This window comes from Salvelinus fontinalis, chromosome 32, assembly GCF_029448725.1.
Source record: "Salvelinus fontinalis isolate EN_2023a chromosome 32, ASM2944872v1, whole genome shotgun sequence".
NCBI classification, from domain to species: domain Eukaryota; kingdom Metazoa; phylum Chordata; class Actinopteri; order Salmoniformes; family Salmonidae; genus Salvelinus; species Salvelinus fontinalis.
Genome location: NC_074696.1, coordinates 44,446,856 through 44,578,578, shown reverse-complemented (window position 1 = coordinate 44,578,578; position 131,723 = coordinate 44,446,856). Strand labels below are relative to the sequence as shown.

At 42.1% G+C, this 131,723-nt stretch overlaps 3 protein-coding genes and 1 long non-coding RNA gene across 5 annotated transcripts; 1 reads left to right on the top strand and 3 right to left on the bottom strand.

Moving 5' to 3' along the window:
• Positions 1-13,869: 13,869 nt before the first annotated feature.
• LOC129831449 (apolipoprotein Eb-like) lies at positions 13,870-21,208 on the top strand. The gene is made up of 6 exons (XM_055894845.1): positions 13,870-13,965; positions 14,318-14,381; positions 14,637-14,790; positions 18,041-18,328; positions 18,654-18,810; positions 20,577-21,208. The coding sequence occupies exons 2-6, from the start codon at positions 14,339-14,341 to the stop codon at positions 20,745-20,747; spliced, it is 813 nt and encodes a 270-aa protein (XP_055750820.1). The 5' UTR covers positions 13,870-13,965; positions 14,318-14,338; the 3' UTR covers positions 20,748-21,208.
• A 1,480-nt stretch (positions 21,209-22,688) lies between these two features.
• On the bottom strand, positions 22,689-37,312 carry LOC129831446 (uncharacterized). Its single transcript, XM_055894841.1, has 4 exons — positions 37,125-37,312; positions 35,871-35,935; positions 35,523-35,672; positions 22,689-35,408 (listed from the first exon to the last, which is right to left on the bottom strand). Exons 3-4 carry the CDS (start codon positions 35,622-35,624, stop codon positions 26,652-26,654), a joined length of 8,859 nt encoding a protein of 2,952 aa, XP_055750816.1. The 5' UTR covers positions 35,625-35,672; positions 35,871-35,935; positions 37,125-37,312; the 3' UTR covers positions 22,689-26,651.
• A 123-nt stretch (positions 37,313-37,435) lies between these two features.
• LOC129831448 (uncharacterized) lies at positions 37,436-41,441 on the bottom strand. The gene is made up of 2 exons (XM_055894844.1): positions 41,094-41,441; positions 37,436-40,219 (listed from the first exon to the last, which is right to left on the bottom strand). Exon 2 carries the CDS (start codon positions 40,133-40,135, stop codon positions 39,029-39,031), a length of 1,107 nt encoding a protein of 368 aa, XP_055750819.1. The 5' UTR covers positions 40,136-40,219; positions 41,094-41,441; the 3' UTR covers positions 37,436-39,028.
• Positions 41,442-51,321: 9,880 nt separating this feature from the next.
• On the bottom strand, positions 51,322-118,830 carry LOC129831450 (uncharacterized). Of its 2 annotated transcripts, XR_008755723.1 has the most exons (6): positions 118,318-118,830; positions 106,374-106,431; positions 101,082-101,116; positions 86,390-86,508; positions 61,178-61,324; positions 51,322-57,706 (listed from the first exon to the last, which is right to left on the bottom strand). It is a non-coding gene; the product is annotated as an uncharacterized LOC129831450 (long non-coding RNA). The 2 variants fall into 2 exon arrangements; XR_008755722.1 differs by lacking the exon at positions 101,082-101,116 and having other exon boundaries at positions 118,318-118,827.
• Between the last annotated feature and the right edge of the window lie 12,893 nt (positions 118,831-131,723).

The following is a 131,723-nucleotide window of genomic DNA, read 5'->3' as shown; positions in this document are numbered from 1 at the left end:
CCCATACCATAACCCCACCACCATGGGGCACTCTGTTCACAACGTTGTCATCAGCAAACTGCTCGCTCACACGACGCCATACACGTGGTCTGCGGTTGTGTGGCAAAGTCTCTAAAACTAAATTTGAGGCAGATTATGGTAGTGAAATTAACATTGAATTCTCTGGTGGAGAATTCCCTCAAATTTAGTGGCCTTTTGTCCCCACCACAAGGTGCACCTGTGTAATGATCATGCTATTTAATCAGCTTCTTGATATGTCACACCTGTCAGGTGGTTGGATTATTTTGTCAAAGGAGAAATGCTCACTAACAGGGATGTAAACAGATTTGTGTAAAAAAAAAGAAGAGATAAGTATGGAACATTTCTGGGATCTTTATTTCAGCTCATGAAACATGGGACCAACACTTAACATGTTGCATTTCATATTTTCAGTATACATATCAATTACACTATACTTGAAAAGCAAACACAAAATAATAAGAAAATAAATATCAAATGAAACAAACTCGATTTTCTGCCTGAATTGCCCTAGAGGCAATCTTGCTGTTTACTTTGTGCAAAACAACATGGTTTAACATATTTTTAAGACCTGCTTTTTCTTTCTCAATGTGAGGGTCCCTTAAGTTATCTATTTTTTTTTAGGTAGACGTTTCATGTTGGTAAGACTGGCCTAGTTTTGTGGGTATGTCTTTAGGGTTAGAGTCTAATTAGAATCGATCTCCTAAGTGTGTTTCTTTTTCATCTCCATAATGGCAATTTTAAAGTTTAAATGTATTAAGTGTCGGTATTTACTGTGCAGCCCAATGGTGCATGCCAAGCCCAAAATGTATTTAGACTAAAAACGAGGTAACAAACCATGCTTTTATTTTAAAATCTTCAGAGCTCTTGAGTGATGTTCCTTACTCTGGCTCCGAGAGAAGGGAGGGTATTTTGCTATGATGCATATGAGCATATGTATTTGTTATTTGTTATCTCTGCTATTCATTAGGTGGGAGGACCCTGGTGTTTTTATTTTTTATTTTATTACATTTCGGACAGTTTTGTTATTGTGAAAGGCTGAGGGACTAATCTCATGTGGCGTGGGTTTGCTCACATCAAAATTCTATATGAAAGCGAATTGTAGCATCTTCAAACTGGCAGCTGTGATATTTTCTTTGTCCCTCAAAAATGTTTGATGCGGATAAAAGCAGATGCATAATTTTTTTTGCTTTTAAATTATTTTTGACAATGCTTGCTGAGCAGGGAGGGGGCAGTGCTTTGGGGCACTAGGTTTGTGTGGGTTTGCGAGCCACCTAGTCTTCAATATGGGGCGCTGAGGCATCTTGAATATTTTCTTTACTCTGGTACTTAAAGTGGAACTGAGATTTTCAGCAACATGAAACCTTATTCATCTGTTCATATACACCCCCAGGAAGAATATTTATTTAACATTTTCTGACGAGCGAGCACTTAGATATGGTCATTTTCACATTTTCATAAATTCATAGAATGTTTGTGAATGACGTATAGTAAGGCATTTGTGAAAATTCTCTAGCAGTTTAGAATGGGAAAGCGGCCAAGCGTTGGCTAGCCTTTCAGTGAAAAAAACCTGCCTGTCAACTTTTCATTGCGTACTGCCAGTAGACTTAATTGGTTTTTCACCAACATCTTCAGTGTTGTAACCAAATCATGTCTCATTTGCTTTAGAGACGAATCTTATGTTTTGAGAAAGTAAATAACAGTTTAATACTAACATATGAATAATTGAGGTCAAAAGTTGGATATTAAATGTGTGGCGTCGCACAGTCTAATTTTACAAAATACAGTGTGTCCCACATTTATATTTATATATATATATATATATATATATATATATATATATATATATATATATATATATATATATATATATATATATATATATATATATATATATATACACACACACACACACAATTGTGGCCAAAAGTTTTGAGAATGACACAAATATACATTTTCACAGTCTGCTGCCTCAGTTTCAATGATGGCAATATGCATATACTCCAGAATGTTATGAAGAGTGATCAGATGAATTGCAAAGTCCCTCTTTGCCATGCAAATGAACTGAATCCCCAAAAAACATTTCCACTGCATTTCAGCCCTGCCACAAAAGGACCAGCTGACATGTCAAAAACCCAACAACTGAAAGCAAAATGTATAGAATTGTAAACAAAAATAATACATCAAAAGAAAAACCCAAACACTTGTAAGCAAATAATTTTAAAGAGCGAGCAAAACTCTATGACAAAATATTTGAATTACCTTAACAACGTTCGGCGCGGGTGTTGGTAACTGGTTCGCCATACACCTGCGCCGAACGTTGTGCGACACGTAATTTATATGTTTACTTAAGTACTTTGTCATTAAATGTATTAGATAGACATGCTTATAATATCCATACATTATTGACCGTGACTGACAATTTTGAAGTAAGTTAGCTAAAACCCTAAAACGAGGTGACGTCAGACCGTCTACTTAAGTAGGCAATAGAAAAAAAGCCTGTATCACCTTCATTGATTGGGTTAAGACGAACCGTCACTCCAAAACTAGCGACCAATGGAGACTCATTGTCTACGCCTCCCTCTAAACCCCGTCCTTCACGGAAAAATAATGTCAAAACTCGCAATTGAAAAGACTGGCCATGAAAGCAAAGATACAAGTAGCGCAACCAAAAGGTAGTACATGCAGGCAAGAGCGTAGGCAAAATATATTCAATAGGATTGGTGGCTTAGAAAGTTTATAACCGAAAACAATTTTTGCGAATATTTTTTAATAATTTGTTATAGTTTTGTTCTTGCTTTAACATTATTTGCTTACAAGTTTTGGGGTTTTGCTTTTTGTTTACAATTCTATACATTTTGCTTTCAATTGTTGGGTTTTTGATTTCAACATCCATTATTTGACCCGTCATCAAATATATAACGTTTACATTCTCAACTTTATTTTTCATGTTCACAATTTATTTTATTTTGAATTCAATACATGAAATTAGGCATGAAATTGACCCCATAGTGGCATGTCTGTACACTTTCCCTCCACTGTAAACGGGACACACGAAAGCAGCGAAATTTAAGTTGAATTGACCGACGCGAGCGCACGAGGCTGTCATTTCATAAAGTAGACTCAACTGTTGACTGATTTTATACTCTTGTGTGTCCTATTCGGCTGGCGGGCCTTGTGTTTGGAACCTGCGCTAGCCTACATTATTAATGACTTGTGATCATTGCCCCTGCAAGTTTTATTGTATTGACATTCTCATTCTTAGTTACAGTCGTCCGTTTTTGTTCAAAATATTGAGTCATTGAAAGTGAAACGGTGCATTCTGAGTGGGTTGTACCAGGCCAGCTGTGATTGACAACCTGATAGCAATATTTTTTTATTGGGGAATTATATTAATCATGCATTGAACTGCATTCATCTATTCTTTCAACAACCAACAATGCCTTACTGTAAGTCATGGAATTAAGTCAAATGGTTACCTCTTATAAAGTTGTTTTTGAAGCATAAACAGGGAATTATATTATATGAATGTTTGTTTCATGTCTGCAAAGTAGTTAAAACGTTGTCAGTTCCACTTTAAGAACTCCAGCACAACAGTGGACCAACCAATATGGTTTGCAACAGATCTGAAAATCAACACATTTTGTAATTTCTCCCAAATTACAAAGAAAGTATAGTATTTCGATCATGTTTTGTTTTTTTACTGGAGAGTGCTACACCAGCTCAGTCACACTGGTTAGCTAGGTCAATCTTTTTACGAGGTGGTTGGTATCATTCTGAGGAAATTGGTTTGTAAATGATTCATAGTTCACACAAGTCGTTTACAAAAACAATATGAATTTGCTTCATGGTAGAGTTTTAAATATATCCTTTATTTTTTATTATACTGACTTACAGGATTTATATTGAACCTAAACCAAAAAATAATAATTTAATGTTTTTGTGTGCTTTGCGTGAGTGACTGTCGGTAAGTGTTTTGTACGTGCGTGTGTGTTGTAGAGAGAAGGGTGGTGTGTGAGAGAGTAAGTTAGTGTCATGTTTGTTTGTTGGTGTGGATGTGATTGCCTGTGTGTCTGAATATGAAAGACTGTGCTGTAAGATTGTTTGGGTGGGTGTACAATTGGCTGAATGTGAATGTCTGTATGCGACTGTGTTTCTGTGTGCTTGTTTGTCAGTGATTGTGAGAGTGACATACAAGGTCTAAATACCCGTATTTCTGTTTTCTGACAGAATAGGTCACCACTCGCCTATATAGTGTAAACCCCAAACTTGCCCAAGGCAGAGTTTGTTTCAGATTCCCCTAACTTAATGTTCCTTTGTCACAAAGGGGGCTAGAAAATGGGCAATGTTAGACTGAGACTGAGTATTTGGTCTGTCAGTGGGTAAATGTCTATGTATGTCACTGTCTAGTCCTGTGTATGCTCTTGACCATAGAGTCAAGTTTGTGACCGTGTGAATGAGCACAAATGGGGGAGGGCGAGAGAGTTCAATTGTTTAAGTTCAAGAGGTTTGGAAAGGGTAGTCATGTTCATACTCTTTAAGAACACGAGTAAGAACTAGCCAATAATATGGCGGGGAATGGTAAAAGGGGTTTGGGGTATAATGCAATTAAAGCAACAAATGATGGTATTGCAGCATTGGTTTTGGAGAAAATAAACATCAACTAGTAGAGAATTCTGAAACCACAATATCGGCAAATTGCAATACAGCTAATTGACGGTGTATCTCCAGTTGCACCAATTCTGAATTGGATATGTGGCTGTGTTGTGCTTCTCTAATGTAGACTCATGTTACATGCCGAGACTCTGCATTCAATAAACTGTGAGACTCTGAATTCTGCGAAAGCTGGAAAGAATGATTTGTATTCTCTTCCTGGTCCTGAAATTCTAATTTTCTTGCTAAAATTTCACACCCATAAATGACCCATTTTTAACTGCAAAATTACTTGTTTGGTAAAAATGTTCACACAAGACCTTGAATGACGAGTAAAACATTTTCTGTAGATATTTTCAGGGGGGAGAAGCCATTTCAGAATTCAGTTGTCCTGTTTTTTTTTTCTGTAGTTATTGTATGTGGGAATGTACACACCTTGGTGGCTCTAACTTTTTCTTTCTCATTTGTTCTTTTCAAACCTGTTCAGCCCCAAGAGTGAGAATTACAGAATCAGTTTTAACATTGACACTTTGACCAGGTCGTTTTACAATGTCTTACAAATCAGACGAGTAGTCAGCCACTATATTGGAACATGTACGGTTGATCTCCTGATGATAAAGTCGATGGGTAAAGTGGCATCATTGATTCACTTACAATACCCCCTAGTCTCCCTAGAAACACAAGCAATACAAGAAGCATATTTAAATGTTTATACTTCTATCGCTCTGTCCTAAACTGTAGTTTAATGACATTGGAATTAATGCAGGGGGTATAAAACATAATTAAAATGAACTTGAATTCAAAGTGTGTGTTTTTCATTGTTGCTGTCTTGAAGGCATGTGTACATACCAGGCTGTGTGTTTGGATTTGACAGCTATGTGTAAAAATACCACAATCACATTTTGTCACATGCTTCATAAACAACAGGCGTAGACTAACGGTGAAAGGCTAGAAAAAATACTTTAGTCTGCACTTTCAGCTGTGTAGGCCTACATTTTTACATTCAGCAGATGCTCTTATCCAGAGCAACGTGAAGTTAGTGACTGAGCAGGTCATTAGTGTAACTGAAAGGTAACGCTTCCATAGATATTGACAGGATTGTGTCAACACAGCACATATTACACAACACTGTTGCCTTTGTTAGTGGTTGAGAATTGTTGCAAGTTAAAAGTCCACTCAGCAGAGAACTTTACCAGATGGAAGGGTTGGGCGGTATACTGTATTGTACTATATACCGGTAATGCTGCACGGAACGGTTTGAGTTTTTACTTCACCTTCTATAACCGTCTCTCATTGTTTGGTTTGTTAAATGTGATATGCAACTCCGCCGCGTATAATGTCAGTTTTTTTTAAATAGTTTACTCCGTTTGCTACTTGAGTCGTCTCCCTTTCCTGCTGCTGCATGCCGCTAACCACACCAAGCCCCGTGTCACACAAGGAGAGAGCAGTTCTTCAAACAGAGTAAAGAACACTTTCTTTCTGTTCACTCTGCATGGTCAGATTGATGCAACAAAGTTGGTGACATGCTGCTTTCCACAAGCATTCTATACACTTAGTTTGTGTATCCACTGTCTGCAAACTACTATCTGCTAGTTTGCCTTTTGTTAGCAAATTGTTGCTAAAATAATTTTGTTTAGAGGCTAATGCTAATCACTAGTTAGCTGGCTAGCTAGCTTGCTAAATGTACTAAGAATCAGAGCAAATGTAGCTAGCTAATACTGACTGGTACCAAGCATGTTTGTGCAACGGTATCATATCAGAGAGGAATAGGGTCCAGCTGCAACATATCTCAGAGCAGTCTGTCATGTGAAAATCTTCCCAGCGTGAAATGGCTACCCACTTTGGTGTGATGCTTTCCACCTTTTAATCACACCATTCATATGGTGAATGTGGTACCCCACGTGTAGTACGCGTTACCTTTTTGAATAGTGATTCAGAACTAGAAGGCCAAAGTTCAACTGGCATTACTAGGCTTCCATTTGCAGTCTTGGCTACATGGAGTAAGAGTATCTAGATTCACGTACCGGGAAGTATTTTGTTTTCACTTGGTTTGTGTTCTTCGGTGGGGTTTTATGGCAGACTACAACCCAAAAAGGTGTGTTTCTGCCACCTACTGGATGTGGTGATTCCAAGTGAATACACCCTAAATCAAGCTTATCCAACTGGCCGAATTTGGTCCGCGGGTGGTTTTACTTGGCCCCTCAAGTTCTCTCAGCAAAAAAATAAATGCAAGTTTCATTCCAGATGCCAAACAGTAGGACAGATTCAGACCAAATACACAGCTGGACAGTAGGTCGTACATACTTTGAATATGTTAAAATGTAAATGTGTGACTTGTGTAATAACTTTCCAGTTTTTCGTACTGCATGTAATATATTGTGTTTGTATGCTGACGTTTGCAAATTAATTTCCATGTAAATTGACCAAGTACAGTGCATTCAGAAAGTATTCAGATTCCTTGACTTTTTCCACATTTTATTACTTTACTCCCTTATTCTAAAATGGATTAAATTAATTTGTTTCCTCATCAATCGACACACAATACCCCATAATGACAAGCGAAAAGTTTGTATTTTTTATTTTCAATAAAAAATCTTGTTTACGTAAATATTCAGACCCTTTGCCATGAGTTTCGAATTTGGGTTCAGGTGCATCCTGTTTCCGTTGATCATCCTTGATGTTTGTAAAACTTGATTTGGACTCCACCTGTGGTAAATTCAATTGATTGGACATGATTTGGAAAGGCACACACCGGTCTACAGTATATAAGGTCCTGCAAAAAACCAAGCCATGAGGTTGAAGGAATTGTCCGTGGAGTGCCGAGACAGGATTGTGTCGAGGCAGAGATCTGGGGTACCAAAACAATTCTGCAGCATTGAAGGTTGCTAAGAACATTGTGGCCTCCATCATTCTTAAATGGAAGAAGACTCTCCCTAGGGCTGGCCGCCCAGCCAAACTGAGCAATCGGGAGAAGGGCCTTGGTCAAGGAGGTGACCAAGAATCCGATGGTCACTCTGACAGAGCTCCAAAGTGCCTCTGTGGAGATGGGAGAACCTTCCAGAAGGACAACCATATCTGCAGCCAGAGCCGGGCGGCCCTATACGCTCACTACGCAAGTTGCGTAGGGCCCCGCAAATTATGCAAGGGCCCCGCCTCCCCCTTGTGTCAAAGCTCAAGCTGAACCTCGGCAAGACGGAGCTGCTCTTCCTCCCGGGGAAGGACTGCCCGTTCCATGATCTCGCCATCAGGGTTGACAACTCCATTGTGTCCTCCTCCCAGAGTGCTAAGAACCTTGGCGTGATCCTGGACACCCTGTCGTTCTCAACTAACATCAAGGCGGTGACCCGTTCCTGTAGGTTCATGCTCTACAACATTCGCAGAGTACGACCCTGCCTCACGCAGGAAGCGGCGCAGGTCCTAATCCAGGCACTTGTCATCTCCCGTCTGGATTACTGCAACTCGCTGTTGGCTGGGCTCCCTGCCTGTGCCATTAAACCCCTACAACTCATCCAGAACGCCGCAGCCCGTCTGGTGTTCAACTTTCCCAAGTTCTCTCACGTCACCCCGCTCCTCCGCTCTCTCCACTGGCTTCCAGTTGAAGCTCGCATCCGCTACAAGACCATGGTGCTTGCCTACGGAGCTGTGAGGGGAACTGCACCTCCGTACCTTCAGGTTCTGATCAGGCCCTACACCCAAACAAGGGCACTGCGTTCATCCACCTCTGGCCTGCTCGCCTCCCTACCTCTGAGGAAGTACAGTTCCCGCTCAGCCCAGTCAAAACTGTTCGCTGCTCTGGCACACCAATGGTGGAACAAACTCCCTCACGACGCCAGGTCAGCGGAGTCAATCACCACCTTCCGGAGACACCTGAAACCCCACCTCTTTAAGGAATACCTAGGATAGGATAAAGTAATCCTTCTACCCCCCCCCCCCCCTTAAAAGAGTTAGATGCACTATTGTAAAGTGGTTGTTCCACTGGATATCATAAGGTGAATGCACCAATTTGTAAGTCGCTCTGGATAAGAGCGTCTGCTAAATGACTTAAATGTAAATGTAAAGCGGGAGTAAATGTTTACAACTTCGATGAGAGGATGAAGCAGAACTATCATTCTGGTCATGAAAATAAATAAAAAACACCATGAGAGTGAATTGCGGGACAGCAATCGGGTAAACTTGTGTTCTCTCCTCTCCAAGTTTGATGTCTGCAAATAACAGTAACATTAAGTTGATGTGCTAGCTTGCAGTGCATCTCTCGCTAGTCTGTCTGTCTTGGTTGAACACCCCTACTCTTACAATAAGTGCCATGAGATTTTGAATGACCACAGGAAAAGGCGGGCCGAACAGGCCTCCAATAACATTGATGGGGCTGTAGTTCTTTGGTGTCCACATCACCAAAGAATGATCATGGTCCAAACACACTAAGACAGTCGTGAAGAGGGGATGACAACAACTTTCCCCCCCGGGAGACACAAAAGATTTGTCATGGGTCCCCAGATCCTCAAAAACTTCCACAGCTGCACCATCGAGAGCATCCTTACCGGTTGCATCACCGCCTGGTATGGCACGGCGGTGATGCAGGATGGTGTGGTGTGCCCAATGCACACCACACCAAACTACCTGCCCTCCAGGACAGCTACAGCACCCGATGTCACAGGAAGGCCAAATATAATCAAGGACATCAACCACCCGAGCCACGGCCTGTTCGCCCCGCTATCAACCAGAAGGCGAGGTCAGCAAAGGTGCATCAAAGCAGGGACCGAGAGACTGAAAAACAGCTTCTATCTCAAGACCATAGGACTGTTAAATAGCCATCACTAGCCGGCTTCCACCCGGTTATGCAACTATGCCCCTTAGAGGCTGCTGCCTTGTGTGTATTGTTAGATACTACTGCACTGTTGGATCTAGGAACGCAAGCATTTCACTACACCCACAATAACAAGTTCCCAGTTGAATCAATCAATAACAAGTTCCCCCAAAAAAACAAGGTTGAATCATGACGTCAGTGATTTTCAGGTCGGAGCTTTAGAAAGAGGCCCGAGTTACCAACTTGGAATTCCGAGTTGAAGAGTAGTGGTTCTCGGTCATGGTCCTGGGGACTCAGGGCAGCACATTGTTGTTTTTGCCTTAGCAATACACAGCTGATTCAATTGATCAACTCATCATCAAGCTTCAAATGGTATTTATGTATTCATTTATGACGCTATCCTTGATATGATCCTGCTGTTTTCACATGCTATACATGCATCTATCCATTCAATGTTATCATGATTTGGTATAAGATATATTATACTTTAGTAGTCCACAATAACCTGTTGATGTAAAAGTCTAAATTACATTCTTCCGTATTCCTAGAAATACCTTAAAAATGGATATTCCTTCAAAAATATTGCCTACAGTTACCGTGTAGGGCACTACAGGGTTGGGTGATCAGGGTCATCTGGGAATGCCTCCTGGGGGAAATCAGGCATGTGAAGACTATCTGTCCTGCATAACTTAATGAGGATAGACACGAGGGCCAGGAGGGGCTCTGAACCTCGCCACCGTGTGCCATAAGTGAGGTCTGCTGCTCTGCAGGATGTTTCAAGGATGGAGGCAATCTGTGTGCGGGAGATCTTCACCTCCTACTTCTTCGAAGAGAGTGCTGTTCCCTGGCAACACCATAGACTACATACACTATGCACAACCAAAGGCTCTTTTAAGAGCCATCCACATTGCAATAAGAGTTTTCTTCCGTTCCTTCTGGAAATAATTCAGTATTTTTCCACATTTTGTTACGTTTCAGCCTTATACTTAAATAGATTAAGTTATTTGTTTTCCTAATCTACACACAATACCCCATAATGACGATGCGAAAACAGTTTTTTAGAAATGTTTGCAAATGTATTAAAAAAAATACAAGAAAAATAACTTATTTACATAAGTATTTAGACCCTTTGCTATGAGACTCGAAATTGAGCTCAGTTTCCATTGATCATCCTTGAGATGTTTCTACAACTTGACTGGAGTCCACCTGTGGTAAAATGAAATTGATTGGACATGATTTGGAGAGGCAAATACCTGTCTATATAAGGTTCCACAGTTGACAGTGCATGTCAGAGCAAAAACCAAGCCATGAGGTCGAAGGAATGGTCCGTATAGCTCCGAGACAGGATTGTGTCGATGAACAGATCTGGGGAAGGGTACCAAAAATGTGCTGCATTGAGGGTCCCCAAGAACATAGTGGCCTCCATCCTTCTTAAATGGTGATCACTCCATAGTTCCTCTGTGGAGATGGGAGAACCTTCCAGAAGGACAACCATCTCTGCAGCACTCCAACAATCAGGCCTTTATGCTAGAGTGGCAAGATGGAAGCCACTCCTCAGTAAAAGGCACATGACAGCCCGCTTGGAGTTGACCAAAAAGCACCTAAACGGCTCTCAGACCATGAGAGTCTGATGAAACCAAGACTGAACTATTTGGCCTGAATGCCAAGCGTCACGTCTGGAGGAAACCTGGCACCATCCCTACGGTGAAGCATGGTGGTGACAGCATCATGCTGTGGGGATGTTTTTCAGCGACAGGAACTGGGAGACTAGTCAGGATTGAGGGAAAGATGAACGGCGCAAAGTACAGAGATCTTTGATGAAAACCTGGGAGACAACTCGGGAGTGGCTTCGGGACAAGTCTCTGAATGTCCTTGAGTGCTTCAGCCAGAGCCCAGACTTGAACCCGAACGAACATCTCTGGAAGCCTGAAAATGAGGTCAGGGCTCTGTGCAGGGCACCGATCTCGATAAACCATTTTTGTATGGACCTCACTTTGTGCACATGAGCATTGTCATGCTGAAACAGGAAAGGGCCTTCCCCAAAACTGTTGCCACAAAGTTGGAAGCACAGAATCATCTAGAATGTCATTGTATGATGTAGGGTTAAGATTTCCCTTCACTAGAACTAAGGGGCCTATGAAAAACAGCCCCAGACCATTATTCCTCCACCAAACTTTACAGTTGGCACTATGCATTGGGGCAGGTAATGTTCTCCTGGCATCTGCCAAATCCAGATTTGTCCGTCGGACTGCCAGATGGTGAAGCGTGATTCATCACTCCAGAGAATGCGTTTTGAATGGAAGCTTTACACCACTCCAGCCGACTCTTGGCATTGCGCATGGTGATCTTGCGCTTGTGTGCGGCTGCTCGGCCAGCTCCTGACAAAACAGTTCTTGTGCTGATGTTGCTTTCAGAAGCAGTTTGGAACTCGGGAGTGTGTGTTACAACTGAGGACAGACCGGTTCTGTGAACTTGTGTGGCCTACCACTTCGCTGCTGAGCCGTTGTTAATCCTAGACGTTTCCGCTTCACAACATATACACTGTGTACAAAATATTCAGAACACCTTCCTAACGCTGAAGATCTGCTTTATAGTGCGATTGATAATTAAAGGCATTATATTCCTGTGGTCGGGGAGAATTAATTCATGGTAAACGCTATATGTTGACTCAATCAGAAATTACTTTTAAATTCTAAAGCGGATCTTCAGCGATACAGATTGAATAGATCCCCAAGTATTGTATCAAAGGACACTTCTCTGCACTAAACATTTTATAGACCGAGGCTGTCTGAAAATGTTACTAGCTGATTTCCTAGAGGAAATCCTGGTTCAGGATGTAGATATTTCTGTATTTCATTTTCAACACATTTGCTAACATTTCTCAAAACATGTTTTCCCCTTGGGGTATTGTGTGTAGATGGGTGAGAAGAAAATCTATTTAATCCATTTTGAATTCAGACTGTAACACAACAAAATGTGGATTTATTTTCTATTATTTAACCTTTTATTTAACTAGGCAAGTCAGTTAGTTACAGTTATTTACAATGACGGCCTGCCAAAAGGAAAAAGGCCTCTTACGGGGGCTGGGATTAAAAATAAATAAAATTAAAATATAGGACAAAATACACATCACGACAAGAGAGACAACACAACACTACATAAAGAGAGACCTAAAACAACAACATAGCATGGCAGCAGCACATGACAACACAGCATGGTAGCAGCACAGCATGACAACAACATGGTAGCAGCACAACATGGTAGCAGCACAAAACAGGGTACAAACATTATTGGGCACAGACAAAAGCACAAAGGGCAGGAAGGTAGAGACAACAACACATCACACAAAGCAGCTACAACTGTCAGTAAGAGTGTCCATTATTGAGTCTTTGAATGAAGAGATGGAGATAAAACTGTCCAGTTTGAGTGTTTTTTGCAACTCGTTCCAGTCGCTAGCTGCAGCGAACTGAAAAGACGAGAGACTCAGGAATGTGTGTGCTTTGGGGACCTTTAACAGAATGTGACTGGCAGAACGGGTGTTGTATGTGGAGGATGAGGGCTGTAGTAGATATCTCAGATAGGGGGGAATAAGCATCAACTAGTGGGTCTTGCGACGGGTATACAGAGATGACCAGTTTACAGAAGACTTGAGTGCAGTGACGTGTCCTATAAGGAGCATTGGTGGCAAATCTGATGGCGGAATGGTTGATGTAAACAGAAGAGCGTGGGAATAATGGTAGTGGTAAGAACACTGCAATAACTTCTCACTCACTGATCATTACGCCAATGAATTTCTATCCATGTGCTAGTGTCTGGAACACTGACAATGACTTCAAAGGTCAAAAGTATTCCAGGTTATAGACCGAATCAAGAAACATTGACCAATGTGTTGGAGACCAATATAAACCATGGCAGCATAAGACTTGCTGGCCAAAGGCCGCTAAACAATATCACATCATATCAGTGTGATCTGAGCTTGCTGATATCAGGCATGCTCTCTGCCATTGTCATTAAACATAAACCTTTGGAATAGTACATTGATAGGACACTTTCCAATTGGCTAACACTATGAATACTGACAATTGGCTTTCTTTACTCGTCTCCTTACCTTGATCTGAGAAGGTAGGGTAGGTTAAACCAATAACGGAGGTCCACCAAGGGATTTGGTTTCACCTTTAAGTCTCAGCATATTAGGAGCTTTACTGGATGCTTTTGCTGGACCGTATTAAGATGTGAATCACCTGTATGTATCATGCCTGTTCTTTTGAGAGTGCTTGATAGTGATAACAGCTTGATTGTGCAACGTGGAACAAAATTATAATCCAGCAATAAAAAAAGGACAACTCACTCTGTGTTGGGACCTTCGGACACAGGTTGGCCATTCACCTTGCATTTATGGGATCGCATCAGAGCTATCAAAGTTGTATAAATACTCAGTGAGCGTCTGTCAGTGTTTACTTACAGTAACATCACCACAGAGGATCTCTAAGGTCAGTTATTTACCTAATATATATTGTGTTTTAATCACCGGATCATTGCTGTTTGACTTTCAAGATATACAGAATTATACTATTCGTACCTCAGTAAACAAGAAACGTGTGAATACTACTAATATTCATTGATTCCATGTTGTGTAAGTAGTGCTCAGTTTGTTTTTGTAAACGGAGAACGTTCCAGTGCATAAATAAGGGCATTTATAAAGTCCTGTATATCATTGTCATAAATCAGTGATCCTGTTCATAACACAAATCAGTGATCCTGTATATAATATTGTTATAAAATCACTGAATCAGAGTGGTATATTACTGTTGTAAAAGCCGATATTCTCCATTGTGTTCACAGGTGTATTGTCAGCAGATCACCATGAAGGTTGTCGCAGTAATCCTGGCTCTAGCCGTCCTCTCAGGTGACCTTTTAACTTCTTCTGGGTTTGTGTCCCAAATACCACCCTATTCCCTATACACCCTGGTCAAAAGTAGTGCACTAAATACGGAATAGGGTGCCATTTGGGATGCCGCCTACCTAAGATAATCATTGGGCTTTCATCAGTTCTGGAAAAACATTTTTTTTTCTGAAACATTACCCAACAGGATAATTGACAGGGGAAATACACATACCAACTGGTTTAAATCAATCGATTGCTCCATTCTCTTAACTATAGGCTGCCATGCATGGGTGCTACCCATGCAGGATGAGCCCCAAACTCCCTGGGAGAAGACAATTGACCAGTTTAAGGACTACATAACAGATCTGAACTCTAAGGCTGATGAGAAGGTGAAGAACATCAGGGCCTCCCAGCTCAGCAGAGAACTGGAGTGAGTTTATTTCTGTGCAAATGTACCTTTTACTTTCCTACAGTTGGCCATTAATCCTGGCAAAAACATAAACAAATATGGTGAAACATGTCTCTGATGTGCATTTAGCTGCAAGCCTTTTTGCAGATGTCTTCAATACTATTGTGAATAATCATGCTCCCTTCAAAGAATGAAGGGTTAAAGGTAGATGGAATGCCTGGTACACTCCGGAATTATCACAAGTCATTCATAAAAGAGATGATGCTTGGGTCAAGGTCAGGCACACAGGCTTAGGCCCGGACTGGCAAGCTTTTAAGCAACTGAGGAATCATTGTGTAAGTCAAATCAGAAAGGCAAAATGATTATGTAACCGCTCTTTCGGATTTTAATGGGCTAAATTCTGGAAAACTGTCAATCGCTGAAGAGTTCTACTTCCTCCACTGCAACAACAAATTTAATTTAGAAACTGGCCTTATTACGGGGGAAAAGGGATGCATTTTATCACCATTTTATTTCAGGAGGCTCTTAGAAGTTATTTCAAAGCCTATTCACAATGATGCTGATAGAGGAAACTTGCTGAATGATCCGAGAAATGATAGTCAAAGCTTTCCTTTTAGCCTATTTACAGAAAAGAAAGTCCTGGATGCTTTACTAGCAATAGACAGTAAGAAATCCACAGGGGCCCGACAAATTGGATCCCGGTCTGCTTAATAAGTGTGCAGCGCCCATTATTGTTGGCTCAATAACACACATTTTCTATTTAATATTATTAGGAAATATTACAAAAGTATGGAAATCAGCTCTTGTGCTGGGCGGGGATAGCGGTGTTCCTTGTCTAGCTATGACTCTTGACCTTTAGACACAAAATGAATGCTGCTTTGTTTTTGGACCTGTTGAAAGATTTTGATACTGTTGATGATGATTATTGAATAAGTTGAATTTCTTGTACATGAAGGTGTACCACAGGGGGCGATTTTGGGACCTGTTCTCCACTATTTATACAAACCCCATTGGTCAATCTGTTAAAAATGGTCAACTTCATCTATATGCGGATGATACTATTATGTATGCTATTGCCCCGACTGTTGATTTGGCTGTGTCAAAACTAAAGTCAGATTTGTATAACTATGCAGGAATCATAACTGATTTAAAACTTGTGATTATTATAAGACAAAACTAAATACATGTTGTTTTCAGACTTCGGTAAGAATGTTTCAGATGAACTAGATGTTCACTCATTAGATGGTTCTCAAATCGAACGTGTTCCCGCATGTCAATACTTAGGCATTTGGATTGCTATGGATTTGACGTTTAAGTTCAGATTTAGAGTTGTCTTTTTCTACAGAAACAGATCTTGCCTTTCTCTGAGCAGTAGGAAGCAGATTATTCAGTCAACCTTTTTATCTGTTCTTGATGAAGGCGATATTATCAGCTGCTACTACTTTTAAACCTTTGGATGCCATCTCCCATAGTGCCCTTTGTTTTGTTACAAGTGACAGTTTTGATCCTCATCACTGCATCCTGTATCAAAAAGTTGGCTGGACTTCGCGAAAGACCTGTAGATCTCTACATTACTCGCTTTTAGTTTACAAGGCCCTACTTCATACACTTCTGTCTTATATAACTTTGCTATTGAAGTATAGTCACCTGAGTTGTCTGGATTGGTTAACTCTTGAGGTTCCTAGGGTCTCCACCGAGCTAGGTGAATCTGCTTTTAGTTTTAATGCTCCGTATTGCTGGAACAAAATTCGAAATACATTTCATCTTGATGTTCTGGTGCCGTTCGTGCAATTGAAAGTATTGATTGGGGACTTACTTGTGGAGGAATGTATCTGTTTTTCTGGGTGATTTGCAATGTTTTATTTGTTCTTCCCATTACCGTGTTTTTGTATGTTAATGTGTATACATATACAGTGCATTCAGAAAGTATTGAGACCCCTTGATTTTTTCCACATTTTGTTACGTTACAGCCTTCTTCTAAATGGATTAAAATGTGACATTTACATAAGTATTCAGACCAATTACTCAGTGCTTTGTTGAAGCACATTTGGCAGCAATTGCAGCATCGAATCTTCTTGGGTATGGTGCTACAAGCTTGGCACACCGGTATTTGGGGAGTTTCTCCCATTCTTCTCTGCAGATCCTCTCAGCCTGGGGAGCATTGCTGCACAGCTATTCTCAGGTCTCTCCTGAGATGTCCGATCGGGTTCAAATCCAGGCTCTGGCTGGGCCACTCAAGGACATTCAGAAACTTGGCCCGAAGCCACTCCTGCGTTGTCTTGGCTGTGTGCTTAGGGTCATTATCCTGTTGGAAGGTGAACCTTCACCCAAGTCTGAGGTCCTGAGCGCTCTGGAGCAGGTTTTCATCAAGGATCTCTCTGTACTTTCCCCTCGATTCTGACTAGTCTCCCAGTCCCTGCTGCTGAAAAACATACCCACAGCATGATGCTGCCACAACCATGTTTCACCTTAGGGATGGTGCCAGGTTTCCTCCAGAAGTGATGCTTGGCATTCAGGCCAAAGAGTTTAATCTTGGTTTCATCAGACCAGAGAATCTTGTTTCTCATGGTCTGAGAGTCCCTTAGGTGCCTTTTTGGCAAACTCCAAGCAGGCTGTCATGTGCCTTTTACTGAGGAGTGGCTTCCGTCTGGCCACTATCATAAAGGCCTGATTGGTGGAGTACTGCAGAGATGGTTGTCCTTCTGGAAGGTTCTTCTATCTCCACAGAGGAACTCTAGAGCTCTTTCAGAGTGACCATCGGGTCCTTGGTTTTATATTTTTACACCATTTGCTCAAATTTTGAGAAACTTGTTTTCGCTTTGTCATTATAGGGTATAGTGTGTAGATTTATGAGGAAAACATTTAATTTCATCAATTTTAGAATAAGGCTGTAACGTAACAAAATGTGGAAAAAGTCAAATACTTTCAGAATGCACTGTATTGTTCGGGTATCATGTGTATATTTTAGGTTGTATATACAGGGCGCTTTTGTAAAAGAGACATCTCAATATGCATTCCCTGTTAAAATAAAAAAATACATTTCAAAATGTGTATTTTCACCCAGTCCAAACACTCACCTATTCTGATGTATTTCATAAATGTCCACTGAGTGTCCAAAACATTAAGAACACCTTCCTAATGTTGAGTTAGATTCACCTGGTCAGTATGTCATGGAAAGAGCAGGTGTTTACATTGTTAAATTACAAATGAAATAGTAAAAGTAATTTAATAGGATCTATGTGTTAATAAACCTGTCTGTTTTCCCTCCCAGTACCCTGATCACAGACACCATGTCTGAGCTGAATATGTACAGTGATGATATGAAGACCAAACTGGGACCTCTCGCTAAGGACGCCGCTGAACGTCTGGGCAAGGAAGTGCAGCTCCTCGTTAACAAGTTGCAGGCTCACATGACTGAAGCTAAAGACCGTACCACAGTGTACACCCTGGAACTCCAGACCATGTTGGAGCAGAATGCCAATGACGTCAGTCACAGGTTCAACACCTATAGCCGCAAGCTGAACAAGCGCCTGAGCAAAGACACCGAGGAGATCCGCAGGTGTGACAGAGAGAAGGCAGGAGCCGTTTGCCAGACTAAATCAATTAATGTATTGAAGTCTTTAGATTGAAGTTTGATTGAAGATTGAAGTCTTTAGATTAAATGTTGGCTGTTATGTCATAATTCATCATGTATTGTTCACCGATTTAAAAAAAAATAAAAAAAAAATAAAAAAAAAGTTTAATACTATTTGTCTGTCACATAAGTAGTCATGCACATAGAGGGAGTCATTTAACTGCAAACAAGTTCTAATGAAATGGAATGCTTTACCTTACTTTGTACAGTACCTGTCTTTGACATCTCCTTCCTCTCCACTCTTTTTTAGCAAAGTGACCACCTATTTCGAGGAGTTGCAGTCTCGAACCACCTCTAGTGTGGAATCCGTGAAGGATCGCTTTGAGCCTTACTACGTCCAGATCCGTGAGCGCGCTGAGGATAAGATGGCTATCCTCAGCAAACTGCTGACGACCGAGGCTGAAAAGGTGAGCACTGTCTGGCTCAGTAAGTAGAGCAATGTGCTTGCATTGCCAATAATTGTAGGTTCGATTCCCGCTGGGGCTACCCATACAAATAAATGTATGCATGAATGCAAGCGCTTTGGATAAAAGTGTCTGCTACATGGAATATACAATGGCAAGAAGAAGTATGTGAACCCTTTGGAATTACCTGGATTTCTGCATAAATTTGTCATAACAATAGACAAACACAGTGTGCTTAAAATAATAACACACAAATGATTGTATTTTTGTTGTCTATATTGAATACATCATTTAAACATTCACAGTGTAGGTTGGAAAAAGTATGTGAACCCCTAGGCTAATGACTTTTACAGAGCTTCCCTGCCCTGTAAAAAATACTCACTTGAGTTTGCTATTCACAAGAAGCATTGCCTGATGTGAAGCATGCCTTGAACCAAAGAGATCTCAGAAGACCTAAGATTAAGAATTGTTGACTGGAAAGGGTTACAAAAGTATCTCTAAAAGCCTTGATGTTCATCAGTTCATGGTAAGACAAATTGTCTATAAATGGAGAAAGTTCAGCACTGTTGCTACTCTACCTAGGAGTGGCCATCCTGCAAAGATGACTGCAAGAGCACAGTGCAGAATGCTCAATAAGGTTAAGAAGAACCCTAGAGTGTCAGCTAAAAACATACAGAAATCTCTGGAACATGCTAACATCTCTGTTGATGAGTCTACGATACGTAAAACACTATACAAGAATGGTGTTCATGGGAGGACACCACGGGAGAAGCCACTGCTGTCCAAAAAAAACATTGCTGCACGTCTGAAGTTTGCAAAAGAGCACCTGGATGTTCCACAGCGCTACTGGCAAAATATTCTGTGGACAGATGAAACTACAGTTGAGTTGTTTGGAAGGAACACACAACATTATATGTGGAGAAAAAAAGTCACAGCACACCAACATCAAAACCTCACCCCAACTGTAAAGTATGGTGGAGGGAGTATCACGGTTTGGGGCTGCTTTTCTGCCTCAAGGTCTGGACAGCCTGCTATCATCGATGGAAAAATGAATTCCCAAGTTTAGCAAGACAATTTGAAGGAGAATGTAAGGCTATCTGTCCTCCAATTGAAGCTCAACAGAAGTTGGGTAATGCAACAGGACAACGACCCAAAACACAGAATTAAATCAACAACAGAATGGCTTCAACAGAAGAAAATACGCCTTCTGGAGTGGCCCAGTCAGAGTCCTGACCTCAACCCAATTGAGATGCTGTGGCATGACCTCGAGAGCGGTTCACACCAGACATCCTAAGAATATTGCTGAACAGAAACAGTTTAAAGATGAATGGTCCAAAATTCCTCCTGACCATTGTGCAAGTCTGATCCGCAACTACAGAAAACCTTTGGTTGAGGTTATTGCTGCCAAACGAGGGTCAACCAGTTATTAAATCCAAGGGTTCACATACTTATTCCACCCTACACTGTGAATGTTTACACAGTGTGTTCAATAAAGACATGAAAATATATAATTGTTTGTGTGTTATTAGTTTAAGCTGTCTATTGTTGTGACTAAGATGATCAGATCAAATGTTATGACCAATTTATGCAGAAATACAAGTAATTCCAAAGGGTTCGGATATCATAAGGTGAATGCACCAATTTGTAAGTCGCTCTGGATAAGAGCGTCTGCTAAATGACTTAAATGTAATGTAAATGGTTCACATACTTTTTCTTGCCACTGTATTATATTACAACTAGCTGCACCTAAATGGTATTTATTATATCAGCTGAAGGACAAGCTTGAGTCCCGGGCTGAGGAGGTCCGCGAGCAGCTGGAGAAGACCACCGAGAACCTCCGCAGCACCCTCGAGGGCAAGACGGAGGAACTGCGCACCTGGTTCAACCCCTACGGCCTCGTAATCCGTGATCAGGCTAAGGCCATCATGGAGGCCATGTAAATCAACATACCACCATGCAGGCTTAGGGTGACGGTCTAGTTCACTCACTATGTTCTATGTCACATATTTCACCCAAGTTAAAAAAAGGGAAGGGAAGTTGCCTTTCAGAAACCATTTCGTTTGTCACTCCATTCGTAAACAAGACATAATGCATATTTGGCTGAGCACAGAGCTTTTCAGACTTGTAACAGATCCCCAAGATCAACCAAACAAATCTACTTGTGTTAATATCCTCTCTCCCTCATTGTCATCCACCTCTACAAAAAGCACCCTTTCAAGGCCTAGCTGATAAAGTTCACACTCTAGCCATTACTGCTTAACATCAAAATGTATATTAGCGGTACAGAACAGTTGTGGTAGGGGAATTGTATAAAGGGCTTTGTGAGTAAGTAATAATAATAAAAACATACATTGGTGACTGTGGTGAAAGTCTGTCAATCCAATAAAAACATCTATACTAATCTGGGAATTGTTATTCTTATTTTATGATCATAGATATGACAATCATCATAAGCTAGGTTTCCATCCAATTGGCAACAGATTTATGTGAATATTCTCAAATCTGCATTCAAAAACATGCACTTTTTCCCACCAAAGGTGTTTCAAATACAGATATGGAGGACTCGGGGCCCAAAAGCCTGTTTTAGCATGGGCAGCGCCATTGAGGACTTTCACCATCTTGAAGTAGTCAACTGGGTGGGACTTCCTATGGGTTGAGGAAGGATCACATCATTTGTATTCAGACCCTTAACTCAGTACTTTGGTGAAGCACCTTTGCCAACAATTACAGCCTCAAGTCTTCTTGGGTATGATGCTACAAGCTTGATGAACTGGTAGTAGGGAACAAAAATATAAACGCAACATGCAACAATTTCAAAGATTTTATTGAGTTACAGTTCATATAAGGAAATCAGTCAATTTAAATAAATTCATTAGGCCCTAATCTATGGATTTCACATGACTGGGCAGTGGTTCATCCATGGGTGGGCCTGGGCGGGCATAGGCTCCCACACATAGGCACCCACTGGGAAGCCAGGCCCAGCCAATCAATGAGTTTATCCCCACAAAAGGCTTTATTACAGTCAGAAATATTCAGCGAAGTCAGCATGCCAATTTCACGCATGCTCAAAACATGAGACATCTGTGGCCTTGTGTTGTGACAAAACTGGCCTTTTATTGTCCCCAGCAAAAGGTGCACCTGTGTAATGACCCTACTGTTTAATCAGCTCCTTGATATGCGACACTTGTCAGGTGGATGGATTATCTTGGCAAAGGAGAAATGCTCACTTACAGGGATATAAACAAACTTGTGCACAAAATTTGACAGAAATAAGCTTTTTGTGAGTATGGATCATTTCGGGGATCTTTTATTTCAGCTCATGAAACATGGGACCAACACTCTACATGTGTTTATATTTGTGTTCAGTGTAAATAAACCACTTGCTATTTATTAGAAATGTGAATCAAGTTCATCACTGTCCATCACTTGACCACCATGAAGTTCATCACCGTCCATCACTTGACCACCATGAAGTTCATCACCATCCATCACTTGACCACCATGAAGTTCATCACCGTCCATCACTTGACCACCATGAAGTTCAACAGTTATTTAAATCTGCTTATAAACTAATGCTTTTCTACATCGCACTGGTAGTACAACGTAGCATGTCATCACGTGACTCCCAAGTTAAATTCGGCATGATAGTTTATTATATATTTGCCCATAAAAGGAGTTTCCACTGCAATTGTGGGATAATTAATTGTACCGAGAGAAAAAAAAGATCCCGCCATGTTGACCGAACAAATTGTCTGTACCGACACGTCATGTCTCAATCACCCGTCTACATTATTTTTTATATGGCATGGCTTTACTTGCATTAAAACAGTGGATGGAAACGCAGATACTGTGGAGAAACTTCAGCGGAAACAACACAAAAGTCAAAGTCAAGATACTTTTATTGTAAGACAACTGTAAATAAAAACTTAAAAAAAAAACTTTTGCATTGATAATGAGACATCTAAAGAATGAAAATGATCAGTACAGAATCAATATAACAAAACCTTTCCATCACATCTTTGTGTTGACAATAGCTTTGCTGTACACACACAGTGCTTAAAGATTTAATGAGTAATGTTTACTGAATGGTGACATCTTTGACATTTGAAAATGACTAATTACAATAGTGTCACAAACCACACTTTGCATTTCCAGAAATCAAAGATGGTAAGTAATCACCATTTACCAAACAATTGACTATTTGGAAAGCAGATCTAACCGTTACCCCAAAGGACACAACTTAGGGTGTTTTCACATTTGTTCCCTTTCAGCCAATATTTGTGAACTCTGTGCAGTTCGCTTAATTTATTGTACATCGTTAACACTCCAAAGAAACTCAAACCCCTCAAAACCGCCCCCGAAGCAAACCGAACAGAGACCATCTCGAGAGGTGGTCTGAGTTGGGTTCGCTTGAATTCTGTGGTCCGGTTCCCTTTTTTAGAACAATGTAAACACAAAGCTCCCCAGGTTCGCTTGTAACTATTCCCACACAACACACTAGACTACAGCAACACCGTTTCCCCTGCCATAAACCCTTACATTGGTGCCACAAGAGAGATGATGGAAGAAAACAAATGTCAGCTGTTTTTGGATATTGACTAGCAATTGTCAAGGATGCACAGAAACTCCAAAATGTGTGGATTTTTTAGTTCAGAATATTGGTTTGCAATATGTGCTCTATGTGCTAAGAGAGTTTTATAAGCTGTTTATTGATCGTGGGGTTTGAATAGTGTGAGAAGACAACATATTTGGTGAGAATAACAACCTATAAAATCTATTCTCTCTCTTAAAGGGGCAGTAGCCTACATTGGGTGTACAATTTTCAATTACAGCATTATTTAATCTGCAGTTACTCAATTGCTATTTGTTCTGTTACCAATAATATTTACAAGTTAATCGTATCTTCTGATTACAGTTATTTTGTCTCCTGTTTGAACTAAAAGCAATCTATTAGCTTCCAAAATGTAAGTATGTATATCTAGCTGTCCCATAACACATTATGATTGAATGGCTTGTCCTGCATTGAGTGAATGTTGGAAAACGATGTTGGTTCTTTTCTAAACACAGCAATGTGAATGCAAAAAAAGAGGACTCAGTCAACAAAATAGGTGAAGTGAACTGGTAAAAGAGTTGAGTCCTGATTCAAAGGCCAGGGCAAGTGTCACTACAAAGATAACTACATTTTGTTACCCTCCAGTTCACTTTAAAGAGGACTATATGTGAATACACCCTTAGAGTGTGTTACAATATCGACAACGTTAAACAAAAATAAAAAAACGTACAGTGCATTCTGAAAGTATTCAGACCCCTTGACATTTTCGATGTTGTAACGTTACAGCCTTATTAAAAAAAAAAAAAAAATATCCCCCCTCATCAATCTACACAATACCCGATGACAAAGCAAAAACAGGTTTAGAAATGTTGGCTAATTTATAAAAAACAGAAATACCTTATTTACATAAGTATTCAAATCCTTTGCGATGATCCTTGAAATTGAGCTGTTTCCATTGATCATCCTTGAGATGTTTCCACAACTTGATTGGAGTCTACTTGTGGTAAATGCAATTGATTGGATATGATGTGCACACACCTGTCTAAAAAAGGTCCCACAGTTGACAGTGCATGTCAGAACAAAAACAAAGCCATGAGGTCAAAGGAATTGTCCGTAGAGCTCCGAGACAGGATTATGTCGATGCACAGATCTTGGGAAGAGTGGCAAAAAACAATCTCCAACATTGAAGGTCCCGAAGAAGTTTGGAACCACCATGACTCTTCCTAGAGCTGGCCACCCAGCCAAACTGAGCAATTGGGAGAAGGGCCTTGGTCAGCGAGGTGACCAAGAACCCGATGATCACTGACAGAGCTCCAGAGTTCCTCTGTGGAAATGGGAGAATCTTCCAGAAGGACAACCATCTCTGCAGCACTCAACCAATCAGGCATTTATGGGTGTGGCCAGACGGAAGCCACTCTAAAGTGAAAGGCACATGACAGCCCGCTTGGAGTTTGCCAAAAGGCACCTGAAGAATCTCAGACTGTGAGAAACAAGATTCTCTGGTCTGACGAAACCGAGATTGAACTCTTTGGCCTGAATGCTAAGAGTCACGTCTGGAGGAAACTTGGCACCATCCCTATGGTGAAGCACGGTGGTGGCAGCATCATGCTGTGGGGATATTTTTTAGCGGCAGGGACTGGGAGACTAGTCAGGATCGAGGGAAAGATGAACGGAGTAAAGTACAGAGAGATCCTTGATGAAAACCTGCTCCAGAGCGCTCAGGACCTCAGATCGGGCGAAGGTTCACCTTCCAACAGGAAAACAACCCTAAGCACACAGCCAAGACAATGTAGGAGCGGTTTCGGGACAAGTCTCAATGTACTTGAGGGGCCCAACCAGAACCCGGACTTGAACCCTATCGGACTTCTCTGGAGAGACCTGTAAATAGCTGTGCAGCGACACTCCCCATACAATTTGACAGAGCTTGAGTGGATCTCTAGAGAAGAAATGGGAGAAACTCCCCAAATACAGGTGTGCCAAGCTTGTAGCGTGATACCCAAGAAGACTCAAGGCTGTAATTGATGCCAAAGGTGCTTCAACAAAACACTGAAAAGGGTCTGAATACTTATGTAAATGTAACATCATTTATTGATTTTTTTGCTCAAATTTCTAAAAACCTGCTTTGCTATGTCATTATGGTGTTTTGTGTGTAGATTGTTGAGGGGGAAAAACAATAGAATCCATTTAAGAATAAGGCTGTTATGTAACAAAATGTGGAAAAAGTCAAGGGCTCTGAAAGGGGTACTTTCCAAATGCTCTTCCAAAAAGAAAAAAAAGAAAACAGGACAGATTGGAGTAACTGTTTAAAAGTATGACAAGTTCGTAATCTATTCAAAAGGCACATTTTTGTAGTACTGTACAATTTTGGGGAGGGGGGAGAAAAACTTATTCCCCGGATATATTCAAATAATATAAGTATTAGTATTTTTATTAAGAAAAAAAAGTTAATGTCATAATTAAACAAAAAATCCACTGAAGGAATGAATCACCTCTCAAATTGGTGATAGTCTGTTCTATGATTATTTTCACCATGGCATGATTTAACTTCTGGTCCGAAATCGTGCCGCGTCATCACGATAAAGTTTTTGTCTTTGGAGATAGGCAATAACAAACTAGCATATTTCATAATACTTTTAAAACAATTACCTGCACTCCAGATTGCCAAATCAGACAATAGATGACATTGACATACTAGTCTAGAACACATCCATCAGTCTATATCGTCATGACAAAGTATATATTTCATTCAAACTCAAAGTGCACCGTGAGATCAATGTCCTTTAACTACCATCACGCAAAGCGACCTTTGCAGTGCCGTCAGGGTCATTGCATTGCCATAGCAACCTCACTCACTGTTTTGAGCGAGACACAATCTCCACCAGGTTGAACATGGTGAGATTGTAACTCCTAAAATTGATAGCGCAGTGTGTTTCAGGGATTTTACAGCTAACTAGCTACTTCACATGCTGATATTGACTTTGATATTATCGTGTGTAGCTATGTTTTGTAGCTAGCCAGCAATCCTGTCCAGAGAGAGCGCCAACTGATTTCTACAACAATTTTCATATGTTGCTTCCTGCCTTATAACGACAAAATGCAAAAGGCGTTATTTAACAATGTAAATCATCGTAATTAGGGGTTTTGTGTGGATTATTCCTTTAACCATTGCTATAGCTATTAAGACAACTATGGTTAACTCAGAAACAGATATCGTACTCTTCAGATGTAAATGACCAATACCATCAAAAACAATTATATACAATAGTGGAATTGTGAAAATCTGTATTGACTTTCACTTCACCCCCCTGGCATGATGTATGTAATGCTCATGTAGCTCTGAGACGTCGCTAAATGTTACCCAACAATCAGCACACTCAAAGGCATCATTCCCCCACTTTTTGCCCCTTGGTATCACAAATGTTGACGCTCTAAAGAAAGCATCATGATCACCCTTAGACTTTGGGGCGGTACACCCTCGTATTTGGGGCGGTACATTCTGAGGACCTTTATCCAGGGGACAGGGTGAGGGTGGTTCACGGGCCGGCATGTGTGCGGTGTCTGTTTGGGGCTTTGGTGTACATTGAGTAGGTTCATCAATAAGAACACATGAGGAGGGGTATGAGGGCTGAGGTAAATCGGAGTTGCTTGCCTCACAACAACCATTGCTAGGGCTGATTTGCCCTTCATGTTCAAGGGACACAGTGTTACAGGGTGAGTCGTAGACTGAGGATAAGCTCATGTTTAGAATCTCTTGAGGCTCTTCTTCGGTGTCTGAAATAACGACTGATGGCTGTGAGGATATTTTAGGGACGACATACAGACGATCGGGGTTAGGATACCTATACACGTTCCTTTTCTTTGACAGAGGAATTGGTATTGTCTGAGGGGATAGCAGCGTGACTCTCTGTCTTGGCTTGTTTGAGCAGTTGGAGGTAAGGGATGCAGAAACATAATTAGCTGAACAGCTGCTATATGCTTTCTTCCCCCCAATAAGATGACAAACCTGATGGGCTTGGAGCAAGTCTGTGGTTGTAAATCTGGCATTACATTTTCCACAGCGATATGGAAATAGAAGTGGTTCCAATGGCCCTTCAGGGAGAGGGATAACAGGGCGGGCTTTGTGAGCCTTCAAGTGATTCTGTAAGGCTTGGTTACTAGGAAATGGGAGCATGCAAGGGAGACAGTAGTGCGAGCTAGCACCTCTGTGTAAGAGACGATGTCTCTCCAAGTTTCTGAAACCAGTGAACTCCTTTCCGCACGTGTCACATTTCAGGCTTTCCCGCGGCTGGTGATTTTCACACAGATGGGTATTTAAGTCTTCTTCAATGACATAGGTTTTGGGACATAATGGACAAGCATATGGTCTCTGTGATGCATGTTCCTGCATGTGCTCCCTATACGAGCCAAAGAAGCGAAACTCTAAATTGCACTGAGTGCATGAGAAGCTACAGTGTTTTCCTCTGTGTAGTCCCTGATGCAACCAGAGCTTGTTCCACTGGGTAAAGGATTTTCCACATTGTCCACATGAATACCTGTCACAAGGGGCATGGGTCTGTAAACAAGAGCGAACACCTGCAGGCTGTTGAACCACACGTACGGAATTACAGCTCATTACAGAAGGGGAAGATAGAGCAGGACTTGCACACATGGAGTTTGAGGGAGAAGGTTGGGCTCTGGGGTCTGGGGTCTGGCAAACAGGTTTGGGGTTTTGTGGAAGCACATCTGAGGAATGCTCCTCCATAGTTTCCGGAGGTGGCAGAGGCTCAGGCTCCTTACATTGGGGATGCTGGTCATCCGTAGATAACATTTCCTGATTATCATTGTACAGAGAATCAATTTCAGGCTCAGGTGTCTGATTCTGCAGAGATTGGGGTTCATACCAGACCTGTGACAAGGACGAAATGCATGCCCTCTCCTCTCCACTTGATTTGCAGCAAACTTCACAATGAACACATAATTCAGTGACCTGATCATACCGTTGTCCACAGACCTCACAAAGGTTTGGCTTGTTATTAGTGTGCGTTTGTAGATGAAGAATGTACTGACACCAGTGACGATTAAGTTGTTTGCAAATCTGACATTTAATGTACATCGGGGTATTAATCTGCCCATCGGTCCTTTGCTCCACCAGGAACCCTTCAATGTCAACCTTGTTTCCATCCCCTTCATCTCTAGCCTCAAAACACACTTTGGAGACTTGATGTGTGCGCAAGGATGAGAAGTCGCTAAAGGCCTGTCCACAGTGGTTACAGAAGAAAGGCATCTCTCCTGAGTGCATGTGAGAGTGGGTTTTAAGCTCCCTAAGCAGAACAAATCCTTTTCCACACACAGAGCAAGCATACGGTTTAACAGGCCAGTGTGTTTTTTCATGTGCACTGAAACTTAAGAACTTGCTAAACATCTTGCCACAGACTTTGCAGGTGAAACGCCTCACTCCACTGTGTGTTTGCAGGTGCATCTTCAATGTGGCCGTACTGAAAAAACATTTGAAACAAGTGGAGCATCTAAGGGATTTCCTGCCATTAAGAGAGACCGGGGACTCTATGTAATCAGCGTAAGGTTGAATCTGAATGTCTCGGTCTCGTCTCGTTTTATGAATCAAACTGAACCTCTTGGTGCCCTTCATGTGGATCTTGAAATGATCAATCAAGTCATCTTTGTTTGGAGACTGAGTGACGCAACATGGGCATTGCATGAGTCCATGTTGTTTGTGGATGTTTGAGTGCGAGTTGAGTTTGGAGAGCTGAGCAAAGCTCTTGCCGCACTTCTGGCACCTGTACGGCTTCTCACCTGTGTGGATGCGCTTGTGAATTGTGTATGCCGATATGTGACGAAACGAGCGACCACAGAAGTGGCATGACATTGGTTTCCTTGTCTTCAAATTTTGTCGAAGTACACTTGAATGCTGTAATTTAGCACGAGCTGTTAGGGGTTGATCTCCACCGTTGATCTCCTCCACATGAACTACATTGTAATCGTTTGCTACTGCTTTCACTTCTTGTGCTCTACATTCTTCTTGTTCAACACTTTCCAATGTATCATTTTCCGTTGACGAATTACAGAGGCTAGAGTTGAGTCCAGTGTTGTCAATGGGAGACTGAATCAAAACGTCAAGCCTATCCCCGGAGTTCACTTTGGAGAGTGGTCGTTTGGATTTCACTTTTGTAGCCCATCCAGTTTTATTTCTCCTGCGTCTCTTCTTCATGCCAGTCACTTTATGAGGTAATTTTGTGAGATGGGGCGTTAATTGGGTAGATTCAATTTGCTGGATTCCTTGTATCGCCCCTGCATCAACAGAGCACATTGTTTCTGAAGATATGGTTTCAAATTCTTGCCCTGAAATACTGGGGGAAATAGTCACAGTTTGTGAGGAGAAAATGTTGCTGGATACATCAACGGTCTCCCATATGCCATCTTGCTCTTGTTTAAGAGCAATGTCTTCAATCGTCATTGCCTTGGATGCTTTAGTGTGCCTTAAGGTTGACGACGCTGGGATCAAATTGTGCTTTTTCCCTCCCTTAGAAGTTCCCTTTGATTTACAGCTCTGTGTCTTATTCACAGAAAGTTCCCCGCTCGTGTTTGACTTCTGCTTTCCACATAACAGCCGTTTTGCCACTCTCAAAGTTCTTTTCCTGAATGGCCGACCTTGTTTATTTTTCAGTGCTGCTCTGGTGGTCTGAAAATCTTGCCCCACCATCTCTTTTACGACTGATATGGCCACTGTCTGTTCTTCCGTAATTGTCTTGGATTTTTTCTTACCTTTGTTCTTCATTCTCTGATTCTCCAGTAAGGATGAGTCCACTAATACAGAGCTATCACTAAGATCATCTTTAGGATTTAGGACTTTGATATCTGCATTAGCAAAATCAGTACTTCGGGTGTCAACTTTTCGTTTTCTATGTATTTCTGATATATTGCTGACACACAGAGATGTTTTTTCTGGGGACATATTAATGCATTGCTGTTCACTGGGAACGTTGGTGGTAGATGACGTTTTTTGCAATCTCTTGGAAAAACGACCACCTTTTTTACGTTTTGGAATCGCAGTACTGATTGTGTCTATTGCAATAGACATAGAGCCCCCTGCTTCATCTATAGGGACTTGTAAAATGAATGTGTCATCTGTTAATGCATTGCCATCCTTCACCTGCGATTGGCTGTGTTTACTTTGCGGATTCACATTGTCTATTTTGAGAATTTTGCCTTTCTTCCCTTTGCCGTCTTCTTTCCCCCTATTTTCTGGGCTTTTTTCTTCCTCAATGAGTTCCTCTTTTACAAATGCTGATAAGAATTTGCGAGACATGTTGTCGTCTGTGATATTCTTACCAAGACCTGTACTTTTTGGTCTCTGAGGTTTTATCGTCTTAGGAGTCCTCATTTTATGTGACCTTTTCTCTATACAGTCAGCACTCACTAATTCAGTAATCTGTCCTTGCACTGCAATTGAGGACACTGTTATTGATACAGGACTGGTAGGGTTATTGGTGAGATCTGATGCAACCGATAGAATTACTTGATCTTGCATCGACTCATTTGTGATATGTGAATTAGATGTGTAGGGCCGTCTGGATTTTCTTCGATTGGATATTCGACGGCTTGATCCAGTAATTTTTTTTCTCACTTTGGAGATTTTATAAGTATCAAGAATATTCTGAACCTGGTCCACATGTGTGAAAGTGGTAGCCATTTCAGAATATCCATATTCCATTCCAAGAGAAAGTGTTGAACTTGGTGGGGTTGGAGTTATCTTCCTTTTCTTGCATGCCTTTGAAATATACTTTTTTTGTGTGGGTGTGACACATCCACTGTTGCATTCTGACTTGATCTCTGATGCCAGCGAAGAAACTTGGTTGGGATGTTTATCTGAGGTAAGAGTTGCTGCTTGTTCTGATATGGAAACATTGCTGTCCTCTTCTTTCAGATTCCTTTTTGACCCCACACGTTGTGTGTGCGCTGTTTCCATATGATCTTCCATCCCTGATTTCGCGGTTTCTTTTTTATGTTGAACCACATTATTGGTTTTCCCATCACGCTTTCCTCCTTGATTTGCATGGGTAAGGTGGGGAGGCATTTCAAGATATCCAACTTCTGCTCCAAGAGAAGGATTTGAAGTTAGCATAGCTGCTCTTTTAGCGTTTCCTGGGGGTGCTTTTAAAGGGAGTTCTCTTTTCCTGGATGTTTTTGACTTATTTGTTGTTGCCTTTTCACGTACGATATGTTCCATTCCTGATTCTGTCGTTGTCTCCGATGCTAGCAAAGAAACATGCTCTAATGCATTGTGGTCATGCTGTTTTAGCTGGCTGTCTGAGATAGTGGATTCTACTTGTTCTGGTTTGGAAAAGATGCAGTCCTCTTTTTTTAGCTTCTTTCTTGGCCCTTTACGCTGATGTGGTTTGTGGGCTGCTGTTTCCAAATTTACGACATCATTATTGTTTTGTCCATCACTCTTTCCTCCTTTCTCTGCTTGGTTGTGGGGAGGCATTTCAAGATATCCATCTTCACCTCCAATAGAAGGATCTGAAGTTAGTACAGCTGCTTTCTTATCAGTTTTAGAGAGTTTCCCTTTGAAGCATGCTTTTGACTTATTTTTTGTTGCCGTTTTGGGTATGGCATGTTTCAAGCCTGATTTTGTCTTTCTGGATGACAGATTCTGTCTCAATTGACTATGGTTATGCTGTTCCAACAGGTTATCCAAGGCAGGGAAGGTTGTTGGTTCTAATGGAGCGACATTATCAGTCTCTTTTTTTAACTTTTGTTGTTGATCCTTAGGTTGGTGGAGATCCTCAATCACTGCGTCTATAAATGCTTCCACATGTCTCATTTCATCCATTTGTGGGATTTCAGGACTTTTATGTTTCTCTCCAGAGTAGTTTATATCCAGAGTTGACACCTGTGCTTTCTCAACTTTCAGTGAAGGTCTTTTTCTTTCTCGACAAGTATTGGAATTCTTGTTAACTCTTTTGGATGGCGCATGCACTGTGTCAGATGAAGGACGTGAAGTTGGCATCGATGCTTTCTTACGATTTTTCAATAGGCTTTTTGACATAGGTTTCTCTTTCATGCATATTTTTGACTTTTTGGGTAGGGCATTCTTGATTCTGCCCGATTCGGTCTTTATTTCTAATGTCAGCAAAGGCGATTGAGATAATGTACTATGGTTATGTGGTTCAAACAGGTTATCCGAGGAAGGAAAGGTTGAGTATGCTGAGGCAGAAACATCACTGACCTCTTTTTTGTGTAGATCCTCGGTCACTGACTCTATCACTGCTTCCATTTGTCTTGTATGATCCACTTGTGGCGCATCAGGAGTGCTATGTCCCATTCCAAGTGAAGGATCCAGAGTTGATGCAGAAACATTGCTGGCTTCTTTTTTCATTTTTTTCCTTTGATCCACATGTTCCCGTGGTTTGTGAACATCTTTAATTACTGACTCTATCACTGCTTCCACTTGTCTCATTTGATCCACTTCTGGCACATCAGGACGCAAATGTTCCACTACAAGGGAAGGATCCAGAGTTGGCGCCTGTGCTTTCTCAACTTTCCGTAAAGGTTTGTTTCTTGCCTTACACGTCTTTGGAATATTCTTTGTAACCGTTCGAGGTGTCGGGTATGCAGTGTCAGATTCTGTCTCAATCTTTGATGGCAGTAAAGGCATTTCCTGAGATGCACTGTGATTTTGCACCTGCAACTGGCAATCTGAAACAGGAAGGGCAGTTTGATCAGATAATGGGAAAAGTGCCTTTGCTGTACCTTTTTTATGTTGAACCCCACGTTTCCGGGAGTGTGGCACAGTAGGTGCTGAAGTCTTAGAATATACCCCATCCCTATTAGTTTGGGTATGTATATCTCCCTGAGGAATCCCATTTGTACACAGCAATTCTGATGCACCACGAGTTCTAGGCACCTGTTTGCATTTACTTTTGGATCCAATGTCTTTCTTTGTTCCTTTGTCATTCCCTGTAGAGACAATCTCAGCAAGGGCCTTGGAATCTAGTGCAAATATTGGAGGATGTGGGACTGCAGTGGTCATGTTTTTGTAAAATTGTGTGTTTTTCTTCAGGGGTTTTCCACATCTGTGACTCACCTGTTGAAGGGAAATATCTGCACTACATAGAGGAATTACAGAGAGTGGTGAGATAAGGGTTGTGTCCTCCATTTTGAGAATGGGTTCAATAAGATAGGATGGAACTGGTAACACTGGTTGGGTGGGCGTGTGGGTGAGGATTTGCATCTTTTGAGCAGTTTTTGGGGTCGTTTTACACGTTCTGCTGGATTTTCTTGAGGTGCTTGTAGGTGAATTTGATGCCATGGTTCTTGTATCTGTCTTCTTTACTTTTGACTTGAGGGGGTGATAGGCAGGGACCTCCTGCTGGAATTTTGGAACACACTCTTCAATCATGCCACAGTTCTCTGTATCATTAGATCCACCTTCCTGGGCTATCGCTAGCAGTTTAGCCATTTTAAACAATGTCTTTTTCTTGAATGGTCGACCAGCTTTCCGCTTCATTTTCAGCACATCCTCAATACTCTTCAGTCCTGAGAGATCTTGAGTTCTCGGAGTCATTTCCCCCTGGTTTCCTACAGCTGAAGTGTTAGCAGTTACATAATATTTGATTTCCCTCCTTATGTCACTTGGTGCCCCCTGGTCTTTTTGAGTGATAGACAAGTCAAAGCATCTAGACATCACACCAGGACTTTTAACACTCCCTTCTGTAAAGTTTTTGGAGGGTTCTCTTTTTCGGTGTTCCTTCAAATTGTTCTCGACATCCAAGACACCAGTGTCTGACAAGTATTTGGGCTCCATTTTTATGTCAGATGATTGTAGTGGAGTTGCATCTTGAGAGAGTCCCAAATAAAAATGTTCTTGGGGTGTAGCACTGCTACTCTGTGACTGAGTGGTCAAGAGGCTGCTCGGAGTCATTCTGTTTCTTTTGAACGCCTGAGTCCTTCTATTTCCTGCTTTGGACGTTATTGCTTTATTTTTTCCAGGTATCTTTTGTACTTTCAATGCATTCTCTGTGTTATCATCAAACGAGCAGACAGTTTCAGACGGCACCAATGTGTTTTGTGCCAGAGCTTGTACTATAGGAGAATCTTTCCCCTCTGTGGCAGTGGTCAATTTCAGCGCCGGCACTTCTTCTTCTGCTTTTTGTGTGGTCTTTGAAGTTCTCTGTCCTCTGGGGGGTTGGATAAATTCCATAGAAATGCTTGGTCCAGTTATTTGAGATTTAGAAATGATGTCATCTGAATGTGAAATAGTAAGGTGGTTTGAAGAATCAGATGTTGAATTGCATCCAAAGCTTGTGGCACTTGAGGTAGTTGGGGGAAATTCTAACATTTCATCCCTTTTCTTCTCATCTGTTTGTTTGCATGAGGGTGTTAGATTATCCTTATTGCGAGTCACCCTGGGTATTTCTGTGGCATCTGAATCCCATTCTTGGGTAATTGCTGAAAGAGTTTTCTTATATGGCTGACCAGCTTTTCGCTTTTGTTGCTTTTCCATCACAGGCAAAAGTGAATTAAAGGATATTTTCTCTTTTCCTTTTTTGGTTTCCGCAAGTGGTAACATTTGATGGGATACGTCAGCATAGGCTTTCTCATCCACTACCGCCCTTGAAGATTGTCCGGGGTCACTTAGAGAAGAGTTTGACAGAGAAGATTGCTGTAACTCAAGAGCTATGAGTGACTGTGTGACAGTTCCCTTTATATTTTTTGACAGATTGCTTGAAAAGGGGGAGAAAGAAACTTTAGTACCAATCCCCACTGCAGCAGAATCTATACCTCTCTTCTTTTTTACATCAAATCCAGAAGCCAAAATACAACTTTCCTGAACATTGGTTAGGCCCACAGGGCATAATCTTTCTAAGAAAGGGGAACACTTATCTTGGATGACTTCTGTTGCCCCTCGTTGAAGATCTTGAGCTATGATCTTTGAATGATTGTGGATGTCCGAAAAAGGACTAGAGTCATCTTCATTCTTCACCTTAAATGCTGCCATATTCTTCTCATATGTTTTGTCAGTCAGGATCTCTTCTCCCCCTTCTGCTCCCTTTTGACAAAAAAAATAGAATGGAGTACAAATAAGTGATTATTATTGAGGTTGGAATAAGGTCTATAAAACATTTACATTTCTGCTTTGTAATGTTGTTTAAGGATGTCCTACCTTGTGTTCAGTGATTTTCTGACATGAATGGCTTGGTAAATTTCTAGTTTCATCTGTTGAGTAGTCGCCTGCTGCATCTATGCTGTCCCAACTCTTCTCCATGTTGTCAAAGGCTTTCAGGAGAACTTGGACAAGAAGTTTGTCTGCAACCTTCATATGAGAAACAAACATAAAACACTTTGTCCACTATGTTCCAAATAGAGCAAATCAACAGCACAACACTTCTATAAGTAGCACTTATATCAGTGCTATTGTATGCAACAACAAAAAATATGTTGACAATGGCATCATTATGATTAAAATAGCCTTCTAGGATATATCATTTTGAAAAATATGAAATGTACTCACTGCAGATCATATCCAGACGCCTTCAGTTATCTGGGAAAAGACAAGTGCTCCTTGGTTGGCTATGCCTAAAATATAAGAATTAATACATTATATAACATTTGTAAACACACTAACTTTTGTTGTTGAATTTCTAAAACATCATTTGATATATTGTAACATTAGTACAGTATAATGTAGTCCAAAGGCCGGCAGATGGCAATATTGAGTCGTTTCATCTTACCATCCAAAGGGAATCGATGCAGCCGGCTATACACTCGTGCAGCCGGCTATACACTCGTTTCCCCCCATGGACCTGTTCATACATAAAACATTCTCCATTCAGGCTGCAAAGCGGTCAACTTCCTCCTTAACTCAGTTTAATGGCGAGAAGGGAGGGGGGGGGGGGGGGTTAAAAAAATCTGGGGAAATGTGTACTTTCTTTATGAAACACAATTTTCTACTACCATGCTACAGTGCTAATACTAGTCCCGGGTGCTAGCCATAATGCTAGTATCACATTCAGATAATCAGGTTGCAGCAGTCTGTTTTTTCACTACTGATCTGATAGTTTCAAAACGGTATCGTGGACAGGGACTAGCATTAACCACTGTAGCATGGTGGTGGAGAATAGTGTTTCACAAAGAAAGTATGCACAATTTCCTTGTTTTTTTCTGCCATCTCGCCATTAAAACTAGTTAAGGTGAGAATGTTTAATGACGAACCGGTCCATACGAGTGTATAGCAGGCTGCATAGATTCCCTTTGGACGGTAAGAAGGAACGACTCAATATCGCCATCAGCCGGCCTTTTGGGCTAGGCTAAGTATAAAGCAGCAAACAAACAGTGAGATTTACTATGAACCAAATCCACCCTGCACCATTCTAATTGGTAGTCCATGAAACACATGCATGCTTGTGACCACAACAAATGGTCCATATTATTGTACACATTGATTTTGTGAGTGCACTGTTTTCAGATTAATATTGTGTAGCTAATTAATTTAGTCTGATGCAACATAGCTAGCCAACAGTGTTTGTTTATTCAACTAGCTAGGGTGGGGGTGAAAAGGACTAAACTACCATCACACCAGATGGTTTATCATTTTAATTTATGTAGTTTAAATGTCAAGCAATGATACAAGCACGTGTCACTCGGCACATAATTATAACCTCTTGTCTTGCTACTAGTGTAACGTGTAGCTTACTAACTGTAGCTAACGCAGGGCTACCATCACCACACATTCCCACTCCCCCCCGTTTCATATGCATGCACGTACCATTAGCTAGAACGTGAACTCGTGAAGTCTCTGATCTGCAAAATTACGAAATCGAGATACATTTTGGAAACAACGTCAAAGACGCCCATTTCGAAAGTCATTTCATTCGATTTTGTTTTCCTCTGAGAACCATCTGAGGACCGGAAGTTGGTATCTAACCATGCGCGACATAAGCACCGAGTGGGTCCAATAAATGGAGTTAACGTTCCACCAAACTTTTTATACCCGACCAGCCACGAAGATATGTTTCTATTAAATTAGACTTTTATTCACAACATTAAGCTTTACAATCCTACAAAATAAAGCCGAAATTAATCATATTTTGGTTTTTATTGAGATTAAAAAAACATCAACAAATAAAACAAATCTTGACATGTCACTTTATTACAGCAAACTTTCAAATAATTTTCTCTTGAACAAAACTCAAATTCACATTACCCTCAAATTAATGTTAGGTGGCTTCACAGACCCATTTCTAATTACAGAGATAGATGCCGTATGTTTTACAATATGTATGTTTTTATCTGTATAGTTCAACTGCATTGTCAAAAACATTATTACAAGACAAGAATATTTAATTAATCGAAGCAACATAGGATAAGAGCAGACCAAGTTGAAAACATGAAACCGTAAGAAACTTGTTACAGGAACGTAAAATCGTACAAATTATAGATGTTGCTGTGTACCTCAATTACAATTTCTATATTACAGAAATTACAAAGTTACAATGCAGTATGAACTGATATTGTCATGCACACAATTCATTAAAGAAATGAATAACAGGCTAGAAGACATGTTTAACATACATGCAATCTTGAACAACATTTACATACAACTTTGCTCAGTCTGTGAAACATAGCCATCCACTTTAGTTGAAAGCAAAGTAATAAAAAACAAGTAAAAAAGTTGACAGCTAACAGATAACAAAGTCTTAAAAATAACTATGAGTAGTGATGTTTAGTGAATTACAAGGATGATACTAGCTAACAAAAACCCCTCACAGTAGACAATAACTACACATCTTCTGGGAGAAATCTTAGTGATGATTGGATTGGAAGTTCACAGTTACCGTCTTGACTCCACAAGGTGAAGTATGCAATGAACCAAGTGAAAGAAAGTGCAACTATGTTTAATGGCGCCGTCCCAAATGGCACCTTATTCCCTTTATAGTGCTCTACTTTTGACAAGGGTCCGTAGGCTCTGGTCAAAGTAGTGTACTTTATAGGGAAGAGTGTGCCATGACAGTGACACTAACAAAATCTGTATCGAAACAAAGATGGCTGGGAAGGAGAAGTTGTTACATTCAAAGCTTTGGCAATTAAGGGAAATAAAATTACAAGACATTAGCATTTTGAAAATTGCAGACCCTCAGGAGAGATAAGACAACAATTAAAAGTATGTTATTATTTATTTATTACAAGAAACAAAACACTGATTTAACCCATTTTAGCTTCTTATTTACCTATATGAGTAAATAGACAATTGATTCATACATTCCCGATCTTTCCACATTGTAATATTTCGGATGGAGATGAAGAAACATCTCGGTTAAAGCGCAATGAGAATATCATGACCTAAAGGATGAGCATGGAATTAGAAACAGTATCCAAATGGGATGTCTGCACAGACCAATATATTATCAACTGTCAATGAAATTGTCTTCACATCATTCGAGCTATGAAGGAAAAAATAATTCACATGGGTTCCACAAACCATCAAAAATAATAGCAAGAGCAAATAGACACCTAGGTTAATTGAGAAAACTAAAAAGTGTTAGGTAAGAGCTATCCCATTAATAAAATGTTAAAAATATGTCCATTCATCCTACAAGATGCTACTGATATTTTGTGTTTCCCGGCAACAAGATATGTTGTCTTGTTCAGTTTGCTCCACCTAGGTTCCTTTTACTTTAGAACCTTTTTGGTTGAACCAGGCTTCCTGCCCCGCCTTTTAGAAACAACCCCCACCTTCTTTAGGGCTGCCGCCACCTTACCAGGTTTGTTAGCCTTGTGATGACCACTGTGTGGATTTATTTCCTCTTCAACTGGAGACAAGTCTTCGTCCTCATTTTTCTCTGCATCTTCATTTTCCTCCTCCTCTGAATCATAAGTTGTATAATCAACTTTCACAGTCTTTCTCCTGCCTCTTCGCCTCTGGGCTTGGATGGCAGCTTCATCTAACACATTTGCTTTACCATTGGTGCAGCGGTAAAGCTTTACTATTGGAGAAACAGTGCACCCCCGTTTGGCTGGGGGTGCAGTATTGGAACTATCCTTCTCTGCTGCTCTCTTGGCTTTGTTTGCTTGAACGGAGCCTAAGGGGCGGCCCCTCTTTCGCGGGGAACCATCTTTAACGGGTGGCTCGGAAACTTTAGAGGTTGGAGGTGGGTTTTTCCGTAAGTGGGCACCTTTACCTATTATTGCCTTGCGTGGACGGCCTCTTCCCCGTGGCTCGGCAGAGGTGGCTGGGGGATCCACGCAGGGATGGATGCGCGGCCTTCCGAGAGGCTTCCACACTCTTGATCCCTTTGGTTGGCTTTTCGGTTTCTTTCTCTTTTCTTCCTCCTCGGTTGATAGTGGGTTCTTCCTCGGCCTACCCCTTTTTTTTTGTTGTTTAACTTTTTGGGGCCGGCCATGCTTCAGAGGTGCAGTTGGCTCTGCTGAAACAGCATTAGGGTCAACCACTTTACGTGGCCTACCCCGTGGCTGCTTGTCTAGTACCCTCAGTATCTTGGGTGTCTTAGAGCCTGATCCCTTGGGCCTTCCCTTTCCCCTCTTAGGTGGTATGGGGTTGCCATTAGACAAGGCTTCACCTAACTCCTCATCACTACCAGTATCAGAGGCAATTATCTGTCCTTTTTCCGACACCGTTGCCCCTTCTTCCGACATTGTTGCCCCTTCTTCCGACATTGTTGCCCCTTCTTCAGACATTGTTACCCCTTCTTCAGACATTGTTACCCCTTCTTCAGACATTGTTGCCCCTTCTTCAGACATTGTTGCCCCTTCTTTCATCTGTTTTCTTGCAACCTGGCTCCTTCGTTCTTTCCTTCCAGCTCACTTTCTTGGGAGGACTAGTGAACTACTTAGGGCTTCCCACTGTAAAACACACATCTCGAGAAAGTTACAAAACAAACAAATGTTCTTTGTGCACCCCCTCATTGCTTCATAAAACCGACCTACACGGGCACGAGAAAGTGTAGCTAACATGTATTTCAACATGCACAGCCTAAACACTGATTCTGTGTTTACTGATTTTTCATTTATGTATATGGTAAGGTGGACAATATTAACAAAATCTGATATGAACATCTCCATGACATCTCTAATTAAGGTTACTGCATTGAAGCGATTCTGAAATCTAGCTAGCTAATATCCTGAATCAGTGATTGTTTTGGTTAATAGTAGTTAGCTAACTTTACCAGCTGTTCGAAGAAACATAATATTAATATTTTAGGACAGGGTTTCCCACACTCGGTCCTGCCCACCCCTGGGTGGACGTTTTGTTTTTTTCCTAAGCACTACATGATACATGATTTTCCTAAGCACTGATTGAAATAATCAAAGTTTGATGATGAATTGGATATTTGAATCAAATGGGTAGTGCTTGCGCAAAAACAAAAACGTGCACACAGGGGGAGGGAGGGGACCAGGACCGAGTTTGAGTAACCCTGTTCGAGAAGTAACTAGTTGACTAAATGGACTTGAAAATAAACTAGCTAATTGGCTAACTACGTAGCATCGACAGCCATTTCGCTAGGTAGCTACCTAGCTAGTTATCTTGACAAAGCCAACTGACTAGTTAGTTAGTTAAATAAAGGTTAAATAAAAAATCAAATAAATAAAAGCTAGCAAGCAGCAGCACGAACGCCTGCGACAGCCATGGATAGCAAGCTAGCTAGCTAACGCCGTTAGCTTGCTAGCGAAGCTAGTTTAATGAAAATAAAATGCATATGCGCAGCATACGCCTCACCTTGGTAAAATCCTTGGTTAGATATCGTTTAATATCATGAAAGTTGACAGATGGTTAATTTGTCCTTGTTGTTGTTTTTTAGATAGCTAGCGATGTATATTTCAAACGGAAGTTGTGGGGGCTGATTTGTAAACCCCTACTACTAAGGGCAAGTGGGACCCCTTTTTTCAGTTCCGTTCCTTGAAATCAAAAATCTGTTGTCTATGACCTCTTCCTTCACAGGACACTGATGACACTTGTGGTTAGTGCTACACCCAGAGAGTTTGCCATAGTCGTTGATGCTATTCCATCTGGAACTCTCATGTCGTTTAGAGTTGTAACCAGACCTCATTTTCTTGACCTACCCTCCTTAATCCAGTTGACTCTCCAATAGGAAAAATGTGTTTCTCCTTGCTCACTCAAAACAACAGATCTATACGTGCTTTATTTCAAAGGGATATTGTATCCATTCCTTATGTAATATCTGTTGGAAAAAAGTATGGTTATTATCACACAAATACCTGCTTGTTAACAAGGTCAAAGAGGTCTCTTTCAGAATGATCCATAAGTATTACCCTGCAAATCATAACATGAAGAAACTCAAAAAAGACATTAACTGTACTTTTTGTGTTGAGCATCCAGAAACTGTTTTGCATTTATTTTGGCATTGTCTACATGTAAAGAAATTATGGAAAAATATTCATAGTTTTATAATTGTTCATAATCTTGATTACTTTAGTTTTTTTATGGGAGAATGTGCTGCTCGGTTTACTTAACTATAAAAAGGATACAGATTTTTTTTAAACCTCAAATCTAATTGTGCTAATGGCAAAATGTCATATTCATTAATGTAAATTCACTAGTGAAAAAACACTCTTTTGTGTTTTCTATAAGGAATTCGAGCAGTACATTAAGACCATTCTACATTCTTCTAATAAGAAAGCTGTTCACCTCTTAAGGATCGGACCCTTTTTTTTCAATTTTCGTCTAAAATGACATACCCAAATCGAACTACCTGTAGGGTCCGAAGCAAGGATATGCATATTCTTGGTACCATTTGAAAGGAAACACTTTGAAGTTTGTGGAAATGTGAAAGGAATGTAGGAGAATATAACACATTAAATATGGTAAAAGATAATACAAAGGAAAAATCAACCGATTTTTATTTTGTACCATCATCTTTGAAATGCAAGAGAAAGGCCATAATGTACAGTCGTGGCTAAACGTTTTGAGAATGACACAACTATTAATTTCCTCAAAGTTTGCTGCATCAGTGTCTTTAGATATTTTTGTCAGATGTTACTATGGAATACTGAAGTATAATTACAAGCATTTCAATAAGTGTCAAAGGCTTTTATTGACAATTACATGAAGTTGATGCAAAGAGTCAATATTTGCAGTGTTGACCCTTCTTTTTCAAGACCTCTGCAATCCGCGCTGGCATGCTGTCAATTAACTTCTGGGCCACATTAACTTCTCGGCCACAACCTCTGCAATCCACTCTGGCATGCTGTCAATTAACTTCTGGGCCAGAGCCACATAATCAATGCTTGGACTTTGTCAGAATTTGTGGGCTTTTGTTTGTCCACCCACCTCTTGAGGATTGACCACAAGCTCTCAATGGGATTAAGGTCTGGGGAGTTTCCTGGCCATGGACCCAAAATATCATTTTTTTGTTCCCCGAGCCACTTAGTAATCACTTTTGCCTTATGGCAAGGTGCTCCATCATGCTGGAAAAGGCGTTGTTCGTCACCAAACTGTTCCTGGATGGTTGGGAGAAGTTGCTCTCGGAGGATGTGTTGGTACCATGCTTTATTCATGGCTGTGTTCTTAGGCAAAATTGTGAGTGAGCCCACTCCCTTGGCTGAGAAGCAACCCCACACATGAATGGTCTTAGGATGCTTTACTGTTGGCATGACACAGGACTGATGGTAGCGCTCACCTTGTCTTCTCCGGACAAGCTTTTTTCCGGATGCCCCAAACAATCGGAAAGGGGATTCATCAGAGAAAATTACTTTACCCCAGTCCTCAGCAGTCCAATCCCTGTTCCTTTTGCAGAATATCAGTCTGTCCCTGATGTTTTTCCTGGAGAGAAGTGGCTTCTTTGCTGCCCTTCTTGACACCAGGCTATCCTCCAAAAGTCTTTGCCTCACTGTGCATGCAGATGCACTCACACCTGCCTGCTGCCATTCCTGAGCAAGCTCTGTACTGGTGGTGCCCCGATCCAGCAGCTGAATCAACTTCAGGAGACGGTCCTGGCGCTTGCTGGACTTTCTTGGGCGCCCTGAAGCCTTCTTCACAACAATTGAACCGCTCTCCTTGAAGTTCTTGATGATCCGATAAATGGTTGATTTTAGGTACAATCTTACAGGCAGCAATATCCTTGCCTGTGAAGCCGTTTTTGTGCAAAGCAATGATGACCTCACATGTTTCCTTGCAGGTAACCATGGTTGACAGAGGAAGAACAATGATTCCAAGCACCACCCTCCTTTTGAAGCTTCCAGTCTGTTATTCGAACTCAATCAGCATGACAGAGTGATCTTCAGCCTTGTCCTCGTCAACACTCACACCTGTGTTAACGAGATAATCACTGACATGATGTCAGCTGGTTGTTTTGTGGCAGGGCTGAAATGCAGTGGAAATGTTTTTGTTGGGATTCAGTTCATGTGCATGGCAAAGAGGGACTTTGCAATTAATTGCAATTCATCTGATCACTCTTCATAACATTCTGGAGTATATGTGTCACGTTCCTGACCTGTTTTCTGTTATTATTTTTTTCTGTTAGCCTCATGTGCGTCTCCAGAGCCCTGTACGCACTGTTCCTTCTCCCCGTACTTGCCCTGATGTGCGTGCCCTCAGCCCGGTACCACCAGTGCCGGTACCACGCACCAGGCCTATAGTACGCCTTGAGAGTCCAGTGTGCCCTGTTGCTACTCCCCGCACTAGCCTGAAGGTGCGTGTCTTTAGCCCGGTACCTCCAGTTCCGGCACCACGCACCAGGCCTACAGTGCGTCTCAGCCGGCCAGAGTCTGCCGTCTGCCCAACGGCGCTTGAACTGCCCGTCTGCCCAACGGCGCTTGAACTGCCCGTCTGCCCAACGGTGCCTGAACTGCCCAACGGTGCCTGAACTGCCCGTCTGCCCAACGGTGCCTGAACTGCCTGTCTGCCCAACGCCGTCTGAACTGCCCGTCTGCCCAACGCCGTCTGAACTGTCCGTCTGCCAAGCGCCGCATGAACTGCCCGTCTGTACTGAGCTTTCAAAGCCGCCCGTCTGCCATGAGCCTGTGTAACAGTTTAACTTTACGGCGTCCCCTCGCCCCAACACGGGCGCGAACCAGGGACCCTCTGCACACATCAACAACAGTCACCCACGAAGCGTCGTTACCCATCGCTCCACAAAAGCCGCGGCCCTTGCAGAGCAAGGGGCAACACTACATCTAGGTTTCAGAGCAAGTGACGTAACTGATTGAAACACTACTAGCGCGTACCCGCTAACTAGCTAGCCATTTCACATCCGTTACACTCACCCCCCTTTCAACCTCCTCCTTTTCCGCAGCAACCAGTGATCCGGGTTAACAGCATCAATGTAACAGTATAACTTTAGACCGTCCCCTCGCCCCGACCCGTGCGCGAACCAGGGACCCTCTTCACACATCAACAACAGTCACCCACGAAGCGTCGTTACCCATCGCCTGCAGCACTCAACAACTCAGCAATCAATGTAACAGTTTAACTTTACGGCGTCCCCTCGCCCCAACACGGGCGCGAACCATGGACCCTCTGCACACATCAACAACAGTCACCCACGAAGCGTCGTTACCCATCGCTCCACAAAAGCCGCGGCCCTTGCAGAGCAAGGGGCAACACTACATCTAGGTTTCAGAGCAAGTGACGTAACTGATTGAAACGCTACTAGCGCGTACCCGCTAACTAGCTAGCCATTTCACATCCGTTACACCTGCAAAGCCGCCCGTCTGCCATGAGCCTTCAGAGCCGTCCGCCAGCCAGGATCCGCCAGAGCCAGCCAGCCAGGTGTTTCCCCTCATTCTGGTGTTGCCCCTCATTCTGGTGTTGCCCCTCATTCTGGTGTTGCCCCTCATTCTGGTGTTGCCCCTCATTCTGGTGCTGCCCCTCATTCTGGTGCTGCCCCTCATTCCGGTGCTGCCCCTCAATCCGGTGCTGCCCCTCAATCCGGTGCTGCCCCTCATTCCGGTACTGCCCCTTAGTCCGGTGCTGCCCCTTAGTCCGGTGCTGCCCCTTAATCCAGTGGGGTTAATTTGGAGGGTGGTCATTGGGAGGAGGCTAAAAAAGCGGGGATTTATTATGGTGGGATGGGGACCACGCCCAGAGCCTGAGCCGCCATCTGTCTGGGTGGACAGGTGCCCACCCAGACCCTCCCCGAGACTTTTGGTGGTGCGTCCGGAGTTCGCACCTTGAGGGGGGGGGGGGGTTCTGTCACGTTCCTGACCTGTTTTCTGTTATTTTTGTATGGGTTTAGTTGGTCAGGGCGTGAGTTGGGGTGGGCATTCTATGTTTTGTGTTTCTATGTTTAGGTCATTTGTAATTAGCCTTATATGGTTCTCAATCAGAGACAGGTGTTTGACTTTTCCTCTGATTGAGAACCATATAAAGGTAGGCTGTTCACACTGTTTGTTTGTGGGTGGTTGTCTTCCGTGTCTGTGTATGTGCACCACACGGGACTGTTTCGTTTGTTTGTTCGTTTCTGTAGTCTGTACCTGTTTGTGCGTTCTTCGTGTATATGTAAGTTCTCTAGTTCAGGTCTGTCTACTTTCGTTTTGTTATTTTGTAAGTTATTCAAGTGTTCTTCGTGTTTCGTCTTTAATTTAATAAATTCATTATGTCGTATCACAATGCTGCGTTTTGGTCCAATCCATACTCCTCCTGTTCGAACGAAGAGGAGGAGTACAACCGTTACAGAATGCAAATTGCCATCATACAAACTGAGGTAACAGACTTTGTGAAAATTAATATTTGTGTCATTCTCAAAACTTTCGCCAATACTGTATTATTGCAGCCCAGGTGCAATTTAGATTTTGGCCGCAAGATAGCAGCAGCGTATGTGCAAAGCATTTCTGCTCAAGATTTTGTATCAAGACTGCTCAAATATGCCTAATTTGTTTATTCATAACTTTTCATGTTCAAAACTGTGCACTCTCCTCAAACAATTAACAAATATTATTTCACTGTAATAGCAACTGTAAATTGGACAGTGCAGTTAGAGTAACAAGAATTTGTCAGATATGCTTGTGAAATTTTCTTGTTACTTACAACCTCATGCTAATTGCATTAGCCCACGTTAGCTCAACCGTCCCGCAGGGGACCCACCAATCATGGAGAAGTTTTAATTACTTCAAAATTATACAATGTGATTTTCTGGATTTTTGTTTTAGATTCCGTCTCTCACAGTTGAAGTGTACCTATGATAAAAATGACAGACCTCTACATGCTTTGTAAGTAGGAAAACCTGCAAAATCGGCAGTGTATCAAATACTTGTTCTCCCAACTGTATATGGTGAAATATGGTGGATATGGTGGATCTTTGATGTTATGGGGTTATTTTGCTTCCACTGGTCCTGGGGCCCTTGTTAAGATCAACGGCATCATGAACTTTACCCAGTACCAGGACATTTTAGCAAAACACCTCTGCGAGGAGGCTCAAACTTAGCCGCAAGTAGATCTTCCAGCAAGACAATAACTCCAAGCACTTGACTTGAACCCCATTGAAAACGTGGTTTGAATCAAAGAGGGCAGTCCATAAGCGCAGACAAGCGATGTCAAGGATATGGAAAGATTCTGTTTGGAGGAATGGTCTAAGATCCCTCCCAATGTGTTCTCCAATCTCATCAAACATTTTAGAAAAAGGCTCAGTGCCGTTATCCTTGCAAGGTGAGGTATTGAAAACAGGGGTGCCAATCATTTGGATAAACAACGTCTTTCTCTGAGCAATGAAATAAAATAATTGCCCAATTTATTTGAACATACAATATTGCTCAGTATTTGTATTATATATTTTATACAGTCTTTTTTGCTCATCTCTATAAATGGTGCTAATAATTTTAGACCTGATTGTAGGTATCAAAATAATTTACTGAAAACAAAAATAGGTGACATGAAAAGGAAGCTCTTGTACAATAAATTGTACTAATATATTGTACAAACATAAATGAAAATTACTCTCTAATTACTCTTATTTTCACTAACCCATAAACAAATGAATTCTAGAAGCAAGCTTTTGAAAACAGCATAATATTTTCTAAAAGCAGATTATTTCAATCACCTTACATTATCCAACCCTAGCTGGCAGCTTTTTTGTTTCCCTGGCCCTCTGGTAGTGGTTGTGCATCCTGGGACAGTTGATATTGATTGTGCCATTTGCTGGGGACACAGACCGAGACACATTAGCACCCAGCTTGCCCCTGCTGCTGAAAAACTTTATTAACTGCCTACATCGGCAGACCTGTCTCGTAACCATGGCAAAGAATGCAGGGAGGTGGTGGGGGTATTAGTGGGAAGAGGGTTCAACATACAGTCTCTCTGCAGTTGTCTCTTATCAAATCAAAATCAAATCAAACTTTAATTGTCACATGCGCCAAATACAACAGGTGTAGACCTTACAGTGAAATGCTTGCTTACAAGCCCTTAACCAACAATGCAGTTCAAGAAAGACTTAAGAAAATATTTACCAAATAAACTAAAGTAAAAAATTATAAAAAGTAACACAATAAAATAACAATAACGAGGCTATATACAGGGGGTACCGGTTGGTATTTGGTCAATGTTCAGGGGTACAGGTTATTCAAGGTCATTTGTACATGTAGGTAAAGTGACTATGCATAGATAATAAACAGCGAGTAGCAGCAGTAAATGTAAATAGTCCGGGTGGCCCCAGGAATGTACTGGGCCATACGCACTACCCTCTGTAGCGCCTTACGGTCAGATGCCAAACAATTGCCATACCAGGCAGTGATGCAACCGGTCAGGATGCTCTTGATGGTGCAGCTGTAAAACTTTTTAAGGAGCTGGGTACCCTCTCCTGAGGGGGAAAAGGTGTTGTCGTGCCCTCTTCACAATTGTCTTGGTGTGTTTGGACCATGATAGTATGTTGGTGATGTGGACACCAAGGAACTTGAAACTCTCGACCCGCTCCACTACAGCCCTGTCAATGTTAATGGGCGCCTGTTCGGCCCGCCTTTTCCTGTAGTCCTCGATCAGCTCCTTTGTCTTGCTCACATGGAGGGAGAGGTTGTTGTACTGGCACCACACTAAACAGCCAGTCCTGCTTCTCTCCCTACCCCACACAGAGGCACGTACAGGGTTACGCGCATGCACACACACACACACACACAATTTGGCTATCTTTTTTTTATTCAGGCTGCTTTCATCGCTCACCCAGTACCTAATACCTCTTCTTTCCCTTAATCTCCTTCCCTCCTCATAAGCCCTCTCTCTCCCTCCATCCATCAGTATTTTCCCTGTCTTTCTATTCTGGCCAAAGAAAGGTGTAGGGTATCAAGTCATGCAAAAATCAAGCCTTCTAAAAAGTTTAACAAAAGCAGTGTCTGGTATACTGTATATTTTCATTATTTCTAAAGTTATAGACCTATGCCATTACTTTATCCAGTTGCTGTAAAAGTTCTCAACCATACTGTAGGTCCCTAATGAGCCACGTGCAATTCCCAACAAGTGAGCTAATCCTATTGGCATGAGCCGTAGAGTGTTTGCCGTTCGCGGCCCAGTCCCTCCGTTCGCTACATTGGTGTCAGAAGTGGTATGAGCATGAGCCTTCCCATTCCGAGGGGGCAGTGTAGCAATCCTCGCTACAATTCCCAAGTGTGTTACCCTATTGGCGCAATGTTTACCTTTCACACCAGCGGCACAGGTTTATGCCCCTGTCCCTCTGTTTGCTACAATAATATAAACAACTTTTTATATATATATATTTATATCTAAAAGTTTGGAATTTCAAGATAAGTCTCAAGAAAAAAAGGTAAATCTAGCAATGAATAACAAACTAATTGATGAGCTATTAATTTTCATTATCCAAAGACGAGTAGATCTAGCAGGGTTGGCTGCTGTTGGCACTGTATAAAACATTCACTTGCCATGATGGACAGATCATCTCTTCTCCAGAGTAGCCACAAGGGGACACTACAACCGTATGCATTTTCCTCAGCTTTCAATTGGCTTTTTAAAAATGTATTTTATTGTAATTTAGCAGCAATTTACAGTAGTGAGTGTATACATTTTCATACTGGTCCCCCGTGGGAACTCAATTTGAGGTCATGATGCTATTATGAACATAAAAAAACTAAACTAAATAGAAGGAGTAACCACAAGTTATTTTTTATATATTACAGGAAAACCAGTATGCATACAAGAAGTATACAAACAGACAATGATAACATATGCTAGAGGGTACAACAAATTAGAGATTATACAAAGACCTTAAAAGATGCACACATAGTGATTGTTTTAATTTGCATTTTATTGCATGACATAAGTATTTAATACATCAGGAAAGCAGAACTTAATATTTGGTAGAGAAACCTTTGTTTGCAATTAAAGAGATCATACGTTTCCTGTAGTTCTTGACCAGGTTTGCACACACTGCAGCAGGGATTTTGGCCCACTCCTCCTCCATTGGTGAATGCACCAATTTGTAAGTCGCTCTGGATAAGAGCGTCTGCTAAATTACTTAAATGTAAATGTATACAGACCTTCTCCAGATCCTTCAGGTTTCGGGGCTGTCGCTGGGCAATACGGACTTTCAGCTCCCTCCAAAGATTTTCTATTGGGTTCAGGTCTGGAGACTGGCTAGGCCACTCCAGGACCTTGAGATGCTTCTTACGGAGCCACTCCTTAGTTGCCCTGGCTGTGTGTTTCGGGTCGTTGTCATGCTGGAAGACCCAGCCACGACCCATCTTCAATGATCATACTGAGGGAAGGAGGTTGTTGGCCAAGATCTCGCGATACATGGCCCCATCCATCCTCCCCTCAATACGGTGCAGTCGTCCTGTCCCCTTTGCAGAAAAGCATCCCCAAAGAAGGATGTTTCCACCTCCATGCTTCACTGTTGGGATGGTGTTCTTGGGGTTGTACTCATCCTTCTTCTTCCTCCAAACACGGCGAGTAGTTTAGACCAAAAAGCTATATTTTTGTCTCATCAGACCACATGACTTTCTACCATTCCTCCTCTGGATCATCCAGATGGTCATTGGCAAATTTCAGACGGGCCTGGACATGCGCTGGCTTGAGCAGGGGGACCTTGCGTGCGCTGCAGGATTTTAATCCATGACAGCGTAGTGTGTTACTAATGGTTTTCTTTGAGACTGTGGTCCCAGCTCTCTTCAGGTCATTGACCAAGTCCTGCCGTGTAGTTCTGGGCTGATCCCTCACCTTCCTCATAATCATTGATGCCCCACGAGGTGAGATCTTGTATGGAGCCCCGGACCGAGGGTGATTGACCGTCATCTTGAACTTCTTCCATTTTCGAATAATTGCGCCAACAGTTGTTGCCTTCTCACCAAGCTGCTTGCCTATTGTCCTGTAGCCCATCCCAGCCTTGTGCAGGTCTACAATTTTATCCCTGATGTCCTTACACAGCTCTCTGGTCTTGGCCATTGTGGAGAGGTTGGAGTCTGTTTGATTGAGTGTGTGGACAGGTGTCTTTTATACAGGTAACGAGTTCTAACAGGTGCAGTTAATACAGGTAATGCGTGGAGAACAGGAGGGCTCCTTAAAGAAAAACTAACAGGTCTGTGAGAGCCGGAATTATTACTGGTTGGTAGGTGATCAAATACTTATGTCATGCAATAAAATGCAAATGAATTACTTAAAAATCATACAATGTGATTTTCTGGATTTTTGTTTTAGATTCCGTCTCTCACAGTTGAAGCGTACCTATGATAAAAATTACAGACCTCTACATGCTTTGTAAGTAGGAAGACCTGCAAAATCGGCAGTGTATCAAATACTTGTTCTCCCCACTGTAGCTCAGTATTTGTATTATTTATATACAGTCTTTTTTGCTCATCTTTATCAAGGGTGCCAATCATTTTTGAAATGACTGTATATCTATTCAGTTATTGCACAACAGGTACGTACATATGTCCCCGTCAGTAAAATATATGCATAATGTATATCATGTACATTGTTGATATACATAATTAAGTGACAGTGAATATTACAGTTCCCCTTACCAGTAAAATAAATGGAACAACCAAATGAATCACATTTTATGTTACTTTATTGAAATGAAACATGTTTATAGCAACCCATCCAAGTGTTCTGTTTTTATTGATTTGCAACACAAACTCAACAATAACAGACACAAGATGACCATAAAAGTTCTGTCTCTGAAAGGACTTTTATTGTCATGTATGTATTCATCAGCTGGTCAGAAATCTTGAAAGTCTCAGGTTAAACATATATATGGGGGTCATGACCAATGTTCCTTCAAAAAAAAATAATCACTGAGCAAATTTCAGGTATGCAGAGCGCAAACTCGAACTTTGTAAAAATTCAGTGCAACTTCCTGCGCACGTTTACTGTGATCACTGAGGCTGTACCCGCTTTAAGTTACAGTTTTAACAGTGGCCAAGAGGATGGTTGAAGTTTTACGTGCTCCTAACCAACTGTATTATTTTGTTAGTTTTTTTGCGTTGTTTGTAACTTACTTTTTAACTTATTTTGTACATAATGTTGATGCTACTGTCTCTTATGACCGAAAATAACTTCTGGACTTCAGAACAACGATTACTCACCACGAACTGGTGAAGCTTTTTCCTTTAACGAGTCCAACAAGTCCGACATGAAGGATATACTGCTTTCTCGGGAACAGCCCCAAATCTCCCTCACTTGCGTGAAGAGAATACTGTGAGAAAAGAGGGGAGGAGGTCAGGCTGCCTTCTGAGAATTCATAGGCGAGCGAGTAAACCAAACCCCCACTGCCATCCGTTCTATTGGCCAACGTGCAATCATTGGAAAATAAAATCGATGACCTACGAGCAAGAATAACCTACCAACGGGACATTCAAAACTGTAATATTTTATGTTTCAACGAGTCGTGGCTGAACGATGACATGAACAACATACAGCGGGCGGGTTTTACACTGTATCGGCAGGATTGAACAGCAGCCTCTGGTAAGACAAGGGGTGGCAGACTATGTATATTTGTAAACAACTGCTGGTGCACGATATCTAAGGAAGTCTCAATGTTTTGCTCGCCTGAGGTAGAGTTTCTCATGATAAGCTGGAGACCACACTATCTACCTAGATAGTTTTCATCTGTATTTTTCGTAGCTGTCTACACACCCCCACAGACCGATGCTGGCACTAAGACTGCACTCAATGAGCTGTATACCGCCATAAGCAAACAGGAAAATGCTCATCCAGATGCGGCACTCCTAGTGGCCGGAGACTTTAATGCAGGGAAACTTAAATCCGTCATACCAAATTTCCATCGGCATGTTAAATGTGCATCCAGAGGGGGAAAAAAACTCTAGACCATCTTTACTCCACACACTGAGACGTGTACAAAGCTCTCCCTCGCCCTCCATTTGGCAAATCTGACCATAATTCTATCCTACTGATTCCTGCTTACAAGCAAAAATTAAAGCAGGAAGCGCCAGTGACTCAGTCAATAAAAAAGTGGTCAGATGAAGCAGATGCTAAGCTAAAGGACTGTTTTGCTAGCACAGACTGGAACGTGTTGCGAGATTCTTCCAATGGCATTGAGGAGTACACCACATCAGTCACTGGCCTCATAAATAAGTGCATCGATGATGTCGTCCCCACAGTGACTGTACGTACATACCCCAACCAGAAGTCATGGATTACAGGCAACATCCGCACTGAGCTAATGGGTAGAGCTGCCGCTTTCAAGGAGCGGACTGTAACCCAGAAGCTTATAAGAAATCCCGCTATGCCCTCCGACGAACCATCAAACAGGCAAAGCATCAATACAGGACTAAGATCGAATCATACTACACCGGCTCCGACGCTCGTCGGATGTGGCAGGGCTTGCAAACTATTACAGACTGCAAAGGGAAACACCTGACGGGCCTCCCCCAGGTGGTAAGAGTAGTTAACAACACATCTGTCACGCTGATCCTCATCACGGGGGCACCTCAGGGGTGGGTGCTCAGTCGCCTCCTGTACTCCTGTCCCAACAACGATGAGACAGCCTATGGGGAGGAGGTCAGAGACCTGGCCGTGTGGTGCCAGGACAACAACCTCTCCCTCAACGTGATTAAGACAAAAGAGATGATTGTGGACTACAGGAAAAGGAGGACTGAACACGCGCCCATTCTCATCAACGGGGCTATAGTGGAGCAGGTTGAGAGCTTCAAGTTCCTTGGTGTACACATCACCAAAAACAAACATGGTCCAAGCACACCAAGGCAGTCGTGAAGAGGCCACGACAAAACGTATTCCCCTTCAGGAGAAAATGTTTGGCATGGGTCCTCAGATCCTCAAAAGGTTCTACAGCTGCACCATCAAGAGCATAATGACTGGTTGCATCACTGCCTGGTACGGCAACTGCTTGGCCTCCGACCGCAAGGCACTACAGAGGGTAGTGCGTAAGGCCCAGTACATCACCAGTGCCAAGCTTCCTGCCATCCAGGACCTCAATACCAGGCGGTGTCAGAGAAAGACCCTAAAAATTGTCAAAAACTCCAGCCACCCTAGTCATAGAATGTTCTCTCTGTTACCGCATGGTAAGCGGTACCGGAGCACCAAGTCTAGGTCCAAGAGGCTTCTAAACAGCTTTTACCCACAAGCCACAAGAATCCTGAACATCTAATGAAATGGCTACCCAGACCATTTACACTGCCCCCCCCCCCCCCCACCCCTTTTATTATCTATGCAAAGTCACTTTGATAACTCTACCTACATGTACATATTACCTCAGTTACCTCAACACCAGTGCCTCCACACATTGACTCTGTACCGGTGCCCCCTACGTAAAGCCTCGCTATTGTTATTTTACTGCTGCTCTTTAATTATTTGTTACTTTTATTTCTTATTCTTATTTATTTTATGTATTTTTTTTTAAACTGCATTGTTGGTTAGGGCTTGTAAGTAAGCAGTTCACTGTAAGGTCTACATCTTTTGTACTTGGCGCATGTGACAAATACAATTTGATTTGATTTACTATGGCTATTTGAACATAACCAGAGTTGCCTACCATCAAAAACAATAGAAAAAAAGCATCCCATAACATTTTAACATGGAAATAGCTGTCTTTCAGCCTACATTTTAACATGGAAATAGCTATCATTCAGCCGACAGTAGCAGTCAATGTAGGCCTACATTCCACGAGACTTGCAGGGCTTGACATTAACCTGTTTATTCATTTGTCCTTCAGACAAGGCGGTGACTGAAAATGTTGTTGTGTTGTTTGATACAAGAAACCACTTTACAAAATAAAATGCATTATTATTCCCATACCTTTATTACAGAGAATCAAACCAATTATCCTACCCTCTGCTTATTGGCTACTTAGCTTATTCAAACCTGTCTCAAAATACACTGCCCCTTTAAGAACAAAAAAAAACTATTCACCTGACTCACTTTTCAAAGATGTCTAGAAATGTACACGTTTTGTGCTCTTGTAGGAAGCAGTCACTCCCCTATTGCTGACTACACATGATCTATAACTGGGCTAATAACTCACTAACTAGCAAAGGATATTAACTAAATGTTCTCTCGCTCTGATCTCAAAAGAAGCGCATCTACTCACAACCGCTCATGCCGTTAACAGTCCAAAGTAAATGGCACAGATCCATAAATGGCAATGGTCTATTTGCATATAGGCCTACTGCAGCTCTGATTGGTTACGCCGCACTAGTCTGTGTGTAGAGTATGGGCTGAGTCGTGCGTGTCAATGCAATATAATCCTTCTCCTATGCGTTCTGAATACAACAAAATCTATTGGATGATTAGTTTTGAATAGTTAGTTTTGTTTCGGTATGTTGCATTGAAAGTGGCTAATATTGCGTTGATTCGATCACAATAGCCACAGTAAAGGGAAACATTGATGGTGTTACTTAACAGGGAAAACTGTAGAAAGTTGAACTTCAATTTTATGCTTCTCTCCATGGGCTGATACTGTATTTGTTGTGTGCGGCAGTCCGGGGAGATGCGCTGCAAGAGGGAACGTTGGTCATGCCCCTTAGCGTTCTTCTTATTGGACCATATTAGTGGTCAGAGCACAAAGCCGGCCAATAGGGAATGCCCCTCCAGTGGTATCCCATTGGTTGCTCATGGAGTCTAAAAAAACCAAATACAATTTAACCAGCACCCCCCTTCTATCTCTGACTCTACTACTACGTTATTGAGGAAAAATGTACTTTATATGCCTGTGATATGTGGTTGTCCCACCTAGCTATCTGAAGATGAATGCACTAACTGTAAGTTGGTCTGGATAAGAGCGTCTGCTAAATTACAAAAATGTAAAGGTAATTAAAGACAATATTTTTTTTAAGTGGGTAGTTCAGCTATGAAGTTAGCAGATAGAATCAAAGTCTGTCTATTATTTTAGCCATGACCTAAATTATCAAATTATAATTTGATACGATTGACAGACGTGGTAATAAAAAATAAATAATTTAGGGAGCATTCCAAAGAGGCTAAATTTTCATTTAGAAATGAAAAACAAATAAATCACTATTTTAGAATAAAAACATTAAAAAAAGCTTTACAAGGTAAAGAAGAAAAAAAGGACGGAATTTAAGCAGGAATACGATCTTTTACTTTTGAAGAGAGCGAACAATACGATCTTTTACTTCTGAAGAGAGCCAACAACTACAGGTTAAACTCAAATAAACCATGCTGTTTAATGGCAAATAAACCTGTTAAATATCTCGCAGCTCTCCCGAAACGAATACATGCTAAATAAGTTATCATTTTAAAAGATAAAGATACAAAAGCAGTAATTAGAAACAACGTGATTTTAAAAGATTCTCTGAAAATGTATGTAAAATCAGAATTAAACAACAGTTGGACAGATCCTATAGCATTCTTAGACTCAACAACTCTAAAGCAATTATCAGCAGCCAAAAAATAATCACTAAAAACAGAGATCACCCAAGAAGAAAGATTAGACACATTTGCATGGAGAAAAGCACCCGGAATGGATGGCTTTCCCATAGAATTCTTCTCAACATTTTGAGACAAAGTACCCCCCCCCCCCTATTTACACAAATGACAGCACACGTCACTCAAGTTGGTAGAGCATGGTGCTTGTAAGGCCAGGGTAGTGGGTTCAATCCCCGGGACCACCCACACGCAAAACGTAAGCACGCATGCTGTAAATCGCTTTGGATAAAAGCGTCTGCTAAATGGCATATATTATATATATATATATTACTCAATTCAGTATTCCCTAGTTCCATGTATCAAACAGTTATTTCAGTTATATTGAAACCAGGAAAATCTGGATAGTCCCTTGCTGATTATAGACCCATACGTTTAATAAATTGTGACAATAAAGTGATAACAGAGCTTATACGCAATATAATGGCAAAAGTCTTACCAGACTTGATACATATTAATAAAACAGGTGTCACAACTTCTGCCGAAGTCGTTGCCTCTCCTTGTTCGGGCGGTGTTCGGCGGTCGACGTCACCGGTCTTCTAGCCATCATCGATCCATTTTTCATTTTCCATTGGTTTTGTCTTGTCTTCCCACACACCTGTTTTCAATCCCATCCATTACCTCTTGTGTATTTAACCCTCTGTTTCCCCTCATGTCTTTGTCAGAGATTGTTTCTTGTTAGTATTGTTTTTTATGTGTATAGGTGCGCGACGGGTCTTCGTACCCATGTGACATACAGTTAAATGCACTAAAGAGAAACAGTGGGTACATATTGAAGATGTGCATGCTCATCCCCAGAATCTTTTAAGTGTCTATTTTCAAAGGATAAAGCTAAAAACATTAAAAACTTCATAGTTAAGAATACCATAACAATATGGAAGAAAATGGTTTTACAAAAACCAATATCACTCCCTAAAAACACAAACTTATGGCCAATCCTTTGCTTTCAGCATTCCACGATAACTTGGTCCACATGGAAAACTAAAGGCATAGACACCGTAAATTACTTGGTAAAAGAAAATACATTTATTTCCGTTACAGATTTAAAAAGTAATTTTGGACTGGCCAATAAAGGACCAGTCAAAAGTTTGGAGACACCGACTCATTCAAGGGTTTTTCTTTATTTATCTTATTTTCTACATTGCAGATTAATGGCGAAGACATCAAAACGATTAAATAAGACATGGAATCATGTAGTAACCAAAAAAGTGTTATATATTTTAGATTCTTCAAAGTAGCCACCTTTGCCTTGATGAAAGCTTTGTGCACTCTTGGCATTCTCTCAACCAGCTTCACCTGGAATGCTATTCCAACTGTCTTGAAGGAGTTCCCACATATGCTGAGCACTTGCTGGCTGCTTTTATTTCACTCTGCGGTCCAACTCATCCCAAACCATCTCAATTGGGTTAAGGTCAGGTGATTGTAGAGGCCAGGTCATCTGATGCAGCACTCTATCACTCTTCTTCTTGGTCAAATAGCCCTTACACAGCCTGGCTGTGTGTTGGGTCATTGTCCTGTTGAAAAACAAATAATAGTCTGACAAAGTGCAAACTAGATGGAATGGCATATCACTGCAGAATGCTGTGGTAGCCATGCTGGTTAAGTGTGCTTTGACTTCTAAATAAAGCATAGACAGTGTCACCAGCAAAGCACCCCCACACCATTCTCCTCTATGCTTCACAGTGGGAACCAAAACATGCAGAGATCATCCATTCATCTAGTCTGTGTCTCACAAAGACACGGGGGTTGGAACCAAAAATCTCACATTTGGACTCATCAGACCAAAGGACAGATTTACACCGGTCTAATGTCCATTGCTCGTGTTTCTTGGCCCAAGCAGGTCTCTTATTTTTATTGGTGTCCTTAAATAGTGGTTTCTTTACAGCAATTCGACCAGGAAGGCCTTATTCATGCAGTCTCCTCTGAACAGTTGATGTTGAGATGTGTCTGTTACCTGAACTCTGTGAAGCATTTATTTATAACTCTAATGAATTTATCCTCTGCAACAGAGGTAACTCTGGGTCTTCCTTTTCTGTGGCGGTCCTCATAAGAGACATCATCATAGAACTTTTCCGGATTAAATTACCTTCATAACTTAAAGTAATGATGGACTGTCATTTCTCCTAACTTATTTGAGCTCTTCTTGCCATAATATGGATTTGGTATTTTACCAAATAGCTGGTTGAAAGAATTCCAAGAGTGTGAAAAGCTGTAAACAAGGCAAAGGGTGGCTACGTTGAAGAATCTAAAATCTTTTTTGATTTGTTTAACACATTTTTGGTTACTACATGATTCCATATGTATTATTTCATAGTTTTGATGTCTTCACTATTATTCTACAATGTAGAAAATAGTAAAAATAAAGAAAAACCCTGGAATGAGTAGGTGCTTCCAAACTTTTGACTGGTACTGTATATATTTATATGGCCAATCAACCAATCGCTCCAATCTTAATTCCAACCCTCAGATGTCCATAGACTAACCCATCTTTTCCAGTACACTACCATTTTACTATTTCATTTTGCAATACATCCTTCTATTTTACTGTGATGTCTTACAAGGGTCTTAAACCTCTCTATTTGTAGCATTTCTATCGAGATTGCCCTAAAAATAAATACTTTTACCAAAGAGTATAATCATATTTCCCATTGATTGATCGTTGTTTTTCAAATCTCCTAACAATACTGTTTGTAGGTGCATCTGAAGACAGACTTTATGATTTATTATAGAACGGGTGGGCCTAATCCTGAATGCTGATTGGTTAAAACCACATTCCAGCTGTTGTTTATTCCCCAAGTTACCACTGGCTAAATCTATGACCTTATTAAAATGCCTGTTCCATCTGACTGCGCAATCCACTGTCTCATCAGCCCAGCTAAGAAATGTATAAACTTGATCTCTACTATAAAAAGCATCTAGACAAATGCAAATGTGGCTACTTCGCTGTTATTCTGGCTGCACTTTTTGATGTGACTGTAAGTTAACCGTAGTTGGCTAGCTAGCAGAACGTTGCCAGCCAGTATGTCAATGGAACATTTAGAACGAACGACTTTGTCACGTCCATAGATACAGAACAAAAAGACTGAACATTTTTAAAGAAAATATGTCCATCATTATTTGAATATGTTGTATAAAAGTGATAATGCCCTCGAAGCCGGTGTTTGGAGGATATATTGGCACGGTTTGCTCAACTTCGTCTCAGGCCTAACAACACCCGTGCCAGTATATAAACACGGGCTTCTCTGGCATTATCACATAAACAACAACTCCTGGACCCGACTCCAAAAGTGAGTCACCGAAGGACAATGCCAAAAGAGATTATCTATTGATTCTGTTTCCTTGTGGTAGAGTCCGCACAGAGCTGACTGTTCAATGCCCCATATATTGAGCATTATTTTAGTGGGGAGAATGTTTTTAAAAATAGTTTTTCTCCCCACTTTCATGATATCCAATTGGTAGTTACAGTCTTGTCCCATCGCTGCAACTCCTGTATGGAATCGGGAGAAGCAAAGGTCGAGGGCCAAGCCGCACTGCTTCTTGACACACTGCTCGCCGAACCCGAAGCCATGCGCACCAATGTGTCGTAGAAAACACTGTACAACTGACGGCCGTGTTAGCGTGCATGCGCCCGGCCCGCCACAGGAGTCAATAGAGCGCGATGGGACAAGGACATCCCGGCCGGCTAAACCCTTCCCTAACCCTGACGACACTGGGCCAAATGTGTCACATCATGGGTCTCTTGGTCATGGCTGCGACACAGCCCGGGATCTTACCCGGATCTGTAGTGATGCCTCAAGCACTGCAGTGCCTTAGACCGCTGCGCCACTCGGGAGGCCCCGTGGTGAGAATTTTATATAATGGTTACGTTGAAAAGAACGGATTAATGCGTCAATTGTTGTTTTGTATATCAGTTCATAAACCTGACCCCATGGTATTGGGACATCAAAAATCTGTTCCCAACTATCTTGAATTTTATGCAGAATAGTTGTCAAAACTCTTAACCTTAAATGAAACTGATACATTTTACGATTTATACTATTCATTTTAAGCCATGCCTGGTTTTTCATTGGAGGCAGAAAAAACAATTAATTCCTTTCTCTTTTGAGAAATTGTCTCTTTCATTTTTGTCGTCTAGCTGTGATGCGTTGGTTATACTCCATACACCTTTGTTAATCGCTTGTGTGACATCATTTTACCGTCCTGATTTACAATGTCATTCATTGAACATGATACCTTCCTTATCCATATTTTCCAAGAAAATTGGTCTTTCCTCTACCTAGTAGATTGAACTTTAAATTATTTGCTAATAATACACATATGATTATTCTATGAAATAATTTTGTGAGGGTAACTGCTAAAAACTTGTTTGATATACTATCATTTCACAATAACACATTTTCTTGTAACACAAGTTGAATTTTAACACATTAAAAATGCATTCTACCCGTCTTTGCTTTCACAAACACGTTAAAGGTTGTTTGGAGTGCCTTTTTAGTTTCTAAATACATGACAAATGCATTGGACACAGGTTATCAAGTCATTTCACATGGAAAGGAACATGTTACAATTCTGGTAGGGTAACTGATGCTTTTGGTGATGATACTTCCTATGCTTTCTTGCTTGTTCATCTGATGACATCTTCTTGATCCCGATTATATCGTTCAACCCCTCTTCTAATAATTTTGTTGTTGTTGATTCACCCAAACTCTGATGAACATGCATGCAGCCTTGTTCCCAAGGACCTCACCTGTGACCTTTATAAAGTAATCACAGGTTAAGGGTCTCAGGGACAACGAAACACCCTTAGATATGTCTCTAAATAGACTCATGTGAATCTATTTGAGGATTAAAATACAACACAACCACGATAATAGAGTATATATAATATTATCACGTCACAATCAGAGGCATTGGTTGAATGATGGTTGGTGGCGTATAAAGGCTTTCGTTTCAAAATGGTGAACAAAAGTTAATGGGAAACTTACTTATGACGTCCCCTGAAAGTAAGAGTCGATCTGACACTAGTTTGGATACCATACAATTCATTGTGTTGAGTGTGCTGTTGGGTTGGCGGATGGCTCCACCTCATAATGGCTCATCTCTTTAAACTCGAAACTTGCTGGAGATATTACCTGAAAGAGGAAAAGAAGACAGGGGTAAGAAATAATTGGGAGGTATTGATACACAGTACTATTCTTGGGTTTTCATTTGAATCATTCAGGGACATAGGATACGGGACATGAAGATTTTGTATATGCATTTCATTCCTGTCCATCCAATGTCTATATACCGAACGTCACCCCCTAGTGGTAGACAGACAGACAAACAGTTGAAATAGACTGGCAGGCTAATTGTTTAAACTAACCAGACAATTAGTGTTTGAGGAGCATCTGATGAACATACAGTCACCAGGCTCCACTCAATGTGTGACTGTCCTCATTGAACTCAGTAAGACAAAACCTAAGTGTATGGGCTACACCGCCATGACATACATACTGTGTGTACTTGTATGTCGCACATCAAAAGCCAGCTGTAGCTAGAAATGTTTAAAAAAATCTATGCGCTAAGTTTGCTGCATGCATGCTAATGACAGATGGTGAAGATGGCCTTCACAAGCAGCAAGAACAAATCTCAGAGCTCATTAAACGAAATACATACATGTGCAACGGAATACAAATAAACCCAACACAACGAAGGTGCATGGAGCATGTGCTGCGCTGTCTGTGAAATTAGACCCCTCTTTCCTCTTTTCCCCTCTGGTTTCCCCTGTCCCAGTTTTACGAGCTCCTCCTTTCTTGCCAAAGCACAAGAGGAAGGTGGATGGAGAAAACCAGAGAGAGGGGGAGTATAACAGAAACAAATTGCGGAAATAAAGAAATCAAAAAGAAACTGTGAGAGAATTTTTTAAAAAGAGAATAACGGCGGCTAGCCGAAGAGGTCAGATGGATAGCTTCTCTCTTTTTGTTTGCCGGTTCGCTCGATTATGTCCACTCACCACTTTGGCTCTAGCTAACATGAACACACACACACATGACTGTGTGCACATACAACATGCACAGTTACACACACACTTGATTAGTTATTGATCCATTACCCCCCCTGAGAAAAAAATGAATTATTCAATCTTTAAAGGAAATAAAGCACAATAAACCCGAAACCTGCTCCATCTTCACTGTCTTCCTTTTTTTCAGGGCTGTAGCCTAGACAGTCAAATTAAAAAGGTGCCCGCTCTACTCCCCCAGCTTCTCTTTCTTATTTGTCTCTCTCTCCTTCTTCTATTCATCTCCCAGGCTCTGTCCCTACCTCTGTTTGTGGCTGTCTCCCTGTGCTAAGTCAGATCCCTAATTCTCTGGGCGATTAAAGTCCAAGCAGCCAGGGTGTGAGACAGGTGCACGAAGACAATCGCATTAATTCCATTACTGCTGCACCTACAGCCATAATTTCCCAACACAATACCACAAACACCAGCCGGCGCCTCCATCTCTGACCCCACTCCCTTGATAAATCTGTGTCACCTACATACATCCCACACACACAAACACACACATATGTAAGCCTACAATCCCTCTCTTTCTCTGTCGCCTGCTCTCACTACTCTGTCCCAGCCTCCCCATCTCTGTCTCTCACTCCATTTACCCTCATCTCCATCTATTTCCTCTTCCTACTCCCTCCTCTCTTTCTGTCTCTCTTTCTTGCTCATACTCTCCCCGCGTGACGTCTCGTCTCGCCCATCTTGGAAGTCTAAGTGTGTGCGCATGTGTGTCTGTACGGGTGCGCACGCTGCTGTGCTCGTGCATTTGGGAAAGAGAGCAAATGTGTGTGAGAGCTGGAGGGAGGGAGAATGGAGGACAGAGGCATTGGCGGGAGCAGATAGACACTAATGCCCTGTTTACATCCAGACGTATTTCATTTTGCCGTACGTCATCTTCACAGAGTCTCGCCCCACCACTGAACAGACAAGTGTAGCACAGATAGAACAATGAGACAAATATTTCACTGGATGTATAAATGTGAAGCATTCGGTTGGCGTTTCCACTCACTACCAGTGAGAAGAAGCCCACTGGCGGGCAATGGGAGAAGATGGAACGAGTGTGTTCTGCAAATGTTCTCATCAATTTAACATTTGATCTCAATATAGTTTTCTGCTCCCAAAACTAGAATCTGTTAAGAACAGAGTGGACTAAGTTTTGTAGACTTCACCCTTTGCAAAAGTTGTCAAAAAAATGTCTCTGTTTAAAAGGAGTGCAAGGCAAATTGAGTTATTGCACATGCGCACTTCACACTTCAATCTCAAATATCAAATATCTTTTGATTTGTTTAACACTTTTTTGGTTACTACATGATTCCATATGTGTTATTTCATAGTTTTGATGTCTTTATTCTAAACTGTAGAAAATAGTCAAAACAAAGAAAAAGCCAGTAGGTGTATCCAAACGGATGACTGGTACTGTACATCGATCATCATCTCTACATCTGAACAACACTCAGTACCTCTGCAGCAGATATGTCCCTAAGAATCTACCTCTTATAAATATCTCTTAATATAAATATTTTACAGTTAGAATCCCAACTATAATATGCATACATCTGCCATCTATTCATAGATCATTTCTATTCGTCAGAGGCACATTTATATCTTAACTGCACACATGAACAGGTTCACTGTGAAAGGATTTTCATGTTACGTCATTCACTTGTTCTGCACTAGCACTTTTAACCAACACAAGTTGTATGTGAATATAACACATTCAAGATAATTCCATGTGAGACAATTGGTTATCATATCAAGAATGGCTGACGGAACAAAGGAATGCCGGAAAGTCGAAAATAGTAAAATGCCGCCACAAGCCCATGAATGGCAGGCACACAATTCCAAAATAGCAGACAATAGTTGGCACTAGTGCCATGCTGGGTATATTTCTTCTATTGGAGGAGAGACCAAGGCAGTCTTTCTTTGTCAGCGTAAAGAAAAGAGCAGTGGCAGGCACAGATTGCTGATATATGCTCTTTTTCCCTCCTTACTGGAGCACTGCTGCGCAATGCGGATACTGAATGTCTGAGCCGCTAGCCAGACACACTGGGGGGACTAAGCGGAGTGGAGGGGGGATGTAAGGAGAGGAGGAGGAGAGAGGGGGAGGCGCTACGGTGGGGGAGCTCACACACGAGCTACCATGCTTTTGGAAATTTTTATACTAATGACTGTACATATTGTCAAACTTCCTGCAACCACACAGAACAGCAGACTCTTGTGAAGATGGCGGACTTAAGAGATTACAGTAAAACAATGCTCACAGTCCATTTTATTCAAAGGCAGTGGCCATATAATCCAGTCTGTGTGCCTTTTTTAAATGTAACTTTTATTTAGTTAGGGGAAACCAATTGAGACCAGGGTCTAACTTTCAAATGCAACAGTACAAAATTAGCACTCTAACAAAGAAAAAACATTCCAACCACAACAATCTCTTAATTCAATAAAAAAATCCAACTCTCATTAAAAACATTGAATATTAGAGTCTGTAGCGGTTTCAGGGGTTGTGTGGTGGATGGATGGTATGTGCCTGCATGGTTTCTGTGTTTTCTGGCTGCCAGGACCACGGACAGCAATGACAAGTATTCCCCAGAGGCAGGACCAGGGACAGCTCAGGGGAAATTTCCAGACTGCAGCAGAACAGCCACACCTGTCTCCAGTTGTAATTAGAGACTAAACTGCAAAGAGGTGAAACCACTCAGAGCCACTACTTAACCGCGCCCTGGGCTTTCTGTCTTTGGCTTTCCTTTGACCCCGGCAGGTGAAGGAGGAGGAGGAGGCGGCAGCTATTGGAGAGACTGAGCATACGTTGGAGAAGGAGGTTTACCGGAATAACCTAACTGAAGATTTCAACACGGAGTGAACCCCAAAGGACCTTCCACTGGTGAAGACGTATTTACTTTGTTTGAGTTGTGTATATCAGGAACACTGCGGGTAGCTGATAAAGAATAAACTGTGTTAACCCTTCACATGAACTGGTGGCGTGTGTTTGTAAGTATAAACCTTGCCTTACCAAGAACACGGTTCCATTCTTAAATGGAAGAAGTTTGGAACCACCGAGACTGTTCCTAGAGCTGGCAGCCCGGCCAAACTGAGCAATCAGTGGAGAAGGGCCTTGGTCAGGGAGGAGATAATGGCATCAGAGGAGATGGCTGCCGTTTTACGGGCTCCTAACCAATTGTGCTATATTGTATATTTTTTCACAATATTTGTTTAACTTATTTTGTACATAATGTTTCTGCCACTGTCTCTTATGACCGAAAAGAGCTTCTAGATCGGTGTCCCTAAACCGGGACAGTTGTTTCTAATGTGACCAGAATGACGTTGTAAGTAACAGCCAACTTTCCAGGACATAGAGATGTCTTATATGGGCAGAAAGCTTCTGTAAATTGGACAGAATTTAAGCTATTACAGTGAAAAAATACCATGCTATTGTTCGAGGAGAGTGCACAGCAATAACTTTTATCACGGCAACTGGTTTGATACATTCACCTCTGAAGGTAAATAATGTACTTACATTCTGTAATCTTGCTCTGATTTGTCATCCTGAGGGTCCCAGAGATAAAATGTAGTATAGTTTTGTTTGTTAAAATTCATTTTTACATTCCAATGTAGGAACTCATTTTTAACAAGTCAGATGCAAAGGATTTACTCCAGATACCAGGCCAGGTGCCTTGTTAGAATTCGTCGGCGAGTGGGTAACCCCACCTCTACCATCCGTCCTATTGGCCAACGTGCAATCATTGGAGGTTTTGCTTGCCGGAGGTAGAATATCTCATGATAAGCTGTAGACCACACTATTGACCAAGAGAGTTGATCTATATTTTTTTTGTAGCTGTGGTGGTAAACCACACTCAACGAGCTGTATAAAGCCATAAGCAAACAAAATGCTCATCCAGAGGTGGAGCTCCTAGTAGCCGGGGACTTTAATGCAGGGAAACTTAAATCTGTTTTACCTAATTTCTACCAGCATGTTACATGTGCAACCAGAGGGAAAAAACTCTAGACCACTTTTACTCCACACAGAGATGTGTACAAAGCTCTCTCACCCTCCATTTGGCAAATCTGACCATAATTCTATCCTCCTGCTTACATGCAAAAACTAAAGCAGGAAGTACCAGTGACTCGCTCAATACGGAAGGGGTCAGATGACGCAGATGCTGACCTACAGGACTGTTTTGCTAGCACAGACTGGAATATGTTCTGGAACTCATCTGATGGCATTGAGTATACCACATCAGTCACCGGCTTCATCAATAAGTGCATCGATGACGTGGTCCCCACACGTATATACACCAACCAGAAGCCATGGATTACAGGCAACATCTGCACTGAGCTAAAGAGTAGAGATGCCGCTTTCAAAGAGCGGGACTCTAATCCGGACGTTTATAAGAAATGCCCTCAGACGAACCATCAAACAGGCAAGGCATCAGGACTGAGATTGTATCCTACAATACCGGCTCCGACGCTCGTCGAGGGTGCGTGCTTAAGCCCTTCTGTACTCCCTGTTCACCCCCTGACTGAATGGCCTAGCACGACTCTAACACCAACATTAAGTTTGCAGATGACACAACGGTGGTAGGCCTGATCACCAACAACGATGAGACAGCCTATAGGGAGAAGGTCAGAGACCTGGCAGTGTGGTGCCACGTGATCAAGACAAAGGAGATGATAGTGGACAACAGGAAAAGGACGGCCGAGCACGCCCACATTCTCATCGACGGGGCTGTAGTGGAGCAGGTTGAGAGTTTCAAGTTCCTTGGTGTTCACACCACAAACAAACTAGAATGGTCCAAACACACCAAGACAGTTGTGAAGAGGGCACGGCAACGCCTATTCCCCCTCAGGAGACTGAAAAGATTTGGCATGGGTCCTCGGATCCTCAAAATGTTCTACAGCTGCACCATCGAGAGCATCCTGACTGGTTGCATCACCGCCTGGTATGGCAGCGGCTCGGCCTCCAAAGGGTAGTGCGTACGGCCCAGTACATCACTGGGGCCAAGCTTTCCGCCATTCAGGACCTCTATACCAGGCGGTGCAGGAGGAAGGCCCAAAAAATAAAATGTTTTAAATGTCTATTTCAATCTAATTGACATTGTGGTTACATTAGGGTATTTGTCTATTAAAAAATGGTCATGTTGGGATTAAATTCTAATTTCCAAAGTCTAAATAATGTGCATTAATTACATTGTAGTTCCTGTCTCTTTGAGTGAACTCTGATGGCCCTTATTCAAACACACCTAGGTTGCGTCGCTATGGGCACTGTTCAAAAGTAGTGCACTATTTAGGGATAGGCTGACATTTGGAACACAGTCCTATTTCCCATTACTTACTCAGTGATATTACACATTATTCATTATAAATTGACAGAACAATGTCCGTGCCAATGCTGCATATTCAATTAGCATAATACACAAATCCCACAAAAAAAAATCTGTCTGTTTAAGCTAGAGATATCTGAAATACTGTATATCTCTAGGAATATGAGCTGCGTGGGCTGCGTCTCATACAACCGAATCCGCCGATGTCGGCCTTCCGCATCTTAAAACAATCCCCCCCCTTAGAGCAATAGAGCATTATAGCGTAGACCTGACACTTTCTAAATGCCCCACTCTGTCTAAGAACTGTCATGGGGTCTTTAGTCAACTGTTCATACTTACCACAAGGGAGTTGAGAGAAGGGTTCCATCTCTGACTGATGTATTGGTGACACCGCAGGGAAAGCTAGAAGGTTGTACAGTTATCTCCGGACTGTTTATTATGCGAAACCATACAACCAACTACCTCACACTGCAGAGCACTCTTAGAGCAGGGTAAATCACTGGAGTCTCCTGACAGAATGATTGCCCGTCTGTCTTTAATGGCCTATCTGTTTCTCTGACCATGTCCCTTTGAGAATTTTCACTCTAAATACAGTCCGTGGTGGAAAAAGTACTCAAAAATCATCCTTGAGTAAAAGTAAAGATACCTTAATAGAAAATGACTCAAGTAAAAGTCACCCAGTATGTTTTAAATATACTTAAGTATCAAAAGAAAATGGAATTGCTCAAAAGTAAAAGTATTAATCATTTCAAATTCCTTATTATGCAAACCAGACAGCACAATTTCTTAATATTTTTTTTTTACAGATAGCCAGGGACTCACTACAACACTAACATTTAATTTACAAACAAAGCATTTGTGTTTCGCGAGTCCGCCAGATCAGAGGCAGTAGGGATGAACAGGGATGTTCTCTTGATAAGTGCGTGAATTGGACCATTTTCCTGTCAAAAGGTAGCAAGTATTTTTGGGTGTCAGGGAAAATGTATGGAGTAAAAAGTACATTATATTCTTTAGGAATGTAGTAAAAGTAGAAGTTGTCAAAAATATAAATAGTAAAGTACAGATACCCCCAAAAACAACTTAACTTCTCTGGGATATGTGGGACGCTAACGTCCCACTTGGCTAAAAGCCAGTAAAAATGCAGAGCGCCAAATTCAAATAAATTACTATAAATATCTAACTTTCATGAAATCACACATGAAAGACACCAAATTAAAGCTACACTTGTTGTGAATCCAGCCAACATGTCTGATTTGAAAAGGGATTTACGCCAAAAGCACGCCTTGCGATTATGTTAGGTTAGTACATAGCCAGAGAACAAAACAGCCATTTTTCCAGCCAAAGAGAGGAGTAACAAAAAGCAGAAATAGAGATAAAATTAATCACTAACCTTTGATGATCTTCATCAGATGACACTCATAGGACTTCATGTTACACAATACATGTATGTTTTGTTCGGTAAAGTTCATATTTATATCCAAAAATCTGAGTTTAGGCGGGACACTACTGTCTCACTTGTCCAAAAGCCAGAGAAAATGCAGAGTGCCAAATTCAAATAAATTACTATAAAAATCAAACTTTCATTAAATCACACATGAAAGATACCAAATTAAAGCTACACTGGTTGTGAATCCAGCCAACATGTCAGAATTTAAATAGGCTTTTCGGCGAAAGCAAACGATGCTATTATCTGAGTTAGCACCATAGTAAACAAAGAGAGAGACGCATATTTCACAAAACGCAGAAAAAAGAAAAAAAACACCTGTTCCAACTTGTGAAACGTGACTACAAAATATCTCAAAATTTACCTGTAAACTTTGCCAAAACATTTCAAACTACTTTTGTAATACAACTTTAGGTATTTTTTTTACGTAAATAATCGATACAATTGAAGACGGGATGATCTGTGTTCAATACAGGATTAAAACAAACTGTAGCTAGCTTTCTGGTCACGCGCCACTAACTAACAGGACACTTCCAGTGACCCTCGTTCAAGATGGCCGTGCTTCTTCACTACACAAAGGAAAAAACCTCAGCCAACTTCTAAAGACTGATGACATCCAGTGGAAGCGGTAGGAACTGCAAGAACGTCAATTAGAAATCTGTATTCCCAATGAAAACACATTGAAAAGAGAGTGACCTCAAAATCAAAATTCGGAATGGTTTGTCCTCGGGGTTTCGCCTGCTAAATAAGTTCTGTTATACTCACAGACATGATTCAAACAGTTTTAGAAACTGAGTGAGTGTTTTCTATCCAAATCTACTAATAATATGCATATCTTATCTTCTGGGGATCAATTTGGGTATGCTTTTCATCCAAACGTGAAAACGCTGCCCCCTATCCTAGAGAAGTTAAGTAGTACTTTAAAGTATTTTAATTCAGTACTTTACACCACTGAATACAGTATGTCTTTCACCTGATTGATCATCCAATTCAATACTTGTTCAAAAGTCAGCCTGAATAAAATGTTTATTTTTGTATTTTCTAAACAGGTTTGTTAACTTATATCCTAACATTGTACAGGGTAGCATGATAGAACTTACAGACTCAAAGTGATCAACAATGCGTTTGGGTTAAGCAATGTATCCACCCAATGCATTTCTGTGGTATTGTCTCCCTCTTGTGGTAAATTATTGAACCTTCAAGATATCCCCTCTCCCTCACTCACTCATGGTAATACCTTGGCTGAGTCCCAAATGGCACTTTATTGCCTTTATAACGCACTACTTTTGACCAGATATGGCACTATTTATGGCCCTTTAGGGAATAGGGTCCCATTTGGTATGCAACCCTTCACTGTCTCACAGCCAGGCACTCTACCTACAGTCTGTCTGACCTACATAAACAATAATGTGGTGCATCTGAAATCTTCACCCCCTTGAGAAAACTTCATTATTCTGAAGCAACCTAGAAAGACTGGGTTCAGTCTCATCATTTTTCTCTCACTTTCTCTTTCCTCAACCACAAACAGTACATTGGAATGTAAGTATTGTCGCTCTTTGTGAATTGTTAATCATCACTTTACTCAGGCAAAAAGGTCTGTATTCACTAGAATATCAATTGATGGAAATAAGAGTGTGATAAAAGAACATCCAATATAGTGTGTAGTGATTTGGAAATGATGTTATATGATTTGGAAATGATTATGGTAGATACAGTACCTACTTTTAGCGCACTTTCAATCACCACAACATGAAGAATTATTGTATCAGTGGAAATTATGTCTTAATAATCACTTGTAAATAATCACATGGGAGCAACTAAAAGAGGGAATACATAATATATACACTATACTAATATGTACTAATATGTTATATTCCCTTTTCTCAACCCTTTCAATGATGCAGCACTTGCCCTGATGGTAGATCCTGTATTTATCCGGGTTCTCTTTTAATTCCTAAAATATGAGTAATCATGGGTTATAGATACAGAACTACACCTCAATAGTGGAATAGTAGTACATTTAATAGTACATTTAGTACATCAATAGTACAATAGTACATCAATAGTACATTTATGATCTCACTGCACAACATACAGTGCCTTCGTAAAGTATTTTTTCCGCATTTCGTTACGTTACAGCCAGGGTTGGGTTACATGTAAGGGATTACAAAAAGACAGTAAATGTAATCTGTTACGTTACCAGAATAATATTGTAATCAGATTACAGATACTTTTGAAAAACTAGATGATTACTTTGAGGATTACTTTTAAATTCAGAAAGGATGTTTGGGAGAAAAAAAATATTTGACACTTCTCTGTTTCCTCAATGACATTCAAATCAGCATTGAAAAAAGGCGCAAGTTTAAATTTGTTCCAGCTGAGCGTGTCTGACCACAAGTCAGAGACCACTATGATGACACACCAAATGTGTTAGATGGATCGTGGGAAAAGAGCGGGAATAGGCTTTTGTAGGCTACAGTCCAAGCTATGTCTTCCAATAGTGCGACTGCTAAGATTATCCAACTTGAATAAATGCTTGGAGGTAAAGATGAGAGCAGTGGTGTAGTCTACGGCGATGATGTGAATCACACTGCTGCTCTTTCATTTAGCTATTCGGGCCTAACGGATTGTGGTTGTTGACGATGGCTGTTCAGCAATCCAAATGTGTATTTGAACCCAATAATGGTTGAATTCAAGAAGTTTAAGCTGCCTATCAATCATTGTTTTTGAAACCAGTGGACAGCCAGGGAAAAATGCGCTCTTGGAACAGCTGCATAGTGTGGATCCCAGCCTATGGATCCCAATATATAATTGAATCATTAGTATATGTAGTAGAAAGCGATGGATTAGAAGAAGCCTACACAACCAACCCATAAAGTAAAATCTAACATTGATTTATCCTGCAATAAATGCCGTTCAATTGATGAAATACATTTTTGTCTTCTTCTAATGCCTCTTAAGGGGAAAGTAATCTAAAGTAACTGAATATAATCAGATTATATTACTGAGTACCAAAAGTAATCCAAAAAGTTACATTACTGATTACAATTTTGGATAGGTAACTAGTAACTGTTACTGATTACATTCAGAAAGTAACCTACCCAACCCTGGTTACAGCCTTATTCTAAAATGGATTAAATAAAAACAACAATTCCTTAGCAATCTACACACAATACCCCATAATGACAAAGCGAAAACTGGTTTTTAGAAATTTGTGCAAATGTATAAAAAAAAATCTAAAACAGAAAATTTATTTAAATAGGTATTCAGACCCTTTGCTATGCGAATCGAAAATGAGCTCAGGTGTATGCTGTTTCCATTGAGCATTCTTGAGATGTTTCTACATGACAAAGCAAAAACAAGTTTAGAATAATTTGCAAATGTGTATATATATATACGTTTGAAGTCGGAAGTTTACATAGACTTAGGGTCATTAAGGTTAGAGTCATTAAAACTTGTTTTTCGACCGATTATTTCACGTATAATTTACTGTGTCACAATTCAAGTGGGTCAGAAGTTTACATACATTAAGTTGACAGTGCCTTTAAACAGCTTGGAAAATTCCAGAAAATGTCATGGCTTTAGAAGCTTCTGATAGGCTAAATGACTTAATTTGAGTCAATTGGAGGTGTACCTGTGGATGCATTTCAAGGCCTACCTTCAAACTCAGTGCCTCTTTGCTTGACATCATGGGAAAATCAAAAGAAATCAACCAAGACCTCAGAAAAAAAATTGTAGACCTCCACAAGTCTGGTTCATCCTTGGGAGCAAATCCCAAATGCCTGAAGGTACCACGTTCATCCGTACAAACAATAGTACGCAAGTATAAACACCATGGGACCACGCAGCCGTCATACCGCTCAGGAAGGAGACGCGTTCTGTCTCCTAGAGATGAACGTACTTTGGTGGGAAAAGTGCAAATCAATCCCAGAACAACAGCAAAGGACCTTGTGAAGATGCTGGAGGAAACTGGTACAAACGTATCTATATCCACAGCAAAACAAGTTCAATATCGACATAACCTGAAAGGCCGCTCAGCAAGGTAGAAGCCACTGCTCCAAAACCGCCATAAAAAAGCCTGGCTACGGTTTGCAACTGCACATGGGGACAAAGATCGTACTTTTTGGAGGAATGGCTTCTGGTCTGATGAAACAAAAATAGAACTGTTTGGACATAATGGCCATCGTTATGTTTGGGGAAAAAAGGGGGAGGCTTGCAAGCCAAAGAACACCATCCCAACCGTGAAGCACGGGGGTGGCAGCATCATGTTGTGTGGGTGCTTTGCTGCAGGAGGGACTGGTGCACTTTACAAAATAGATGGCATCATGATTAGGGAAAATGATGTGGATATATTGAAGCAATATCTCAAGACATCAGTCAGGAAGTTAAAGCTTGGTCGCAAATGGGTCTTCCAAATGGACAATGACCCCAAGCATACTTCCAAAGTTGTGGCAAAATGGCTTAACGACAGCAAAGTCAAGGTATTGGAGTGGCCATCACAAAGCCCTGACCTCAATCCCATAGAAAATTTGTGGGCAGAACTGAAAAAGACAGAAGAAAAAAAATAGAAGCTTCTAAAGCCATGACATAATTTTCAGGAATTTTCCAAATTTTCCAAAATATATATATATAAATATAAAATATTACATTTACAAAAGTATTCAAACCCTTTACTCAGTACTTCGTTGAAGCATCTTTGGCAGTGATTACACCCTTGAGTCTTCTTGGGTATGACGCTACAAGCTTGGCACACCTATATTTTGGAAATGTTCTCCCATTCTTCTCTGCAGATCATCTCAAGCTCTGCCAGGTTGGATAGGGAGTGTCACTGTACATGTATTTTCAGGTCTCTCGAGCTGTTTGATCAGGTTTAAGTCCGGGCTCTGACCGGGCCACTCAAGGACATTCAGAGATTTGTCCCGAAGCCACTCCTGCGTTGTGCTTAGGGTCGTTGTCCTGTTGGAAGGTGAACCTTCGCCCCAGTCTGAGGTCCTGAGAGCACTGGAGCAGGTTTTCATCAACGATCTCTCTGAACTTTGCTCCGTTCATCTTTCCCTTGATCCTGACTAGTCTCCCAGTCCCTGCCGCTGAAGAACATCCCCAGAGCATGATGCTGCCACCACCATGCTTCACCGTAGGGATGGTGCCAGGTTTCCTCCAGACGTGACGCTTGGCATTCAGTGCCAAAGAGTTCAATCTTGGTTTCATCAGACCAGAGAATCTTATTTCTCATGGTCTGAGAGTCTTTAGGTGCCTTTTGGCAAACTCCAAGCGGGCTGTCATGTGCCTTTTACTGAGGAGCAGCTTCTGTCTGGCCACTCCACCATAAAGGCCTGATTGGTGGAGTGCTGCAGAGATGGTTGTCCTTCTGGAAGGTTCTCCCATCCCCACAGAGGAACACTGGAGCCCTGTCAGAGTGACCACTGGGTTCTTGGTCTCCTGGAGGCCACTCTGTTCTTGGGGACCTTCAATGCTGCAGAAATGTTTTGGTACCCTTTCCCAGACCTGTGCCTTACAAGAGTGTGCAAGGCAAAGGGTGGCTATTTTGAAGAATCTCAAATCTCAAATATATTTTATATTTGTTGAACACTTTTTTGGTTACTACATGAATCCATGTGTTATTTCATAGTTTTGATGTCTTCACTATTATTCAACAATGTAGAAAACAGTAAAAAAAAAAAAAAAAATGAAAAAAAAAACCTTGAATGAATAGGTGTGTCCAAACTTTTGACTGGTTATGTATATCAGGTGGGAAAGACCAACTATTATTTCCCTCAATAGATTTAGTGCGAATTTCAAACAGTATGCTACTATGAAAAGTGTGAGCAGTGGAGACATGACAGATCGTAAAAAATTTTTTTATTTTTTTTACTCATGTTGAATGGCATCCAACTGCAAACCCCATTTGCCACTTCTCTCTCGCTTTCTTTCTCCTTCGCTCTACCACACACTCAAAGCCCACCCTCATGTCTCCCCTTCATTCACTTTCATTGGCCGGCTTAAGTGCCTCTTGTTAGTCCATTTCTGTCTGAGAAATCAATTCAACTCTTTCTTTTTTCGGGACAATCTCTCTTTTCATACAGGTCTCCCTTTTTCATCCCCTTGATTCCTCTCCTCCCCTTTCAATCTCTCCCACTGTCTAATTCGCAGTCGAATCACGCGTGTATGCGGCATGGTTGTGCCAATGCCAGCTCTCTGCCCGTCTGTTTGTGTGTGTTTGTGTGCCAACATAAGCCTGACGGAAAGCCCTCATGTTGGATGGCAGAGTCTATGAACCCCAGTTGGTTTGGGGTCAGGTAAAGCTGGTAGTAGGTAAGTAGGTTACCATTCAAACAACTTGATTGACCCAAAAATCACTGAGACGGTCGGAGGCTCGGAGCATAGAGCTCCACTGTCAAGAAAGAAAGTGATGAAGAATATTTAGATCGAAAAAAATGATTTAGAAATTCCTCAGTATATTCAGGAAGTGACAATACATGCACTTATCAAGCTGTCTGGGAATCTGTGGACTTTACACCAAACTCCAGAGTTGGGCTTGTTAAGGTGAGAGAGGGAAGCACATCCGTCGACAAAAGACAAATTCGGTAGTGCACAGTTGACTGATGGATGGTCACACTTTCCAGCTGTTTTACAGTGGCTGGCTCCCTCCCAGTCCATCTCTATAACTGGCCGTGTCTACGTCCCAAATGGCACCTTATTTCCTACTGTATATAGGGCACTACTTTTGACCAGGTCCCATTGTAGTGCACTATGCAGGGTGTCCCACTGTATATTCACTGAAGATAGAAGGACATTAGCCCATTGCTGACTGCTGGTAGTTAAAAAAATGTTTTATACATTAAGGACATAAGGGAAAAAAGGAGAAACAAAAGTAACAAAAGCTTGTTTGTTGAAAGAATAAGCTTAACATCTGTTTCTGTAGTCAAACGTTGAGAGATTGACAAAGCCTTAAATTAGATGCAGCTTTTAGGAACGAAGAGAATAAACTTGAACTTAACAGGGAAAGAACGCAAAAACAAAAGCTTTTACCTTGATATGCTTCTGACTAGACTGACTTGCTAGCAGCATACCACCCTGTATACCACTGCTGGCTTGCTTCTGAAGCTAAGCAGGGTTGGTCCTGGTCAGTCCCTGGATGGGAGACCAGATGCTGCTGGAAGTGGTGTTGGAGGGCCAGTAGGAGGCACTCTTTCCTCTGGTCTAAAAAATATCCCAATGCCCCAGGGCAGTGATTGGGGACACTGCCCTGTGTAGGGTGCCGTCTTTCGGATGGGACGTTAAACGGGTGTCCTGACTCTCTGAGGTCATTAAAGATCCCATGGCACTTATCGTAAGAGTAGGGGTGTTAACCCTGGTGTCCTGGCTAAATTCCCAATCTGGCCTTCAAACCATCATGGTCACCTAATAATCCCCAGTTTACAATTGGCTCATTCGTCCCCCTCCTCTCCCCTGTAACTACTCCCCAGGTCGTTGCTGCAAATGAGAATGTGTTCTCAGTCAACTTACCTGGTAAAATAACGGTAAAATAAAATAAATAAATGAACTGGAGAGAGACACTAGATCGATATGATGGCTGCACTGGTATCAAATGTGCCTGTCTGTCACCGTTTTCACAGACATCTTTGCCAGTTACTGATATTATTTTCTCTGGATACAAAGCTAAAAATAATGAGCTCAGGTGATAGATACACCTTTGACACACTTTAAAAGTGAAACGTCTTCAGACTGTCTCCTCTGTGATTTGCGTGACAGACGGCTAAGCTACTGTGTGTGGCTCGATCTCCCACTATTATCATTGTCATTGTCTCCTCCCCTAACTGGAAAACTGGATTAAATTGGACGGCAAGTCGACGTGACAGGCATTACATCACCAGAGCTGAGGCAGGTAGGAGTATAAACTGTGTATACTGTGTGGATATGTGGTAATTCTTTTTCCCTTTTCTTTTCATAACTTTTACGAGAGTGTGGTTATGTGACTGTTAGACGTTGGGGAGTGTGTTATACTCCTCTCCGGAGTCACATTCAGACCTTGGGGCTGGTTTCCTGTATGGGAGAGCAAGGCTCAGACCACCCCACAGACAAACTTTCCCTCTTCAGCCAGATAACAACTGAATTTAATGCCAGGGTAAGTATCTGCTACTCCCAGACCATAAATTATTAGCTTTCTCAAGATGATACGAGATGCTGTGGTAGCTATCCTTCCCAAACCCCCTTTTTTCTCTCCCCATACCTTATTTACAAATGCAGCAAATAAAACGTTACCATGGGAACACTGACATTGCCTGGCAACCTCAATTGCTTGGCAAGATGCCCAATGGTTGCTAGGGCACCGTTGTCAGTTGCTATGGGTAGTGTGCCAATCCTGAGAGTGCGTGCACGCACGCACGCGAGTGCGTGTGTGTGTGTGTGTGTGTGTGTGTGTGTTTGTGTAGCCTATGCAAGTCAATGTATTTGTACCCCATTCTAATGAAGCCCATTGAAAAAGTTGATATAGCCCATTATTTCATGTTTTACGTAAAGTAGATCTTCTCTACTGTATTTCATACTGGTCTACCATCTGTATGAAATAGCTACTAGTTGAAGTGTTTGTGAGTGGAAGGAGATTTAAAGTTGCTAGAACATTCACATATGCACTACTCTGAGTGCACAAAACATTAGGAACACCTTCCTAATATTGAGTTGCACCCCCTTTTGCCCTCAGAACAGCCTCAATTCATCGGCATGGACTCTACAAGGTGTCGAAAGCGTTCCACAGGGATACTGGCCCATTATTATCTCCAATGCTTCCCACAGTTGTGTCAAGTTGGCTGGTAGTGTATCTCTACTCCGAATGGCTAGTTTCATCTCATCCCACAGATGCTCAGTTGGATTGAGATCTGGTGACTGGGCAGGACACTGAAGTAAGCTGAATTCACTGTCATGTTTGTGGAACCATTCCTGGAAAATCTTAGTCTTGTGGCATTATCCTGCAAAACAATAATAATTTGCAGATGGATACACAGCTGCCATGAAGGGATGTACCAGATTGGCAATGATGGTCAGCTATCCTGTGGCATTCAAACGTTGCTCCACTTTTATCAAGGGACCCAATGTGTGCCATAAAAACACGCCCAGCACCATCACACCACCATCAGCCTGCAATGTTGATACCCATCGGCATGGACGGTTACATGAATTCACGTGGTTTATTCCATACCCTAGTCCCATCAGAGTGAAACAGCAGGAACTGGGATTCATCAGCCCAGGAAATGTTTTTCTAGTTCTCCAGTGTCCAGTGTTTTCTTTCTTTGGCCCATTGCAACCACAGTTTCTTGTTTTTTTGCTGAAAGAAGTGCAACTCTTTAAGGTCGTCGGCTGCCATACCCCATTCGTGTCAAGGTATGACGAGTTGTGCATTCTTTTATGGGTCTCTGGGCACCAATGTTGTACTGGAATGTCAGCTGACTAACTGTAGCCCGTCTGTTGCTCTGCACAATTCGTGTCAGCCTCCTTTGTCCTCTTTCACCAATTACCTGTTCTCAACCACTGGCCTGCCGTTGGCTGGATGTCCTTTGGGTGGTGGACCATTCTTGATACACACGGGAAACTGTAGATCATGAAAAACCCAGCAGCGTTGCAGTTCTTGACACACTCAACCCGGTGCTCCTGGCACCTACCATACCTCGTTCAAAGGCACTTAAAAGTTTTGTCTTGTCCATTCACCCTATGAAAGGCACACATACACAATCTATGTCTCCATTAACCTACCTCTTCCCCTTCACCTACACTGATTGAAGTGGATTTCAAATGTGACATCAATATATTTTTTTAAATTTCACCTTTATTTAACTATGTAGGCCAGTTGAGAACAAGTTCTCATTTACAACTGCGACCTGGCCACGATAAAGCAAAGCAGTGCGACAAAAACAACACAGAGTAAACATAAACAAACGTACAGTCAATAATACAATAGAAAAATCTATGTACAGTGTACGGGATCATAAGGGATCAAAGCTTTCATCTGGATTCTTTCCATGACATAGAATGACCAGGTGTTTCTAATGTTTTATACACTCAGTGTATATATATATATATATATACAGTATATCACAAAAGTGAGTACACCCCTCACATTTTTGTAAATATTTGAGTATATCTTTTCATGTGAAAACACTGAAGAAATGACACTTTGCTACAATGTAAAGTAGTGAGTGTACAGCTTGTATTGCAGTGTAAATTTGCTGTCCCCTCAAAATAACTCACACAGCCATTAATGTCTAAACCGCTGGCAACAAAAGTGAGTACACCCCTAAGTGAAAATGTCCAAATTGGGCCCAAAGCGTCAATATTTTGTGTGGCCACCATCATTTTCCAGCACTGCCTTAACCCTCTTGGGCATGGAGTTCACCAGAGCTTCACAGTTTGCCACTGGAGTCCTCTTCCACTCCTCCATGACGACATCACGGAGCTGGTGGATGTTAGAGACCTTGCACTCCTCCACCTTCCGTTTGAGGATGCCCTACATATGCTCAATAGGGTTTAGGTCTGGAGACATGCTTGGCCAGTCCATCACCTTTACCCTCAGCTTCTTTAGCAAGGCAGTGGTCGTCTTGGAGGTGTGTTTGGGGTCGTTATCATGTTGGAATACTGCTCTGCGGCCCAGTCTCCGAAGGGAGGGGATCATGCTCTGCTTCAGTATGTCACAGTACATGTTGGCATTCATGGTTCCCTCAATGAACTGTAGCTTCCCAGTGCCGGCAGCACTCATGCAGCCCCAGACCATGACACTCCCGCAACCATGCTTGACTGTAGGCAAGACACACTTGTCTTTGTACTCCTCACCTGGTTGCCGCCACACACGCTTGACACCATCTGAACCAGATAAGTTTATCTTGGTCTCATCAGACCACAGGACATGGTTCCAGTAATCCATGTCCTTAGTCTGCGTGTCTTCAGCAAACTGTTTGCGGGCTTTTTTGTGCATCATCTTTAGAAGAGGCTTCCTTCTGGGACGACAGCCATGCAGACCAATTTGATGCAGTGTACGGCGTATGGTCTGAGCACTGACAGGCTGACCCCCCACCCCTTCAACCTCTGCAGCAATGCTGGCAGCACTCATACGTCTATTTCCCAAAGACAACCTCTGGATATGACGCTGAGCACGTGCACTCAACTTCTTTGGTCGACCATGGCGAGGCTTGTTCTGAGTGGAACCTGTCCAGTTAAACCACTGTATGGTCTTGGCCACCGTGCTGCAGCTCAGTTTCAGGGTCTTGGCAATCTTTTTATAGCCCAGGCCATCTTTATGTAGAGCAACAATTCTTTTTTTCAGATCCTCAGAGAGTTCTTTGCCATGAGGTGCCATGTTGAACTTCCAGTGACCAGTCAGTATGAGGGAGTGTGAAAGCGATGACACCAAATTTAACACACCTGCTCCCCATTCACACCTGAGACCTTGTAACACTAACGAGTCACATGACACAGGGGAGGGAAAATGGCAAGTTGGGCCCAATTTGGACATTTTCACTTAGGGGTGTACTCACTTTTGTTGCCAGCGGTTTAGACATTAATGGCTGTGTGTTGAGTTATTTTGAGGGGACAGCAAATGTACACTGTTATACAAGCTGTGCACTCACTACTTTACATTGTAGCAAAGTGTCATTTCTTCAGTGTTGTCACATGAAAAGATATACTCAAATATTTATAAAAATGTGAGGGGTGTACTCACTTTTGTGATATACTGTATATATACACTGCTCAAAAAAATAAAGGGAACACTTAAACATCACAATGTAACTCCAAGTCAATCACACTTCTGTGAAATCAAACTGTCCACTTAGGAAGCAACACTGATTGACAATAAATTTCACATGCTGTTGTGCAAATGGAATAGACAAAAGGTGGAAATTATAGGCAATTAGCAAGACACCCCCAAAAAAGGAGTGATTCTGCAGGTGGTGACCACAGACCACTTCTCAGTTCCTATGCTTCCTGGCTGATGTTTTGGTCACTTTTGAATGCTGGCGGTGCTCTCACTCTAGTGGTAGCATGAGACGGAGTCTACAACCCACACAAGTGGCTCAGGTAGTGCAGTTCATCCAGGATGGCACATCAATGCGAGCTGTGGCAAAAAGGTTTGCTGTGTCTGTCAGCGTAGTGTCCAGAGCATGGAGGCGCTACCAGGAGACAGGCCAGTACATCAGGAGACGTGGAGGAGGCCGTCTAGGGCAACAACCCAGCAGCAGGACCGCTACCTCCGCCTTTGTGCAAGGAGGTGCACTGCCAGAGCGCTGCAAAATGACCTCCAGCAGGCCACAAATGTGCATGTGTCTGCTCAAACGGTCAGAAACAGACTCCATGAGGGTGGTATGAGGGCCCGACGTCCACAGGTGGGGGTTGTGCTTACAGCCCAACACCGTGTAGGACGTTTGGCATTTGCCAGAGAACACCAATTGGCAAATTCGCCACTGGCGCCCTGTGCTTTTCACAGATGAAAGTAGGTTCACACTGAGCACATGAGCAGATGTGACAGACGTGAGAGTGTCTGGAGACGCCGTGGAGAACGTTCTGCTGCCTGCAACATCCTCCAGCATGACCGGTTTGGTGATGGGTCAGTCATGGTGTGGGGTGGCATTTCTTTGTGGGGCCGCACAGCCCACCATGTGCTCGCCAGAGGTAGCCTGACTGCCAATAGGTACCGAGATGAGATCCTCAGACCCCTTGTGATACCATATGCTGACACATGCACATTTGTGGCCTGCTGGAGGTCATTTTGCAGGGCGCTGGCAGTGCACCTCCTTGCACAAAGGCGGAGGTAGCGGTCCTGCTGCTGGGTTGTTGCCCTCCTACGGCCTCCTCCACGTCTCCTGATGTACTGGCCTGTCTCCTGGTAGCGCCTCCATGCTCTGGACACTACGCTGACAGACACAGCAAACCTTTTAGCCACAGCTCGCATTGATGTGCCATCCTGGATGAACTGCACTACTTGAGCCACTTGTGTGGGTTGTAGACTCCGTCTCATGCTACCACTAGAGTGAGAAAGTGACCAAAACATCAGCCAGGAAGCATAGGAACTGAGAAGTTGTCTGTGGTCACCACCTGCAGAATCACTCCTTTTTTAGGGGTGTCTTGCTAATTGCCTATAATTTCCACCTTTTGTCTATTCCATTTGCACAACAGCATGTGAAATTTATTGTCAATCAGTGTTGCTTCCTAAGTGGACAGTTTGATTTCACAGAAGTGTGATTGACTTGGAGTTACATTGTGTTGTTTAAGTGTTCCCTTAATTTTTTTGAGCAGTGTATATATATATAGTTCTAAAATTGATTACATTTAGTGTTTTACTCATCAATCTACACACAATACCCCATATTGATCAAGCAAAAACAGGTTGTAGAAATTTTGGCAAATGTATTAACAAAAATGGAAATTTCACATTTACATAAGTATTTAGACCCTTTCCTCAGTACTTGTTGAAGCACCTTTGGCAGCAAAGTCTTCTTAGGTATGATTCTACAAGCTTGGCACACCTGTATTTGGGGAGTTTCTCCAATTCTTCTCTGCAGATCCTCTCAAGCTCTGTCAGGTTGGATGGGGAACGTCGCTGTACATCTATTCTCAGGTCTCTCCAGAGATGTTCGATCGGGTTCAAGTACAGGCTCTGGATGGGCCACTCAAAGACATTCAGAGTCTTGTCCCGAGGCCACTCCTGCGTTGTCTTGGCTGTGTGCTTATGGTCGTTGTCCTCTTGGAAGATGAACAGTCTGAGGTCCTGAGCGTTCTGGAGCAGGTTTTCATCAATGATCAAAATCAAATCAAGTCAAATTGTATTTGTCACATGCTCCAACTACAACCTTACAGTGAAATGCTTACTTACAAGCCCTTAACCACTAATGCTTTAAATATATAAAAATAGATGGTAAGTAAAAAATAGAAAATAGAAACTAAAAGTAACAAATAATCTCACTGTACTTTGCTCCGTTCATCTTTCCCTTGATCCTGACTAGTCTCCCAGTCCCTGCCGCTGAAAAATATCCCGACAGAATGATGCTGCCACCACCATGCTTCACCGTAGGGATGGTGAGGGCTTTCCTCCTGACTTGATGCTTGAAATAAAATGGAGCTGGAGCAGAAGGCAGACGTTTTACGCGCCCCCAACTGATTGTGTTTTTTTGTTCGTTTATCTGCGTTGTTTGTAACATTTTACTCATTTTGTACATAATGTTGACGCAGTGAAATGCTATGTCTCTTATGACCGAAAAAAAACTTCTAGACATCAGGACTGCGATTACTCACCACGGTCGAGCAGAATCGCTTTTCTTTTTTTCACGACTCTGACGAGCCCGAGGCGGAGGATATATGGCTCCCTCGGGAGCGGGCTGCCTGCTGATAAGTCAAAGGGGATCGATTAAAACCCCACTTCCCTCAATTATGTAGCAAATGTGCAATCTTTGGACAATAAAATCGATGAGTTACGCTTAAGATTAAACTACCAACGGGACATTAAAAACTGTAACATCTTAGGCTTCACGGAGTCGTGGCTGAACGACGACAACATCAACATACAGCTGGCTGGTTATACGATGTACCGGCAGGATAGGATAGAACAGCGGCGTCTGGTAAGACACGGGGCGGTGGTACATGTATTTTTTTAAACAACAGCTGGTGCACAATATCTAAGGAAGTCTCGAACTATTGCTCGCCTGAGGTAGAGTTTCTCATGATAAGCTGTAGACCACACCGAGAGAGTTTTCATCTGTATTCTTTGTAGCTGTTTACATACCATCACAGTCAGGGGCTGGCACTAAGATAGAATTGAATGAGCTGTATTCCGCCATAAGCAAACAAGAAAACGCTCACCCAGAGGTGGCGCTCCTAGTAGCCGGGGACTTCATTGCAGGGAAACTTAAATCAGTTTTACCAAATTTCTATCAGCCTGTTAAATGTGCAACCAAATGGAAAAGAACTCTGGACCACCTATACTCCACCCACAAAGACACATACAAAGCTCTCCCTCACCCTCCATTAGGCAAATCTGACCATAATTCCATCCTACTGATTCCTGCTTACAAGCAAAAATTTAAGCAGGAAGGACCAGTGACTAGATCAATAAAAAAGTGGTCAGATGAAGCAGATGGTAAGCTACAGGACTGTTTTGCTAGCACAGACTGGAATATGTTCCGGGATTCCTCCAATGGCATTGAGGAGTACACCACATCAGTCATTGGCTTCATCAATAAGTGCATCGATGAAGTTGTCCCCATAGTGACCGTACGTACATACCCCAACCAGAAGCCATGGATGACAGGCAACATCCGCACTGAGCTAAAGGCTAGAGCTTCCGCTTTCAAGGAGCGGGACCCGGAAGCTTATAAGAAATCCTCCTATGCCCTCCGACGAACCATCAAACAGGCAAAGCTTCAATACAGGACTTAGATCGAGTCGTACTACACCGACTCTTGACGCTCATCGGATGTGGCAGGGCTTGCAAACCATGACAGACGACAAAGGGAAGCACAGCTGAGAGCTGCCCAGTGACACGAGCCTACCAGACGAGCTAAACTACTTCTATGCTCGCGTCGAGGCAAATAACACTGAAACATGCATGAGAGCACCAGCTGTACCAGAAGACAGTGTGATCATGCTCTCCGCAGCCGATGTGAGTAAGACCTTTAGACAGGTCATCATTCACAAGGCCGCAGGGCCAGACGGATTACCAGGACGTGTACTGTGAGCATCCGCTGACCAACTAGCAAGTGTCTTTAATTACATTTTCAACCTCTCCCTGTCCGAGTCTGTAATACCAACATGTTTCAAGCAGACCACCATAGTCCCTGTGCCCAAGAACACTAAGGTAAACTGCCTAAATGACCACCGACCCGTAGCACTCACATCCGTAGCCATGAAGTGCTTTGAAAGGCTGGTCATGGCTCACATCAACACCATAATCCCAAAAACACTAGACCCACTCCAATTTGCATACCGCCCAAACAGATCCACAGATGATGCCATCTCTATTGCATTCCACACTGCCCTTCTCACCTGGACAAAAGGAACACCTATGTGAGAATGCTGTTCATTGACTACAGCTCAGCGTTCAACACCATAGTACTCTCAAAGCTCATCACTAAGCTAAGCACCCTGGGACTAAACACCTCCCTCTGCAACTAGATCCTGGACTTCCTGATGGCCCGCCCCCAGGTGGTAAGGGTAGGTAACAACACATCCGCCACGCTGATCACAAGGGCCAGGCGTGCGCGCTCAGCCCCCTCCTGTACTACCTGTTCACTCATGACTACACGGCCAGGCACGACTCCAACACCATCATTACATTTTCCGATGACACAACAGTGGTAGGCCTGATCACCGACAGAAACGAGACAGCCTATGGGGAGGAGATCAGAGACCTGGCTGTGTGGTGCCAGGACAACAACCTCTCCCTCAACATGATCAAGACAAAGGAGATGATTGTGGACTACAAGAAAAGGAGGCCTGAGCACGCCCCCATTCACATCGATGGGGCTGCAGTGGAGCAGGTTGAGAGCTTCAAGTTCCTTGGTGTTTACATCACCAACAAACTAACATGGTCCAAGCACACCAAGACAGTCGTGAAGTGGGCACGACAAAACCTATTCCCCCTCAGAAGACTGAAAAGATTTGGCATGGGTCCTCAGATCCTCAAAAGGTTCTACATCTGTACCAGAGAGCATCCTGACTGGTTGCATCACTGCCTGGTATGGAAACGGCTAAATATATGTGCTAATGATTGATCATTAGAAAACCCTTTTGCAACTATGTTAGCACAGCTGAATACTGTTGTTCTGATTAAAGGAGCAATAAAACTGGCCTTCTTTAGACTAGTTGAGTATCTGGAGCATCAGCATTTGTGGGTTCGATTACAGGATCAAAATGGCCAGAAACAAAGAACTTGCTTCTGAAACTTGTCAGTTTATTCTTGTTCTGAGAAATTAAGGCTATTCCATGCCAGAAATTGCCAAGAAACTGAAGATCTGGTACAACGCTGTGTACTACTCCCTTCACAGAACAGCGCAAACTGGCTCCAACCAGAATAGAAAGAGGAGTGGGAGGCCCTGGTGCACAACTGAGCAAGAGGACAAGTACATTAGAGTGTCTAGTTTGAGAAACAGACACCTCACAAGTCCTCAACTGGCAGCTTCCACCCCACTGGGCCAGGCTCAGACAATCAGAATGAGTTTTTCCCCCTCAGTGTATATGTGCTTGTGTGTGTGTGTGTGTGTGTGTGTGTGTGTATCTGAGAGTGTGTATCTGAGAGAGCGAGCGAGAGAGAGGGGAGATACAGAAAGAAGCAGTATTTGGGAGAGAGAAAGGGAAAGAGAAAAAGAGGGTGAGAGAAACAGAGGGTGAGAGTGAGAGCGAGAGACAGAGAGATTTGAGGCGGATTTACCTCACTGAAGCTGAAATTCTTCCCATAGTTCCTCCTTAGTGGAGAGTTCCCACAGACTCAAGACAAGTGTAGACCACAGCATTCCCGAAAGCATAGGCTGACCTTGTCCAGTGCTATTTCTGACGGAAACATAGAGCATTGCATAATTTAAGCTAAACATTTGTGAATAAATCATGGAAAAAGACAAAATGAGTGAAATAGTGGAAGAAATAAGAAAATTAGAGACATTGAACCAAAAACATAGTAACTCATAGCCTTAAGTCGGGAAACAGAGTGTATCCACACTATTATCTGTGAAAATAATGAAAGGGAAAGTGGAAGAGTGAAATTATTACAATGCTTTCGTGCTATTGACAAAGATTGAATAGAACATGATATACAAAGCCATGAATAGATGTTTAAAGACAACAGTGATGAATAATACATTAATAATGATGAACAACACCATTCAACATCATAAATTAAATAGTAGTGAGCCAAACAAATGCAATAATTATGATATCTCAACACAATAACACTCACATAGATGGAGTTGTGTGTGAGTTTGTGTGTTTTTGTGTATTACACACACACACTGTGTGTATCTAAGTGTCTGCATGCACTTAGTAGGGGACAGAGCAAGTGTTGCCTGCAGTGCATCTTATCTAACATCCCCAGAGGAAGTTCCCCCCCATCCCTTTGAATTAAAACCATGGCTGGAGATGTCTGATTGAGCACAGCATGCCCTTAAAGGAGGCCAAAGGCCAGGCTAAACAGTCTGGTGTCATGGCAACTTGATGCCATCAACCAGAGATTGCGAGGGGGGATGCTTGGGGAGGTCAGACAACCTGTCAGGGGGTCATTATCAGAGACACGTCATTCTGGCAGGAAGTTGAGCTTAAAATATTGATGCTTCTTAAAATGTACACTGAACAAAAATATAAACGCAACATGTAAACACGTTTCATGAGCTGAAATAAAAGATCCCAGAAATAAAAAATAAAAAATAAAAAAAATTGTTTACATCCTTGTTAGTGAGCAGCATGATCATTACACAGGTGCACCTTGTGCTGGGGACAATAAAAGGCCACTCTAAACTGTGCAGTTTTGTCACACAACAAAATTCCATGATGTCTCATGTTTTTGAAGTGTGCAATTCGCATGCTGACTACAGGAATGTCCACCAGAGCTGTTGCCAGATAATTTAATGTTAATTTCTCTACCACAAGCTGCCTCCTGAAGATCCCTGAGGCCCATTGTCGTACCATTTATCCGCCGCCTTCACCTCATGTTTCAGCACGATAATGCATGGCCCCATGTTGCAAGATCTGTACACAATTTCTGGAAGCTGAAAATGTGCAAGTTCGTCCATGGTCTGCATATTCACCAGAAATGTCACCCATTGCTATGCCCGCTTCGAGGCAAGTAACACTGAAACATGCATTAGAGCATCAGCTGTTCCGGACGACCGTGTGTTCACGCTCTCTGCAGCCGATGTGAGTAAGACCTTCAAACAGGTCAACATTCACAAGGTCGCAGGGCCAGACGCATTACCAGGACGTGTACTCCGAGCATGGGCAGACCATCTGGCAAGTGTCTTCAATGACGTTTTCAACCTCTCTCTGCTGAGTCTGTAATACCAACATGTTTCAAGCAGACCACCATAGTCCCTGTGCCCAAGAACACTAAGGTAAACTGCCTAAATGACTACCGACCCGCCTGTAGCCATGAAGTGCTTTGAAAGGCTGGTCATGGCTCACATCAACAGCATCATCCCAGAAACCCTAGACCCACTCCAATTTGCATACCGCACCAACAGATCCACAGATGATGCAATCTCTATTGCACTCCACACTGCCCTTCCCACCTGGACAAAAGGAACACCTATGTGAGAATGCTATTCATTGACTACAGCTCAGCGTTCAACACTATAGTGCCCTCAAAGCTCATCACTAAGCTAAAAACCCTGGGACTAAACACCTCCCTCTGCAACTGGATCATGGACTAGGTAGGTAGGTAGGTAACAACACATCCGCCACGCTGATCCTCAACACGGGGACCCCTCAGGGATGCGTGCTCAGCCCCCTCCTGTACTCCCTGTTCACTCATGACTGCACGGCCAGGCATGACTCCAACGCCATCATCAAGTTTGCTGATGATGGTGCCAGGACAACATCCTCTCCCTCAACGTGATCAAGACAAAGGAGATGATTGTGGACTACAGAAAAAGGAGGACCGAGCATGCCCACATTCTCATTGACAGGGCTGTAGTGGAGCAGGTTGAGAGCTTCAAGTTCCTTGGTGTCCACATCACCAACAAACTAACATGGTCCAAACACACTAAGACAGTCGTGAAGAAGGAACGACATAACCTATTCCCACTCAGGAGATTGAAAAGATTTGGCATGGGTCCTAAGATCCTCAAAAGGTTCTACAACTGCACCGTCGAGAGAATGGTTGCATCTTTGACTGGTTGCATCACTGCCTGGTATGGCAACTGTTCAGCCCCCGACCGCAAGGCACAACAGAGGATAGCGCGTACGGCCCAGTACAACACCGGGGTCAAGCCTCCTGCCATCCAGGACCTCTACACCAGGCGGTGTCAGAGGAAGGCCCTAAAAATTGTTGAAGACTTCAGCCACCCTAGTCACAAACTGTTCTCTCTGCTACCGCACGGCAAGCGAGCCGGAGGGCCAAGTCTAGGTCCAAAGGCTCCTAAATAGCTTCTACCCCCAAGCCATAAGACTCCTAAACAGCTAATCAAATGGCTACCCAGACTATTGGCATTGCCACCCCCCCCCCCAAAAATCTGCTGCTACCCTCTGTTATTATCTATGCATAGTCACATTAATAACTCTACCTACATGTACATATTACCTCAATTACATCGACATCGGTGCCCCTGAATATTGACATTGACTCTGTAACGGGACCCTTGTATATACCCCCGCTATTGTCTTTTTTTAAATTTTATTAAACTACATTGTTAATTAAGGGCTTGTAAGTAAGCACTTCACTGTAAGGTGTTGTATTTGGCACACCTGTTGCATTCGGCACGTGACAAATAACATTTTATTTGATTGAGCCTGTTAGGGATGCTCTGGATCGACGTGTACGGCAGCATGTTCCAGTTCCCGCCAATATCCAGCAACTTCGAACAGCCATTGAAGAGGAGTGGGACAACATTCCAATGGCCACAATCAACAGCCTGATCAACTCGCACTACATGAGGCAAATGGTGGTCACACCAGATACTGACTGGTTTTCTGATCCACGCTCCTTTTCTGTATAGGTATCTGTGACTAACAGATGCATATCTGTATTCCCAGTCATGTGAATATTGATTCCCTTATACTGGATGAACTGTAACTCAGTAAAATCTTTGAAATAGTTGCATGTTGTTTATATTTTTGTTCAGTGTATTTAAAAAGTGAATTCTGTCTGGATACTCAGTGAGTTTTCACTTGTGTTCTTCATACATTTCCATGCATACTAGACATCCTTCTATGAATTAACGGTACGTGTGTGGTGCCAATGTTGAAAAAAACAACAACACCAATGACAATGCAACCCTAAGCAACGTAAAGCCCCATTAAAAAATACCCTTCAAAAACATCAACACTGAAAAATGGTGTTACCTGCAAGGTCTGACTCTCTGTTTTCAATTCAACTCTTAAGTGTTGGATCAATATGGAATCTAGGCTCCATTCTGTGTCATTAGCTTGTCTGATTGTTGAGGAGAGACCTCTCTAAGCCTCAATGTCTTCAACCTCTAAAACCTGTGAGTGTGACTGCAGAAAACGAGGTTGTGTGTGTGTGTGTGTGCATCCCTACGTGCGTGCATGTGTGACAGAAAGAGAGATATACACATATTTACTGGAATAGCGCCTGAGTACCTGTTTATACACGCAAAGTGGTATTGCCTTTCAATACAGACCTGTCTTCACAACATGTATGCATTTATGAAGTTCACGTATGTCCTGTGTGTGTGTGTGTGTGTGTGTGTTTGTTTAATGCGGCAGAGGGTAGAGTGTCGGATCAATAAGAAACAAATGAATTCAGATCAATATGAAGCCAAGTGAGAGAGAGTGAAGGAAGAAGAAGGTGAGAGAGAGAAAAGGGAGGAGGGGGACGAAGAAGTGGGAGGTGGTGGGTTGGCGGGTTGGACAGGGGATTGCCTGTTAGTACTAGTGCACTGGCTAACTGTACACTAGGTAGAAACCAGTCATCTCTACAGCACAACATGAGTGCTTAGACTCTAGAAGTCAATGAAAGTGAAGAAAGAGGGTCAAGGAGTAAAGAGATACTGGAGACTAATTCAACCTTCCTACATTGTTATTGATATTCTGTTAAAGCAGTGACTCAGACTTGAGATCCCAGGACTGAGCGATACGAGAGGGAATTGGACATGCATCTCCTTCTCTTCTCTTCCTTATTGTTTCTCCTCATTCTTGTTGTTATAGTTCTACCATCATGAAAGCATTACTTTGCGAACTGACCAAGCACCAAGTGGCGTTCTAGCAATTAAGAGACGGGCAACATCCCAAAAGGCACTCTATTCCCTACATATTGCACTACTTTTGACCAGAGCTGCATGAGTAGTGCACTATAATATGGTGCCATCTGGGGTGAAGCCATGGTCTGGAGGGGGAGCAGGGTATGGCTGCGTGTCACCTATCATTGACTGCTGAACCCCAGTCATTGACATCTGGCTGTCTGATAGAGGCAGACATGCTGCAGCTGAGGGCCAAGTGAACTCTAACCCTCAACCTGTCACCCCACAGCCTAAAGCACATCTCTGTCTTCAAAAAAAAAAGCATGTATAGTAAATCACAAGTATCATACACTATACATTTATACATTATATATCTATTCATACTATCAATGTTCTTTTCCGACTGGGATTTTCTTTCTATCGTGACAAATATTTAAATTTTTCAGCCAATGTCTTCACACATCACAAACGTTAAAACAGGATTACTTGGGTTTCTTCATCGCCTCATCGCTCAGTGGCGAGATCAAAGCTTCGAGGGACATTTAGGCGTCTAGACTAGATGAGACTTCTTTGATGTGAAAGTGGCGAAAACAAACACCTGGCTACTGAGTGCTATTGTACCTGCTCTCCATCTCTTCATCTCGCTCAAGGTTCCTCAGCACCTGATACACGTTTTAATTAGAAAAGCTTCCGCTTACAAATCGCCCTCCTGGTTTTGACCCTTGCCTGTCCTGACTCCGAGCCCGCCTGCCTGACTACTCTGCCTGCCTGCCGACCTGTACCTTTGCCCCCCTCTGGATTTACCGACCTCTACCTTACCCTGACGCTGAGCCTGCCTGCCGCCTGGTACTGTTGCCCCACCTGACCCCTGTCTGTTGCCTGCCCCTGTTGGAACATTAAACTATTGTTAATTCAACATGGTCTGCATCTGGGTCTTACCTTCATACCTGATAGTTGAACCCCCTTTGCTGCTATAACAGCCTCCACTCCTTTTGGGAAGGCTTTCCACTAGATGTTGGAACATTTCTGCGGGGACTTGCTTACATTCAGCCACAGGAGCATTAGTGAGGTCGGGCACTGTTGGGCGATTAGGCCTGGCTCGCAGTCGCCGTTCCAATTCATCCCAATGGGGTTAAGGTCAGGGCTCTGTGCAGGGTCTTACCCAAACTGTTGCCACAAAGTTGGAAGCACAGAATCGTCTTGAATGTCATTGTATAGCATTAAGATTTCCCTTCACTGGAACTAAGGGGCCTAGCTTGAACCATGAAAAACGTCCCCAGACCATTGTTCCTCCTCCACCAAAATAGCATTGCACATAGTGATCTTAGGCTTGTGAGCGGCAATTCGGCCATGGAAACCCATTTCATGAAGCTCCCTACGAACAATTATTGTGCTGACGTTGCTTCCAGAGGCAGTTTGGAACTTGGTAGTGAGTGTTGCAGCCGAGGACAGGTGATTTTTAAGCACTACGCGCTTCAGTACAAGCCGCTCCCGTTCTGTGTGGTTTACCACTTTGCGGCCAAACCAATGTTGCTCCTAGACATTTCCACTTCCCAATAACAGCACTTACAGTTGACTGGGCAGTTCTAGCAGGGCAGAAATTTGATGAACTGACTTGTTGGAAAGGTGGCATCCTATGTCGATGGCACGTTGAAAGTCACTGAGCTCTTCAGTACACGACATTCTACTGCCAATGTTTGTCTATGGAGAATCCACAAATTTAAAAAAAAATCCACGAATTAGCAGAATCCACAAATTTGAAGGTGTGTCCACATACTCTTGGCCATGTAGTGTACTTACGGCTCTATTTGAACAAACCTAACGCAATGGTAAATCTTAGTGCTGGCGGTAGAGCTATAGGTTCGGGGATGTGTCAAATATTTTTTTCTATTTTCACAACCACAATTATGGACGCAGTAGCTGGCGGTGGCGCAAAAGGCCTGCGTTTTGATAAATGAATCAATTGGAGGTGTGACGAGGGCTTGGCCCCTCACTGGTCAATCAACACGTTTCATGGCTTAATACAGCATGCCGTTGTCTCAAGTTCTGTAGGTTATTGACAGTCTTTGCGTTGTCATCTCCAATTCGGTTGGGGACACAATATTCCCATCCTGGTCCATTGTGGATTGATACTACAGTTTAACAACAGTAACAAAAAACATTCAGTGTCTGCTAAATATGTTTGGAGTGTTGACAGTCAACATTGTTGAAATTCTCTTGGTTCTTGGGGGTGGGGAATGGAATTAATTGGGGGAAAAAAACATTTTCTTGAGGGGGACTGTGGGAGGGGTCTCGAATGTTTGAGGGACAACTATTGGGAAACTGTTGGGGGATCTTGGAGGATTCTTTGGCCTGGTGGAAGATCTGTCAATGTGCCCTTGAGCAAGGCATTGACCTTGGATGCTTTTGCTGCTCCCAAACTTGATCTTTGCAAGGTAGCTTTTGTGATTAGGATTTATTTCAAAGCGGTCTTAAGAGCCAAACCTTTTAAAATCATATCAAATCAAATTGTATTTGCTGCCTACACATGTTTAGCAGATGTTATTGCGGGTGTAGCAAAATACTTGTGTTCCTAGCGCCAGCAGTGCAGTAATATCTAACAATTCACAACAGTACACAAAGATCTAAAAGTAAAACAAATAGAATTAAGAAATATGTAAATATTAGGACGAGCAAAGTCGTATAAACATACAGTACCAGTCAAAAGTTTGGACACAACTAATCATGGAGGAGGAGGTGTGAGGGTGTGGGGGTGCTTTGCTGGTGACACGGTATGGGATTTATTTAGAATTCAAGTCACACTTAACCAGTATGGCTACCACAGCATTCTGCAGCGATACGCCATCCCATCTGGTTTGCACTTAGTGTTACTATCATTTGTTTTTCAACAGGACAATGACCCAACACATCTTCAAGCTGTGAAAGGGCTATTTGACCAAGAAGGAGAGTGACGGAGTGCTGCATTAGATGACCTGGCCTCCACAATCACCTGACCTCAACCCAATTGAGATGGTTTGGGATGAGTTGGACCGCAGAGTGAAGGAAAAGCAGCAAACGTATGCTCAGCATACGTGGGAACGCCTTCAAGACTGCTGGAAAAGCATTCCAGGTGAAGCTGGTTGAGAGAATGCCAAGTGTGTGCAAAGCTATCATCAAGGCAAAAGGTGGCTACTTTGAAGAATCTTAAATCTAAAATATATTTTGATTTGTTTAACACTTTTTGGTTACTACATGATTCCATATGTGCTATTTCATCGTGTTGATGTCTTCACCATTATTCTACAATGTAGAAAATTGTAAAAATAAAGAAAAACCCTTGAACGAGTAAGTGTATCCAAACTTTTGACTGGTACTGTATATGACACGCCAGCAACAAACGCTGACACTACACATCCAAGTATATCAAACCAAATTATGAAAGACAAGAACTGTACTTCTGAATTCTGTAAAGTCAGTGTGGAAGAGGTGAATTTTTTGTTGTTGTTGTCTATCAACAATAACAAGCCACCAGGGTCTGACAATCTGGATAGAAATTTACTGAGGATAATAGCAGACGATATTGCCACTCCTATTTGCTACATCTTACACAAATGACTGATGATTGGCTGAGAGAAATTGATGATACAATTATTGTGGGGGCTGTCTTGTTAGACTTCAGTGCAGCTTTTGACATTATCAATAATAGTCTGCTGCTGGAAAAACGTATGTGTTATGGCTTTACACCCCATGCTATTATGTGGATAACGAGTTACTTGTCTAACAGAACACAGAGGGTGTTCTTTAATGGAAGCCTATCAAATATAATCCCGTTAGAATCAGGAATTCCCCAGGGTAGCTGTTTAGGCCACTTGCTTACTTCAATTTTCTATGTATGCAACACTATACACATGAACTACTACAGTGACTGAAATGACTGCAACACTCAACAAAGAGCTGCAGTTAGTTTCAGAGTAGGTGGCAAGGAATAAGTTAGCCCTAAATATTTCTAAAACTAAAAGCATTGTATTTGGAACAAAACACTCACTAAACCCTAAACCTCAACTAAATCTTGTAATAAATAATGTGTAAATTGAGCAAGTTGAGGTGACTAAACTGCTTGGAGTAACCCTAGATTGTAAACTGTCATGGTCAAAACATATTGATGCAGTAGTAGCTAAGATGGGGAGAAGTCTGTTCATAATAAAGCGATACTTTGCCTTCTTAACAACACATTCAACAAGGCAGGTCCCAAAGGCCCTAGTTTTGTCGCATCACAAAAAAGGACTTAGGAAAATTGCAATTGGCTCAGGACAGGGCGGCACGGCTGGCCCTTGGATGTACACAGAGAGCTAATATTAATAATATGCATGTCCATCTCTCCTGACTGAAAGTGGAGGAGAGATTATCTTCATCACTACTTTTATTTATGAGAGGTATTGACATGTTGAATGCACCGAGCTGTCTGTCTAAACTACTGGCACACAGCTCGGACACCCATGCATACCCCACAAGACATGCCACAAGAGGTCTCTTCACAGTCCCCAAGTCCAGAACAGACTATGGGAGGCACACAGTACATAGAGCCATGACTACATGGAACTCTATTCCACATCAAGTAACTGACGCAAGCAGTGAAATTAGATTTTAAAAAACTGATTAAAAAACGCCTTATGGAACAGCGGGGACTGTGAAGCAACACAAACATTGGCACATACACACACACACACACCCCTAATTACATACGCACTATACATACACATAGATTTAGTACTGTAGATATGTGGTAGTGGTGGAGCAGGGGCCTGAGGGCACACAGTGTGTTGTGAAATCTGTGAACGTATTGTAATGTTTTTTAAATTGTATAAACTCCCTTAATTTTGCTGGACCCCGGGGAGAGTAGCAGCCGCTTTGGCAGCAGCTAATGGGGCCATAATAAATACAAATACAAATAGTGTGATGGGATGTATAGACATTATAGACATTATGGACAGTACAGTATGTAGATAGAATATTTAGTATACCTGTAGGATACGTAGAATAGCATAATATATATACAGCAATAGTTGAATAGGATGGCATTGACTAGAATACAGTATAAACATATGAAATGAATAAAACAGTCCTAAACATTATTAAAATGACAAGTGTTCCATTTATAAAGTTACTATGATTCCATGTCTATATACACAGGGCAGCAGCCTCTAAGGTGCAGGTTTGAGAAACCGGATGTAGCCGGCTAGTGACAATGACTAAGTTCAGGGCAGGGTCCTGGGTGGATGCCGGCTAGTGATGGCTATTTAACAGTCTGATGGCCTTGAGATAGAAGCTGTTTTCCAGTCTCTTTAGTCCCAGCTTTGACGCACCTGTACTGACCTCACTTTCTGGATGACAGCGAGGAGAACAGGCCATGGTGGTTGATGTCCTTGATGATCTTTTTGGGTGCTGTAGGTCCTGGAGGGCAGGCAGTGTGACCCCGGTGATGCGTTGGACCGCACCACACTCTGTAGAGCCCTGCAGTTGCGGGAGGTGCAGTTTCCGTACTAGGCGGTGATACAGCCTGACAGGATGCTCTCAATGGTGCATTTGTACAAGTTTGTGAGTGTCTATAAGGGGCCAAGCCAAATTTCTTCAGCGTCCTGTTGCGCCTTCTTCACCACGCTGTCTGTGTGGGTGGACCATTTCAGATTGCCAGTGATGTTCATGCCGAGGAACTTGAAGCTTTTTACCTTTTCCACTGTGGCCCTGTTGATATGGATTGGGCGTGCTACCTCTGCAGTCCCTGATGAACCTCTTGGGGCCCCTGTGTTGAGGATCAGAGTAGTGGAGGTGTTGTTTCCTACCTTCGTCACCTGGGGGCGGCCCGTCAGGAAGTCCAGGACCCAGTTGCACAGGGTGGGGTTCAGACCCAGGGCCCTGAGCTTACCGATGAGCTTGGAGGGCACTGTGATGTTGAAGGCTGAGCTGTATTCGATGAACAACATTCTTACATAGGTATCCCTCTTGTCCAGATGGGATAGAGCAGTGTGCAGTGTGATGGCGATTGCATCGTCTATGAATATATTGGGGCAGTATGCAAATTACAGTAGGTCTAGGGTGTCAGGCAAGGTGGAGGTGATATGATCCTTAACTAGCCTCTCAAAGCACTTCATGATGACAGAAGTGAGTGCTATGGGGCGATAGTCATTTAGTTCAGTTACCTTTGCTTTCTTGGGTACAGGAACAATGGTGAACATCTTGAAGAAAGTGGGGACAGCAGACTGGGAAAGGGAAAGATTGAATATGTCTGTAAATACTTGAGCCAGCTGGTCTGCGTATGCTCTTAGTACGAGGCTAGGGATGCCATCTGTGCCGGCAGCTCTGCGAGGGTTAACACGCTTAAATGTCTTACTCACTTCAGCGACGGAGAAAGAGAGCCCACAGTCCTCGAGAGCAGCCGGCGTTGGTGGTACTATGTAATCATCAAAGTGGGCGAAGAAGGTGTTTAGCTTGTCCGGGAGCAAGACGTTGGTGTCCGCGATGTGGCTGGTTTTCCCTTTGTAATCTGTGAATATCTGGAGTCCCTGCCACATATGTCTCATGTCTGAGCAGTTGAATTTCGAATCCACTTTGTCAGTCACCTTGCCATGGTTAAATGCGGTGGTTCGCGCTTTCAGTTTTGCGTGAATGCTGCCATCTATCCATGTTTATTGGTTTGGATAGATTTTAATAGTCACAGTGGGAACAACGTCCCTTATACACTTCCTGATGAACTCAGTCACCGTGTCAGTGTATACGTCAACATTATTATCAGATGCAACCTGAAACATATCCTAGTCCGCCTCATCAAAACAATCTGGAAGCATGGATTCCGATTGGTCAGACCAGTGTTGAATAGACCTTAGCACAGGTACTTCCTGTTTGAGTTTCTGCCTGTAGGAAGGGATTTTTATTGATAGTTTTGACTACTTGGCAAATGTATTGGGCAGGACAAAAAAATAATTGAGGAGGGGAGGCAATGCTTGGTTTTTAATCAAATTAAATGGGAACAAACATTTGTTTTTTGTGTTTCTAAATATGAAGTTTGGGGGCACAAAAAGCACATTTCTCTTGTTCCATGCGCATATGGGCACTGTGCATCACGGTTGGATAGGCTGCGCTTCCGCTGTCAAAATCAATGCCATAACTAACCGCGTTACCAATAAGATCAGCTTTTGGTTGGTCATAAATATCCCCACCAGCGCTGCCTGAAATTGGAACTTTGGCACACGTTTTTAAGGACACACCAGATATTGTGCCACCCTTCCCATCTTAGCGCAAGCGAGCTCATGTAATACAAGTAAATTACCAATCCTGGCGCAAGTCGAAATCACCAACGAGCGTTCATTTTACAATAGCGCTGGCCTGACGCCAGCCGAAAATACAACTTTTGACCAGGTCCAAACACGATTTCAGAAAATGAACTGCAATTGTTAAAGGAACTGGTTGACAATGTATTTTAGCTAGCTAGGTCTTTTTAATTTATCTCAATTCAAATCCACTTTTATTGGTCACATACACATGGTTAGCAGATGTGTGAGTAATAATGGGAGTGTAGCGAAATGCTTGTGCTTCTAGTTCCAAAAGTGCAGTAATATCTAACAATTCCCCAACAACTACCTAATACACACAAATCTAAAGGGGTGAATGAGAATATGTACATATAAGTATATGGATGAGCTATGGCCGAGCGGCATAGGCAAGATGCAATAGATGGTATAAAATACAGTATATACATGTGGTATGAGTAATGTAAGATATGTAAACATTATTAAAGTGGCATTATTTAAAGCGCCATTGTTTAAAGTGACTAGTGATCCATTTATTAAAGTGTCCAGTGATTGGGTCTCAATACAGTATATACATGTGATATGAGTAATGTAAGATATGTAAACATTATTAAAGTGTCATTATTTAAAGTGGCATTGTTTAAAGTGACTAGTGATCCATTTATTAAAGTGGCCAGTGATTGGGTCTCAATGTAGGCAGCAGCCTCTCTGAGTTAGTGATTGCTGTTTAGCAGTCTAATGGCCTTGAGATAGAAGCTGTTTCACGCACGCATTTGTACTGACCTCGCCTTCTGAATGATAGTGGTGTGAACAGGTAGTGGCTCGGGTGGTTGTTATCCTTGATTATCTTTTTGGGCTTCCTGTGACATCGGGAGCTGTAGGTGTCGTGGAGGGCAGGTAGTTTTCTCCCCGGTGATGCGTTGTGCAGACCGCACCACTCTCTGGAGAGCCTTGTGGTTGAGGGCGGTGTAGTTGCCGTACCAGGCTGTGATACAGCCCGACAGGATGCTCTCGATTGTGCATCTGTAAAAGCTTTTGGGTGACAGGCCAAATTTCTTCAGCCTCCTGAGGTTGAAGAGTCGCTGTTGCGCCTTCTTCACCACACTGTCTGTGTGGGTGGACCATTTCAGTTTGTCTGTGATGTGTACGCCTAGGAACTTAAAACTTTCCCCCTTCTCCACTGCTGTCCCTTCGATGAGGGTAGGAGGGTGCTCCCTCTGCAGTTTCCTGAAGTCCACAATCATCTCCTTTGTTTTGTTGACGTTGAGTGAGAGGTTGTTTTCCTGACACGACACTTCGAGTGCCCTCACCTCCTCCCTGTAGGCTGTCTCGTCGTTGTTGGTAATCAAGCCCACTGCTGTTGTTTCGTGTGCAAACTTGATTGAGGTGGAGGCGTGCGTGGCCACTCAGTAGTGGGTGAACAGGGAGTACAGGAGAGGGCTGAGCACACACCCTTGTGGGGCCCCAGTGTTGAGGGTCAGCGAAGTGGAGATGTTGTTTCCTACCTTCACCACCTGGGGGCGGCCCATCAGAAAGTCCAAGACCCAGTAGCACAGGGAGGGGTTGAGACCCAGGTTCTCCAGCTTGATGATGAGCTTGGATGGCACTATGGTGTTGAATGCTGAGCTGTAGTCAATGAACAGCATTCTTACATACTGTAGGTATTCTTTTGCCCAGATGGGATAGGGCAGTGTGCAGTGTGATGGCGATTGCGTCATCTGTGTATCTGTTGGGGCGGTATGCAAAGGGGTGGGTCTAGGGTGGCCGGTAAAGTGGCGGTGAAATGATCCTTGACTATCCTCTCAAAGCACTTCATGATGAAAGAAGTGAGTGCTACGGGGCAGTAGTTCAGTTATCTTTGCCTTCTTGGGTTCAGGAACAAGGGTAGCCATCTTTAAGCATATGGGACAACAGAGTGGGATAGGGAGCGATTAAATATGTCCGTAAACACACCAGCCAGCTGGTCTGTGCATGATCTGGGGACACGACTAGGGATGCAATCTGGGCCAGCAGCCCTGCAATGGTTAACAAGTTTAAATGTTTTACTCACGTCAGTCACTAAGAAGGAGAGGGGGGGACGCAGTCTTTGTTAGCGACCCGCGACGGTGGCACTGTATTATCCTCAAAGCTGGCAAAGAATGTGTTTAGTTTGTCCGGAAGCGTGATGTCGGTATCCGTGACGTGGCTGTTTATGTTTTTGTAGTCTGTGATTTCCTGTAGACCCACATACGCCTCGTGTCTGAGCTGTTGAATTACGACTCCACCTTGTCCCTGTACCGGCATTTCGGTTGTTTGATTGCCTTGCGGAGGGAATAACTACACTGTTTATATTAAGCCATATTCCCAGACCCCTTTCCATGCACTAAGACCTTGGCAATTTTTCAAGGAACTGGTTGACTTAATCTTTTAGCTAGCTAGGTCTTTTTAATTTGTCTAAATTTGTACTAAGAATTAAATAGGGATTTAAAAAATGGTGCCATTTGGGACGCATCCACTGACACAAACCTGTCAGTAGCAAACAGCTCAACAGTTCTGTAACCATCAGGACTGCTTAATTCGACCTCCTTGAGCCTACACTATAATTTCCACCTTTGGCAATTTCTTTCTGTTAGACCGGTGAAAGGGATACTTGGCTGGCTGACTGTGTGTGTGTGTGTGTGTGTGTATGTGTGTTTGGAGTCCTCACAATAATGAGAGATTCTTGATTGCCGGTCCTTACTTCTAAACGGGCTATTTTAGGCTTAGGCGTTTAAGGTTAGATATAGGGTTTAAGGTAAGGGTTAGGTTTAGGATAAAAAGTCCACACAAGTATAGTTGTGTGTGTGTGTGTGTGTGTGTGTGTGTGTGTGTGTGTGTGTGTGTGTGTGTGTGTGTGTGTGTGTGTGTGTGTGTGTGTGTGTGTGTGTGTGTGTGTGAGAGAGAGAGAGACACATACCTTATACCCTGACTACACCGTTCGCTTCGCGTGCGCTGCAAAATAAATTTAGAAATCTATATTATTCAATTATTGCGTCAACGAGCGTCTGCGTTGCCAGGCGCTAAAATATTAGTCAGTTCTATTTGTGAGTCAGATCGCGCTGCAAATCCTTCCTCTCCCATCTCCTCCCATCTCCTCTTCTCTTGAGAGCCATGTCTGCCTACGGCGGCCTTTCTCAATAGCAAGGCTATGCTCACTGAGTCTGTACATAGTCAAAGCTTTCCTTAAGTTTGGGTCAGTCACAGTGGTCAGGTATTCTGCCACTGTGTACTCTCTGTTTAGGGCCAAATAGCATTCTAGTTTGCTCTGTTTTTTTGTTAATTCTTTCCAATGTGTCAAGTAATTATCTTTTTGTTTTCTCATGATTTGGTTGGGTCTAATTGTGCTGTTGTCCTGGGGCTTTGTGGGGTGTGTTTGTGAACAGAGCCCTAGGACCAGTTTGCTTAGGGGACTCTTCTCCAGGTTCATCTCTCTGTAGGTGATGGCTTTGTTATGGAAGGTTTGGGAATCGCTTCCTTTTAGGTGGTTGTAGAATTTAACGGCTCTTTTCTGGATTTTGATAATTAGTGGGTATCGGCCTAATTCTGCTCTGCATGCATTATTTGGTGTTCTGCGTTGTACACAGAGGTTATTTTTGCAGAATTCTGCATGCAGAGTCTCAATTTGGTGTTTGCCCCATTTTGTGAAATCTTGGTTGGTGAGCGGACCCCAGACCTCACAACCATAAAGGGCAATGGGCTCTATGACTGATTCAAGTATTTTTAGCCAGATCCTAATTGGTATGTTGAAATTTATGTTCCTTTTGATGGCATAGAATGCCCTTCTTGCCTTGTCTCTCAGATCGTTCACATCTTTGTGGAAGTTACCTGTGGTGCTGATGTTTAGGCCGAGGTATGTATAGTTTTTTGTGTGCTCTAGGGCAACGGTGTCTAGATGGAATTTGTGGTCCTGGCGACTGGACCTTTTTTGGAACACCATTATTTTGGTCTTACTGAGATTTACTGTCAGGGCCCAGGTCTGACAGAATCTGGGCAGAAGATCTAGGTGCTGCTGTAGTCCCTCGGTTGGTGGCAGAAGCACCAGATCATCAGCAAACAGTAGACATTTGACTTCGGATTCTAGTAGGGTGAGATCGGGTGCTGCAGACTGTTCTAGTGCCCGCGCCAATTCGTTGATATACATGTTGAAGAGGGTGGGGCTTAAGCTGCATCCCTGTCTCACCCCACGACCCTGTGTGAAGAAATGTGTGTGTTTTTTGCCAATTTTAACCGCACACTTGTTGTTTGTGTACATGGATTTTATAATGTCGTATGTTTTACCCCCAACACCACTTTCCATCAATTTGTATAGCAGACCCTCATGCCAAATTGAGTCGAAGGCTTTTTTGAAATCAACAAAGCATGAGAAGACTTTGCCTTTGTTTTGGTTTGTTTGATTGTCAATTAGGGTGTGTAGGGTGAATACATGGTCTGTTGTACGGTAATTTGGTAAAAAGCCAATTTGACATTTGCTCAGTACATTGTGTTCATTGAGGAAATGTACGAGTCTGCTGTTAATGATAATGCAGAGTATTTTACCAAGGTTACTGTTGACGCATATTCCACGGTAGTTATTGGGGTCAAATTTGTCTCCACTTTTGTGGATTGGGGTGATCAGTCCTTGGTTCCAAATATTGGGGAAGATGCCAGAGCTAAGGACGATGTTAAAGAGTTTTAGTATAACCAATTGGAATTTGTTGTCTGTATATTTGATCATTTCATTAAGGATACCATCAACACCACAGGCCTTTTTGGGTTGGAGGGTTTTTATTTTGTCCTGTAACTCATTCAAGGTAATTGGAGAATCCAGTGGGTTCTGGTAGTTTTTAATAGTTGATTCTAGTATTTGTATTTGATCATGTATATGTTTTTGCTCTTTATTCTTTGTTATAGAGCCAAAAAAATTGGAGAAGTGGTTTACCCATACATCTCCATTTTGGATAGATAATTCTTTGTGTTGTTGTTTGTTTAGTGTTTTCCAATTTTCCCAGAATTGGTTAGAGTCTATGGATTCTTCAATTACATTGAGCTGATTTCTGACATGCTGTTCCTTCTTTTTCCGTAGTGTATTTCTGTATTGTTTTAGTGATTCACCATAGTGAAGGCGTAGACTCAGGTTTTCTGGGTCTCTATGTTTTTGGTTGGACAGGTTTCTCAATTTACTTTTTAGATTTTTGCATTCTTCATCAAACCATTTGTCATTGTTGTTCATTTTCTTCGGTTTTCTATTTGAGATTTTTAGATTTGATAGGGAAGCTGAGAGGTCAAATATACTGTTAAGATTTTCTACTGCCAAGTTTACAACTTCACTATTGCAGTGGAACGTTTTACCCAGGAAGTTGTCTAAAAGGGGTTGGATTTGCTGTTGCCTAATTGTTTTTTGGTAGGTTTCCAAACTGCATTCCTTCCATCTATAGCATTTCTTAATGTTACTCAGTTCCTTTGGCTTTGATGCCTCATGATTGAGTATTGCTCTGTTCAAGTAGACTGTAATTTTGCTGTGATCTGATAGGGGTGTCAGTGGGCTGACTGTGAACGCTCTGAGAGACTCTGGGTTGAGGTCAGTGATAAAGTAGTCTACAGTGCTACTGCCAAGAGATGAGCTATAGGTGTACCTACCATAGGAGTCCCTTCGAAGCCTACCATTGACTATGTACATACCCAGCGTGCGACAGAGCTGCAGGAGTTGTGACCCGTTTTTGTTGGTTATGTTGTCATAGTTATGCCTAGGGGGGCATATGGGGGAGGGAATGCTGTCACCTGCAGGCAGGTGTTTGTCCCCCTGTGTGCTGAGGGTGTCAGGTTCGTGTCCAGTTCTGGCATTTAGGTCGCCACAGACTAATACATGTCCCTGGGCCTGGAAATGATTGATTTCCCCCTCCAGGATGGAGAAGCTGTCTTCATTAAAATATGGGGATTCTAGTGGGGGGATATAGGTAGCACACAGGAGGACATTTTTCTCTGTTAAGATAATTTCCTTTTGAATTTCTAGCCAAATGTAAAATGTTCCTGTTTTGATTAATTTAATGGAGTGAGTTAGGTCTGCTCTATACCAAATTAGCATTCCCCCTGAGTCCCTTCCCTGTTTCACACCTGGTAGTTTGGTGGATGGGACTACCAGCTCTCTGTAACCTAGAGGGCAACCAGTGAGTCCGTCTCCACTATACCAGGTTTCTTGCAGGATGACAATGTCTGCATTACCGATTTCTTTGGTGAAGTCCGGGTTCTTGCTCTTTAGGCCAAAGGCAGATGACCTCAGGCCTTGGATATTCCAGGATGATATAGTGAAGGCTTTTTGTTCCATAAAGTGTCCAATGTTGTTGGTCATGGTTTGGCCTCAGGCCAGTAAGTGTGAGCAGAGCCTGCTGAGCATCTGGTACATGCCGTTGGCTTGGGCGAGTGTAAGAGTGGGGGTTGGGCCTGTTTGCCCGCTCACTGCCTGGGCGTATGTGTGACTTCCATGTTGATGCCCTCTTTGCGGGGGTGGGGTGCATGGGGTGGGCAGGAGTGGCATAGGTCTGATCTGTCTCTCTCTCTCTCTCTCTCATTTACATAAGTATTCAGACCCTTTACTCAGTACTTTGTTGAAGCCGCTTTGGCATCTTGGGTATGACGCTACAAGCTTGGCACTCCTCTATTTGGGAAGTTTCTCCCATTCCTCTCTGCAGATCCTCTCAAGCTCTGTCAGGTTGGATGGGGAGCGTCGCTGCACAGCTATTTTCACTCTAGGACATTCAGAGACTTGTCCCAAAGCCACTCCTGTGTTGTCTTGGCTGTGTGCTTAGGGTTGTTGTCCTGTTGGAAGGTGAATCTTCTGGGTGCACTGGAGCAAGTTTTCATCAAGGATCTCTCTGTACTTTGCTCCGTTCATCTTTCCCTTTATCCTGACTAGTCTCCCAGTCCTTGCTGCTGTAGAACATCAAATCAAATTGTATTGGTCACATACACATATTTAGCAATGTTATTGAGGATGTAGCGAAATGCTTGTGTTCCTAGCTCCAACAGTGCAGTGCTGTAGAAAGTTGAGGCTGCCACCACCATGCTTCACCATAGGGATGGTGCCAGCTTTCTTCCAGACACGACGTTTGGCATTCAGGCCAAACAGTTCAATCTTGGTTTCATCAGACCAGAGAATCTTGTTTCCAATGGTGAGAGAGTCCTTTAGGTGCTTTTGACTAACTCCAAGCGGGCTGTCATGTGTCTTTCACTGAGGATTGGCTTCTGTCTGGCCACTCTACTATAAAGGCCTGATTGGTGGAGTACTGCAGAGATGGTTGTCCTTCTGGTGTGTGCCTTTCCAAATAATATCAAACCAATTAAATGTATCACAGGTGGACTCAAATCAAGTTATAGAAACATCTCAAGAATGATCAATGGAAACAGGATGTATCAGAGCTTAATTTTGTGTCTCATAGCAAAGGGTCTGAATACTTATGTAAATAAGGTATTTTTTTGTATATATTTTTTTAATTAGGAAAAATTTCTAAAACTCTGTTTTCACTTTGTCATTATGGGATATCGTGTGTAGATTGCTAAAGATTTGTATTTATTTAATACATTTTATAATAAGGCTGTAACGTAACAAAATGTGAACAAAGTCAAGGGGTTTGAATACTTTCCGAAGGCACTGTATGGCGCTACAAAAACACATTGTGACAACATCTGGAGATGAAGGACTCTTGTGAAGCAGAATGTATTTCTTATTCTCCTGTTGGGGACGGGGGCGTTACATCAACACAAAGACAAACATGTAATGTGAAGCTTCTCAAAGCCACAAGCTCTTCTTTATACCCCTCTGCTTCTCCCTGATTCCCTAGCAATTCACTACTTACAATACCAGGACATGACCAACTGGCAACCGCACCACTTGTAACTCAGTAAGAGATACATTGTGTCAAAGACCAAACTGGAACCCCCATTGTACAAAGCTCAAATGTGACATGAAATACCTATCACTGTAGATCATATTATTTTGCTATTAAGCTTTGGTGGAAGAACAACCTTAATTCAATTGTTCTGATGGTAAATCAATGGGTCGATCGGTTCAGAGCTCAAAATGGCCGACCTAGTGATCCTCCTCACTGCTGGATGTTTGAGAAAAAACCTGACCGATAGGGCACTTCTATTCACATGACTTCCCTGAAGGGTAAGTGAAGTATGATGGATGATTTGTGTTGGTTAATTTTCAGTGAAAATTGAAATATCTCCTTACCTTTCAGGTCTTGGGCTATATGGAATGGGAGTAGCTATGTTGGGTGGGTAGGTCATGTCTGAAAAAGAGAAACAAACACCCTGACGATAAGTTAAGGTTCACCATTTTTTGTAATGCCTTTTGTTATTTTGAAAACGCCCCGTTCTAATGATGTATGCTTCTACACCTGAAGAAAGGTAGCCTCTGTCTTCTCTATATTTGTCGTTGCTTGTCTGTAAAGCTGCCTGTTGTTTTTACAGTACATCCACCTGTCTGTTTCACAGTATGTCCATGTTATATATGCATGTCCACTTCAAATCAAATCACATGTATTTGTCACATGTGCCAAATACAACCTTACAGTGAAATTCTTACTTACAAGCCCTTAACCAACAATGCTTTAATAAGTTAAGGAAAAAATGTGTTAAGTAAAAAATAAAACAAAAAGTAACAAATAATTAAACTGCAGCAGTAAAATAACTAGGGATGCACGATATATCTGTGAACATATTTTAATCCGCCGATATTAGCTAAAAATTCCAAAATTAGTATCAGCCGATGTCTAATTTAACGCCCCGATGTGCAAAACCTATATGGCGTAGGTACATGACGCCACGTAACATTTGGCGCAATACGTGCAACACAGCATTCCTAACCTAGCCCACAATGTCTGCTGTGTGGATTGAGCACTCAACAAGTCGAGCAGTCATTTGAAAGAGTAACAACAGCGAGACAACTCAAAGGCGAAATCCATTAAAGCCAAGATAATGGAATTCATTACCCTTGACAATCAACCGTTCTCTGTCGTGGGTGATGTTGGCTTTCGCCGACTGGTCGAGCACCGAGTGCGCTATTTTTCAGATGTTGCCCTACCGGAGTTACACAATAATAGTGTCACTGCTATTAGCTTCACGACATACATACTATGGAATCCCATTTGGGTCTTTGCATGTCAAAAAAGATACAGTAGCACTGTCAAAGCTATACAAAATTCTGCAAACAAGCAAACACCGGCCACAAACGATGTGTTTACAATACCGCGTTGATAATAAAGCATCATTTGTTAGACCACAACTTCTGGGGTAGCTAGCTTTAGCTTGGTACCTAGCTAGCACCAATAGAACCAGCCTGAAAACAATGACCAGTAGAACCTGCAGTCGTTTTCATTATTCTTAGCAATGATTTAGGAATCCATGTGAGTAAGTATTAGCTAGGTTGCCACTTGTTGGTTGCCTATTGAAATTAATATTCAGTTCATGAAAATAAATAGCTAGCCAGCTACTTAATAACCCTGTTGCCCAAAGCTAAAGTTAGAAGCAGCCAGCTAGCTTCATCTGGCTAGTGAGGCTCGATCGCCCCAGGTTATGTGTTGTGAAGCTAGCCACAATAAGGATTAGGCACAATAGTGGAATTTGCAGTTTGCCTTCAAAATAACAGTTTGTCATTGACAGTAATGCAAATGAATACAAATAGTAGAACTATGCCATTTTTATTTTGAAGGCTAACCGCAAAGTCCACTATTGTGCCTAATCCTTATTGTGGCTAGCTTCACATAGATGGGTCCAACCACCATTAATCAAATAAGAACTGTCTTATAAATTACGGTTATTTAGGATGATGACGCCTAGCTATATAGCTAACTATAGCTACTGAAACAGATTGTCGTTTTGCTATGTTTTTGGGGAAGAAAATTGTTTGCATCCATGACCTAGCTAGCTTTTTTTTATGACCAGCACTGTAGGTGCGCGAGACAACTTTACCAGCATCATAGCATACGTATCGATGAATCGTTGTGACATATGAAATACGAGTGATAGTGTAATCAATGTGTTATAACTATGTAAAAAATGGATGAACCCATTCAATTATTATGTGACGTGCAGTCCTATTCAGGTCCTGATTGGTGTACAAGCTTATCTGACACGTTAAATAGTATATTTTTTGACACGCAAAAACCTAAACGGCGTTCCAAAGCAAAGACCTAGCTAGGCAAGTCAGCTAAGAACAAATTATTATTTACAACAACGGCCTACCCCGGCCAAACCAAGACGACGCTGGGCCAATTGTGCGCCGCCCTACGGGACTCCCAATCACGGCCAGATGTGATACCGCCTGGATTCGAACCAGGGACTGTAGTGACGCCTCTTGCACTGAGATGCAGTGCCTAAGATCGGTGTGTGTGTTAACAATTTAACTGTACTAGAATGCTTAAAAGGCATCTAAAAATGTTATCGGTATCTAAAATCAGTTATCGGTATCGGGTTTTTTGGCAAGGAAAATATCGCACATCGGTATCGGCCAATAATGTCATATCGGTGCATCGCTAAAAATAACAATAGCGAGGATATATTTAGGGGGTACCAGTACAGAGTCAATGTGCGGGTGCACCGGTTAGTCGAGGTAATTGAAGTAATATGTACATGTAAGAAGAGTTAAAGTGACTATGCATAGATAATAAACAGAGAGTAGCAGCAGCGTAAAAGAGGGGTCTGGGTTGCCCTTTGATTAGCTGTTCAGGAGTCTTATGGCTTGGGGGTAGAAGCTGTTGGACATAGACTTCACACTGCGGTACCGCTTGCCATGCGGTAGCAGAGAGAACAGTCTATGACTAGGGTGGCTGGAGTCTTTGATAATTTTCAGGGCCTTCCTCTGACACCGCCTAGTATAGAGGTCCTGGATGGCAGGAAGATTGACCACAGTAATGTACTGGGCCGTAGGCACTACCCTCTGTAGTGCCTTGCGGTCAGAGGCCGAGCAGTTGCCATACCAGGCAGAGATGCAACCGGTCAGGATGCTCTTGATGGTGCAGCTGTAGGACCCATGACGAATCTTTCAGTCTCCTGAGGGGGAATAGGTTTTGTCGTGGCCTCTTCACGACTGTCTTAGTGTGTTTAGACCATGATAGTTTGTTGGTGATGTGGACACCAAGGAACTTGAAGCTCTCAACCTGCTCCACCTCGGTACTCCTTTTCATGTATTCCACAATCATCTCCTTTGTCTTGATCACGTTGAGGGAGAGGTTGTTGTCCTGACACCACACGCCAGGTCTCTGACTGTCACGCCCTGTTTCTCTTCTCAGAGCCCTTGTTTCTCTATGGTGTAGTAGATCAGGGCATGACTAGGGGGTATTCAAGTTTATTATTTCTATGTGGGTTTCTAGTTTATTATTTCTATGTTGGTGATTTGTATGATTCCCAATTAGAGGCAGCTGGTAATCGTTGTCTCTAATTGGGGATCATATTTAGGTAGCATTTTTCCCACCTGTGTTTGTGGGATATTATTTGGTGTTTTGTGCATGTGCACCACGTAGTAACGTTTCATTGTTAGCTTATTGATTTATTGTTTTGTTCTTGCTAAGTTTCACTTTATAATATATATGTGGAACTCAACATACGCTGCGCCTTGGTCCGTCTCTCCACACGTACGTGACACTGACCTCCTCCCTATAGGCTGTCTCATTGTTGTCGGTGATCAGGCCAACCACTATTGTGTCATCGTCAAACTTGATGATGGTGTTGAAATTTTGTCCAGGTGGGAAAGGGCAGTGTTGAGTGCAATAAAGGTTGCATCATCTGTGGATCTGTTGGGGTGGTATGAAAATTGGAGTGGGTCTAGGGTTTCTGGGATGATGGTGTTGATGTGAGCCATGACCAGCCTTTCAAAGCACTTCATGGCTACAGACGTGAGTGCTACGGGTCAGTAGTCATTTAGGCAGGTTACCTTTGTGTTCTTGGGTACAGGGACTATGGTTGTCTCCTTCCGTTATGTTGGTATTACAGACTCAGTCAGGGACAGGTTGAAAATGTCAGTGAAGACACTTGCCAGTTGGTCAGCGCATGCTCGGAGTAAACGTCCTGGTAATCCGTCTGGCCCTGTGGCCTTGTGAATGTTGACCTGTTTAAAAAGTCTTACTCACATCGGCAACGGAGAGCGTGCTCACACAATCCTCCGGAACAGTTGATGCTCTCATGCATGTTTCAGTGTTACTTGCCTCGAAGCGAGCATAGAAGTAATTTAGCTCGTCTGGTAGGCTCGTGTCACTGGGCAGCTTGTGGCTGTGCTTCCCTTTGTAGTCTGTAATAGTTTGCTACATCCGACGAGCGTCGGAGCCGATTCAATCTTAGTACGATTCAATCTTTATTTTATTTTTTTATTTTTATGTATTTTTTATTTTTATCCCATTTTCTCCCCAATTTTCGTGGTATCCAATCGCTAGTAATTACTACCTTGTCTCATCGCTACAACTCCCGTACGGGCTCGGGAGAGACGAAGGTCGAAAGCCATGCGTCCTCCGAAGCACAACCCAACCAGCCGTACTGCTTCTTAACACAGCGCGCCTCCAACCCGGAAGCCAGCCGCACCAATGTGTCGGAGGAAACACCGTGTACCTGGCCCCCTTGGTTGGCGCGCACTGCGCCTGGCCCGCCACAGGAGTCGCTGGAGCGCGATGAGACAAGGATATCCCTACCGGCCAAACCCTCCCTACCCCGGACGACGCTATGCCAATTGTGCATCGCCCCACGGACCTCCCGGTCGCGGCCGGCTGCGACAGAGCCTGAGCGCGAACCCAGAGACTCTGGTGGTGCAGTTAGCACTGCGATGCAGTGCCCTAGACCACTGCGCCACCCGGGAGGCCCTGTACGATTCAATCTTAGTCCTGTATTGACGCTTTGCCTGTTTGATGGTTCATCGGAGGGCATAGCGGGATTTCTTGTAAGCTTCCAAGTTACAGTCCCGCTTCTTGAAAGCGGCAGCTCTGCCCTTTAGCTCAGTGGGGATGTGGTCTGTAATCGATGGCTTGTGGTTGGGGTATGTACAGTATATATCATCAATGACCAGTGTATGATATATCAACAGATAGTGATAATTGGTGATAATTAACATTCAACCCCTATATATCTCGATGATTCAACCCCATCCCCACAAACAGCCTGCCTTCCTGCCTGCGAAGTCCTGAGGTCTGCATTGATCCAGTTAATGTATGCGGTTGAATATCATGTTTTACGAATGAGCAACACAACAGACTCACAGACAGAAGAATGGAACCTGTAGAGAGGAGTCTTTGGATGCTAAAACAATGTTACACATCGATGGTATACTTATTCCCTATATAGTGCACTACTTTTGACCAGAGCCCCCATATAACTCTGGTCAAAAGTAGTGGACTATAATAGGGTTCCATTTGAGACTAAGCCTAGAAAAAGTAGAGCTATGAGCTTGTATGTATTCCCATAACATGTTGAGAATATCACATGAGCTGCTGGGGGGGTGCCATATTCATTCAGTGTACTATATTTGTTCAAATTCTCCATATCAGCATAATGTGATGATGTGTGATTTCCAAATGTTTAAATGGGGTAGATTTGAATGAACTAGGCAAGTCAGTTAAGAACAAATTCTTATTTTACAATGATGGCCTAACCCGGCCAAACCTTCCCCTAACCCGGACGACGCTGGGCTAATTGTGTGCCGCCCTACGGGACTCCTGATCACCGCCAGTTGTGGTACAGCCCATGATCGAACCTGGGTCTGTAGTGACGCCTCTAGCACTGAGATGCAGTGCCTTAGACCGCTGCACCACTACAGAGTTTTCCCCCCTCTTTCTTTGAAAAGCATAGGAGGTTATGGTGGGGTCAGGGCTGTGACGCCACTAAACAAAGAGACACAGACTATTGAAGAAATGCAAATTAATTAAATCATTACATGTAAATTCATCCCGTAACTATGCACGAAACATGCACAGAAAATAGGCCACGTATTGATGTCATACTGGTACCACTTGTGCACATATAACTCGTAACTACAAGGCTGATATTCTGAAACACGTGTCGATCAGATTCAAGTACTTATGTAGGCCTATACAGTACACATTTATTGCTATGCAGCAAAATAATTGGTGAGGGACTTACTCATTTACTACATGATATCCCTCAAGCAGTTTGTATAAAAATACCACTGAAAATCCATAATGAACATAAATGAGAACTTACAGTTACTACTGAGTCTATAACAAAGATAAAGTAATGGCAGAGTATACAAAGGGTGCACAGGTGTCCTTGACGCATAGCGGCTGATTACTATTTAACAAACGTAACAAAGCCAGTCAAACTGGTAAAGAAACTCTCAAACTGCCGTAATAAGATCACTCCATACACACAGCTCATGACACAGTACTGTGCAACAATGTTCGAAAACGGGGTCTACCGTAAAATGTCGGGAATATAATCCAGCATTCAGAGCACTGTTCAGCTCAATTCAATCCAAAAGCGTTTCAGAGTGTCACGTTCCTGACCTGTTTTCTGTTGTGTGGTATGTGTTTAATTGGTCAGGGCGTGAGTTTTGGGTGGGTAGTCTATGTTATGTGTTTTCTATGTTGGGTTAATGGGTTTCCTGGTATGGCTCTCAATTAGAGGCAGGTGTTTGGCGTGTCCTCTAATTGAGAATCATATTAAGGTAGGTTGTTTCACATTGTTTGTTGTGGGTGGTTGTCTCCTGTGTCAGTGTTTGTCACGCCACACGGGACTGTCTCGGTTTATGTAGTCTGTTCCTGTTCGTGAGTTCTTCGTGTTTTATGTAAGTTCCATGTCCAGGTCTGTCTACTCCGTTTTGTTATTTTGTTAATTATTCAAGTGTATTTCGTTTCGTGTTTTTTCGTCTTGTTTAATAAATATAATGTCAAGTTACAACGCTGCGTCTTGGTCGAATCACCACTCCTCCTTTTCGTATGAAGAGGAGGAGGAATTCCGTTACACAGAGCTTATTTCCAGTAGACCTAACAAACAGGTAGGGCTGTTACAGTGAACGTATTACCTCCACACCCCCAGTCTGGAGTCATGACCACAGTCAAATTCCACGTGACCGTTTAGTCAGGTAACTAGGCTTCTCCAAGCTCTGATGCTGCTGATGGTAATTTGTAACCAACCAAACTTGCTAACTGCCTGGTACTCAGCACTCTATTGTCCCTCTAATCACTCTGACATCAATGAAAATGTAATTGAAAATCAAATCAAACATTCCATGAGAGCCCATGAGCTCATGTTGCGCAACATTTCTTTAGGCTATGCAATTGCTTGAGAAAACAACGTTTTGATGGCCTCTATTAAAAAGAAGAGGATCCCGTCAGCTTTCTATAGGGTAGGCCTATATTTATTTCTCAACTTTCCTAATATTAAGCACATTGCTTCGCTTTACAACAGGAGTACAGCATACTTGGCTGGCATGAAAATGAATCATGGGAAATCGTCCTCAATTCACAATTGAAGTGCGTAGATGACACATGTATAATTTTTCCCCCTGCCCCTGTTCCGAGACAGGTGCATGGTAATGGTACATTCTAAATCAAAACGAATTTCACACATACAGTATATTATTTAGTAGGCTATATGTAAAGACAAGATTCAATTAAGAACAGTCAGATGGGTGACAATATTAGCCTATCACTTGTGAATGATGTCCAGTGTGTGCAGAAAGGCATCAACAGCACATCCCTTTTTTGCAACTTTTTCAAATCATAGTCGTACACCTCATGTAGCCTAGCCCATAGGCCTCTATTTTTTGATAAGGTGGCCAAATAACTTCTTAAAATTAAGCACATTAATCCGCTTTACAAATGGTGTAGAGCCTAACTGGCATGCATAGGTGGTGAGTGAGTTTCAAGTTTGGGGAAGATCATTTTCACCATAAAAATGTAACTTTATGCATAATCGCATTTGTGGTCACTTTTGAGGACAGTGTTTTCCCGCTAATTGATTACATTTGCGCTTATAGCCTACTGCCGTGTGTGCATTGCTGCGCTTATAATGTGAAGAAATAGCCTAATAGTTTATCAACATTTTAAGCTAAAAGTTCTGATCTGTTGCATCAGCCTCATTGCTTTTAAACGTGTTTTTGATGCGAGTGGTTGTATTAATTTGGGATCTATTGTATCCCACAACTGTCCCAGAGTATGTTTGGAATATTTATTTCTCGCACAGAAGTACAAGTTGACCAATAGAATAGGTCAACTTTTGTACTATAAGGTGTAGTAGATTGACATAGGCTAGTGTGTTTTCTGTTTGTTAGGCCTACTCATCTTGTTGGCTGACGAAAAGTAAATGTGGGCATTTATAACATCTTCAATATGAGCCTCGGAATTCCATAAGAGTTTCTGAGAAAAGGGAATTACAATTATTATATTCAGCCCAAGGACACAATGGCCACTTTGGTCGCAAAAGGCAATTCATTTTTTTAAGGGGAATTATGGCCACACAAGGGGGATGCAACTAGGAAATTTGAGGCCTGGTGAGAATATTATTAAGTGCTTGTCAAATTGTGAATGAGAGACTGATGAAGTGTGTGCAGCCTGCACAAGAAACAAAGCAGAGCTCGTGCCTTTCATGCAACTGTTTTCAAATCATCATTAGAGTGAATCACACACCCTTAGAAAGTATAAAAAATCTAAACATATAGCCCAACGTTTGTATCACAACTAAAGCTGCATAAATATCTCTAAATTAAGCAAATAGGAGGACCTATTTCTTTGTTAACCGCTCAACACAGAATAGCCCTCGGAAATCGTTTGGAAAAAATGTAATTTCCATTTTATTCAGCTATGTTCAATTGTATTATTAATACAATAAAATAATGCCACGGAATTCTAAGCAAATCTTGTCTGCTAAATTAACTAGTGTAGCCCACAGCCATATGACATAGCCAGATCAAGGCTTAACATCACAGTATGCTATTCTGTTCTTCTGAAATAGACTACATTTCTTCATGTCATGTTTCCTTAGACCTGTCTAAAATAAATAATGGGTTTATTGTGATGGTGTAGGCTATATTAAATTGATTTATTAGACCTACATGTTCCAAAGGCCTGCATCAGTGGCTTGAAGGCTATGCGTGGATAGCAGGAGATGATAAACGTGTTTATGTTAATTAATGGTAAATTACCGTGAGACCAGCAGTTATTTGCTTGACAAACACCGACTGACAAAATTTCACGACCGCCACAGCCCTACGTACAGGCATACTCGCAATCGAACACAACAGACAGACACACACACACACACACGCACACACAGGGGCCCCTGCAAATATGTATGTACACCAGTCGCAACTATAGATACCGTAGCACAATCTCAGCCATAGATGCACACCATGCACAAACGCATGGATTGAGATACAGAGAAAGCAGGGAGATAGTTAGTACCTATATAAATCAACCACAGAGTAGGGAGACAGATAACACAAAGGAGGGAAGAGAGAAAGGAAGAGGGAGAAATATATGTGACTGATACTGGAGATGGAGAGAAGGTGGGTTTACATACTGGTACTGGACATACAATGCTGTACACACAATACCGTACATATGGACAGATTAGCAGCTGAGGTAGGGCAGATTTGGGCCTTTGTCGAAGCAACAATAACATATCAATCACATACGTAGTGTGAATCGCCAGTGCCTCACAAGTCATTACATTAATATAAACAACATAATGCTTAAGCTTGGGCGATATACCGTTTATTTCTTAAGACTCTAAGCCGTTGAGAAAATATTGAAGAAAATATTGAATTTGGCCTTTACTGCTATAGCCCATAGAAACGCATTGAATAGTGCATAAATAAATAGCAAAAAAACACAGTAAAAAAATGAATCATAAGGAATACGGTTTTGAAGTGTCTGTCCTATATTCAGGCGATAAACAAAAGCTCAGTGCCTTCGGAAAGTATTCAGACCCCTTTCCCTTTTTCCACATTTTGTTACGTTACAGCCTTATTCTAAAATGGATTAAATAAATATAAATCCTCAGCAATCTACACACAATACCCCATAATGACAAAGTGAAAACAGGCTTTTATAAATTTTTGCAAATTTATTAGAAATTAAAACAGAAATACCTTATTTACATAAGTATTCAGACCCTATGCTATAAGACTCGAAATTGAGCTTAGGTCCATCCTGTTTCCATTGATCATCCTTGAGATACAACTTGATTGGAGTCCACCTGTGGTAAATTCAATTGATTGGACGTGATTTGGAAAGCCACACACCTGTCTATATAAGGTCCCACAGTTGACAGTGCATGTCAGAGCAAAAACCAAGCCATGAGGTCGAAGGAATTGTCTGTAGAGCTCCGAGACAGGATTGTGTCGAGTCACAGATCTGGGGAAGGGTACCAATATTTTTTGCAGCATTGATGGTCCCCAAGAACACAGTGGCCTCCATCATTCTTAAATGGAAGAAGTTTGGAAAAACAAAGACTCTTCCTAGAGCTGGCCGCCAGGCCAAACTGAGCAATAGTGGGAGAAAGGCCTTTGGTCAGGGAGGTCACTCTGACAGAGCTCCATAGTTCCTCTGTGGAGATGTATTTTATTTTATCTCTATTTAACTAGGCAAGTCAGTTAAGAACAAATTCTTATTTTCAATGACGGCCTAGGAACAGTGGGTTAACTGCCTTGTTCAGGGGCAGAATGACATAGTTTTACCTTGTCAGCTCGGGGATTCGATCTTGCAACCTTTCGGTTACTAGTCCAACGCTCTAACCCCTAGGCTCCCTGCCGCCCCAAGATGGGAGAACCTTCCAGAAGGACAACCATATCTGTAGCACTCCACCAATCAGGCCTTTATGGTAGAGTGGCCAGAGTGGCTTTCACGTGGCCAGAGGTCTGAATACTTATGTAAATGTAATATTTTGGTTTATAAATTTGCAAAAATGTCTAAAAAACTGGTTTTGCTTTATCATTATGGGGTATTGTGAGTAGATTGATGAGAATTTTTTTGAAATCAATTTTAGAATAAGGCTGTAACGTAACAAAATGTGGAAAAGGGATGGGGTCTGAATACTTTCCGAATGCACTGTATTTCAGTCCAAGTCAAGTACTGCACATGCCATACTCTCTCTTTACCAGTTAATATCCCCACATCAAACAAGTCATCCCAAAAATGCAGGAAAGATAATCAAACAAACTTTTAAAAACCGTTTCTATCACTTTCAGTGTTTCGGAACCAGCAGTTAATTTACTCAGATCTATTGATGACATCAGACCACATGTTGATTTGTGGATATTATCTTTAGTTACAGGAGAACGGACAGATCAAGGGGTACCCAGATGAACGGATGGAAGATGGGACAGGAAAGGGGAAAAAGAAGAGCGTTTAACGGAAAGAGAGAAATGGCGACCCTATACTTCTAACTTCCAATACCATCGCCTTATATTGTAATACTAAAATAATACAACCTGGTTCTCACCAGCCATGCTGCCATGCCCTTCACGTCTCCCTTAAAGTTGAATTATAACACACATCCTTTCGATACACACATTGATATATAACATGAAACGTGATTGGCCCAACCCCACGCATGCACAGGGAGTCACATAAGAGTGACTGGGCCCTCAGAACTGGATGCTCTAAATGCAGCCCCCTCCAAAATCCTAATCTAAATGTGACCAAGGGTAATCCTACAAGGAGAGGCACCGAGGATAGCATATGAGATATGAACCCACGTAACAGAACAGCAGAGGGGAGAGAGAGGGAGAGCGAGAGCGAGAGAGGGGATAGGATGGGGGATTAGGATCCTAGGTAACACATTTTTCAAGCAAAAAGTAAAAAGTTGAAAAATAGAGCAAGGCGTGAGGAGGGCGGGAGAAAGGAGAATCTGAGAGAAAGAAAGAAATAAAGGATGAGTGTATGAAGAGAAAAAGGATACGAACAGACACAGAGGCAAGAGGGAGATTGAAGGAATTATAAAACATTTGGAAAAGTGAGAGCGGAAATATATAAAAGTGAACAGAAAGTACCAGCACAGGTTTAGGAGATAAATCCAGTTCTGTCTTTTTTTCTCCATCTCTTTTTTTCCTCCTTTTCCTGCAATTTTGAAGAGTCCTATCCAGACATCCCTCCCTTCTTCTCTCCCCCTACGGGTCCCCCCTTCTGTTCTCGCCCTAAAATGTTTCTTGGTAATGCCGGTATTCTCTCTCCTACCTCTCTTGCTCTCCCACAGAACATGCTCTCCATTTTCTCACTCTTTTTTTTCTGCTGTCCCCTTTCATCTGTGCATTCCGCAAGCGTTCTCTTCTTTTCTTCGTCCCTTCTTCCAGAATGGGTATGTGAAGAAATTTGTCGAAGTGGACTGAATACAAAATTAAAGTTAGCAAGCAAATTTTTTTTTTAGAAAGAGCAAAAATAATAGGGAGGCGTAAATGCACAAATCAATTAGTAGCATGCAGTCTGATGCATGGCCAATCCAAGGCCTATGTTTTCAGGGGTGCTCTCTCTGCAGAGTAAGGGTGAAGTGGGTCTAGTCTCTCTGTACATGAGGGAAAAACCCAAAGCAAGCAAATGAAAAAAGAAGAAACAAAAAAAACAAAGCCCTGGCTTTGCTGCGGTCTCAGGCGAAAGTGGATAGTAGACGCTCGTGAGGGAAGGAGTCAGCCCGGGTGTGTGTGTGCATGTGTGTGCCTATGTGTAAAGAGGTGGGAGGAGAGAAGGGAAAGCTAGCACGACTGGGGGTTCATTAAATATCCAGGAGGGAGGGATAGAGGAAGAGGAGTGTGTCGGTGGGGAGAGAGGGAAGGGGAGGGGGCTGCTGGAATATTTTCTTTCTCACTCTCCCAGTGTTCGATTTTTGGACTTGCATTTTTACCCTCATTCCTGGGTTAATACATTTTCTTTCAGCTTTGTGTCCTGCCGCTTTTTGCCTCCCCTTTTCCTTGCTTACTTTCTGCTCTCTCTCTGTTTTATTCAGGCCATTTTCTACACATGCACTTGAACCCTAAATCCTGCCATACCCTCCCCTTTCCCTCTTTCTCTTGCTCGCGCTTGCTCTCTCTGTCTCTGCCTGTCTCGCTCTCTCCTAGACAGAGGATTGAAATAGTGCTTGCAGGCTAAAAAGCGAGCGAGTGAGAGGGAGGGAGGGAAAAGGAGAGGGTGAGGGGGAAGGGGACCAAAAAGGGGAGAGAGATGTAGAGGGGGAAGGGAAGATGCTTAGAAGGTCTGATTCAGAGCTGAGGGTGGATGTGTGTGTGTTTGCATGTGTGTGTGTGTGTGTGTGTGTGTGTGTGTCTGCCTTATCATATTCGTTACTTAATGCTTTCGGTCTTCAAATGCTATTTCATGTTTGGTACACTCGTAAGTCTGAGGCAATGGCAAATAAAGAAGAAACATAATCCTATTATGATGGAGGAAAACATCAAAATGTAAAAAACCACAGCAGCAAACTTCAGGGACCTCAAGACTTTTTCATGAAAAGCTGCAATAACTGAACACTATGAACATAAACACACAGACAGTGACAATGACTTTTATCTTTGGGCAATTTTCCTGCATTATATTTACCATGCATTGTGTACTACTCTGAAACAATAATATAATTATAATGAAATTAAGGGGTATCTGGTAAAAAAAGAATGTATTATGAATAACTTGTTACCATACTATTACTAAGTTAGTCGCACTTCATGATGTGTTACCCATCTAACAATGTGCATTGTCCTATTGCAAAACCATTTCTATGTGACCTACAAAATCCAAAACCAATTTATGCCATACTGACAAAGCATGAGGCTTTTCCATTTCATGTTTATGTTTGTGGGCTCACAGCGTCTGAGCGATGTCTGGCAAAACAAAACCTTTCACTCCCTAGCTGCATCCCAAATGGCACCCTATTCCGACAGTGCACTACTTTTAACTATAGATTTGGTCAATAGTAGTACACTATATCATATATGGGGAATAGGGTGCCATTTTGGACGCAGGCTCATCTCTCATCTAGTGGTGTAAAATGTCACTGCACCAGCTAAGTTGCCTGAAAGCATTGATCTAAGGTCAGTTTGTTTATATAGGGTACCTTTGTAGGTGGTCGGTAAACTTGCTGATCCTCCATCTACTGTAGGTGTCGGCTATCTTCTCCCTGAGGCCACTGCACCACACTTCATGTATAGGAATGGTCGCTGGGGAAAGAAACATGTGGACATAAAATGAACAAGCCTGCCCTCTGCTGGTATAGCATAGTAGGCTACTATCTCTCACATCCATTCCTCATCCCCTGATGAAGCAAATGCGTGCATTTAAATTGTGCTCATTGCTATTTCTTGCAATATCGCTTCGGAACTGTCTAAATACACCTAACTCCAAATCACAAGGTTGCTTACAAGCCCAGTTGCTGGCTAGGCCTACATCGAATTATTGAGAATACATCCACTCCAGCATCTTTTCTAAATGCTCACCACTGCACATTTCACCAGGACCTGACTGCACTGTTTATACCTCAATGGACTGCACAGCCTTTCGAGCACCAGTGGTGTAAAGTACTTAAGTAAAAATACTTTAGGGTACTACTTAAGTCGTTTTTGGGGGGTATCTGTACATGACTTTACTATTTATATTTTGACTACTTTTACTTCACTACTACATTCCTTAAGAAAATATTGGACTTTTTACTCCATACATTTTATTTGACACCCAAAAGTTCTCGTTACATTTTGAATGCTTAGCAGGACAGGAAAATAGTCCAATTTGTGCACTTATCAACCAAACATCCCTGGTCATCCTCACTGCCTCTGATCTGGCTGACTCACTAAGCCGACATGCTTTGTTTGTAAAGGATGTCTGAGTGTTGGAGTGTGCCCCTGGCTTTCCCGTAAATTAAATAAAAACAAGAAAATGAAAAGGTGGAGAGGGATGAAGTGAAGGAGAGTGTGTGTGTGTGTGTAACGGCAGCCTTCCTTCTCTTCAAGAGAAGAGGAGGTGTAGCAGGGATCGGACCAACACGCAGCGTAGCCAGTGCTCAACATGTTTAATCAAACGAAACAGTGAACACTTATAACGATACAAAATAACAAAAAGTGGCAAACCAATACAGTCCTAGCTGGTGCAGAGAAAACACAGAGACAGGAAACAACCACCCACAAAATCCCAACACAAAACAACCCACCTATATATGATTCTCAATCAGGGACAACGATTGACAGTTGCCTCTGATTGAGAAACATATTAGGCCGAACACAGAAACAGACAAACTAGACACACAACATAGAATGCCCACCCAGCTCACGTCCTGACCAACACTAAAACAAGCAAAACACATAAGAACTATGGTCAGGACGTGACAGTGTGGTCTCACCTGGTGTCCACACTAAGAGGCCAAAGAGCACTTTATGCTGAAAAACAGACACAAGACAATATTATTAGACATGAATACCACTTGAAGCTTGATGATGACTTGATCATTTGAATCAGCTGTGTAGTGCCAAGGCAAAAACAAAAATGTGCACAGGTGTTTGGAGCATTCCGATATGCCACAGCTGGTGAGGTGTCAGGTTCGCCTCTGTACTTAAAGGGTGATTATTTCAACTCTCTGTGAAATGCTGCAGATCTGGCAGCAGACGAGATAGGAACACATATCCCACACAGAAGAAGTGGATAGAATTCGACAGGTCAAGGTATCCTTCTTCCTCCAAAACTGTGAATGTGAGACAGGTTCCATGTACAACAAGACATGCAGAGGAAGAGAGAAAAAGAACACAGAACAGTGCCTTACCTCCCTTATCTTACCTCATTTGCACACAATGTATTTATACTTTTTTCCTATTGTGTTATTGACTGTATGTTTGTTTATTCCATGTGTAACTCTGTGTTGTTGTTTGTGTCGCACTGCTTTGCTTTATCTTGGCCAGGTAACTGAGTTGTAGCTGAGAACAAGTAACTGAGAACTTGTTCTCAACTAGCCTACCTGGTTAAATAAAGGTTAAATAAATAAAAAAAATTACCTCTGGTTATGGACACTTTTGCCAGCAATATAGCTTCCACGGCCTGTTCCTCAGACAGTGAACATCTGGCAATATCTAAATTTTCGACCCCTTGATCAGCTCGCACTCTGAAAGTAAAGACAATAGCTTATTTTTTGTAGATATGAAAACAATAACTGAGATATGACCGTTCAATCTAAAGCAGCAGATGTCATTTTCAGGATACGTCAATACAGCACAGAAAGCTTAACACCAGACTGGTATTGTGGTGGTTCATTAGGCGATGGGAAATATGCAGTTTGTATACAAAATAATATACTTACCTGTTGTATCTTGAAAAAAAGCATTGGAATTAAAAGTGAAATGTTTAACCTATTAACCTGCTTCATTATTTATGTATTAACAGTTGATAAAGAACAACTCCAATTTCATACATCATTGAAAATGTGTCTAGGAATAAGAATTTTAAAAGTTAAAATAACTTCTCAGATTTGATGGAGACGTTATACATCTTAGTACTTTATCAATTTATGATTTGTATCCATGTGGACGAGAGACAGGGGTGCAGGAACAGAGTATTTTTGCCCGAGCAATGCAACGAAGCTGGATCATTCTGGCAATAATACCTGCACCATCTACAAGCTGCAAAGACTCCATAACTCTTCTTTCGAAAAATTCACTCTGGTTATCTACTCCGATTTCAGAGAACTCGCGTCTGAGTGTCCCAGAGCGCAGAATAATGCATTTACGAGCGCTCAACACCCGTTGAATATGGCCGGTGTCAGTAAACGTCGGCAAAAAAAAGCGTAATTAAATTGTTTCCCGCAGCCCAGTTACAGTCACCAACGCTCTGGTTAACCTGTTGAGGATAGAGGGCGCTATTTACACTTTGGGGGAAAATCGTGCCCAATTTAAACGGCCTCGTACTCTATTCTTGCTCGTACAATATGCATATTATTATTACTATTGGATAGAAAACACTCAAGTTTCTAAAACCGTTTGAATTATATCTGTGAGTAAAACAGAACTCATTTTGCAGCAAACTTCCTGTCAGAAAGTGAAAAATCTCGAATCGAGGCTCGGTTCCAGGGCCCCCCTATCATTTTGCTTGAGATTTGTGACTATACATGCACTTCATACGCCTTCCACTAGATGTCAATAGGCTGTGAGAGGTGAAATGGGGTCTCAATCTCTTTCTATGGTCAAAAGAGACAGCTTGGAATGACATGAACCCCAGAATTCGTTTGTTCAGGAAGCGCATAAAGGTCACCAGTATTGGCTTCTGAAAAGCAATCGTTATAGACGTCTTATATCTCCGGCTTTGATTTTATTTGATAAATGTGAAGATATCATCGTAAAGTATGTTTTTTCAATATAGTTTTCTTAGATTATTGAAATTTTTTCGGGACGTTAGACGTTTTGCGTTCTTTGCGTTTGGTGAAGATGGACAGCTTAGCGCCACTTGGCTAGTTTTGCTTGCTAATTCGCGAGGGAAAAAGGCCATTCTAAAACCAAACAACGATTGTTCCCGACAAAGAACCCCTTGTACAACATTCTGATGGAAGATCATCAAAAGTAGGACCCATTTTATGATGCTATTTCATATATCTGTCGAACATGTGTACTATTAGGTAGCGCCCAGATTTTGGGCACGTTCTCGCTATAACGTAAGCTGAATGTCGTAATGAAGTTCTTTTTAGAATTCTAACACGGCGATTGCATTAAGAACTAGTGTATCTATCATTTCCTATACAACATGTATTTTTTTGTCATGTTTATGAATAGTTACTTGGTCAGAATAGGTGAGTTTTAGAAAAATATCCGCACATTCTGGGAAAAGATGCTACGTTAGCACAATGTATAACCACTGATTTCAGCTCTAAATATGCACATTTTCGAACAAAACATAAGTGTATGTATAACCTGATGTTATAGGACTGTCATCTGATGAAGCTTATCAAGGTTAGTCAAAAATTATATATCTTTTGCTGGTTTGTTACGATCGCTAACTTTTGCTGCTGGTAAATGGCTTGTGTTTCTGGCTATTGTGGTAAGCTAATATAATGCTATATTGTGTTTTCGCTGTAAAACACTTAAAAAATCTGAAATATTGGTTGGATTCACAAGATGCTTGTCTTTCATTTGCTGTACACCATGCATTTTTCAGAAATGTTTTATGATGAGTATTTAGGTATTCCACGTTGGTCTCTATAATTACTCTGGCTGCTTCGGTGCTATTTGTGACGGTAGCTGTGATGGTAGCTGCAATGTAAAACTGATTTATAGCTCAAATATGCACATTTTTCGAACAAAACATAGATTTATTGTGTAACATGTTATAAGACTGTCATCTGATGAAGTTGTTTCTTGGTTAGTTTGGTTGGTTCTTGGTTAGTTAGGTTGGTTTTGTGCATGCTACCTGTGCTGTGAAAGAAATGTCTGTGCTTTTTTGTATTTGGTGGTGAGCTAACATAAATATACGTGGTGTTTTCGCTGTAAAACATTTTAAAAATCGGACATGTTGACTGGATTCACAAGATGTTTATCTTTCATTTGCTGTATTGTGTGAAAGTTAAATATTTCTCTAAAATATTTTTTGAATTTCGCGCTCTGCCTTTTCAGTGGAATGTGGGAGGAGTTCCGCTAGCGGAACCCCGGGGCTAGACAGGTTAACACGAAAACGGCCAAACCAGCTCTTCTAGAGCGAGTAAAATGGTCAGAGTGGTCTCATTGTGTCTGGAAGTAGCTAGCAAGCTAGCCACGTTTGCCTGGGTCCTTGGGTGCTTTACTGCCTCGGCCTGAACGTCCAGTGTGCGCTCCGAGAGCGAAACGGTATGAATTTACCCAGAGGGTTTTGCGTATTTCATGGAATAGAAACACCATAATATTAATCAAATTAATTAAGCAAGTACCAGCCAAAAGTTTGGACACACCTACTCATTCCAGGATGTTTCTATATTTTTACTATTTTCTACATTGTAGAATAATAGTGAAGACATCACAACTACGAAATAACACATATGGAATCAGTTAAGAACTCATTCTTATATTCAAGGACAGCCTACTCCTTCCTCCACCTTGGGGGATTGAACCCAGGTCTCCCGTCCACAGGACATAGGGATTCTTTAGCTAAATAGCCCAGTATTGTACTGCCGACCATCATGTTGTACAGCGCTATATTTTCCGTTCCATCCTAACAGAAATCCAGAGTTTTTTTCTCGTTTTCATGGAATAGAAACACCATAATATTAATGAAATTAATTAAGCAAGTACAAGTCAAAAGTTTGGACACACCTACTCATTCCAGGATGTTTCTATATTTGTACTATTTTCTACATTGTAGAATAATAGTGAAGACATCACAACTATGAAATAACACATACGGATGTCAATCTCTCCTCCACTTTGAGCCAGGAGAGATTGACATGCATATTATTATTATTAGCGCTCTGTGTACATGCAATTTTCCTAAGTCCTTTTTTGTGGCACCTGACCACACGACTGAACAGTATTCCAGGTGTGACAAAACTAGGGCCTGTAGGACCTGCCTTGTTGATAGTGTTGTTAAGAAGGCAGAGCATCACTTTATTATAGATAGACTTCTCCCCATCTTAGCTACTACCTCATATGTTTTGACCATGACAGTTTACGATCTAGTGTTACTCCAAGCAGTTTCGTCATCTCAACTTGCTCAATTTCCACATTACTTATCACATGATTTAGTTGAGGTTTAGGATTCAGTGAGTTTTTTGTTCCAAATACAGTGCTTTTAGTTTTAGAAATATTTAGGGCTAACTTATTCCTTGCCACCTACTCTGAAACTAACTGCAGCTCTTTGTTGAGTGTTGCAGTAATTTCAATCGCTGTAGTAGCTGACGTGTATAGTGTTGAGTCATCCGCATACATAGAAACTCTGGCTTTACTCAGTCAGTGGCATGTCGTTAGTAAAAGTTGAAAAAAGCAAGGGGCCTAAACAGCTACCCTGGGGAATTCCTGTTTCTAACTGGATTATATTTGATAGGCTTCCATTAAAGAACTCCCTCTGTGTTCTGTTAGACAAGTAAATCTTTATCCACATTAAAGCAAAGGGATGTAAAGCCATAACACATATGTTTTTCCAGCAGCAGACTATGATCAATAATGTCATAGCTGCACTTAAGTCTAACAAGACAGCCCACACAATCATTTTATCATAAATTTCTCCCAGCTAATCATCAGTCATTTGTGTAAGTGTTGTGCTTGTTGAGTGTCATTCCATATAATCATGCTGAAATTCTATTGTCAATTTGTTTACTGCAAAATAGCATTGTATCTGGTCAAACACAATTTTTTCCAGAAGTTTACTTAGGATTGGTAACAGTCTAATTGGTCAGCTATTTGAGCCAGTAAATGGGGCTTTACTATTCTTGGGTAGCGGAATGACTTTAGCTTCCCTCCAGGCCTGAGGGCACACGCTCTCTAGTAGGCTTAAATTGAAGATGTGGCAAATAGGAGTGGCAATATCATCTGCTGTTATCCTCAGTAATTTTCCATCTAGATTGTCAGACCCTGGTGGCTTGTCATTGTTTGCTAGACAACAATACTTTTTCACCTCTTCCACACTGACTTTACAGAATTCAAAAGTACAATTATTGTCTTTCATAATTTGGTCTGATATACTTGGATGTGTAGTGTCAGCGTTTGTTGCTGGCATGTCATCCCTAAGTTTGCTTATCTTGCCAATGAAAAAGTCATTAACCTCTAACGCCTCACAAACCCGGATCCGGGAGCACCCCCATCAGTAAAAAAGCTGACTAGCATAGCCTAGCCTAAAGCCACAGGGATATCATATAATAAAATGTTCATGAAATCACAAGTCCAAGACACCAAATGAAAGATACACATCTTGTGAATCAAGCCATCATTTCTGACTTTTTAAATGTTTTACAGGGAAGACACAATATGTAAATCTATTAGCTAACCACGTTAGCAAAAGACACCACTTCTTTACTCCACCATTTTTTTACTCCATCAGTAGCTATCACAAATTCGACCAAATAAAGATATAAATAGCCACTAACCAAGAAACAACCTCATCAGATGACAGTCTGATAACATATTTATTGTATAGCATATGTTTTGTTAGAAAAATGTGCATATTTCAGGTAAAAATCAGAGTTTACCATTGCAGCCACCATCACAACTCTCACCAAAGCGACTAGAATAACTACAGAGACCATCGTGTATTAGCTAATTACTCATCATAAAACACTTCTTAAAAATACACAGCGTACAGCAGATGAAAGACACAGATCTTGTGAATCCAGCCAATATTTCAGATTTTCTAAGTGTTTTACAGCGAAAACACAATATAGCGTTATATTAGCTTACCACAATAGCAAACATCACAACAGCATTGATTCAAGGCAAAAATAGCGATAATGTATAAACCACCAAAATATATAAATCTTTTCACTAACCTTCTCAGAATTCTTCAGATGACAGTCCTATAACATCATATTACACAATGCATATAGAGTTTGTTCGAAAATGTGCATATATAGCGGCACAATTCGTGGTTATACAATGTGATTAGTGGCCAAAACTTCAAGAAATCTGTCCGGCGCCATCTTGGAGAGGCACCTAATTCTAATCGAAAACTATTCATAAACTTGACTAAAAAAATACAGGTTGGACAGCAATTGAAAGACAAATTAGTTCTTAATGCAATCGCTGGGTTACATTTTTTAAATTAACGTTACTTCAAGCATACAGCGTGCGCTAAAGCGAGACCGCACGGAAATTAATGGCGGAATTATTATTTTACATTTGTCAACATAAATACGAATTAACAACATAAAGACTGCTTACTGTTTGTTGAGCTTCCATCAGAATCTTGGGCAAGGTGTCCTTTCTCCAGAACAATCGTCTTTTGGTTGAAAGATGTCCTCTTCTCCTGTAGAAATAGCAGCTAATGCTAGCCATTCACCTGAGAGGTGTCCAACTCGTGATAGCGTCTGACAATGAAACCCCAGAAAATCGCAATAAACTGATATAAACTGCTAAGTCGGTTTAAATTAACTACCTTATGAAGTTTTTAAGTCAAAAATCAAATTAAATCAGAGCCGGAGATACAGAACTGCTAAAACTAAAGTTTTTCAGAACGCCATTGTGATGTCCCTCTTGCGCCAGGCGCCCCGTTGAAAAGAACAGTACTTCCGTTCCATGAGCCTTTATAGTGTCCCAGATGGTGCAATCCAGTCCATTCAAATTCTCACCGCTTACTGACATCTAGAGGAAGGCGTATGCAGTGCATGTAGCCCCATAGCTTGCATGGGGACTTATAAACTGACCCTAGAACAGGGACCTCGATTTCAGAAATCTCACTTCCTGACAGGAAATGTGCTGCAGAATGAGTTCTGTTTCACTCAGAGAAATAATTCAAACGGTTTTAGAAACTAGAGAGTGTTTTCTATCCAATAGTAATAATAATATGCATATTGTACGAGCAAGAATTGAGTAAGAGGCAGTTTAATTTGGGAACGAAATTACAACAAAGTGCCAACAGCACCCCCTATTGAGAAAAGGTTTTAATGGCATCAGATCGAGGCTCTGCATCTGTCCTCGTGCTCCTAGACCTTAGTGCTGCTTTTGATACCATCGATCACCACATTTTTTGGTAGAAATTAGAAACCCAAATTGGTCTACATGGACAAGTTCTGACCTGATTTAGACCTTATCTGTCAGAAAGATATCAGTTTGTCTCTGTAGATGGTTTGTCCTCTGACAAATCAACTGTAAATTTCGGTGTTCCTCAAGGCGCCGTTTTAGGACACTATTGTTATCACTATATATTTCACCTCTTGGTGATGTCATTCAGAAACATAATGTTAACTTTCACTGCTATGCAGATGACACACACCTGTACATTTCGATGAAACATGGTGAAGCCCCAAAATTGCCCTCCCTGGAAGCCTGTGTTTCAGACATAAGGAAGTGGATGTTCTACTTTTAAACTCGGACAAAACAGAGATGCTTGTTTTAGGTCCCAAGAAACAAAGAGATCTTCTGTTGAATCTGAAAATTAATCTTGTTGGTTGTACAGTCATCTCAAATAAAACTGTGAAGGACCTCGGTGTTACTCTTGACCCTGATCTCTCTTTTGACGAACATATCAAGACCGTTTCAAGGACAGCTTTTTTCCATCTACTAACATTGCAAAAATCAGAACATTTCTGTCCGAAAATGATGCAGAAAAATGTATCCATGCTTTTGTCACTTCTAGGTTAGACTAATGCAATGCTCTACTTCCCAGCTACCCGGATAAACCACTAAATAAACTTCAGTTAGTGCTAAACATGGCTGCTAGAATCTTGACTAGAACCAAAAAATGTGATCATATTACTCCAGGGCTAGCCTCTCTACACTGGCTTCCTGTTAAGGCAAGGGCTTATTTCAAGGTTTTACTGCTGACCTACAAAGCATTACATGGGCTTGCTCCTACCTATCTTTCCGATTTGGTCTTGTTGTACATACCTACACGTACGCTACGGTCAGAAGACTCAAGCCTCCTTACTGTCCCTAGAATTTCTAAGCAAACCGCTGGACGCAGGGCTTTCTCCTATACTATCCCTGTCCCCAGTCCACCTGGTCATGCTGCTGATCCAGTCTCTGTGGTTTCTGCCTGCGGCTATGGAACCCTTACCTGCTCAGAGCTCACCGGACGTGATACCTTGTCCCGGACCTGCTGTTTGACCCCATCTCTCTACAGGACCTGCTATCTCAACTGGCATTTACTCCAGAGGTGTTTAACTATTGCACCCTCTATAAGCACAGTGCTTTTTATGTGACCCTGCTGGTCATCTATGAACGTTTAAATGTCTTGAAGAACGATCTGGCCTAAATGGCTGTACTCTTTTATAATCTCCACCGGCAGAGCCAGAAGAGGACTGGCCACCTCTCGGGGCCTGGCTCCTCTCTAGATTTTTTCTTAGGCTCCTGCCTTTCTAGGGAGTTTATCCCTAGCCACTGTGCTTCTACATCTGCATTGCTTGCTCTTTGGGATTTTAAGCTGGGTATCTGTATAAGCACTTTGACAACCGCTGATTTAAAAGGGGCTTCATAAAATAAGTTTAATTGATTTATTGCCTGCATATGCTTCTATTCATGTCAGTAACTAAATCTACAGTGCATTCGGTAAGTATTCAGATCCCTTGACTTATTCCACATTTGTTTACGTTACAGCCTTATTCAAAAATGGATTAAAAAAAACATATCAATCTACACACAATACCCCATAATGACAACGTGAAAACAGGTTTTGACAAGTTTTTGCAAAATGTATTAAAAATAAAAAACAGAAATACCTTATTTATATAAGTATTTAGAAACCTTTCTATGAGACTTGACACTGAGCTCAGGTGCATCATGTTTCCATTGATCATCCTTGAGATGTTTCTACAACTTGATTGAAGTCCACCTGTGGTAAAGTCAATTGATTTGACATGATTTGGAAAGGCACACACCTGTCTACAGTAGCTTGCGAAAGTATTAACCCCCCTTGGCATTTTCCTATTTGGTTGCCTTACAACCTAGAATGAAAATAGATTTTTGGGGGGTTTGTGGCATTTGATTTACACAACATGCCTACCACTTTGAAGATGCAAAATAGTTTTTATTATGAAACAAACAAGAAATAACACAAAAAAACTGAAAACTTGAGCGTGCATAACTATTCACCCCCCCAAAGTCAATACTTTGTAGAGCCACCTTTTGCAGCAATTACAGCTGCAAGTCTCTTGGGGTATGTCTCTATAAGATTAGCACATCTAGCCACTGGGATTTTTTCCCATTCTTCAAGGCAAAACTGCTCCAGCTCCTTCAAGTAGGATCGGTTCCGCTGGTGTACAGCAATCTTTAAGTCATACCACAGATTCTCAATTGGTTTGAGGTCTGGGCTTTGACTAGGGCATTCTAAGACATTTAAATGTTTTCACTTAAACCACTCGAGTGTTGCTTTAGTAGTACGCTTAGGGTCATTGTCCTGCTGGAAGGTGAACCTCTGTCCCAGTCTCAAACCCCTGGAAAACTGAAACAGGTTTCGCTCAAGAATTTCCCTGTATTTAGCGCCATCCATCATTCCTTCTGACCAGTTTCCCAGTCCCTGCCGATGAAACACATCCCCAGAGTATGATGCTGCCTCCACCATGCTTCACTGTGGGGATGTTGTTCTCGGGGTGATGAGAGGTGTTGGGTTTGTGCCAGACATAGCGTTTTCCTTGATGGCCAAAAAACGACATTTTAGTCTCATCTGAATTTTAGTACCTTCTTCCATATGTTTGGGGAGTCTCCCACATGCCTCTTGGTGAACACCAAACGTGTTTGCTTATTTTTTTCTTTAAGCAATGGCTTTTTTCTAGCCACTCTTCCATAAAGCCCAGCTCTGGAGTGTAAGGCTTAAAGTGGTCCTATGGACAGATACTCCAAACTCCGCTGTGGAGCTTTGCAGCTCCTTCAGGATTATCTTTGGTCTCCTTGTTGCCTCTCTGATTAGTGCCCTCCATGCCTGGTTCGTGAGTTTTGGTGGGCGGCCCTCTCTTGGCAGGTTTATTTTGGTGCCATATTCTTAGATTTTTTTAATAATGGATTTAATGGTGCTCTGAG

What these genes read in the sequence shown, in the direction of transcription:
- LOC129831449 (XM_055894845.1), top strand. Translation starts at nt 14,339, where the DNA reads ATGAAGGTTGTCGCAGTAATCCTGGCTCTAGCCGTCCTCTCAG. An exon ending in GGCTCTAGCCGTCCTCTCAG is followed by an intron (nt 14,382 to 14,636) that starts GTGACCTTTTAA and finishes TCTTAACTATAG; the next exon opens with GCTGCCATGCATGGGTGCTA. An exon ending in CAGCTCAGCAGAGAACTGGA is followed by an intron (nt 14,791 to 18,040) that starts GTGAGTTTATTT and finishes TTTCCCTCCCAG; the next exon opens with TACCCTGATCACAGACACCA.
- LOC129831446 (XM_055894841.1), bottom strand. Translation starts at nt 35,624, where the DNA reads ATGGAGAAGAGTTGGGACAGCATAGATGCAGCAGGCGACTACTCAACA. An exon ending in AGAAAATCACTGAACACAAG is followed by an intron (nt 35,409 to 35,522) that starts GTAGGACATCCT and finishes TTTTGTCAAAAG; the next exon opens with GGAGCAGAAGGGGGAGAAGA.
- LOC129831448 (XM_055894844.1), bottom strand. Translation starts at nt 40,135, where the DNA reads ATGAAAGAAGGGGCAACAATGTCTGAAGAAGGGGCAACAATGTCTGAA.